This window comes from Sceloporus occidentalis, unplaced genomic scaffold (genome assembly GCF_023333645.1).
Source record: "Sceloporus occidentalis isolate IW3139 unplaced genomic scaffold, rSceOcc1.0.p SCAF_17, whole genome shotgun sequence".
Lineage (NCBI taxonomy): Eukaryota > Metazoa > Chordata > Lepidosauria > Squamata > Phrynosomatidae > Sceloporus > Sceloporus occidentalis.
The window spans coordinates 1,370,499-1,514,677 of record NW_028316997.1 but is presented as its reverse complement, the minus strand read 5'-3'; the positions used below and the strand labels follow the sequence as shown (position 1 = coordinate 1,514,677).

Here is a 144,179-nt window from a genome sequence, read left to right as displayed (position 1 = left end):
TCTAAATGTCAGTGGTTATTCAAGTACGCAAAGCGTACAAAACAGACTACCAAGATTAGAAAAGTACAATAAATAACAAAATTAGCAAAGCAAATCTGATTAGGTACATACCCACAACTCTGTCACGTTTCTGATTTGCTGTTAAAAAAAAAAAACAAGTATTGCAGTTAGTAAAAGTGAAACCTCAAAATAAAAAAATACTGTAGAGAAATCAAAAGTTTATTTAAGTTCACATTTTTTATGAAGCATTCAATGAATTCCTATAAGGAATATGTAATAGGAAGTTCTGTTTTATGTTATTTTTAAGCCAGTGTTGCTGGTGAATTTTTTAGTTTTTAAACTACTCAGAACTTGCACAAGGTGTGCACTCTGATGGCAGCCAGGGCAGTAACCTCAGCTTTGGAAATGTAATAATAACAGTGATTATCAGGACTGAACAGATCCCAGCAGCCAAGGCTCCGAAAATTGTTTAGCTGGTGCCTGGTGTTTAGTTGATCTCTCTTCAAACTTCCATTCCAAGATTAATAAAAGTAGCAGTGTCATAGAGTATGCTGTTTGGCCTGTGATTTGATCTGTCTACCCCAGAATGACATTATAGCAAGGTGTGCATGATGGCTCCATACCCTAAAGTGCCATGTATAATATTGCTTCAGTGATATACATAAGTTCACTACAATTAAGATTAGTATGACAAAAATGCTTACTGTTCAAAAAAGGTATCGTAATGTTCAGACCTCTATTGTCAGGTTTAGGATGTTTCCGATAGAAATAGGGGGCTTTACGTTTTCAAGGTCAGGGTGAGAATCTGTTATAGTGATCAATGACGCCCTGTAGCTTAAAAGGTTAATGTTATTTAGTAAGCGCTATCTTCTGATGAAATAAAAGGAGCAAAATTAGCATTTTGGTTCTGAACGGTCTTTGTGGGCAGGTAAGTCTGACCTACTGATGAAGACTTTACCCCTGAATTGGCACCAGTGACCTAACATTTGAGACTTAAGCTTACTATGAACAATCTACTTAAGCATTTTATGTTCTCGACCAAGCTAGTCTTGCGATCTACGTACATATGTGTTTAAAAGATAAATCATTTTCTGAAATTGAAGGCATTGGCCTCTCATAAAAGTTGATCAAGATGTCACAACTTGCAAAATACATGCTTCCCTGTAGTTAATATATTGTAAAGTATGATTGGTGGGTATCTCTGAAATACAGAACCTAATCACATAGTGATCAGCAATAATGGAAGTATACTTACTACACAGATTGTTTACGCAAATATCATCATGACATTCACTGCACGGTAGTCCAATAGTATAAGGTTTGCTTCCTCTGTAATTACCCCTACAAAAATAAGCAAAGATACTAAGTTAAAGGCATTGCTTGAATTTATTGGAGGGACTGGAAGCCTATTTAACCCTTTCAGTACCAGGGGGGGTTTCGTACCTCAAATACCTGAAGTATTTTGGCATTTTTGCCATATGTCAGTTCAACCATTATTCCTCTTTCCTGTGTACCCGTGTAAACTATATATAGGAAAGCTTTTTCTCTTGATACCATAGTGGCATGATTAGCTGAGTAATTTAGTAGAAACTAGAGAAAATAAAAATATATATATCTGCTGTCACATCTGCTGATGCTGCCAGAGAGGCTTTGTCAGAGTTGCGTTTTGTGGACATACAGGTAAGTCAATATGATGTAAAGGGGTTAAACTCTTCAGACCCTTGTGTAAACATTACATCATACTGCAATAACCTTCCCTCCACTCCCCTTTTATTTTTACTCCGCTAAGTGCAAGCCCTCTAGACAGGCTTACCGCGGACCTAGGTTCATAACCGCCTAGATTTTTGCCACAATCTAACGCACTAATATACGATTCCGTTTAATACTCCTTGATCTACCTTTTGTCTTCATCTTATGCAATATCAGACCCACGCTGTAAGCCCTAACCACAAATAATATTGCAGGAAGAAAACAAAATGGGATCGGTAACTGAGAGAAAGGCCAAATGCAAATATATTTTATCAGTAGTAGACAATAAATGATTAGCTTGTGCATACATCTCATGATGTACTCCACAGCGAACAAGCTAATAATCTTTGATTTGCTGGCCCTGTGTCTGTACTACCTGAGCTGTATTTTAGTGTGAAACTCGACTAAAAACCTGACAATTCAATTCAGGGTTCATGCACTCCCATTGCTTTTCCTCCTTGCAACTGCGGCACCCATCTGTAAGATTGGCCCAGAAAATTACTAGAAATGTGCTGTTTTTGTATAAAGGCTTCATGGCACAGGGTAGTATATATATATATATATATATATATTTTTTTATATATATATATATATATATATATCAATATAGAGAGAGTACATATATAATATATATTATTTGGTTGCCCTCTTTCTATGATGCAGTGTTTTGGGTGATGACACTATGCGCTTGAGAAATCTACAATTCAAAAACATAACTACCTAGCTTATCCTGGCCAGCAGCCATATTATCTGACTAAAGTAAAGAAAAATAAAGACTTTTAGCAGGTCACCAGATTCAATAAAAAAAAAACCCAAGATTGTGCTGTTCCTCTTCATAATATGTTTTCTTGTAATGTATTACTTACGCCGGTCCATAGTTGCACAGGACAATATAACCATATGTCCCAGGACAGCGGGAAACTGCACAACCAACTTTGTAACTGTTAGACCAAATAACCTAGGAAGAGATTTCATTCTGGGTGAAGTATTATGTAGACACAACTTGGGGAATTTACTAAGCATGGATATTAAGTTTTATAGTGAAAAATCTGTCTGAAATGTCACCGCTTATAAAAACATTTCACAATTATCTAATAAAATGCATAGAAAAACATTTGGGAAATGAAAAAGGTTCATGTCAAGTGGTCAGAACTACCAAAGTTGCTGTTTTTCTATAATATACAGAAATAATGTATGAAGGCATCAAGAAAAATTGAACATTTCCTTAGTGTGGGCTACCTAGCTCTGTCAAAGATATTTTGATATTGGCACATGGATGGGGCTGGCCAAGCGGAGGAGCAGACTAGACCCACAAATAAAGCCTTTAGAAGGTTGGGGGTAGGCGCAGAGTAGTCAGAGAGTGGACCTGGCCAAGCACTCGGGGAAAGGTGAAACTGCAGGCCTTCACCCAGAGAATCTGGGTCATAAGTAAAGTTCCCAGGCATAGCAGTTAGATACCACATTTCTGGAGCTAAAATTAAACTAATGCTTTACTTTATGTTTTGTATGGGGGTATAAATCATGTGAAGGCAGGTGGCATTTTGCTCTGAGAAAGGTGTCACAGGCTTCATGTCTGGTCAACCTAAGTAAGCATCAATATTTGTCTGGGACGAGTTGTGTTAATGGTGTATACTTGAGTAAATCTGATCGCTTGTCTGTAATATATGAAATGTAGCAGCACATTATCAATTAAAGGGAGAGTGCCATCAAAGACTTAATATGTGTGGCCATTTAATTAGGCTTTATATTGTGTAATAATGCATTGTTTATTTAATAAATACTTTGTTATACATATGCCTGCATTTTGGTATATTTAGGGGCATTTACTGCACCCTCCATAATAACAGCACTTTAACCATAATGTGAGTCTCTATATTTTGTAGCTAAAACTATTTAACAGAACTCACTGTTTCAGGGAATTAGTTACTAGGGGCAGCATAATACCACCCTGAATTTTTGCAAACAGTAAAGACATCCACATCATCATTGTGGCATATTGAAGTTGTGCGCCCATATGATGCCATATCCCGCTGTTAGGTCATAATGTGATGCGACCATGGCCCTGAATGATAATGTCCCAGATGGGCACCTTATATGTAGGGGTAGTTACTCGAGTAAAATGTGAAAAGAAGGAAGAGGACACAATATTTTAGATATTAGAGAGAAGCATTGAAGAACAGCACCTTCCTCTTGATTAAAATCTGTATATAACAAGATACTAGATAGTATTTGGGGATGACTTATCACAACAAATAGTTCCATCAGTAAGATACTCTTTCATAACTCATATCTGAGCTTCTAAAAAATTAAGTATATACGTGTACAAGACATAAATGCAAACAACATAAGTTAAAAATATAGTATATGAATACCATACCTGAGTATAATGACCACAGACTTTGCCAGTTTTACATGTCTGATTCTCAATATTATAGTTGTTGACTTCTGATGCCCATAAGTTGACTACTTGATGCATATTAAAAGTGCCACCAGCATAGAGGTTTTCTCCAATGGGAAAGAATGTAGGATGGATTAGGCGGTTGGAAGAGATGTAAACGTTGTGCTGAAATTTACAAAAACTGCTCCATGCCTTTGCAGTTTTTGCTAAAGATGAGTCCCATGACTGTAATATATATATATATATATATATATATTATATTTTATATATTATATATATGTCATTATAATTTTTACACAAAGATAGAAACTTATTGTTATGAATTAAAGAACACATCGCGTTAGTCGTTGGAAAAACATTTGATGGAATAATTTGGAAAATCCCATTTGGAAAATGAATTATACCAATATGACAAATATATTCCTATAGAAAGTAGTGCTTAGGATTGTGATGTAAAGTGATTCAATTGAACTGGAGGGAAAATAACAATATGTATAAATCATGTATGACAGCAGCAAGTATGTTACTTAAAGAAACTGTTTAATTCTTACTAATCTTACTAAAGAAGAATGTATATTAAAGTGATCTGTGAGTACTTACCTGAGGTGACAGCTGCAACTCCCCAATGGGCCAACGACTGTCACCGTCATGTCTTTCCATGCATGTCCACAGGGGTCTGGATAGACCCCCGCCTGCAGCATTTGCCAAGCCAGCACTGGAACACATTTCTTAACTAACATTAAGGGGGCAATAACTGGTCCAATCAGCTGGACTATTCTGTTGCTGGGCATAGTGATAAGACTACTTTATAATACCTGAATGACTTTTTATACATAACCCCTATTTTTATCACTAATGATGTAACGTAGACTATTCTCAGTACTGATTTCTACAATCAGGTCACAAAGAGCTCACCATGTACTTCATGTTGGCTGCAGTAGGTGTGACATTAGACCGTATGCCATTGTGGGCATCCACAGCTGCCTTGATGAAGTCAGCATCTGAAATTGAAGGCACATCTGAACCGAGAGCTGTTAGAGCAAGGGGAAGAAGCCAAAGAAATCTCTGCAACATGCTGCTACACACAGGCACCACAACGCTTTTACCAATTTCAGAGAGCTTTAGTCAATGAGACCTCCTCACCGTAGCTAAGAGTTAGTGTGGTTACCAGGGGGTGGAGCTTTGTACGTGTGGTTACCAGGGGGTGGAGCTTTGTACGTGTGGTTTAAGTGCTGTACTAGGATTGAAAATTGACTTCTATCCATGCAGGGCATTGAGGTTAACTACATTACAGAATACATTGAGTACATTAAAATATGATGTTTTATACATTCAGAAAATGTACGGCCCGTTTAACCATTAGGTATAACTGCTTATAAAATATATCACTATAAATTTTTTATTATTATTATTGAAGGCATAAGGGTGAATTGCATGGAAACATAGAATAGGATTTAACAGCACATAAGAACCATTCCACCCATCCAATCAGCCCATATTTCCTTACTTGGACTTTAAGCTGTTGTGCCTTTTTGGCTTTGCGTAGGTAATACTACCTTGGGGCACCACAATAAAAATGTACTTGCAATTCTTTCGTACTCAAGATATTCCAAGTTCTCATAATTCCCATCTTTGCTTATTGGGGTTCACATTGTCTTTGCTAGGAGCAAAAATAACAGCGACAGTTTACAGAATCACATTTTCAAATGCTGACAGCAGTTGTATACAAAACACAGTTATACACACAATATTTATTTATTTGGTTAAGTTATTATGTAGTAAACTGAGTATATGGCGAGAACCTTTAAGACATCTTTTACCTACCAGAAGAAGGATAAGGATATTGGAAGGGATCAATCAGCAAATTATGGTACACTGCATACTGCTGTTATGTTATATAAAGTTGGGTAAAACTTTCAATTAAAAGGTAATATAGAAAGATTTACAATAATCCTTAGACCAGGTGTCTACACCAGGTAGATTATGAGCTACTGGTAATTTTCAGGCTGCTGCTCAGTAGCTCCACATCTGGATTAGGTAGGGGAGTATTGTATGTGTCTATTCTACCATGACAGGAAAGGATGAGGTATCCTACAGGTAGTAATGGTCTCCCAATAATGTATAACAGTTAATCCGTCCATGGATTTGTTTGTGAACAAGTAGTTATTTGAGATATCAAATTGGGTTAGCAGGACGTCACTTTCTTATACAATGTGCATTCATCAAAGTATTAATATTATTATACCTTTTATTTATATAGCACCGACAATTTACACAGCACTTAATACAATACATATATTCAAGGGGTATGAAAAGATGAGAATTGACAGACTAAGACAAACCGATACATTAGGCGGAGAAAGCCCATAAAAATCCAAATATTCTAAATACATTTAGCACACTTAAACGTGAAGCAGAAGTGACATCTGCAATCCTGTGCTTATAAATCATTTCCAAAATATAACATTTACCAGCATCCCTGAAGAGACATTCTTTACTGCTTAAGGAGTGTTTATTAACTTAACAGTGAAAGGAGAAAATGTCATTGTGTTTAATATGTATTATAAAGAGAAAACCTGCTTCCTCTAACAGGAGAAATCTGCAAGTTGGCCCTTCTAAGGCACAGTTAAAAAGTAGTCGTGGCCATACTAATATGTATGTATTAGTGCCCCCTTTTCAGTGGAGACACTGATTTCACAGCAGTAAATGCTAAAACATGTACATACGTACAGTCACACACTTTGTTGTTTCCAAACTTTTAGCATGAAAGAATCCAGACTTTTACAGATAAAAAAAACACATTCAGTTCTTCCTTTAGAACTTCTAATAGTCATTTGTGCTTAAGAAGAAGGGGTGATGATTTCAGCCTGCTTAAATTGAAAAGGTCTTTAGTGATAAGGACAGGTAGAATCCTCCATTTGAAAAAATATTCACAGCAATAAGTGTCAGTGGTAAGTTGCAGGCACAACGTGCAATAAATAAATTAAAATCCTGATATGATACATGTGATGCACTTCTGTAAAAGAAAAGTTATTCCCTTAGAATACGTTTCCTCAAGATGTTAGAATTATGGTTTGGCGTGACGTCGGCATCAAAAAGTTCTTCATCTTCTACTCCCAAGGAATTCCCAGCAGAATAGCCATGTGCTGACTCCGAGCAATCATTATGTTGAATTATGTTTGCATCTATGGGATCAGCTGAACATTCTTCGGTTTCTCTTTCAACATCATCATCATCGTTTCCATCATCCAGGTCTGATTCCTGCTCCTCAAATGAATACATTAGATCTTCTAGTGTATCTTCACAAGTCTGGTTGGCTATGGAAATGAAACATTATTAGAAGTATGAATATGTTCCTGTTAGCCACAAAGCAGCAACATTTAAATCAATGTACATATGTGTCTGTGTATGTAGTATGCATATTACAGATACACATTTGTGAGAATAAAATTATGTCTTTGAAGAATACTGTGAGATAATATACTTGAAAGTGGGACTCCTATGTCCTGCCATGCTTTGAGGCAAGAATAAAATAAATGAGTGTGTGGTTTCCTCATCATTGTATGCATGTCAGAAATAAAGGACAACATGTTAAACAAGCTAACATAAGTTATGAACATAAAATAAACCGTTGAGTTTCGTGCAACAGGTCAGAGAAGGTGATCACCGCTGTACCTGAGTTTATGAGAGCAGACTTGTCCATTCCACTTTCCTTCATTAGCTGTCTGATAGACTGCAGCTGATTCATGATCTCATCTCGCTGTCCATTAGCAAAGGTATTGACACTAAAGTGAGAAAATATTTGGTTGATTTGCATTCAAATTATTTTCTATTGCTGTTGATATATGTAGCTCATTGTAATCTAGAGCATTAATACTGGGCTAAACTGGCCCTGTATAGTGATCTCAGTGAGGTGAGGCTTAAGAAATCCCTAACTCAACTCAGATCTTCTGGGAGGAGAATCTCAACTGGGGTAATACCATAGTATTGGACAGTGATATCAGAGGGTTAAAGTTTCCAACTCTTCTGCAAATGCTTTGGGTGAATAGACTCCTATGAGTTAATATTACATTCAGTTTTCCTATGTTATATATACACATTATGTGACATATCTACTGAACCCAGCTGCAGATACTTTAGGACCACCAGCCAAGGGTAGCAACAGATAAACTGCAGTTTTGAAAAGGTACTCAATAAATTAATGCATATTGTTCAAATCACCGACTTCACAGTGCAATACGTACTGCCAACCTCAGCGACACCTGCATAATGAACTGTTATTTGCCGTTCATGCAGGTTTAAAAAATGCATTTGCAGCACTACAGAGACAGCTCGGAAACCAGTATTATTAAATAACTACACTAAATATTCCATCAAGCTAACCATCAGAAACGCAAAAATAAAGCATTGTATGATAAAAATACATAAAACTAGTATCATATAATTACCAATTAGACAGCGGGTCCAGCTGCGTCAATAAAGAATTCAGCATTTGCTCTGTTTGTAACAGATGACGTTCCAGCTGGAGGAGCTGGTTTTCTGAAAAGACAAATAATGATAAGTGCAACTGAATTATACAGTTTACTCAAGGCGATCTCTGACATTTGGCACTTTTACAATGAAAATCAGTCGCAGGAAGGATGCTTCTTGGCACTTTTTCGTGCAATTAATTCATACCAGTTATAATTTGGTACAAAAATGAATAGCAAGCGTATTAGTCTGTTTTTTAGTACTGGCTGGGGAGGGGGAGACATTTTTGTTATTATATTATCTGTATGCTGCATGAATTCAGTGGACCATGTGAGATTTATAAGCCACATTTCCCTAGAAGTACAGCAGGAGCTGCTGGAATTACCCATTGAATGGCTGAATTTGCATTAGACACACTTCAATATTTCAAATAAAAGTTCATATATTTCAAATAAAACATTCATACCGGTTTCCTTTGACTTTTTATTCGCTTCTTCCTCGATTTTTGATCGGCTCTTTTCTTTGGTCTTCAGCTACACACACACAAAAAAAAAGAACATTCGTATTGCATCAAAACACGATGGTGATGATGATATTCTAAGACTAAAGTAGTTTCAATGAGTATTCTTGCTTGATTCCCGATTTATTTTTTGCAGCCATCTGAGGACAGTCTATCATTATGATGCATCATTAACGTAACTTGCAAGCATTTTATACACAGAAAACATACATGAAATATAACAAATGATCCGCTATGGGAGATGCACTACGTGCTCGATCAGTAAGGTTTAACAATTTGGATTAAAAGTCTTACTTTTGTAAACTTGTATGCAGCAAAGACTGCCACTCCGACAGCATAGAGAGGCATAAGGGTAAATGCCAAGCTCCGACCGCTGCCACTCGTTTTCTCGGGTTTCAGCTCCTGCTCCATTGCTTTTTTTATCTGTTCAGCGCTGGTATACGACTTCCTATCGTGTCCTCCTCCATGCATACGATCTTTACCATGACTCTCTAAATAGGAAAGTTTACAAAAGAATCGGTTATTTTAACATTAACATGAGTATGCTCTGAGCTCGACACAAAAATATTAACAGATCAGGAGATGTCGTCAAACGACTTTACCATCAGTCACGAGCCTTAATAAAATGTTCTCTGGGGTGCTCTCGCGCAACGGAAAGAATGTTGAAAGATCAACACGGCAGGATCTGCTAAACATCGACAGCTATTAACTTGTTCTGCCCCATGGCATTGGTGTGCATTGTTTTAAAGGGGTAGTGATGCATAGAATAGAATTTTTCAGGGATCAGTAAAGCAAAATATGTTTATTTCACTGATCTCTTACCCGGGGACATCATTCCGTCAATAGACAGGTGGAAATATTGTGTATCTAAGCATGTACACACACATCAGTGAATGCCCTCACTTTGCTCTGGTGCCTCTCGCCTATTCAACTGGCTGAAAGCAAATTTGTCCTTCAAGGTTATTAATTACAGTTTAAGGTTACTTTCAAGCGAGTACTTAATTATCCTATCAGACTACAATTCCTATAAAATATACAGTACGATACGCATGCCATGAACAGAACAGGTTGGCAATGTCATACTAGTCGAGTGAGGTCACATTTGCGCTACGTCCTAGCATCATAACACCATCTCTTATTCCAGTAGTGAAAAGCTACCATACTTATGTGGTACTCTATCATGTTCTATACGGACACAACTTTTCTCACTGTCATGTTACAATGGCCCTCCCGTCCGAAAAAAATGCCAATGTTGTGGCACATCTTTTGTAACTACTGTAAGATCTCACATATAATACAATTGATTGAAAATGGAGAGTGCTTAAAGAATGGGTGCATGTAAAATAAATAAATGCACTTGTCTTTATGAGAAGCTGCATCTCCAGAGCTTCAGTAAAACACCCAACCGCGATTCCATTTTTCAGTGGCAGGTACGCTTTTCCTCTGAAGTTAATGGCAGTGCTTGTTAGACCGTCCAGAACCTTTTTACGGGTCAGAACTGCAGGTAATTGGCAGCGAGTATATCACATAGGAGCAGGCTATATGGAGCCGCCTAAGAGAGGAGCGGCGAATGGGTTGCATGGACACCTGCACCCCATGCATTTGCAAGGGGGGGATCATTCAGCATTAAAGTGCATATGATGGCTGTAGCATCCCTTTAAAATACTTATATATTTTAATATGCATTAATCATTGGTGGGACAGTACATCTCTATCAAACTCAGGCTCTGAAAGTGGAGAATGCTTGGTCCAAATAGCACGTCCAACATTTAGGATGTCATTAGGACGTCTGTTATGCTAAAGCATGATCATACTGCGGTGTATATTAACAACATGCCTGAGATAGATCACTCATTTCTCTTCCTAAATGCAATTGATCGAGAGCAAAGTGAATATCCAATTACAAAGATAAAAGCTTTACTATCTATTCACAAGAAGCTAGTTCGAATTACACAGTCTGCACTCATTTCTGGCTGTTTTTATTGATCTATACACTATTAGACAATTCTACATGTAAATGTAATATAATGTGACTTTATGTAAATAGCTGAAAAGTTTCCACGGCCCAATACCAAACATTTTCCTCCTCTGACAACAGGTCCGTGTAACAAAGCCTTACTACCTTTTGAAATGTAGTCTTTCCAGTCAGAGCAACCTAAGGGCGCAAGTATCAGCAACCTGTTTTTCTTGGAAACTGTGACACAAACATAACTATTAGGGGCTATTAAGAGTCAAATTAATTATTTGCTTGCGAGCAGGGCTCCCTCCACCTAATATATCGGTTTGTCGTAGTCTGTCAATTCTCATCTTGTCATACGCCTTGAATGTATATATTGTGTTAAGCGCTGCGTAAATTGTTGGCGCTATATAAAGCATAATAATAACAATAAGCTGTAATTGGCTTTGAGTTTATTCATGATATTTTAATTATTTTAGTCATAACGTCACAGCTGGACAAATGAAAAGGTATGTAAAAGGAAACAGACATGCAGTTATAACATATAAATTACTACCATTAACCTGTAAGCCAAGCAAAGATTTCTCCTTAACAGCAAAGTGAAAACCATCTGTCTGTTGCCTTTTTTCTAGTTTCTACCCTCATCTGTGATTACTAAAATGATGAAAAGGAGAGAAGTGCTAGGAAGTGTAGGAAACTTTCTGAGATAAAGCACACTATCTGCTCTCTTCAATAAAGCATCCATCTGCATTGGAAGCCAAATACCTCTAAAGGGCTGAGCATGGACAGCAGCCATCCTCCGGGGATCTGGCTTTTGGCTCATGTCACTACTTCTTCTTCCTCCTCCTCCTCCTCCTCCTCCTCCTCCACCAAAGATCCTGGGGACGATGACACAGGCACACAAGGCTAAAGACACTGATAGCATGACCTGATGCGAAAAAGATAGAACCATAACTGCAGCGCACTGCCCCGCACTAAAGCTCTCAAACTGACACAAGACAAGTAGACTAACGCACACAGGCAGGTCTGGGTGCGTCGCAAAACTCGCTTTGATCCCGATTGGCTGTGAATAAGAATACGTTCTGTCGCCATAACCGGAGCCATGTTGTTGGAGCCAATTGTTTAGGCTCCTGTAAGACGTTATCTCCAGTCTGAATGCCCTTCAATGCGGGGACTTCCTATTCAACTTAACGATTACTCCTTGACGTAAACACATATTTGTTCACATTCTAACAAATAAGACTTGTAGAAAGCCGCATGTGTTTGCACGATCGTTCTGTACGCGGTTGATTCAGGGAGCTATTCGCATTGAATGCCTTAAAATATTTTGTTCATACGTTACGTGACGTTTATGATGTTATTTGCATATAAAATGTGTCTAATGTGATACGGTGGCTACTAAAAAAGTTAAGTTTTATTCATAAACCGTGTGGAATTAAACCTTCCGTCGCTCAGAGATTGACGTAACTGCTTTTCAGCCTATGTGGTTCGCGCTTTTCCTGCGTTCCAACGTAGAACGCAAACATCCCTTATGTCGCAGGTATCGTTTCCATGGTAACGTGCACTCTTCCCTGAATCCTTGTAGTGCAATTTTATCTTCGCTGTAGTTACTCTTTCTATCGGATTATCAAGAATTGTCACGTTTCTCCGCATCTTTACGCGTACACCGGTAAGTTCCATAGTTTTACTATATTTGTGCGTATAGCGTTTATTGTGAGGCCGCCTCACATTACGAGGGTTCCGGGTAATCGGACACTGTGTGTAATTCTATACTAACGCACAGTGGTTGCGAAATAAACGTATACATTCCCGTTCCCGTAGCTGGTTATTCTAGGGTAGAGTGTGAAGGGTTGTTTTTTTATTTTACTTGTAGTTTGTTCAATTTTTATTATTGTAAACATTAATTATATTTTAAAATACCTGGGTGTCTGCGGGTAAAATGTTAGCAACGTACATAACCCCCCCAAAAAAGGTTGTTTTTTTTTGCTTGTTTACATAATTGTTAATAAATAGTTCTCATTTTCACAGACACATAAAGAAAATCTCGTGAAGCCACGCCCCTGTCACACTCCTAACCACACCCCCTAAAACAAAGATGCCCCTCTTTGCCCATTTGTAATGTTGGGGGTTATGATGACATGCTTTTTAATTTTTAAGTCTGCTTATTGTGCTAAAGAATCATCAATTTAAGTGTTTATTTCAAACGATGAGAACAAAATATACTTAGAGATTTATTATCTGACACTTCTGAAGATATTAGTCTAGCTAAATTGAATGTGAAGAATGTTAACAAAGCAATCTTAATAACTTTTTTATGTAATAGTTGGCTTGAGAGAGCAAATGGCTGATATTGGACACATGTGCATTGGCTTTCAGGTTCCTACAGCAATAATACCCATTATACAGCACTACGGAATATTATGGCGCTATATAAAACAAATACTAAGTAATAACTAATGAAAACAAACTGTTTTGCTACATCCTGTTTTGTTTCATTTTAGAGGGTTTTAGGATGAGTTTGCAAGTAAAAGGTGTACCTGCCAATCCAAGGGTCCGGAGGAAACAGCTATCCAGTAACCATCTTGAGAAGGTTTATATTACTTCAATGCTGCCATCGTTTCTATTGTCTAGATTATAACACTGGTTTTCTTACAAAATGTTAGATTTTTTGTATGTGTTTTTTTTTTGTGTGTTTTTTTTTTTGTATCACATCCTTCATTCTTAAACTCTAAGAAGCAGATTTGTAGGATTCTTAGTGGAGTTGTAAATATTTCCAGTTCAGCCAAACGTATCACATAGTAAACATATGAAATGAATCACTTCTGTGTTACTCCCCGACATATTATATGTGTCATCTATCCAATTATGTTGTCACGGTTATTTGTTTTATTCTCAAAAGATGATTGTATTTCAGCGGTACTTTACAGTGTTTTCGGGAATTCCTAATAAGATTAGTTTAATAAACTCTGTGTTTGCAGTAGAGTTGAATATTTCAGCCTCATGATATCATATTCCTGTGGCAGGCTAACCTTAATGAACTTCTTCTATAAGAAAGTAGGACATGCGCAATACATAGCTAGAGTGTTAAGGCTTTCAATACTTATTCCCAACTATATCGCTAGCTATTCATTATGAACGACCCTTCCTGCCGAGAAGATCATTGGGGTTAGTATTTTATAATGGATTGATTGAGACAAATACGTAGATCTGAGTAATAATTAATCCGTTAATGTATAGAGATGCTGCATCCATCTAGTGATTGTAACTATAATACGAGTGAACTATAACATTTTCATAGTTCAGTCTACTTTTATATGCACCACGCTGCATGGATTTAGGTGCCATTGGGCATTTAAATAACACACTTCCACACTAAGGTCTGTTTCCAGTTCCAGTACACTGCAGCCAAATTGAGAACGATGGCGTTTACTTTTTATAGTCCAATCAAGAAGATACTTTTCTTATAATTTCAGGGCTGGAGGCAAAAATCCCAGTCTTCAGAAGCACGGCCAGATGAGTAAGTATATGTTTGCTCGTGATCTTTTTAGTAGTCATTGTGTGTGACAAAGCGATTTTACCTCAGTGTCATTGTAGACCTTATTGTTACGGCTGCAGATATTACACATTTTCAAGGTAGCGGTATGAGACAAATGCACGTTATTAAACCCAATCTGACATATTATGCAGAAAAAAAACAACAAAGCAATATGAATTTGGTCCCCATACCACCCTTCAGACCTAACTAGCTAATTGGAAAAGCCAGTGGAACGACGGTATATATTTGTCTCTGGAAGTGAATGCCCATCTCTAAGTGATTGCGCCCACGGCTATGCCACAAGACATTGACTAACTGTACATTTCACATCAGCTATGGCTACAGTATCAATATGAAGAATGGAAGCTACTTGCAATACATAAACTCAAATAGACTTTTCCCCCCCAGCCTTTATGCGTGTGTTTTTTTTTTTTTTTCAAAGAGGAAAAGTCTGTCTACAGCAGGGACGTCCAACCTGCGACCCTCCAGCTGCTGCAGGACTACATCTCCCATACTCCTCAGCCAGCCCCTTTGCTGAAAGGGGATTATGGGAGATCTAGTCCTGCAGCAGCTTCACCCCTGGTCTACATTCCTTAACCTATATAAAATATATTTATCATGGTTTTGTCTTTTTCACGGTATTACGGTAAAAGTATTGCTATGTCTGTCTTTTCTGATTTGCTGCGAGTGTAATCTGGTGTGTATATATGTGTGTATATATATTTATATATTTATAATTGCAGTCTTGGTAACCAGTACATCTTTTGCTTATGGATAAGTCTACTGGTTACTGCCCTAAAATGCAAGAGATGCATTTTTTTAATTATAAAGTGCTTAACATTACATTTTAAGGTTGATCTAGTATGCCTGTTGTGTGCAGAATTTGTATGTATGTATGTATGTATGTATGTATTAGTTTTCAGCATATCTGACAGTGTATACGTGTGAACCAGATGCATGCCCAATGAAGTTGTTATTAACGCATCTATTTCTTTTGTAGCGTGCCCTATTTAGATCTTGGGAAGCTTAGAGATTCAGATGATGAGGTAATAACTATGTTCTGCTAGTTGTGTACAGATGAAATCTAAGTGATAGTGCTTTGGTTAAAATTTCTACCAAATCTTCATTGTGGAAGATCACACCCTGCTGTTTTAAATGATATGGAGGTCTAAAGATTATTTGCATTCTCTGTCAGAGCTGCCGTGGATTTTGTGTACTTGAAATACAGTAGGTACATTGATTGTTGCGAGCAAAGCATCCCTAGTTCAGTTACAGTTACTAGTATTTAAAAATAATAACGATATAAAAAATGATTGCCATACGGTGTGCAAGCACTTTCATATTGACTGGCACACTAATTTCCCCTTTCAAAGCAAAGCTACCGTCTGTGAAAGTTAGGTTCACTGGAAGCCCGTTGACAACGTTTTACATCTGATCTATAAAGGACGCTTAGGCTTTAAAAACTGCTGTTTTGAGTTCCTTCTATGCCCCGTCACTCCTATCACTCCTTTAATATGTCTGTGTTTTCTTTCCTTCTCTACTAATTCTTGCTCACTTTCTAATCAAAGCTACTATGTCTTTCATAGTATGTCCATTTAAAGTGTTGAACATTTTGATAATTGCTCTGATGTCATTGGCGGTACTTAATGATCTTATTGTCAATGCCCCTTCTAGGACACTTACTCGCCCTTGAGTAATAGATATCCTAGAATAGGCCCTCCTGATTCAAGTTCTACTGTTAGTTGGGGGACACCACTGAACACTCCTTATGCTCAGCATTTCCAGAACCAACAGGTGAGTTCAAATACATACAATCTCAATTCAATTCATGTAGGTTATGTAATTCTGGAAGAACATTTTAAAAGAGCTCTTATCACCAGGGCGACGAAAGAAATGATCCAATCAGCAGGATGGTTGTTGATTACTGTTGGTAGTAAAACTCCTTTATACACTTGCTATCACTATTGCTTCTTCCAACATAATTTACATGTGGAATTAATACTTCCCAGCCGGTAAACCCGGGCATTATTTTATCAAGATTGATATTAACCCCATATTCAGAGCAAATATTTGGGAGCCAGGTCCGAAATACACTACTTTCGTATGAGGCACATGATTTTCATTGTTCTCTTGGTTACATAGAAGAAATGGGAAGTCACAAAGGGAAATTGTAGGGTATATTGGGGGCCAAGGGGTCTGAGCGTCTGGAAGCACAGACCTGCTTAGTATTTAGTACATTGGCTTGGCTCAACCTGTGCTCTGACCTAAAGATAGGCCAAACACCCCCTTAGCTCTTCTTCAGCACCTTGTACCTGTGCCTTTGTATTTGCAATTATGAAAGATGCATGCAGTGTCCTTAATTGAGCAAACCTAGTACCACTACGTTATGTCTGATGCCATTCTGACTAGCTTACCTTGTTTTTGTTGTCCAGATTTTACAGAAGCCCAATCCAGTTCAAGTGAAGGTATGTGAACGGGGCCCAAACCTTTACATAACGTCAGCATGTTTTATATACACTTGTTTCCCATGTACTTAATGTTCTAATGTTAGAATTTTGTTTAGCTTTTGTCAGCAGTTCATAAAACTGTTCCAGAAAGTTTACCACCCCCATCTGACAGATTTAAATTAAAGTACCAGCAATACGAAGATGAAATGAAGCAAAGCTATAAGCAGTACACAATGAGATCTGCCAGGAAGAAGGCAGAACAGCAGTCTGCTAGGCATCAGGATCACAAAGAGGTAATAAGATATATATATATATATATAATAAACTTTCGCTTCTCACAGTTCCTCCGTGCAAAATTTTCAGATATATTATATTACACTCGCTAGACACGTGTCTAGGTTTACACAGGTTACTGTAGGTATGCTTAAATAATAACACCCTTCAGTGCTACTCCGGCAGTTCCTGCAATGTAAAAGAAGTAGAGGAGCCACACGCGTTACAGGTAAGTGTATGCATGTGTGAACACATGTGCTTCTCATGAGGTCTTAATCCATCCATAACATATTCCGATCTGTTACTTGCATACAGGTAACAAAACTAAAAAAGGGTTACTGAATTCTGAATTAGCCTTCTCGAGCACAGTCAGTGGTTTGTAATATTAATCTTGTAATATTATGTTGAGGACAGGGTTAGAGAGCACTGGGTTAGTTTCATGTAGAAATAAAGCACCCTTATCTTTTGCATGTTATGATATGCCACTGTTTTGTTTTACAAGGATCCTGAAGTTAAGAATGGAAATTTTGCTGAACAAACACTTTTGGATGAAAAAGCTCAGCTTCAGCAGTGCTATACTAGTAAACCCAACACGGCACAGCAAAGCCTGAGGAAACTAGAAGCTGTAAGTCTACTCACTCTTTTTAAAGTGATTAAATTCCATTTTAAATTTACAATTTAATTACAGTTGATGCTGGCATCTCAGCAGGTCAGGGTTATGCCCAGATTGTTAAGTGGTGCGTTGTATCTGTCACTGCCATCAGAAATACAAAAACTGATTTAAAATACCAGCCTAAAATATTTGCGCCACCTAATCGCTTCTACAATTAATACAATCATGCGCTTATTTTGGTGTATATTAATACAGGAAGACCTTGCTGCTGAAAGACGAAAGCAGGCCGTTGTTGAACAAGTCATGATAGACCATCTGTCTAGGTATGGTATGCAGATTTGTTTCAGAATACAAAAAAATAATATACATTTCCCTAGTATGTTCATTTCCAAACGTATCCAGAAGAGGGAAGTATATGCATGTTAGGAAGCTGACGTATACATTTTTAATAAATAGACTTTGTGGGCAGATGGCATCGAAACAGCTGTATGTAACTGCAAAGGGAGTGCAAAAAACTAAGTGAGCATGTGAGACATATATAGTGTTGAGAACCCACAGATACACTGACCGTTCAGGGGTATGTGCAATGTAAATAACAATGCCAGTGACTTATTTACTCTTTAAAAGTGACATCATCAAAAAAGTGCAGCGTGTCACTTAATTATGTGGATAGCATTTCATAAGATCTGCAATAACAACTAAGACAGCCTTTAATAAATAAATGTTTACAATGTTGTGTAATTATATATGTAAAATACATTTTAAATAACTAAAATAGTAAATGTCTATGCTTGTGACTTATATTGTTCTTTTAGGGCCGTTATTAGTGACCCGGAGCAAAACGCAGCGATTATGGAAAATAGTCCAAGAGAATGGTCATCTGCTCCTCTTCGTTTTCGAAAAAGAAACTTACACGAAACTAAGTAATTCCCGTTTATTTTTTTAAAACATAAATATTGTTACATCATAATATACTGTATAGAGAATTCATAAACATTTTTTGTGGACAGCAGTGTATCTATAAGTTTCTGAAGTACTGAGCACTACAAATGACATACCATCACAGAGAAGTTGATGACAACTGTACTTTGGTTGAACCAAAGTCCATCCATTTTCTTGAGTTACTTAGGGCTAAATTACTTCTGTTTTATATTTGAATTTTAACACCTAAACATTCTCAGTTCTACTCAGTTACACAGAAGTGATTCATCTTTGTAGTACTTTCTACTTCAGCATACGATGTCTTTTGGTATTTCACAACCTATCACAACCAATTAGGGGCCATTATGGCTTTGGTTGTTGCAAATAGACCTCTGAAATCATACATTTCATGGTAATAATAAAAACATTTAAACATTGATTCAAAATAAGGAATTTATAAGCATGTCAGCTTTTGATGAGAGAGCGCATTTTTTTTTTTTACTTAACTGGCAAATAGATTGTTTTGTTCACATAGGCTGCTGTCCAGATCCATAAAGCAGTTCCATACAATATTTCTGAGTTGTAAGATGCAATGTGTTTGCTGGCGATTATGTTGTGGGGATAACTTTTATCACACATCAACTGCTGATGGAAGTATTTCTTTATGACCTACTTTAAATCACAGTTGTTGCCTGTCCTTCACTTAAAATACACTGGCAGTCATACAATATTATATTTTATTGACAGAGTAAAGACAAGCTCATCTTTAACAGAAAGCATGCTCGAAAATAAACTGCGTTTTGATGCCCGAATTATATGCAGGTAATAACACGTCAAGTAATGGGTTGCCTGTCCTAATATGTGTTGATACATTCATTTATAATAAATAATGTTTAATTAAAGCAACTGAAAGCTCTGGGGAAGCTATGGAAGATCATGTAAACTGTCTGCCCTGCAATTGCTACAGTATGAATGGCTGTGGTGGTAGGCATGGGTCACCCTATCTGGCTTATTGTTAGTCACTACGTTTTTGTTTGATTACAGCTAAACGTATGGAATAGCAATATATTATAACAACCAATGACTTGTCAGACACATCACAAAAAAACAGTCAGTTAACAACCAATGATGTGCCTCAAACAACCCAACAAACCTATGCATGGGTGGTATTGCTGTAGTCAGGAGATGTTGCAGAATATGTATTGGGGTGTTTTGCAGTGACGTATACCAGGAGATGTAAACTCCTGGACGTATACCAGGAGATGTAAATTCAGATGTAAAACCAGGAAGTTGTACCTGAAGTACAATTTGTGTGGAAACAAAAAACACACAAAAAATACTACCACAAATCTTGACAAAGGCTGGTGGTAAAAGTAGTGCATGGAAAGAGTTAAAATAGCATTAGAAATAATATCTTGGGTTTTTTAGTTTTCACAAATAAATGGTTTTATTGGGGAATGTTGAATTGGCCGGCTCCAAAGATGTCCAAATAGGACATGGGGGCAGGATTACAAGGTTTGAAATAAATGGTTTTGAAATAGCAAAATGCTATTTGTACTTATTGCCCTATAACTTGCAAAAAATATATAAAAAATATAAAAACATTGGATATTTCTAAACTCAAGACAGGTAATGGAGTCTTTTTAGCCGGCTTGTAGATGAGTCAAAGATCTTTGAAATAAGACCCAGAAAAAGTGCTATTTAGATGATATGGTCAAAATAATGGTATCTAAAGAAAGCCCTTCTTGTTCTGGGAAAAAACAATATATAACGTATAACGAAGAAAATTACAACTAGAACACTGCAAAAATGTTAAAACAGCCTCGGTCATGAAGGCTCAGTCCAAAAATGAGTACTTAATTTACACTACAGGAATAACATGGCTATACCAAGCTGAATAACAATAACTTATATAGCAGGGTGGGCTGTTAAGTGATATGCATGTCTATAATGTGTTTGTTTTCCCGTTGTCTGTTTTTTCATGCACCGTTGTTAATAGAAATGTATACTTTTTACATTAGTCCTTGCATCAAATTTTTAGAATGCAAGGGCAAAAGGTTTTTTTTTTTTTCAAAAAATGAGTCAAATATAACACAATAAAAAGAATATTTGTTCTTAAGATGCCTTGTAGATTTAAGTTAAGCATTATTTTTAAACAAGACACACATTTCCTCTCTCGTCTTAAAAGGATTTGGTACATCTTATTCCTCTGCTTATCTTATTCTCCAACATGATAATAAAAATTATTGTTAACAAATAAGTTTAAAATCATCAGATTGTATCTAATTAGCAAGATTGTTTCCATGGATTTGGTCACTCATTCCATGAGTTAGAATAGTGTGTTTTTTTCCTACATAAATTGAGATTTTGGTTCATGTTTTCTAAAGACTAACAAAATGAGAATGAGTGCAGACTTTTATTATTTGTTGAAATATATTTTGTCATGAAAAGAGGATGTGCACATCTGTTTTCTAATCATATGTAGAATGTGACGTTTTCAAGACTTTTTCTCTGTCTTAGAAATGGACGTGATGCATGTAGAGAACTCATTGGATTCTTTTTTGCACATGACAAGTCTATTACCATTTACGAGTACCGCCAGTTTGGAAAAAACAGGTAAGTTATGGAGTCAGATATTTTATTGTTAAAGTGTAATTGAGGTTGTGAATAAAAGAGGAGTCTGGCGAAAATTATAAAATGTGGTATTATCACAGTAGTACCCGATTGGAGTGGATTTTATAGATGAGATTTTTTTTTTAAAACACTTTTTATTCTGAAAGTATTAGGTATCACATATGTTAAAAGAAGATATTTTAGTAAAAAAGATTGAAAAGTGGTGTTATCACCAAAGCAAGGGTGACCATCCTGTTACTTGTACTGGTGATAAGACCACTTTTCAAACCTTGTACCTATATTTGCCATTTATATCTAACGCCTTAGTCTGCTAATTGTGAATGGGTAATGTTTTTTTCGATAAATGTGGTCATTTACCAATGACATCTTTTTCACAGACAATGATTGTAAATGATAATTGTACATCTTATGTTAATGTTAAAGAGGAGGCTGGACAAAAATCTATTTTTTTTCTTATATATTGTATAAAATTTAGTATTAAATGTTAAGAGGACTGAATCCTCAGGCGTATGTTATCAAGGCCCAAAATGCAGACTTAGTTTGCTAAACTGTTTTGCAGGCTGATTGATTGGTAGCATAGCTTGGTGTTCAAGTGACCTGTGCAGACTGTCATTATATTGGTGTAGGTGACTTGAATTTTAAAAGCCTGCGGTATATAAGATCTCCAGGTTTTAATGGCAGCATCACATGCATCTCGTGGCATACATCAGGCACTACTACATTTCATGTTAGAGGAAAACTTCAAAAAGAGTACAAGACCAAAATCTCTTTTTTTGCTTACCTATACATTAGGTACAGTAAATATATCTAGAGTTTATCATGCTATGAATAAATATTTTAACCAGCAGGTTATACACTCACGTTGAAATTTTTTTTCTTTTCTTTTGAAGGACAAATGCAATGCCGTTCATTCAGAAGGGAATTTATAGCCACCAATGTGGGCAGAGAATTGGAAAGCCTTATGAGCTTCTAGATTTTCATGTTGTAAGTGTACAATCTTTTACCTAATACAGCTTCATAGGCACATACTGTGTATCAATTTGTTCAAATTTCAAGGAAAATGCAACGTTGTCATGCACCGAGATGGGATTTGTGTGCCATATGTAACTAAACAGAAAGACCATTCTGATACTTATGTGAATCAAAAAATATTGTCTTATGCATAATTTATTGGCAGAATGAGTCATAACTCACAATTTAATTTCAGAAAACAGTAGGCGGAATTAATGGAATTACGTTAGAGAATTAAAATGTCTAATGGTGCAGGTTTTCAAATAAAATAATAGTGCAGTAATGTGGATAACTCTATCCAGCCTTCCTTTAGCTTTTACTGGAACATGCTAACCAAGGGTATGAAATATTGTTTATTTAAAGGAGACAAAGTACCGTATTTGCTCGATTATAAGACAAGGTTTTTTTCCGAGCAAATGCTCTGAAAAATACCCCTCGTCTTCTAATCGGGGTCATCTTCTAATCAGACCTCAAATAGAGGTCTGATTATGAGACTAAGATCCAGATCCCCCGCACCGCTGCAGGGGACCTGGATCCTCCTGTCTCCCCCCCCCCCCGACACACACTTACCGGTGCTTCCTGCTGTATTGCCGGGGCAGCGGGTTGACGTCTACGCAATCTGCGTAGACAACGTCCGCTGCAGCCGGAAGGAGGTGTGGCTAGCAGCGGGGGTTGTCTGCGTCCGTCGCGGATACCTTCCCCGGCTGTCAGAGATCAGAGTTCCCCGGGGAACTCTGGTGTGTGTGTGTGGGGGGGGAAAGACAGGAGGATCCGCGACGGACGCAGACAAACCCCCGCTGCCAACTCCACCTCCTTCCAGCTGCAGCGGAAGGAGACGTCAACCCGCAGCCCCGGCAATACAGCAGGAAATTGGAAGCACCGGTAAGTGTGTGTGTGCGTGTGTGTGTTAAATGGGGGCATAGGGCATTTCTGGAATGCCTTATACCCCTATATGCCACTCTGGCACTTAGGGGGTTAAAAGGCATATTATGGGGCAGAGTGGCATATAGGGAGGTATAAGGCATTTCAGGAGGCAGAGTGGCGTTAAAGGGGCATTTAATAGAGCACTCTGCCTCCTGAAATGCCTTATACCTCCCTATATGCCACTCTGCCCCATAATATGCCTTTTAACCCCCTAAATGCCAGAGTGGCATATAGGGGTATAAGGCATTTCTGGAGGCAGAGTGCATTATACAATGCTTTTTAACTCCCTTAATGCCACTCTGCCTCCTGGAATGCCTTATACCTCTCTATATGCCACTCTGCCCCATAATATGCATTTTAACCCCCTAAATGCCAGAATGGGATATAGGGGTATAAGGCATTTCTGGAGGCAGAGTGGCACATAGGGGGTCAAAAGGCATACCATGGGGCACAGTGGCATATAGAGGGTTAAAAGGCATATCATGGGCCACAGTGCCATATTGGTGTGGCACGCCTGGGGGCAGATGTGCATAACTGGGGGACAGGTTGGAAAATACAAGGAAATAAAAACAAAAAAAATATTTTTCTCAATCATAGCTTTTATTTAAAAAAAATAGTTTACATGAATTAACATTTACTGGTAAAACTTTTTTCCTTTAGGGTCGTCTTATATTCAGGCTTTTTCTTTTTTTCCTAAGTTAATATTCAGATTTTGGGGGGTCGTCTTATAATCGAGCAAATACGGTATTTTGCAGTAATGTATATTGGGTGGACGCAACCAGATACAGCCAGGCGTATTCTGGTCTGGGCCAAACCAGAAAGAAACTCACCTTATGTGTAAAACATGATAACAACAGTCCTAACTTCCTTTTCTCACAATCTGCTTGATTATCTCTCCCTGTTATGTTGTGTGATTGATGGTTCAGACACTGTTTGTATAAGTGAGGTGAGAAGAAGCAAGATAATTTCAGTTTGGATACTATGTAAACCATACAAAGATACAAATCAAGTACAAGCTATATATATATATATATATATATGTGTATATATATATATATATATATATATATATATATATATACATATATTTATTTTGGATTCTAATGTAGTATTATTTTCAGAATTATTTATGTCTACAGTGCCATAGGCAAACTTGATTCAATTCAAATATATTCTATTTTATTCATGGGCCACACCTTTCATAATCTGCCCTCATGTGAAAAGTTTATACATACTGGAATAGATGTGAGGAGATCCCTGCTCTGATAAGCGTACAGTCTAAAAAGAGAGGACTGTAATCACATGGTATGTAAAAGTTCAGTCCACAACATACCTCTCCACTGCGCCATTTCCTACAGGTAAATCCTGTTCTTCAGGCAATGTCCCACTTTTATGGGCAGTAGGAATCATGGGCTATTTGGGGAGATCCTCTGATTACCAATAACAGGCAAAGGGAGCTTTACGGTCGGTGGAGGTCTGTTGCCGAAGCTCCCTCATTCAATTTCTAACCCTGTTGTGTTTGCCTGCTAACCTTGTTTTGAATATTTGTAGGCTTATGATTCCTTCTTCCCTTACACCTTGGCACTAAGTTAGCCACTATTGCATCATATAACTTTGGATACGTTCTTGTCTTATACTTTCCTGGAGGGACAAGCCTTTCAAACAAAACATGTGTATTTAAGACTATAATGGCCAAAACCAGAATATGACTTATTTAAACTGTAGGACTAGTATACTGCTTTTTTCTGTGTTCTAAGCCTAAATCGGTATACAAAACGTTGATTCAAAGCCAGAAATATTAGTAGGTGAAACCTGAACTGTTTGGATCAAACATTGCTTACTGTTTGTATTGACAATTCCATAAATTATCATGAAGACGTCAACATATTGAGGAATGCTAAACTAAAAATAATTTATTTCTCATCAAAAAGAGAGTCGGATGGTTTTCCATGACTAGGATTATGGCTCCTAATTACAGCACAAGCTCTAATTTATCTTGATCCAATTCCCAAGTGTTGTCATGCCTTTTATGCCCTTTGTCCATTACATGAAACATAAATAATTTGGTATGTCAGTAAGAAGACATATTAATTTTAGGTCATGATGCCTTGAATGACCACGAATAGATTGGGTATATCAGGATGATATACAAAGTCATTTATAAGAAAGGGTCATTTCATGTAGAAATATTGATGGAGTTTTCCGTGATCTATTAATTTCTGGATAACAGTCATAACCCCCCTCCCAAAAATCATGTCTCATTGTTATTCCTATCCTACGTTTCTATGCTTATAATAAAACACAATTCTATAACATGCACCCACGGATAATTTTTATATGGAACTTCCACTGTTCGTGCCACATGTTCAAAATATTGGTATTGCCCAAAATTACAATACAAGTATTTTGGGTTTTTTTTGTTAATTTGATTAGTTTTAGATTTATTTTTTTTATTTAGATATGTATGAGCCTAAATTATATTTTTTCATTCCATTTATAGCAATAATCTTAATAATAAATTCTAATTGTACTTTATTATTGACTGCACATATACTATTTCTTACACATTTATGCAAAATATTAATGTCACAGATTCTATAAGTTCAATACATTAATAACAATAAAACAATAATTTTTTATTGACTCCAATGCATTTTTCTTCTGATATCCTTCTGGGATGGTGCAAGTGGGCCCTCCTGAGTAGGCACTTTCTTATAGAGCAGGCTATTTCAGTGCTGTCCAATCTGAGGCGTGGCTCCCATTTTGTTTTTCCTCACCGTAGTGTTAACTACATATGTCCGGCTTTGTTTTGTAGCGCCTTGGTGCATCATTCTGTGCTTAGTCGGCCATTGCATTGGTCACCACATTTGGTGTTTTGCTCCAAAACTGTTAAACCAGATGTGGGCTTTGTATCGTCATCTTTGTAGTAATGCTTTTGATGATGATTTTAGTTTGATATTCTGCTGATTGATTTCTCTGTATATTTGACCTCTTCTTGTGTTGTGACTTTGCTCCAGCTCTGCCATGACCCTTTGGCTTGGTATTTGGCCTGATTTTTTTACTACTGTTAAGGTGAAGCTGAAAATCATTCACCAGTTTCAGGTACTCATGAATATTGATATTATTGGATAATAACTTTAACAATTTAGTCAGGGACTATTCACAACTACAACTGTACGCAAAGTGTTCTTTGGAATGGGCCCTGAACACAAAATTCTAAGACTTTGTATACAGGATCTTCATAATACAGTTATATAGTGACACACACATGACATATAATTTGCTGAGGCCATATGGTTAAACTTGAGTCCCTGCACATCCACGAGTGGGGCATCGTGAACATTAAGATATAACATAAGGAATTAAGCTTATGTTGGTTCTGCTTTTATTTTTTCAGTTCCCACAAGTCACACTAGGTGTCTGAGTTTGATAGCTATTTCCTTCATTAACACCAAATGTTTGAGTCTCATGACTTATCTAAATTTAGCCTGTTAACTATTTCCTTACCTAATGCAATTGCTAAAAAAACAAAATGCAATGATTTCTTATAAATCTAAAATTCTCTTAAATACACTATGTGGACAAATATATGGTCAGACACTGAAAGAAAACTGAAAGACACTGATGTAGAAAAGGCCTTCCTCAAACTGTTCCCACAAAGTTGAAAGCATAACATTGTCCAACATTTCTTGATATGCTGAAGCATTAAGATTTCCCTTTACTGGGTGAATTAAAGGGCTCAATCCTTGAAAAAAAGCCCAGACCATTATCCCTCCTCCACTAAACTTGGTTGGCACAATGCAGTCAGGCAGGTAACGTTCTCCTGGCTTCCACCAAACCCAGACTCACTCTTCAGGCTGCCAAGAAGAGAAGTGTCACCCCACAAAACATGTTTCCACTGCTCCAGCGTCTAGTGGTGGTGTGCTTTGCACCACTAGATCCGACACTTTGTATTGTACTTGGTGATATGAGGCTTGTATGCAGCTGCTTGGCCATGGAAACCCATTCTATGAAGCTCCTGCCACAAAGTTTTTTTTCTAATATTAATGCCACTGGAAGTTTGGAACTCTTCAGCTATAGAATAAGAGTGTTGTCAACTTTTACGCACCATGCACCTCAGCACTTGTTGGCCCCGCTCAGTGACTTTATCTGGTCTTCCGCTTCATGGCTGAGTTGCTGCTGTTTCTAAATGCTTCCACTTTTCAATAATACCACTTATAGCTGACTGTGTATCTAGCATGGTTGAAATTTCACAAACTGGCTTATTGCAAAGGTGGCAACCTATCACAGTACCAGGCTTGAATTCACTCTCTTCAGAACGGCCGTTTTTTTCCAAAAATGTTTGTAAATACAAGACATACAAAGTTAAGACGTGTTTTATAACTGATTTATAAAGGGTAAATATATAGATGTGCCACTATATTTGTATCACTACAAGTAGATTTGCCTTTAGCCCTTTTATTGTAGACAATAACCAGTAAGTTATGTTGGTCACAGCACCTTGAGAGTAAATCAAATGGGTACCAGACTGTTATAGGCTTAAGACCAGCATCCTTGTGTTTTTCTTAATCCCTAAATCAGGGTCCAAGTGCTTACTTGACCAGAACCCTGATCAGATGACTAATGCGTTTTAGACAAGAACAAATTCTTTCTACCCATTTGGCACAGCCACTATATGGATTAGAAGTTGAATCCTCTTGAAAAAATGCTCCCTAACCTGCACCTTCCTACTTTTCTCGATGCAATTCCTGCTTCTAACATGGATGCCCCTCCTTTTCCAAGATTGCTACTGCTAAAATGTTATGGGGAGATTCCAAGTGTCAAGAGGTTCACCAACCGGTGTTTGCTGCATTTTCATTTTCAGCATTCGATTTTTACCACCCATACTTCAAGTGTCTTGTTCATCATCTTGCTCCTCACTGAGGAAGCTTTGGAATGGGCTAGTTTGTTGGTGTGACAAAATTCCTCCCCCCTGTTAAACTCTGATACATTTATTCAGGTTTTTGTCTTCACTTTCCTGGTGCATCCAATTAATCTCCAACTAATGAACCAATTGAGATAGTTAGGATCAATAAGTCTTAGCGTGCAGGCAAATGTGTCAGGTAGCTTTGTTTGGACTTGTTACACCATCTTATGCTAAACAGCTTTGTAATGTCACTCCATAACTGTTGTTCATGAGCACATTACGTGTGAGTTTATTTTGCCACATAAAAACCATTGTTAATAGGTGGGTTCACATTCCAGATTTCCAGTAACCAGGCCTGGACTGGCCATCGGGCACATCGGGCATTTGCCTGGTGGGCCGGGCCGTGGCAGGGCCGGATTGACTTAGGGGCTGATGGGGCTGCAGCTCCAGGCCCCTACCTTTAAAATAGGCCCAGTCAGGACCGGACTGACTGGGCCTATGCGGCCTCTACGGCCGCATTAACGCAGGGCATAAGGGGCCGCCACTCTAAGGAGCCAGGAAGCCCCCCACCAGGGCCGGCCTTACGGGTGTGCGGCCGCACAGGATTTAAATTAAAACATTGGGGGGTTTTTTATTGTTTTTTTTTTACTTTATTTAACATCCTCCATGTTAAATAAAGTTTTTGTTAACTTTATTTAACATGTAGGATGTTAAATAAAGTTAAAAAAAAAGCCCCCATGTTTTAATTTAAGCCCTGTGCGGCCGCAGACCCCTAAGGTCGGCCCTGGTGGGGGCTTCCCGGCCCCTTAGAGTGGCGGACCCGGTCATTAATGTGGCCGTAGAGGCCGCATAGACCCAGTCAGTCCGGTCCTGATTGGGCCTATTTTAAGGTAGGGGCCTGGAGCTGCAGCTCCATCAGCCCCTAAGTCAATCCGGCCCTGCCGCGGGCCCGGTCGCAGTTGCTGCTTGCTCCGGCAACAAGGTAAGTAGGGTGAGGGAGGGGGGTGCAGTGAGAAGGGGCAGAGGGGGGGTTAGATAGTGAGAAATGGGGAGAGGGGATAGATAGTGAGAGGGGGTACATATTGAGAAGTGGGGAAGGGGGTACTTATTGAAAAGTAGGAACATAGTGATAAGGGCAGATAAGATGGGGAGAGGGGGTAGTGTGAATGCGTATGAGAATGAATGAATAAATGTGTGGATGAATTGTGTGAATGCGTATGACAATGAATTCAGGTGTGGATGAATTGCTTGAATGATTTGTGAGACTGCATTAATGAATGTGTTAATGATTTGTGTGAATGAGTGAGTAAATGCAAAGATGGTACATGAAGGGTGGGCTTTAACAAGAAATAAATAAATAAAAAATGGGCTGCTCAGGCTTCAATGCCCAGGCCTATTTCCTTTATGATATATAGTGTATTTAATTAGTTGAAATGTTCCAACTCACCTTCAGTATCATGGTTTAGTTAATTAACCCTTATGGGCTGAATGTAAAAGGAATATAATGATATGATATGATAATGATATGTAGAGTCAAACTTAGTATACAGTGTTTCTCATAGCTCCTTGGACATAGAAATCTCCTTGTGTCAGAAAACAATTACCATAAGAAAGCCATATTCATTCGTGCTTCTTATATTCAACCGTGCTTCTTATATTGAACCGAGCTGTTAAAATTTCATCTTGAGCATGAGAATTGAAACAAACAAACATTAAGTTGGTTGTGATGTGAAACCGCTTTCTATTTTATTAGTCTGATAGCTCTATACATGCTGTCCCATGCTACTCCTGTGTTTATAATCCAGAACAGCTGCTCAATTATACTGTCACCTACCATTACTGTAACGTACAAGAGAGAAATGGCTGTTACGATGAAAACAATCTGGCTACTTGAGTTAAGACACAGTGGAGGAAGATTGATGCCTTTCCATATAGAGAATGCATTAGCTATTGACCAAGCATGAAGGTTTTTTTATTTGTGCCCTTTTTATGTTAGCTGCCCCTGGGAAGATGAACATAAATATACTACTAGAATAGATATATTCTATTTGAGTCTAAAATGCAATGTAAAAGGAAACCTAAGAGGCTTTGTTTTAATGCATTAAAATTATATTTGGAAATAAAGCACCTGGTTCTACAATACATAGAACATCAGTTTCCATCAATTCCATCAATTGTACCATAAGGAACATGCTAATTTGTATACAAATATATATATATAGCATTTGTATAGTCAATACAATGACAATAATAAATGTTCTAGACCTGTCATTTCAATAGACTTGAATATCAGACAGACTAGAAAGCAGACATAATAGCAAACCTTTCTTCTTAAGGCATGTGGTGATCGAATGTGGTAATAATAATACAGTTTTTAAAAAAAAAACTAATTATTAAGTATATCAAGACTTCTCTTTATTAAAATGTCTAGTGTACTTTCATATTAAAAACATAAAGTTTTTGTATCTTAGAGACTGTTACTTGCATTTTCACTCAAGTCATCAAACAACAAAACTTTAGTGACATTTTATGTTTAAAGATAAAATATTTTTATAGGTCTTGGCAACAAAATGAAGGAAGGAAGCTCCTTAAAATATGTATACCACAAGGCCGCCATTTAATTACATATTTTTTTTTTTTTTTCTTTTGTATTAAATATTACCATTAAAAATATTAGGTATGTGTTACAATGTATAATAACTATGTAGTGTTCATTCTATAGATGTATTCATTACTTACTATACATTACAGGGTGGAAATCTTACTTTCTTGACAAAAGAACACCAAACCCTTTCAGAAACCTTGAAGCAAAATGTATTACTTAACATACGGATAACGGCAGTTGATGAAGATGCTGTTGCTGCTTTAAGGTAATCTACTTGCTTTTATGGTTGGTAGTCATAGCTGGGAATAATCTAGAAGTAACCCTGCTTCCCTGGATCTCCGGGTTAGCTTGTTTCTCTGGGCAGGGGATCGCCATACGGTCATAACCAATTTCTGCTCATGTTCTGCCACTTTGGATTGATCCTTGGCCACAAAAGACGCTTTGGAAATAGCCGTGCCCCCACACAAAGCCACTGCACCAAAAGAGGGAGAGATCTGGGTGGTCTGTCCTATGAAGTTCTTAAGTATGTTGGTAGTAGAGAACATTGGGTATAAAACTGTCTGATACAATGTTTGCATCATTTATATTTCTTATGCTACATAAATTGTATTAACGGAATAGTTAAGCACTCTTTGGGTTGGGCTTATCGTAGGGGAAAAACAACAGAGATAGATTGGACCAGAAACATTAACTGAAATAAAATGTCCCTTTTTTAAACTTTTCTTTGTTACTAATGAATTTAGCCACATTCAATCATAGTACAAACTGTGAAGCATACAGATTGTAGGTAAATACACCTTAATCAATATGATAAGTTATTTTGTATCTAATTTTTCACATTGTAGTCCATGCGAGGAATATTATTCAGTTACTTGTGGTACATTTATCTTCAGTATTGAATCCAGCCCAATTATTTCATCCCACAATTGAATTAAGTTAATAACTGTTGAATCATACAATACAAAAGGGCATGGTTATCATTAGAACATTGGAATTCTTATTTGCACCTTTTTATTTAACAACATATTTGCAGCTGTTCTGTTCAGATCATATCTAGTACATGTTTTTACATTATCGTGCTATAAAGGAATTTTTAATTGATATTTTGCCCAGTTTCTCAGCTGATATAAATCATATCCATCAGAGTTAGACTGTACATTCATACATAAGTCATTTACTTATCTCCCTAATTCATTTCCAATAGCTAGTGTCCTGTTTTACATATTGTAATAAAAAGTGACCGTGGTGTACAACTGGAATTATTTGCTATCGTATCGCTAAACTAACCTAGTTCATATGTGATTAGTCACAGAATGAGTTCTACCAAAATGTTACGATGCTTTTTTTAGGGCCCATTTTGATGCAAGTGAAGTTCCATTTGGTGTTCATTTTAATGACGACAGTAGTTTCTTTTCAGCAATACAAGGTAAGCAAATACTGCTATTAATACTGGGGGGGGGGGATCACATGATACCAGCACAAATATATGATCATTACCAAGATTATCTTCTGATATAAGAGCAGAAGAAGTTGCTTAATCTTTTTATCATAATAATTACTAGTTTATATTTATAATTTATATAAAGTAATCCCCTTTTTATGTTGCATTTAATTTTATCTTATTTTGTTTAATTTTTTTGTGGGGTTTTATATTTACACAGCCCGGCTGCCATAGGGGTAATGTCTGTTTTGTAAAAACAATAGTTAGTGTTTTGTGTCATTTTCCTTTTTAATGTGTTACTTTCTGCTCTATGGATAATGCGCCATTGTTGTGTAGTTTGTAGTGTGTTTGATAACACTGATTTCTGTTTTGTAGATGTGATGAAGGAAAAACTTAAAAACAGAGGTGTTCGAACTTTAACAGGCTTAGGAAAATGCTTCCGGCAGCTTGACAAAACAGGGAAAGGGCTTTTACAGAAACCACAATTCAAGCAGGCACTCAAAACCTTTCACCTAGAAGTGTCTGAAAAGGTAAGCATAGTGGGGTGCTTTTTCAGTTTTAGTCTGACTAGAATACATATCTGAAACCTTTATTCAAAAGCAATTTTCCCAATGGAACGGTGGCGCCATTAAGGAGAAAGTTTTTTTCTTCCTTGTTGGTTGGTTTCAAAGCAGACTGTTGTAGAAAATATTGTGTATAGTTATTTATTTTTAATAGTGTTCTATTTGTTTAAAAAGTGGCTTTTTTAACCATGTGCACCATAGTTGGTGGTCGTTTAAGTCCCCTTATCCATCAATGGCATATCATCCATTAGGAACACTAGGGACCTGCCTGGGGGAGGGGGGCAATCCTCAATTTTTCAATGCATTTGTACTGCAAAAACTAAACAGTGCAATGATTATTAGGAACCATGAAGAAGCTGCAAAAGTCACATCAAGTAAACTTAAAGCAGTGGCGCAAACTGATATGACAAACCAGAAACAGAACCTGACCCATAACAGAGTATAATATAAAAGAACAATTAATATACTCTGGCAAGCTGTCACCAGTTGTGAGTGGCTTTGATAGTTCTTGGTAAGAAGTATATTAGCCAGGCAATCTGGAATATGGGAACCAAATAGAATTTCTGCCACGTTTATCTGCTGCTGTCTGAACGCTGGTATGTTATCCATTCCTGCAGTAAAAATAATGACCCTTTTATATCCTGCTCAATAAAATGAGCCATAGCCCCTGGTTTAAGAATTAGGGTTCCATAGCATAGCTGTGAACTTTCCCAGTGGTGGCGTTTAAACTTAGATTCTCAGACCTACCACACATATATCATGTAGAACAAATATGTTTTCTTTGGCAAATAAGATTGTACCTAATTTTTGTGAGTATGCATCAAAATTTTGAGTAGACATGATATATATATATATATATATATATATATATATAAATCTAAAAAGTTGAGCTTTATTAGTATTAACTTACTTCTTGGCTGTACTGCATTGGTGATTGGTAAATCATTAAAATGTACATCAAATGTATGCATCTTAACATAAAAAAGCTTAATATGTCTAGTTCTTGGTTTTTTTTTAAACTTTTTAGGTTTTTGAAACCTTGTGGAGTATTTTGGACGAAAATAAGGATGAGAGATTGGATTACGGGACATTTGTACACGCTTTAATCGGAGAAATGAATGAGTATAGAAAATCTTTTGTTAGAAAAGTAAATATAATTTATTTAAACTTTCCTTCTCTAACATTCTTATTAAGAGTAATTGTTTTCACATCCAGCTTCAATCATGTAGTGTCCTATGTATAATGTTACCATTTCATTTAATGTAATTATTGTACACAGCACTTTGCACATAAAATAGAAGCTAGAGGACACAAATGAAAAGTGTGTGTAGCATACAGAACCATTTGGAATTTCTGCTGTTAACAGCTTATCATAAAGTCAGATACATTGTAGTCATTGCAGTAATGCAGGATATTGATGTGCCTTTTAAGAAGCTGGATGTTTTCTTGTGGAAAGTCTTTATGAATGTGGTTTCTATTTATAGGCTTTCATGAAACTCGATCCCAATAAGTCTGGCTTTGTGTCTATGGTAGATCTGGGAAAGTTCTACTGTGCCAAGAAACATCCACGAGTATTGGCAGGTTGGTGAAACACTAATTTTCTTTCTTCAGGTAGGCTATATAATTATTTAATAGCTACAGAAATGCCAACATAAGGTACATTTAGAATAATAACAAAGTAATTTGAAGAGGCATACAGAATCATTACAGGCAATATGTCACAGGTCTTAGACATTTCATGGCTACGAATTAAAAAAAATGTGTTAGCCTTTAACTCCCTGGCATAAAAAAACAAAACAAAAACAAATGATGAGCTCCTGTATAAGCAGCAAAAAACACCAAACATACAACTTCCAAAAAACTATGCAAAGAACAAGAGGAAAAACGCCCGACACTATTTTAACCCCTTCGAGACAAAGGCTGATTTTACTTTTTGTACCCTTTGTGACAATGGCCTTTTTAACATTTCTGCGCTGCTTGTGTTTAGCTGTAATTTTCTTCTTTCCCGTTTACTGAACCCACACACATTAGATATTGTTTTTTTCAGGACAAGAAGGGCTTTCTTTAGATGACATTGTTTTGATTGTATCATATTATTTACTATTAAAAAAATTATAAAATATGGTGAAAAATTTAGAAAAAAGTTTCTAACTTTTAGTTGAAAAATCTTTTACTCATCTATAAAAGGTAATGAAAAAACCTGCTAAATAGATTCTACTATTTGTCCTGAGTTTAGAAATACCCAATGTTTTTATGTTTTTTTGCTTTTTTCTACCCATTATGGGGCAATAAGTACAGGTAGCGTTTTGCTATTTCAAAGCCATTTTTTCCAAATCTGGTAATTCTTCCCCCCATGTGCCATTTCGGGTATCTTTGAACCCGGCCAATGCAATTTACCCCATCAAGTCATATATTTTTGAAAACTAGACAGCCCAGGGTATTCCAAATGCTAGTATTTTAACTCTTTCCATGCACCATATCTACCACCAGTCTTTGTCAAACTTTATGGTAGTCATTTTTTTGCATTTGTTTTGTCATACACATTTTACTTCAGGTATGAATTAAAATGTTCTAGTTTATGTCACTATCACAAAACACCCCAATATGTGTTTAGCAACATCTCCTGAGCGCAGCGATACCCCACATGAATGATTTTGCCTGGCTGTTTGGGGGCAAAAGGGCCACATTTGGGGCATGCGCATTTTTCAATGTTGAACTTTGGCATTTGGGGATCCACTGCCCATGCCCTATTTGGTACATCTTTGAGCCGGGCCATTTCAGTGTGCCCAATAAACCCATATATTTTTGAAAACTAGACACCCCAGGGTATTTCAAATGCTAGTATTTTAACTCTTTCCATGCACCATATCTACCACCAGTCTTTGTCAAACTTTGTGGTAGTCATTTTTTTGCATTTGGTTTTCCACACACATTTTAATTCAGGTATGAATTAAAATGTTCTCGTATATGTCACTATCACAAAACACCCCAATATGTGTTCAGCAACATCTCCTGAGTACAGCGATACCTCACATGAATGATTTTGCCTGGCTGTTTTGGGGCAAAAGGGCCACATTTGGGGCATGCGCTTTTTTCAATGTTGAACTTTGGCATTTGGGATCCACTGCCCATGCCCTATTTGGTACATCTTTGAGCCAGGCCATTTCAGTGTGCCCAACAAAACCATATATTTTTCAAAACTAGACACCACAGGGTATTTTAAATGCTGGTATTTTAACTCTTTGCATGCACATATTTTACCACCAGCATTTTTTCAAAGTTTGCAGTAATATTTTTGTGTGTGTATTTTTCCCACACACACCTACTTTATGTATGAATTTACAGCTCCTGGTATATGCCGCTGTCACACGACACCCCATAATGTGTTCAGCAACATCTCCTGAGTGCAGTGATACCCCACATGCATGGGTGTGTCATTTTTTGGGGGAACTAAAAGGCCACATTTGGTACGTGTGCATTTTTCTAATTGGAAATTAGATGTGTGGCCATCCTTCCCCCCGTGTTAATTGGGACGTTGTTGAACCTGGCCCATTCAATTTACCCCATCAAATCATACATTTTTTAAAAGTAGACACCCCACGGGCATTTAATATGCCAGTATTTTAACTCTTTCCATGCGAGAATTGTTTTAAGCTAATATGCTAATTTTAGGACTTGCTCACAAAAATATATTTTTTATATATATATATATATTTTTTTTATTTTTTTTCAAAAAAAAATTTAACATTTTTTTTCAACTTGGAGGTTCCCCTGATAGTGACATCAGTGGGAAATGATTTTTACATTTTACTGTTTTTTTACTATTTTTTTCTAATTATTATTAATTTTATTTTATTTTTTAATTTATTTTTACTAATCACACTGTGATTAGAAAGCTGGGCTCCATTGACTTGCATGGTGAATGCAGTACCTGTATTCAACCTGCAAGTGGAGCCAAAGTTCTCTAGATGGTCTGGACTATCTAGCGAACTTTTAAAATTTGTGGTTCCTGTTACAGGACGGCGGCCATCTTCCTTGATGGCGAAGATTGCCGGCAGCTGCGGCTGTGACTGCTCTCCGGAGCGGTCACAGCCCATCAAAAGGTTAGTGTTTGGTGTCTCTGGATGCCTCCTGATCGAGGCATTCCAGCGACACCATTTAAGTTTAGGAGGCGATCGTCGATCGCCTCCTAAACGCTTTTAAAACGGGCGTCCGCCGCCATACAAAGTATGGCGGATGTTGACGCCCCGTGGAGGGGCCAGAGATGGCCCCTTCGTGCCGATCGCGGCGTTGCTGAATGCCTCGAGGTCGAGGCATTCAGCAACGCTTTTTGGGTGCAGAAAGCGATAGTAGATCGCTTTCTGCACCCGTTTAAAGACGTGCCGGTCCTGGCACGTCAATTGTCGTAAAGCACATGCTTTTCCGTGCCGTGCCAGGACCGGCAATTGTCATTAAGGGGTTAAAGTGAAGTGCTCAATCCACATAGCTTCCAATAATAAATACTACACAATACAAAATATACCCACAAGTGAATAAATAAAAATAAATATTAAATAAAATATGTATAAATATATATGTGTGTGTAAAAAGTAATAAACAAATATATAAATATTAATAAGATAATTGAATAAATACTTAAATTGAAATTAATCCAATTAGAGGTATATTCAATAAATTACAGAATAATTCATCCAAGGATTTAAGGTGGTTCCAAAATTCTTCATAAACATATCCACTATATAATTAATCTAGCCAAAGTGCACACTTCTTGGAATAGGCTACTTCACATATGTAGTTTGCAACAGAGATTAAAAAAAATGAGAACGAATAGTGTAATACGGTAAAATTTAATAGGGTTGTAAATGAAAACTACTCACAAGTAGGGCTCCGTGTAACATGTCCTTACATAATGTGCATTGAGCCGTGTATCCATGCAGAGTTTCAAATGCTGGTTTAGTAAGTCATAAGGAAATCATAGCAGCGGTTGCACTGTATCCCGTACTTCTGTACCCGCCGGGAGTAAGTGCGTAACAAGTGCAACTCTGTCCACCCACAAAAAAAGCACCGGCTCAAAGAATCTCTGTGTTTTTCTGCTGGTGATTTTAGTGGTAGAGTGTTTTGGAAAGTGTGGCAAAGAGGAGCTGCCTCACTGTATATATATATATCTCCTCACTGATATTTAAATGAACAACCATATAACCTGCAGCACATTTCCTTAGAGTATAAATAAAATCATTTGTTCTGAAATTATTTAAATAGACGGTTGCAATGTTATGTTGTAACTGTCAGTTAAAACGTAATTATATAATGTTAACTGAAAAATTTACACACAACAAAATATTAGTGCACGCACAGCAATTACTGTTTAAAACCACCTTTCTGAGGCATAAATATTAGGGATTACGTGACACTATATGGCCATATATTGCTTAGCCTGCCACTATCTCAAAGTACCCCAAAAGTGGCGAGCTAAGCAATAAAAGGTCATATTGTGACAAAATCCCCAATACTTATGCCTCCGATAGGTCCTTTTAAATATTATTTACCGAGTGTCTGCTGATCCCTTGCTTTGTTGCAAGTACATGTTGGCCATGCCAGTGGTACCCTGGAATCTGAATGTGTATGCTTTTTAGCGTGTGCTTCCCTTTATGAAACATTGCCTAATTACAATTATTTTCCAAGACTGCTAAATATTTTAGACCAATTGTAAATAGTATTTCCACAAGAATACGATGCTCACAGATCGTTAATCTAGTTTTTTCATAAAACAAATGCTCTGGATGAGACATATGGTATAACTTCTTTATTGTGCCTTCAAGATACCTCTGTGAATGTTCATTAACAAGCATGTCATTTCATATACCAATGTTTTTTAATGCCAGTCCTCTGGGGTTACACCAAGGCCAAATTTGTAACATTTCTCCCTGTGTATCCAATCTGCATAAACTCGTTACTAATTACTTTTAATTGGGAATGATTTGCATATGTTTAGAATGCCTGGAAGTCTTTTTATGACCCAGGAGAATAGGACGTGAAGCATTCTGCCGTTTACATAAAGCAACATCATGTTTTGTGTATAAATCTAAACTTGTAAAGGAAGGCATCCAGTATTGTTTTCTTCTGTTTTAGGCAATTCATCAGAAGATGAAATTAAATTGGCTTTTCGTGAAACACTCGAAGAGGCTTGTATGGATCGCAGGGAAGTAGCTTACTGTGAATTTGAAGATTACTATGAAGGGCTAAGCCTTGGTATCTTGAGTGATGAAGATTTCATTAATATTTTAAGAAATTCTTGGGGAATATAGTTTAGTGGAATGCCGTGTTGTTGATGTATATTTTACAAGAGTAAAAAAAAAAATACATATTTTTTTCATGTAAGGTAAACCCTAATAGTGTGTCGATTGCAGCATTCGTATTTTAGTTGTATGCATATAACATATAGTTTTAAGATGCTTTCAAGGCCTTTGATTTTTTTGTATTTTATTTTGTAATTTAAGTTATTACCTAATACTATTACCTAATAAACGTAACAAAGCATAAACCATCTATTTTCATAGATTACCCAGGGGCTGACATACCATGAAAACAATATGATTGAACATGTTGCACTAGCCATATGAATGGCCATTTTTGTTTGATGTTTTGTTATAAACCATCTTATTAAGAGTCCAGTTAATTCCTGATTCACCAACTGTTTCTTAATGCAAATATGTGTAAAATCCATGTTTTGGAAGTTTTCTCTTGAAAAGCGTGCTTTTTATATTTTCAAATAGACAAAGAATTATTTTGCTGTCATAATCCTAAAATAAAATGGATTTAATTAGATAGATATGCTTTTAGATTTTTATGGAACAAATCAAGCAAAAAGGACCTTCTTAGACCTTAATGGTATCACCATCATCAATAAAGTACCGATATGTTCGATGTGCTCAATTTTCAGTTTTCAGCTGTGGCTCAATGAACCCATTTTCATTGAAACATTGTGTTGAGAATGAGGGTTTAGGGCAGGGGTGTCCAAGTTTTTTCTGCAGTGGGCCACTTCATCAGAATTGTATACGTGCGCGGGCCGCACTAATTTTTCACTGTGACAAAAAATATGGCCTTTAATAAAATATGCAGATTAAAATAAAGTAAAATGACACAAAACCTTTACTCTTCCTCTCACTGATTTCTGGGCCTTGAAAGTTTTGCGACTACAAATTCAGGATTCCCTAGATTTATTCTAAGGATGAACTAAAATGAAAATTCTGGACCAAAACATTCAGGGTTCACTTAGCCAAAACCGAAAATGACCCCCACCTTTAAAAATAATAATAAAAAAACACATGTTTAATAAAAGTAGGTAACACACAATAGGACAAAATTAGCAATATGACTTGGCATGATAGGAGCGTGATTGCTAACAGCAATCACAGTCCCATCATGCCTAGGTTCCAGCACTTACACATCCATCCAGTAAATGCTGGAACCTAGGCATTATGGGACTGTGATTGCTGTTAGCAATCACACTCCTATCATGCCAAGTCAGCCAGTACATGCTGGTACAGGGTGGCTGTAAGTGCAGACCCCATACTGCTGGCAGCATCACTACACAAGGGGGGCAGCTGGCCAGGTTTCAGCATGTACTGGCTGACTTGGCATGATAGGAGTGTGATTGCTAACAGCAATCACAGTCCCATCATGCCTAGGTTCCAGCACTTACACATCCATGCTATCACACACACACACACTCATTTATTCATATAATCATTCATTCACAGATTCATTCCCTCAATCACACACACTCATTCAAACACCCTCCCCACCCCCTTACCTGCACTGCAGCTCCTCGATGCCGCTCACAGACTTCAGCAGGGGGCGCGGCCTCCCTCTGCCTTCTCTGCTAAAGCACAGAGGAAGTAGGATGTCACGTGAACTCCGCTTCCTCTGTGCAGTCCAGAAGACCCTCCCACAAGTAAGTAGCAGGGCTTGAGGTGCGGCTCGCGTAAGATCGGTTGCCCTGGCTGCCGATCTTACGCGGGCCGCACCTCGAGGTCTCGCGGGCCGCGTTTGGCCCGCGGGCCGCATGTTGGACGCCCCTGGTTTAGGGGCTCTGCGTAGTATCCAGTTGTTAAAGAGTGAAAGAATTAAGGCAATATGCATAGCCTGTGCTTTAAGTAAATTTAAGAGCAGCCTTTCCTTGCAGAAGTTCTTTTAAGTAGCCATTTACTGATTGTATAATAGAAAATAAAGGGAAGAACTGCCATGTATTTTTCCAGGTATCTTTTTTTTTTACCATATCTGATATTTTTAGATGTGTATATCAGACTTTTGTAATGTTACTCTTACATCTTGGTTTTGGCTAGGATACATTGCACATTTCATAAAATTAATAAGCTATAATAAATTACCACTTCAATATAAATTTCCCTTCTCTCTAAAAAAAATATGTCTAAGAAGGCTCTTAGTATCACTGCCTTTTAAAATGTGTGTGTTACCTCTGTAAATGTCTGTATTCGTGTAATGCTGTCATAATCAAGTAACCTTCTTTGTTTAAAAAAGGAAACATATAATCCACAAATCAAGTTACCAGCTACTGTAAGCAGCTGTGCGCATCCGCATTATCTGTTCTGGAAATCAGAAATATCTGTTATAGCATGTGATTCATCTAAGATCTACATTTGAGCAGAGCTCTGTTTGACAGAACGATGTGGTTTGGTTGGTTTTGTGCCTAAACTCCCCAATCTTGCAGTATAGCACATTTGTAGCCTGTATTTTCTTGATCGTGGAGTAATGCATTCCAACTGCTGTGTCTATAACTTTTACCCGTCATGTTATCCTGTTGCTAAAATTAATGTTAAATGTATGTTAAAAAATCAAATTTGTTTAACAATGTTAAAGATTTGGCATGGATGCTAAACATATCGTTTCTCCTTTATTTTGTATTTAAGAATAAAAGGACTAAGTAAGCTTCTGCATGAATACATTTTACTTTTTAATCCTGTAGGCATTTTCAGGATATTACAATTTTTGCTTCATAACTTTTGCATAAACCATGTGCCTTGCTTTAGTAACATATTTCATAATGACCTTTTCAATTTGGGAGACAAATCTTGAAATTAGAGTATTTAATAATGGAACAGAGAGTGTCAAGAAAAAGTAAGTGAACCCTTTGGAATGACTAGCATTTATGTATAAATTTGTCTTAAATCTGTTTTAACTAATAACACACAAATTGTTGTCTTGTTCCTTTTCATATTAAATACATAATTTAAACATTCACAGTGTGGGGTTAGAAACAGTATGTGGACCCCTAGGCTAATCACCTCAACAAAAGATAAACTGAGTCAGTAGTTAGCATGAAAAATGGGATTGGATGTGTGTTTTAGAGTGTTACAAAGTAATCACAAAGAGATTGTGTATTCATTACTCCACATTTCGACAAATTGTTTATAAATGGAGAAAAATGAGGAGAATGTGCAAAAATATTGATGAAGACAAAGCATAACATTTTGTTCAGAATCTTAATGTTTGTATTTTTGCCTGGAAAATATTTGTTTCTCCATATCCAACCTGGAAAATGCCCTCCATATTTTCCGTATAAAACGAAGCATTATTAACTTTGGCAACCCAGTCATATGTCGGAGATACTGTGTCTGATGTTGCCTTGGACAACATCTTGATGTTTTCATTTCAGCTCACTGGCTCGTGGACAGTTGGACAGTATTCCGATGTTATTTGGTGCCAAAATCTATGACTCACTTTCTTATATCATCTGTTACCCCATTTGCTAGCAGTGGGGTTTCCAACACACCATTAGCCGCTCAGGGAAATAAAGTAAAGTCTATATTCTACATTTGATATTAGTGGAATTACAAATATCACAAAAAATGCATTTCGGACATCTTTGTGAATATTACGTATAATACGCAGGTATGAGTGGAAAAACTATAATAATAAATAATACTTTTTATAATGGTATACTATTATTGCATAATAACAATAATAATGTTTTATCTATATGAGTGTGGGGCAAATTATTATGTTTTTTACATTGTAATTGTAGAATCCAATTCTATTTTTTTACATTATAAAAATAATACTCTGATGTTAATGTGCGATGTTAATGTGGTATTAATAGGCTATTTAGAAAAAAATAGATTCAAATTTACACATACCTGTGTTACTGATTTGCTAAAAATACAAAATCACACCATATCAGGCAGACCCTAGGGCTGGCTCTTTGCTTTCTTTTTTTTTTTTTATGGAAACTGCATGTTTTGATATTAAGTGGCGTGTCATGACACGACTGCTATATCTAGACCGTAGGCCATAAGAAAACATATAGAAGTGCATTGGTAATTTTAAATGTGATTCAATTAGCTTTGCTGCGTGTTATCAACTCTGAATAATACATTACTGGTTGTGCTTTTCAGATTCATAACGAACTCGGTCTAATTAAAAGTAAGTGTGAGCAATGGAACTGCACCCTACTTGAACAATAAGCGCAGTGCAATTTACTCAAGCATTGTAGCAGCCACTGATTGGTTAAATGTCCATCCAAAACAAGCATTGCCTATTGCTGTGGATGCATGTCTATCTGCCAGGCTTATTTATGCCTATGTACCCGTGAAATAGTTGGTCCATCTATCCATAAAAAAAACAAGATTCATATTGTGCCAACAAATAAATACGGCTGAATTAGCCTGTCCAGTAATACGATGAAAATCATATAAGGGATTAAACATATGGCTAGGTCTAAAAATATCTAAAGCAAAAAAAAAAAGACAAACCTCGCAGACTTAGTGTAATTGTGAGTCATACCTTATGCAATCACTGACAACCAGAAACATGCTTGATATGTAAAGCAGCAGCATTTGCTATTCAGCCTGCCTTGTATACATTATATAAGTGTCTTCTACATAGTTAACACGTTCAGTACAAAAGAGATGGCAGTAGTATCTGAAATGGTAAAGACAATGCTTAAATATTATAATATACATGCATATTCTTTGATTTTTGTGGCTGCTATGCAGGGGCCTAACACAGATTACTTGGATGCCTGTGTCTCTCTAAATACTAATTTCTTGGGCTCAATCAAACCTATCCTGTTTGCTCCTCCTTTGCATGTTTGGCAGAGCAGAGTCCAAGCTGCCCGCTGGAGCTCATTCTTCGCTAAATACCATCCTAGGGCTTTCTTAAGTTACATGAGACAGCGCTGTGCTGAGATCTATCACTGGCAGTCCTTCAGCAGGTAGCCTGGTGGCTAGCCTTTCCTTTGTATTACTTGCATACAGAGAAAAAGCAGGTGGACATTATGGCAAGTTGTCTACGCAGCCCCGAGGCCATGATCCCCATATTGGGATATGGGGATCGTGGCAATGTGTTATACCCTTGCTGCTGTCCTAACGTTACCACCCTTTAAGATATTGTAAATAGAAATCTATAGTCTGAATAGTATTTAAATTCATTTCCAATACCACTAAATAATATTCTGATGTATGTAAAACATGAAGTTGTTGACTAGATATGTAATATTTACCCCAAAACTTGTATTTAAATGCACTGAATACTAAAATTTGATGCAATAATTAGCCTCTAGTAACCTCTCCAGAGCCTGGGGCAGAAAGCATTTTCTCTTTGCTTCAGGGAAAGTAAGAATTCCACAAAGCTGCAACATATCCTCCTGTCCCCTGAAGACTTTTTTTTCTGGCTAAAGACTCTGCTGAAATGAGAATCCTTGGGCATTATCCAGAGAAAGAGGAAAAAATGTCTTTGAGATTAAATGCAGTGACATTTCACTTGTTTAATATACTTATGCTGTACATTGATTTTGACAATTGAACGCCATCTCAGTAGCTTTCTTGTAATTCTGGGGCTTGATACTATTACTAAATTATAGTAAGAAGGGTTTTGATAAAAATGACTGCCTTGTAGGACCATGTGTGTCAACTCTACTGTGACATTAGTCGTTAGTGTTAAAACCCAGCCCTAAGGCTCATGCATCACTCATGCAGGGCACAGAGTAACTACTCTTCAACCCCATCCTATTCATCCCATCATCCCAAAACTAAGCCCAAGAAGGCTTCGGAAAATCCCTACCCTACTGAAATTATAGAAAACTCCAATTTAGCAGAACAATTCTAATGTCAAAATGGTAACATATTCAAAAGCTATGAGTTAAAAATTAGCGCACTAAACAGAACTGTTCAACTCATATTTAATCTGGGTAAAATTGGTCATAATGAAACATAATGAAAAAATGAAATGTCAAAAACTTGGGAGGGGAGCGTATGAGATTTTTGGGATCATGTATGCTAGCTAGACACCTATGTTATACTAACATGCATGCAATTGGCTGCTACTATTCCCTTTGATTTTAATGGGAGCACATTGTGTATTCTACTAAACCATGTGCAAGGCGTGTACATATGAACACCTCTGAGTTTAGTGAGCCAAGGATCTAATTTTCTAAACGCTAAATCAACCTGCAACAATTTTCCTGCAGTACAATGCATTGCAACATATAATTTTGGGGACAATACTATTCCTTTCATTTGGGAGAATAATCATCTAAATCCCAGGAACAGGAAGATGGCTGCTCCGAGTGCTATACCTATAAAGTGTTCTTCTAATATATATAATTTATGCTTCAGTGGAAACCCCATAATTATTAAAGTTCCACTTAGCTTAATATGTCACATGAATACCCATCTAACTCTTGTACTCATGAAGCTTGTCCTCATCAATTCTGTCCCATGCACTATAGCATGCATCATATTGGCATAAACAGGGATGGTGTCAATGGAGTCCAACACCTTACTAAGTACCATACTAACTACATAACTATGCCACAACAAAAGATGGGAGTTCCCTATTAACGCGTTTTATGGCTCTGAATAAGTACAGAAAGGTTTGTTTAAACTTTAAGAAGATACATGTTTTGGAAAAGTGGAAAAGTAGAACTGCAAATATCTAAACTAAGTTCACTTGATATAATCCTCACAATATAATATAATGCCTCACAATATGCATCAAATTCAGTTGATTATCACATTTTGTACAATCAACACAGATGTTCAGAGTTGGGACAGCTGTGTTTAGAAATGGATTTCCGTCATAATAAGTGACGCTTTAAAGTTTCTCTCTAAAATGCATGGCAATTTACTTTCTTTGACAATTAGAAGACTTCTGCATATCTGCCTTGTTGTGTATTGTGTTTCTGGAAGCTAGAAATGACCTAGATTTACACTATATTTTAAAAGTCATTATAAAAGAACTAAAAAAACTCCAACACTTGTCAATCCATCCAATAAAAACAGGGACAGATGTCCACACAATACGTTTCTACTTTAAGAAGCCTTTGAAAGAGTAACTCTAACCCTTGAAGTACCATTTTTTGACATTCCACAAACCAAGACTCTCTGGCGCCCACATTCTTAAAGGAATACGCTACCTTGCAGACGTTATTGGGATTAAAGGAATTGAATTTCTATGTCTTGTCCATATTTCAGAGACGTTACTGCTGAGTTACTGTGAATGGTTAACCTTTGAAGGAGAAGATGAGATATCTGTTATCTGAATGGGAAGGTTATATTGCTAGTCTACCAACAAATTATTCTGTTTACTCTAGAGTAAAATATTTCAGATGATCTGCAGAAAGGGAAAACATTTGATGTCACAACTAAATGTAGTTATTAAAACTACCAAGGGTGTAACTACAAACCACAGGGCCCTCACATTTCCGAGGCAACATGTCCCAGAGCTACCAGTATGTTATATTACTGTAAAGAAGAAGGTAAGCAGGTAAGACCATTTGGTCCATCTTGTCTGCCTATTTGACCTGATGTAAAGACTCTCCATGGCCAGCATTACTAAACATTTTCACCACTCTCATTAACCATGTGTTGGAAGTGTTGGACTTCCTCTGTACAAATTGATGAGGATCTGGCATTTTCAAAATAAGACATTTTATAGTTCAGTATTCCATACACATATGCAACTTTGCGTGCAAAATAATGAAAATACCTTATCTGTATAAAAGAAGAGATAACATTTAGATGTGTTATCAATGTGGGATTAAATTCTTTAAATGGACATGATAGCAAAGGCCTTTTGTAAGAAGTGTGGCGGCTATGATGCAACTTGAGCACAGCTCGGCTCAAGCAAACTAGTACTAGTTTTTCCAAGTGGAACTAGAAAGGGAGCTTAAACTCTCTTAAAAATGTTACACTGTAGCCATTGAATGTGTCTCAGGCCTATGACTGCAACTTTGTTTGTCCAAACTCTGTGTTGATAGAATGGGGTATTACAGAGTCTCCTGTGAGAGGACCACACTAACCTCATTTATGCCTGAGGAGGTATTTGGTATGTAGGCAGCCTTGTCTTTTTGTGACAAAAATTCAGACTTTTCTCATAATTGTTCAACAGAGAGTGCAGTAGCTAAATATGCAATTAATTGTTCTCAGGGTGAATTATGCAGTTGCAATGTAATGGTCTTTTGATGCAATTTTAAAAATACTAGGACATTCAAAGGAAATAAGTAAAAGACCATTTAACCTTTTTACAGATGCTGCACAAGTATGCTGCCAAAGCTAATTTTGATGAAGCATTTTCACACAGAATATTAAATAATAAATAGTTCCGATCTGTTAAAATGTATGACTTTGGTCCAAGAAAGTACTACAGTAAATGCATACAAATGTCACAGGTTTGCTCCTTATGTTTCTAGACTAAATCATCTCATAATATGAGTACATCATCCATCACTACATCATCATATACATTTTATTTGAAGTGGTCTGGATCACACAATTGACCACACAGTCAGTACTGCCAGAGTAAAATACATGTAAAGAGAAAAACACATGGTGACAAGGAAACATTTATTTATTGTTGTTGTAGTATGCAATAGTTTTTTACAGAGTTGGCTGGTCATGTTCATCCTGGGAAGCATGTCTAGCCAAGAGGACCTATAACAATATGGTCAACATCCCAGGGAAGTCACTTAATATGCTTTATGCAGTCTTGTGCAAAGCAGATTTACAGAAAGTGTGTGTGTGTGAATGTGAATGGTGTTGGAGCATGTATGTGTTAAAATGCTGTGCTAGAGTGAGTACGTGTGTTGTTAGTGCATGCTTTTAGATTGGATTAGTTTTAGAGCAACTAAATCAAGTGGCCTGCTTTGATAGAAGAGGGAAGTTACAAGCATCCAAGTAAGTTGAAAAGCAGCTGGCAAAGAGCAGCATAATAATGTTGAAAAATATTATTGAACATTACCCCAGATCTTTGGGAGCCTTGCTGCAATCCCCTGACTATTGTTTACCAAAAAGCAGTACGTTCAGTGTATTTATCAAGTCAATTGTACTAACTTAACAACTAGAACATAAAGGTAATCTGGCACAAGCCACAAATGACCCACGCAGGTCCAGCTTCTACAGAACTGGTCCATTGTGACTGCACAGACCACACACCTTTTTTGGTTGCAATTCCCTTAAAGCAAATATCTTCCTTCACAAAAGAGATACGAAAAGTTCTGCAATGTCCTGCTTATGGAGGTTGGTGACTGTAACCCTGGAAGAATAAACCAATTTTTGGGTATTCACTGGTATACATAGCAATTTAAAATGTGTTAATTTAGGGATTCTTTTGGACTGCAGAAGGTGTCAGGAATTTATTTCTCTCTTTTGAGTAAAACTTGCATGTATATAAAAGGTTTTTAATGAAATTAGCAATGTCTTGGAGAGGTTGAACTCAATGAACTTATGTCTGTGCAATGTGTTTCTTGGCATTATTTTAATATGCCACACCTTAAAATAACTGCACCACTTCACATTTCCATGGCACTGTTAAACATATGCAAAGAATGCATGTGTGTAAAATATCATCCATGTTTACATTTATTTTGTGGCCACCTACAGCAGTGTTGTTGCAATAAAACTGTTTTCGTTAATCAAATAAGCTTAATGTATGTAACGTGAGATAGACCAATAAATTCAGGTTGTCAGACCGTTATGCCACATGCCTGTCCAGCACTATAGAGAGCCAGACTAACATGTCTTCCACTTTTGTGTACACATTAACTATCTCCTGCCTTTTACAGTCCTTACTGGATTCTCCAAGCTCTTACACATCAGCATGTTTATCTCATCTCCTCCTATCTATTATCACGTTTACCCTTGAAAGGAAATACTTGTCCCCCTAAGGTCATAGACACTGCAAGCTACAGGTGTGCACTACTGGGTTCAGGCATGCCCTGTGGTCATGCAGTTATCTGGATCAAGGTGCACTTAAGAAGCATCAGACCCTGGTTTTAGCGCAGTGTGTTTACCCACCCAGCGTTGCTAGGTGTCCCCAAGATCTCCAGCTGATGTGAGACTTGGAATAGATTGTATCTGTAACTAGGTGACGCTTCCTGCTGCATTTCTCTGCTATACATGTATCTTCATGTATCTGATAACACAGAGACCAGAAAAGTGGGCGGTGGACCCTTATAGATCAGGGAAGATATGAAAGAAAATATTACACAGAAAAGGGGATGAGTGCCTTCGGAGAGACACATGCTGATAGCCAGTGGGTGGGTGTGTGCCGCCTGGGTTGCTGGTAAGGCGGTGAATGACTTGGTGCTGAATGGACAGCTCCTATGCTCCACATACTGGGTATTAGGAGGGGCTGTAGCATGAAGAAGACAGTACCAGCTCTACCTCCTGCAGTTGCCAGCCAACCTTCATCTTAGACAGTCAAGGGGACAGCCTCAGACCTCCAACTTGATTGTTTTTTTAAATACCTTCAAGAAGTGGAGCCTTCATTGTTTCTGCTGACTTGTTTAATGGCTACCGCTTGTTGTAGTTCTGACGACCACAGGGTTAAATATACTAAAAGAAGATGCTCGCCAAAAAAAGGGATGAATGAGATGTGGTCCATTTCTGAGGAGTTGGGGCAGGAGCACAGCCATTAAGACGTTACCCAACAAGTAGTTTGCACTTGAAGGCGAGGCATCGCCTTTAAAGAGGGACTTGGAAATTCAAGACACATCACCATCCCTTATTGAGGTACGGTAAGACAAAGTGTCACCTGTTCACGGTTACATTGTGATTTGTGCATTGACACATGCCACACATGCACAGGCGTACAGCGTGATAGTTGTGTACCGAAAACATTGTGTTTAGGAAAGGTTTTCTTAGCTTGTGTCGTAATGATTTCAATCGGTATTCTGGAGCAGACAGTGACACGTTTCATGACCCCGCTAGAGACAGGGGCACGGGGTGAAGGGAACTCATCGGGGTATTCCATTCATTTATTGTGCCTTCAGACAGCTGTGTGAGCAGGGAGGAGGGGGAGGCAAACCTGGAGAACTTCTGCCTAATTGAGGGGATATGCAACTTTAATAGGGCTGTCATTTGTCAGCTCCAGATAAAAGAACCTGTAGCTGGGAGAGGAGCGTCATTGCTTCTATTATTTTCTTTCTCCAGTTTGAGTCCTTCTCACCTGTTCTATCGTCACCTATGTTCTTCGCATCCTTGCAGGATTTAGGCTGCTCCTAACTGCCTCCCCCATGCGAGTCATGTCGGATCCAGAGATATGGGCAAGATCGACGAGAACGAGAGGATAATCCTCAACGTTGGGGGCACCAGACACGAAACGTACCGGAGCACCCTGAAGACAGTGCCAGGGACCCGGTTGGCACTCCTTGCATGCGAAGCTCACAGTGACCAAGGACTGGACCAACAGCCTGTGCCCAGCTCCTTCCAGTGCACCTCCAGGGGCAATGAGTTCTTCTTTGACCGACACCCCGGGGTCTTCGCGTACGTACTCAACTACTACCGCACTGGCAAGCTCCACTGTCCAGCCGATGTTTGCGGCCCCCTCTTTGAAGAGGAGTTGGCTTTTTGGGGCATTGATGAGACGGACGTGGAGCCCTGTTGTTGGATGACCTACCGTCAGCATCGTGATGCAGAAGAAGCGCTGGACATCTTCGAGACCCCGGACCTAATCACGGGAGAGCCGCCGCCTGTTGATGAAGATGACGAGGATCTGGATAAGAGACTGGGCATTGAGGACGTGGTGGGTCCTGATGGCAAGGCTAGTCGCTGGAGAAGGTTACGACCCCGCATTTGGGCTTTATTCGAAGATCCTTATTCTTCCAGAGCCGCCCGGGTAAGTCCTGACATTCCATCACCCAGGGTTATTAGGATGGAGTTTCCTCCTTTCACAAAACTTTACTCATTGACCTGTTGGTTTATATATCATTTGCTTTGGCTAATTCTTGCTATTTTCTTTGCAAAGTCTACCAATAAACTCTGAGTACTGTTACTGGAACCAGTAAAAACCATTACTGGAAAAGTGCAAGATGCTTGGAATGAGTTTTCCTTGGGCAATATAGAGGTCAGAGCAAAAGCAAGTAAATAAACCAGCACAATTACCTAATGTAGCCTCAGCTGTTTTATCAAATGCCTTAATGGCATTTGTTGACTAGTTTGACTTTATTTACTGTCAATCAGTGTAAATACACAGAGTGGCATTTTCCCATCTGCAGCTTGTATATAAATAAACACACTAGGATTTTTTTGCTTGTTTATGAGTTGAATTGAAAGTATTGTTGCTTAATTGTAGGGGTGTTTCCCAGTTTTGAGCTACTTCATTTTCCAACACAATTTCTCACTAAGAGTCTACTTATAGACTAGGCCTTCATGAATGAATGAACTCAGAGTACCTTGGTTAACATTTGTCACCCCACTTGTATGGGTTAAACCCTATTTAATTCTGACTTTATCTGACTAATAACAAAGCAGAAATATTAATTCCTAGTAGTTCTGTAAAGCAAACCTTTTCATCACTGGTAAAGCTAATCCTAGTTATTTTCACCCACTTAGTATGGCTTCAGTAAACATCATCTACTAATAACACTAGTAACACATGGGTGTTGATTATATGGATTTATGAAGTTGAATAGTAACTACAAAGAATTAGCTCATGCATCTAAAACCAACTGTTCATGAATCAATGGAGCATCTAGCTCATAGCTCATAGCTGAGATATGGCCTTAGAACAATTGCCATGAAATGTGTTATAGATTGGGGATGTGATGGGAAATAAGACATTTCTTGCTTTTGCTTTTGTTGGGGGGCTCAAGGAGTTTTCAAACCATTAACAACATTGCACAAAAGTCTGTGGAAAAAAAACTAATTATTCTAAGACTGCCAACTAATATTCTCAGGCTTACCCATGATTAGTTTCAACCCTAATTTTCATTTTGCCTCTGTGGTATGTTTTTCTCATTTGTATTAAATCATATTATAAAATATTTATAAAGGTGTTCTACCTACTATGCTGAATAACTTTTAAACCTAAATCCACCTATAAAAATACAATTCCTTGTGGCATTGAATATCGCAAAACGATTCACACAACATTGTTAATGCTCTATAAGATGGCACAGTCACTACACGTGACAGAATGTCTTTGACTTTTTCACCCCTTTTCTATAGACTGTTTGGTCCAAGGATCAGGCCCTTCACACTTTACATCTTTGTTTCTTTAGAGTTGTAATTTAATATGTAACTCATTCTAAAGGACTGTAGTATCTGTTTGTGTTATGTAAACAAGATGATGAGGATAATAATAATAATAATAATAGCTAGTAAATACAATTTCCATTCATAATTCTTACTAATGATGTTCCTCAAATCATCCAAACATATTTTAATTTTGTTTCTTTTCTGTTATTTTAGATGTGAAAATAGATTTCATAATGCTAACAAAGTGAAAGGTCTTACTGCAATCATAAACATGTGATAGCTGTACCTTGTCACATACTGTATGTATATATATATATATATATTTATATATATATATACGGTATATATAGTTTGCTTTGGGGTGGTCTACTTATTATGATTATTATTATTATTTACATTTGCTCAATGCTGTTAATGTTTAGGTCAACAACGCATTTGACACCCAAATATTTAAGCCTTTTGAAAAGATGAAATAGTTCAGGTTCCAAGAATAACATATATTCTAGGAAATGTTAAATATTTTTTTGTTACAATAAGATTAAAAAAATATATCTAATCTTAGCTGCAACATATATTGTAAAAGTGATACTAATAAGCCAATGAATGGTGACAACCTAGGTAGAGAGATTTATAAACAAAACCAAAGAAGTCACAATCATTGTAAGATTACAAAATAGATGAAAGTTTGTGTTTGCCATGGCAGTCTGCATTCTGAAATGACTCTTCATTAATGTTTTCCAAAAACGAAGACAGAATGGGGGAGGGGGACATTAGATATCAACATCAAATAAATAAAAAGATGACTTATAAAGACAGCAAATTGTACAGCTACTGTCAATAGCAGGTTTAGCTGCCATCTACTGTTATTCCCTTATAACAGATATTTTCATTTCTAATTATTTTTTATTTATCCAATGATTCATATACTTATTAGTCATCTTGTGAGTCACATTAATAATCCAGTATGCAGAATATTAGGCATTATCTGGTGAGATAAGGTGGCAGCAATCCAGTGCCAGCCAAAAAGCTGTTGTGCAAACCAAAAGCTAGCTGTAATGTTAATGGGGCCATAGGCAACTTTCCTGTTGTTGGTGCTTTTTAATTACTCTGATTCTTAGCAATAATTATAATAATTATTTATAAATATTATGTGTGCAAATTTGATGATTTGTTAAAAAAAAGAATAGTGAGTATTTGAAAGCCATGATTGTGTTGTGCTATATGATTCATGTGGTGATGCCACAAATCACAAGACTCTCATGTTCTACTAGAGACCTGTGTACTATAATGACCCAAATGATAAATAGAAAGGCATAATAAGTCTAATGAAAAATCTAGCCTATAAAGTGCATTAATTAAAATATAGATGCTATAATGCAATGTATAAACAATCATACCAATAACATTGGATAGTTTCAGTGTACTAATATAATGTCTGTTGGGTAGCTACAATTGCAGGTGCAATGTGCATCTCTAAAACCATTCTTAGCATTATTGTATTACCTCAAGGTTAATTGAAGCATCAAACAATAAGTTCGTTCGAAGAAGAAGAGGTCAAATAACTTTTTGTACAGTACTTAAAGGCATATCAAAGTATTGATATGCCTTTAAGTACTGTACAAAAAGTTATCTGACCTCTTCTTCGGAACGAAAGGTTGAAAAAAACCCATTTGATTAATGTTTCCAGTTACCCCCAGGGCCTCTTCCTTTGAGATTCAAGGTTTTTCTGTAACAGTCATATTAGGGAAAACATGAATGACCTTTACCTTTAATGTCAGTAGATCTTAAAAAAACAACTTTAAAATAAATACATTTAGAATGCATTTTAACACATTGAAGTCCATAAAACATCATAAACATAAATTGAAGCATGATAATTACGTTAAGAATTATGATTATGCTGTTAGTAAACAATGCATTAATTAACCAACAGTCCATTATGTAGACATGCTATTTATTGGCCAGAGAGCCATTAATCTATGCAGATAGCGTGCTTCCCTCAGTAATTCATATTTTATTATGTTGCAGCAAAAAATGAAAGTACTTTGCAGCAACTAACACTTTAATTGGGTGAGGGCATGTTTTAAATGTTATTTTTAAACACAAACATTCTGGAATTGCCAGAAGAATCTTTAAAAAAGGCATATCCTTTTTAAAGTTAATATGTTTGTAATCTACATTAGATATTGATTGTTGTTTCCTATTTAATGAGGAAGATTACATGTTCTGTTCAGATTTCGTTTTATCTTGTCTGTGTTGTACCATGGCTTCTATAAATAGAGATTTATAGAATTTGAAATATAAGTTGTCATAGCAACATGTGGAAAAAAGAAAAGAACCAACAGTAGAGGAAAGAAGACACTAGTACTCAGAAACCATCTGATGACATTGCTTATCTACATGTTTTTCGTTATATATCCTTTCCATCCATTATTTATATCTTAAGACAAAATAATGCTGCTATCTTTGACAGAGGGATATATTGTACAAACCTCAATAACTCTAAGACTGTTCAATGTCTTTTTTTCATTATACAGTGTTACCTGTGCAGCTTTAACTATCTATAGTCTGTTTTCATTCATAACATTTGAAACTGAGCATAATATTAGTATGAATGAAATAAGAAAACATGTATGGATGGGTGTAGGGTAGCTACAGAGGTTTAAGTAAGTTGTAGTCAAAACATCTTCCTGGTTTGCATCACCTACAATGTAGGGGGTTAGGGGGACTGAGGGTTTCCCCCTGCTGTATGTGTATTGTTTATTTGTGAGAAAACCCCACAAATTGTTGGCTTGTTTGTTAACATTTTTTATGTGTGTTCTACTTAGGCCACTATGTGCTCCCTCCACTTATGGGTTTAGTGTCCCCTGGACTATTTCCCTGGAGTCACTACGCTTTGTTGGTAGAGACCCTTACTAAGAGGGCTCTTAATCTGTCTTTCTGACTTTTGCTCAGTGTTAGCTAACAATGACAGTGCCTCAAGTTCCCACACTCATGCCCACATGCTAAACATGTGTTCCTTGGATGTCAAGGGTATCACTAGAGCACTCAAAAGGAAGAAGATATTGCATCACTTACACACTTTAAAGACACAGATAGATTTCTTACAAGAAACACATTTGTCTGCTGAAGAGCAAATTAAGCTTAGGACTGGCTTTGTGGAGGAAATGGTTTGTGTGGTAACTTGTTGTTGTCCATAAACAAAGTAAACAGGTTTGTGTGGGCGGGCTTAGAATCCTTCCCTCTCACAATTCATGAGAGTGCTTAAAGCAAGTGATGCATGAATACACTGGAAACAGGATTTGATGTCAAATGCATCATCTCAATCCAGGGCATTTAGTATAATGCCACACAGGAACTCCTCCAGTTCATTTTCCTCCATGGTGGATGTGGTAAGAGTCAGCTCCCAGTAGTGAGCTATTCTCAGATGTGGAGGCTTAACAGTGGGTGAGATAAAAGTGTGTGGAAGGGGATTGTTTTTAATACAATCTGTTTTAAAAGATCTGGAGGACAGATAGTTAATTGTGATATGATCCATTCATGATCACAATATGTATATTTTGCCACTTTCCATAATATCGTCATATTTGACCATGCACCAATTATGCTGTTTTTAAAATTCAAGCCATCGCACTTGTCTTCCTTCTATTTGTGTATTTATGCCCCTATTGCTAGCAACGTCTCTGGACTTGTGAGCTAGCCTAAAGCAGGCCTGGGTAAACTGGGTGGGTATTTCAACATACATAAAACAGATTATTGTAGTCTTCCAAAAATGTTATGAGACATTTTACTCTATATAGAAACTAAGGTTGTGGAGGATAAGATTGACAATTTTATCCAGCAGTTGGTACTCCCAACACTCAGCCCAGACTATCAAGCTGCCTAGAACAAACCTGTGGACAGGGGGAGGTTTTGGAAGCCTCAAATGCTAAAGCCTCAGCCCCCCAATTGAGGGGAAGGTTGTAGACTTTTTTTGACGGTCACGTCAGACAACAACCTGGCTAGAATAATGGTGCTTCACATATCCTATCTTACAAGAATGAACTGGGATCATAACTAAATGATAATAACACACTTTAGGAACACTTTTACAAAATATGGCAGCCATTTAAAGACACCTTACCTGATGCCCAGCAGAACCAGGTCTTTATTCATTTGGAGTGGTATTGTCCACAGAATCTAGTGACTACTCTTCTCTAGGCGGGCTCCTGGTCTTTCCACTGGATGACGGCGGGGGCATTCAGTAGGAGGGAAAGGAATCTTCGTGAAGTTACAGCCTCAATGGATGAACGGCGGCCTTTATTCTTTATTTTTCTTTGCTATGTGTCGTACCTACCTGTCCGGCCGGGGTCCCACGGCGTTCCTCGCGCACGTCCCCCTCGTGTACTGACGTGCGCTCGACACGCACACGAGGGGGCGTGCGTATCGAGCAGGCACGCCTCCCAGCCACTGACAGCCCTGATCGGGCTGCCGCAGCATATCAGCAGCGATCGGAGAAACGATCCGCTGCTACATGCTCGCGGCACCCGACCAGTGCCTCTTCTGCCTGTGTGGCGCTTCCGCGTCGCTCGCGGGTAACACAAGCAGAGAGGACTTTGTGGTTGAGCCGCCGGAGGCATGTCGACGGAGGCTGTTTACATTACCTCCCCTTCCTGTGTGGCTCTTCCGCGTCATTCGCGGAAGTAACACAGGCAGGAGGTTTTGTTAGGTTGCCATCGCGACGACGCTATTATTGCACCGGTCGCGATGACGTCATCTTACCTGCTCTCCCGCCATTGGCTCTATTTCAACTTCCTGGTCCTATGTTTCCTTGCCTGTTCAACGAGTCCATGTTATTGTTCTCAGGGTGTTTGTGTTGCTCTTGCTTTCTAATTGATATCCACGTGTACCAGACCTCGGCTTTCGTTCTTCTGACCTTGATCCTGCGCTGCCCGTCCCGACCTCGGTTTTTGTTCTTTGACTACGCTCCTGTGCTGCCTGCTTCGATCCCGGCTTGTTTATCGGATATTCTCGCCATTTCTGCATCGTGGGTTCATCACCTGTGGTGCCTGATCCGACGTAACACATTGAACGGGCCATACCATGGACCCCGCGGAAATGGCTAACGTCCTCTCCCGCCAGGACCTGCAGGACCAGCTTCTTACGTCCCATTCCACGCAATTACAGTCCTTATCCAGCAAAATGGACACCATGACTGACTTGCTACGGTCTCTGGCTGTTGCTCCCTTTGCCAGACCGTCTTTCTTACCTAGGGATCCCAGCCCAGAGGAAGGAGGCGCTACCGCTCGCTTGCCTCTCCCGGACAAATATGCTGGGGATCCTAAAGAATGCAGGGGGTTCCTACACCAATGTTTGCTGCATTTCCGCAACCATCCACGGGCGTTTTGTACCTCCTCCAAATGGGTGTCCTTTATCATCTCACTGTTGAAGGGTGAGGCACTGCTATGGGCCTCTCCCCTTATCGAGCAGGGATCCGACCTGATGGATGACTGCCCAGCTTTCATGGCAGCCTTGCGTTCAGTCTTCGATATGCCAGGCCGCAAAGAAACAGCGGAGACCTCCTTGTTGGAGCTACAACAGGGACATAAGACTCTAGCCCAATATACAGCGGAATTCCGTACTCTGGCCTGTGAACTCCAGTGGGATCAAGGCGCCCTCCGAGCCGCTTATCGGAAGGGTCTCAATGACAAGATCAAAGATGTGCTGTTGTTCCACGACCCCCCATCTGACCTGGAGGACTTTATCACCCTCTGTTTGCGCGTGTACAAGCGCATTCAGGAGTGACACTTGGAGAAAGACAAAGGCAGGTGATATCGGCCATTTACCACCCATAGCAGTCCTCATTCTCCACCTACCACACCTAGCCATCCCTCCGAGGAACCCATGGAGATCGGCAGCATACGTCACCTCACCGAAGCGGAAAAGACACGAAGGAGGAATCAAGGTCTCTGTTTCTACTGTGGTCAAGCGGATCTCCTCCTACGTACATGTCCGCAACGTCCGGGAAACGAAAGAGCTTAGGGACCAAAGGAGGAGAACCCCTAAGCATTAAGAACATTTCTCCTCCCCAACGCATGTTGATACCCGTCTTGCTTAGGTGGCTAGACCACTCCGTGGTCACCCACGCTTTCATAGACTCCGGGGCGGCTGGAGTGTTCCTGGACGAACAATGGGCCGTACGACACGGGCTACCGCTACGTCCCAAAAAGACTCCTTCTGTGGTGACGGCTGTTGATGGTAGTCTCTTAGGTCGGGGAGTGGTCACCCAAGAGACCAGTCCGCTTACTATGTTCATTGGGGCAACCCACAGAGAAACCATCACATTCGAACTCATACAGTCACCTCATGCCCCCTTGATACTGGGGTTCACCTGGCTACGGCTGCACAACCCACGCATTGACTGGGACAAAGGCGAGATACTTGCATTGAGTCCTTCTTGTCACCGCCTTTGTTCTCTACCCTGCACACGGGTGAACCTCGTACTGGAGATCAAGCCTACAGACCCCAAGCTTCTAGTGCCGAAACATTATTGGGACTTTCTGGATGTATTTTCCAAGAAACAGGCAGAACGTCTACCCCCTCACAGATCCTATGACTGTGCCATAGACTTGTTGCCAGGTACCATGCCACCACGAGGACGCACATATCGGAGCCAGAAAATGAGGCCCTTGAATTATACATCAAAGAGAGCCTGGAGAAGGGCTTTATCCGACCCTCTTCCTCACCAGCAGGGGCTGGATTCTTTTTTGTCTCCAAGAAGGAGGGCTCCCTTCGGCCATGCATAGACTACAGGGGACTAAATCGCATTACCGTAAAAAAACGTTATCCTCTTCCGTTAATAACGGAGATCTATGACAGATTGAAGGGGGCTACGATTTTCACCAAGCTCGACCTAAGAGGGGCATACAACCTAGTACGCGTGAAGGAAAACGATGAAAGGAAGACTGCCTTTAATACGAGATATGGTCATTATGAGTACAGGGTAATGCCCTTCGGCCTCTGTAATGCCCCTGCCGTGTTTCAAGCCTTCGTTAATGACGTGTTCCGAGACATGTTGCTCTCCCACGTGGTCGTCTATCTCGACGATATTCTTGTATACTCACCTGATGTCAAAACCCATCGTATACATCTACGTTCTGTTCTGCAAAGACTGCGTGAGAACGGTCTCTATGCCAAAGCCGAGAAATGCGACTTCGAAAAGAACAGCCTTCCATTCCTCGGGTACATCATCTCCGCTCATGGCCTCGAAATGGACCCCAGCAAGTTGAAGGCTATCCTCGGTTGGCCTATTCCCCATACCGTAAAAGCTGTACAACGCTTTCTGGGATTCGCCAATTATTATTGGCGCTTCATACGCAATTATGCCTCCATCGCAGCGCCCATTATCGCCTTTACTAAAAAGGGGGCTAATCCCAAGTACTGGTCAGTGGAAGCCGTGAAAGCCTTCGAGCGACTGAAACAAGCCTTCTGTTCAGCTCCCGTTCTGCAACGACCAGATCCTGCTTTACAGTACCTCCTAGAAGTGGACGCTTCAGAGAACGGTGCTGGGGCTGTTCTATCTCAACGGAACCTGATAACGTCCAAATACCTCCCCTGTGCGTTCTTCTCAAAGGGCTTCTTATCCGCCGAACGTAACTATGACGTGGGAAACAGAGAACTACTCGCGGTCAAAATGGCCTTTGAGGAATGGCGTCACCTACTCGAAGGTACCAAACTGCCTGTTGTGGTCATGACGGACCACAAGAACCTACAATATATAGAATCTGCTCGACGTCTGAATCCTCGAAAAGCTTGTTTTTCACCCGCTTTAATTATGTCATGACATATCAGCCCAGAAGTAAAAACGTCAAAGCAGATGCTCTCTCCCGTCAATTCGATAGCCATCGGGACTTCACCCAAGATGAACCCATCATTCCACAAGCACGCGTCATCTCTTCCTTATCCTCTTTCATGATGCACCGGATTCGTATACAACAGGCGCACATCACCGCTTCCCAACGTCCTCCATCGGGACGCCTATACGTCCCCCAGCGGTTTCGTGATGCTGTTCTCCACTGGGGTCATAACCCACCACTAGCCGGTCATCCTGGAGCCTGCAAAACTGAGTACCACATCCGGAAAACCTTCTGGTGGCCGTCCTTAACACGTGATGTCAGCGCCTTCATTGCCACCTGTCCCAATGTGCCCGTCACAAGTCCGTGCACACACGACCTTCCTGTCTCTAAAGGGTTCACTACCATTCTCGTTGTGGTTGACAGGTTCACCAAACAGGCCCACTTTATTGCCCTGCACAAGCTACCCACGGCGTCCCAGTTGGCGGATGTGTTCATCTGAGACGTAGTTCGGTTACATGGCCTGCCGCTCCACGTGGTATCGGATAGGGGTCCCCAGTTTGTATCCAGATACTGGAGGACCCTGTGCTGCAAGTTATGCATCAGGACACATCTGTCCTCGGCTTATCACCCACAATCGAACGGCCAGACGGAGCGCACCAATCAGACCTTAAAACAATACCTGCGCTTACACGTCAATGAACGCCAAGACAATTGGTCTTCCCTGTTACCCCTTGCCGAGCTGTCCTACAACAACGCTGTCCATGAATCCTTGCGTTGTTCGCCGTTTTATGCCGCTTTGGGATACCAAAGCGTTGTCCTACTGCCGCCATCCGCCTCTCGCGGTGCTAGCATTCCTGCCGTCGAGGAGCGGGTTGCCAATATGCGTGCCCATTGGAAAGCCCTCAGTGACCAGCTGGTCAAGGCCCAGACCCGCAGCAAGGCTGCTGCTGACAAGCATCGTGCTACGCCTCCTCGCTACAGGGTTGGCGACTATGTCTGGCTGTCCGCGCGGAACATCGCACTCCGTCAGCCCAGTAGGACGCTTGGTCCCCGATTTCTTGGTCCCTTCCGCATCGTCCGTCGTATCAACGAGGTCGCCGTGTCCCTTGCTCTTCCTCCGTCCATGCGTATCCCCAACACGTTCCACGTGTCTCTCCTTAAACCCTGCGTGGTTAACCGCTATTCTGTGTCCCTTCGTCCTCCTGCCCCTGTCCTTGTCCGCGGTCACGAGGAACACATCGTCCGTCGCGTGCTCGACTCCCGTTGGCACCGCGGCTCCCTCCAGTATCTGCTCGACTGGCGTGGGTACGGTCCGGAGGAACGGACCTGGGTTCCTGCCTGCGCTGTGCACGCGCCTCTCTGTGTCTCCCGTTACCATGCCCGATTCCCTCTCCGTCTTGGTCCTTCGCGCCCGGAGCGCGCTCCTGGGAGGGGGGGTTGTGTCGTACCTACCTGTCCGGCCGGGGTCCCACGGCGTTCCTCGCGCACGTCCCCCTCGTGTACTGACGTGCGCTCGACACGCACACGAGGGGGCGTGCATATCGAGCAGGCACGCCTCCCAGCCACTGACAACCCTGATCGGGCTGCCGCAGCATATCAGCGGCGATCGGAGAAAGATCCGCCGCTACGTGCTCGCGGCACCCGACCAGTGCCTCTTCTGCCTGTGTGGCGCTTCCGCGTCGCTCGCGGCGGCAACACAAGCGGGGAGGACTTTGTGGTTGACCCGCCGCAGGCATGCCGGCGGCGATCGAGTGTTCGATCGCCGCTGCATGTCCACGGAGGCTGTTTACATTACCTCCCCTGCCTGTGTGGCTCTTCCGCGTCATTCGCGGAAGTAACACAGGCAGGAGGTTTTGTTAGGTTGCCATCACGACAACGCTATTATTGCGCCGGTCGCGATGACATCATCTTACCTGCTTTCCCTCCATTGGCTCTATTTAAACGTCCTGGTCCTATGTTTCCTTGCCCGTTCAACGAGTCCATGTTATTGTTCTCAGGGTGTTTGTGTTGCTCTTGCTTTCTAATTGATATCCACGTGTGCCAGACCTCGGCTTTCGTTCTTCTGACCTTGATCCTGCGCTGCCCGTCCCGACCTCGGCTTTTGTTCTTTGACTACGCTCCTGTGCTGCCTGCCTCGATCCCGGCTTGTTTATCGGATATTCTCGCCATTTCTGCATCGTGGGTTCGTCACCTGTGGTGCCTGATCCGACGTAACACTATGATGTTGTTTTTGTTTATTTTTGGCATAATTTCATAAATAGGAAAGAAAGTTTACCCTGCTGTGCTGTGGGGACCAGAGGGGCTGTCTCTCTCCCCGCAGAAATGGCGAACTACAACAAATATCTTTGGTTAGCATCAGAACTGCCTGTCTTGCAGGTTGCTATAATATTATTCATAAATACAATGGCCAGAAAAGGTGACTCCTGTCCTTTCATACTTATCTGTCTTGCAGTACCTATGTGGGATTTATATGTACTTTCCGTAATCCTCACTTAAATACTTATATAAACTACTTGTTAGTACTAATATACCATCATCAACATATTATGTTTGTAGCAATACTTATATAGGGATCAGTATTAAAATTGCTATTAGATGGGTTATTAAAACCACATTTATGACCTTGACGTGGTTAGATACATGTCCCTATTCTTTAATAAGAGGTATTTGTTACAGTATATCACCATCTATTGTAAAAGAGCATTTATCTGAAGTATAGCAAATAACTGAGTCAATCAGGAACTACAACTGATGTAGACGTGCCAAAAATGTAATCACTGATGTATATGACAAAATAAATAAGCATTACTTCCCTTTTAATAGAGAGGGAGAATTAACATTAGTAAGTCATAGCATTATATTTTATAACCATAATGCAATTCTTTTCAAGTATGACATCATATTACACAATGCTATATATATAAAATAAATATATTTAGATGCAAGCTTTATTAATTCATATGTGGAAGGGTGTGTGGTAGTTTTTTGATCATTACATCTAGTTTGTGTAATTGGAAATTTCAACACTGAACTCTGAACACCAAGACATTGATTTACAAAGCATATACCCAGATACTAGACATGTGCATTAGGCTTCATACTAATTGCAAATTTACCTTATTTTGGTAAATTTGGCGAGGCTAGACCCTCCACAAATCGTATGAAAACAAAGCAAAAAGTTTCATCTGTAATTTGTGGGCCACCATTCACTCTCATGCTTTCTAAACGTTTCCCTACCTTCTGTGCCAACCATTTCCTCTTCTGCACCTTGTTATGCATTTTCTTCTCTTTCTTCATCTTCTATCTTCTCCCTTCTCTTTTCAGTCTTCTATCCTCATCTGCATTTCCACAGACATAACCCGGCAAAAACTTCTGTCAAAATGGCGACGCTTGCAGTGACTTCCTCTCCCCGATCCTCCAATTGGGGAGAGGACGTTACCTAAAGGGCCGTCATTTTGCCATCACTTGAACGGAGGGCAATATGGTGGTGCGTCCAATCACATTCTCTCCCTGATCAGGGAGAGGACGTCATGGAAAGTGCTATCAGTTTGCCCTAAAGTGAACTGAGGGCAATATGGTGTCATGTCTAGTAATGTCTTCTCCCCTGAAATAAATGGACACAGGGATCAGAATAGAACTCCTCCCACAATGTTTGCTAAACCAGCACTTGAGCTAATCGGTGGCATGTACATCGCATGTGTTCGACATAGGTCCTGAATGGAAGATAGCTAGGGGGTGAGGAAGGGGGAAAATGATGATGGGTGATTCAGCTGAATCCCCTCATGCATTTGCAAATGGAACACAACAGAAATTTATCATATGCATTAAGCTTTATATGTGCCTTTAAAAAATGTTACCAGTCAGATTACCTGGGTTGTGGAAAAGTCGGAATGTCAAATATATAATGATCATTCCTCTATTGCTAACTTAACTCACCCATCAGAAAACATTGCTGTATAGCTGTGACCGGGTGCGTTGTGTTAGCTTTTTAAAAAAAATGTTTTATTTTACAAAAAGCGGATGTGTTTATGTCAATATACCAGTCAGATTGCCACAGAAGAATGGTAAGCTGTTATTTTATAATGTCAAAACCCTCCATTAACCACCAGTAGTACAAATTGTTCTCAACCTTAGTGGCTAGCAATCAAAGTGTTTATCAAATCAATGGATTATTCTCACCATTTACACTAAACAATAATTTGATGAATCATTACTGGATGACTTCATTTACATAAACACCCACCTTAACAGTAATCACACTCACGAGCACGTATTCCTTTATCATTATTTTAAAGGAAGGTAGAGAGGGATTGCACCATGACTAATCTCCCATGTCACATTTATACATGCTGTAGGCAACACTAAGTAGTTTCCAGCAAAGAATAACATGGAGTCATAACATAAGTTAGGCATATCTAAGACTATATGACAATTACTAGCAAATCAAACCCAGACAATAGAATTACCAGGTAAAGCTCTGTTGACATCTCTCTGGAATAAAACCATAAATGGATGAACTGTGATGAAATTGTTAGTATTACATGTTGATCTATACAGTGCCTGTAGATGCTATAGTCCCATTATAATGAGAGGCAAATTGCAATTTTAGAATAACATTAAAATATACAAGTAAAAAAAACAAATATAAAACATACTAGTAGCGAAAAAGAAGGCCCTGCTCCTAGGGCCGGCCCTATCATGGAGCAGAGTGGGGCAATTGCCCCAGGCGGCACTTTTGAAGAGGTGGCACTTTGCCTCCCCAAGCGGCATTTTTTTGTTTTAAGTGGAGGAGAGAAAGGGGCGCCGAGTGGTTTTCACTTATCAAGTTGTCAGTACCCGCTCGGCGCCCCTCTCTCTCCTCTGCGAGCCATCTAGCTCGGTCTCGGTGCCGGCTTGTAATGCTGAGCGCCGGAATATGGCGTCATTTCCGGCGCCCAGCAGTAAAGCGGCGCGCACCGTGGCAGAGCAGGGAGACTCGCCACAGGACTGCTGAAAGGTAAGTGAAGTACAAAGGGGGGGTAGGGTAGATAATAGGGAGGGAGGGAGAGGAAGGGTAGATAATGACCCCTGGCGTTGGCAGGGGGGGCAGCATTTAAAACTTCATCCCAGGCAGCATTATGTCTTGGGCCGGCCCTGTCTGCTCCTGCAATCTTACAATCTTTTAGAACTGAATCATGAAGCTGAATGTTTCAGTAGAGAAGATTCTATAATGTTGCAAATGGTTTATTAAAGTTATATTATTAAAAAAACATTTATTCATGTACCTCTAAATAATAATTTGTATTGATGTTGAAAGCTCGGAATAGAGTATGACTTTCTATCCGCTGTATGTAAGGTGTTCAAGTGCTCTGCAAAAGGTTACAAACACAAGTACTATGTGATAGAATAATTATCATCACATGAAAAGAGATAACTCTCTATTTAACTCTTTTTTTTATGGATACAATGAATTAATTTAAACATGCATTGGTATAAAGCTATTCTGAAAATAAGGCATCAGTAAAAAAATAGCGGACTAGATGGGTCTTATCCACCATCAAATTCAAAATTCAATTCTATCTTCATAATACACACATTACTTAGTACTGCTAAGTAAAAAGCTAATTAAATTACAGGCAAATAACCGGTAACAGGGATGTGTTTTTTCCATTTCCTGCATTCTTATTTTGAGTAGGCTTAATGTAAACGAATGAGGAACAACAGAGGCACTTGTTAATATCTCAAGAAACAATACAAAGTTTTGTGATGGTAGCATCATTTTAGGGTTGAATGAAAATATACACATTTTCCTTCAAAGAAGTTGAAGTCTAAGAAGCCATTGGATGCACAGTTTCCATGTCACACTCCTTCGACGTAGAACCTAAATTTGAGCATGTTTTTCAGAACTGTCCACCATCCTTCAGTAGTGATTTCTTGCTGATTCCCAGCACTCAATGTATAAGCATCCTTCCTCTGGGGATTATTGAGATCCAGCTGTAATATATATAGGGAGGATGTCAAACAGCCTTTTGTAGGCAATGCCCCTGTCCTTCCTAATTATAAATGAAGTATTAATGACACAAACCGCTAAATAAAGTGGTGGAAATGGGCCTAAATGCTCAATGCACCATACGTCATCTGAGATTGCAGGTAATTATACTACATTATTTACATTGTTTTATGCAAATTTGATGAGACAAGAACAGTAAGGGTTTGATTGCATTTCTTTTGGCCCTTTGGTAACTGATTGAATTATAAAGTAGTTTCTGTTTTTCGTTTCTATTTATATTCCTAAATCCAAACCAGCTGGAACCTTTTAGAATATATTCTCCATGAACTATTTGTCTCCCATTAATGTTTGATGAGACACTGAAAACTCTTAATGGATTTTTTGAGAATTGTGAAAATCAGTTTTATTCACGTAATTCACACTAGTTTTTAACACACTTACTCTACTTTTACTTAAAAGGTTAATGACTGATATATTTTCACTGCAATTGATAGACTTCTTTTGTGGTAAACAACCTAGTAATTGTCATCTAATGAAATCAACTATATAGTATTTTAATTATAATTTAGTCTGATGGGTGAATAAAATTGTGTTATAATACCGGCAAAAATGGAGGTTTCATTTTACCCACATACTGTAACTTTCATTCCCTTCATCTGCACTAGATACTGGTGCTTATGTTACTATGGGAACAGTCTAGTTCCTAGTTTTCTGCATCCACTGAGGAAAGTCTCCTTGCTGTCTTATTGATTTGAAAAGTCATTGTACCGTAGCTGTGACATCAAGCCAAATAGGGGATCTGCCCTCTCATATGATTGCATACCTTATTATATAGGTCTAAATGTCCTGTAAAGTCCACAATGTTTTGTTTGAACTCAGAGTAATCCAACACATTAAAACAAGGCAGGATTTTACATATGCATAAATAAATACATAATAAAATAAATAAAAGAGTATGCACATTTTATGTTATGTGAAAGCTTGTTATATAATAGCAAAATTACTTTTTCAACTAAAAATATAAAATAAAAATAACAGAAATCATAACTAGAATCAACCAGTCAAATGTTATCATTCTAAAAAAGGAAATTGAACATGGGGTAAAGTTTGGTATCATTAAACAGTTTGTCTGTGGACTGATGTATATGTAATCTCTTTACACATATATGTCATCTTTTTCCACATTTATGCAAATCAACCATTCTTGATTATACGTCTTGGTACAGTCCACATCAGCAGTTGCTTCTTGAGAAAAGCAAAGTCAAAATGTTTGAGTGTTTTTTTTTCAAAGTCAAAGTAGCTCTAAAACACACCTCCAATCTTGTTTATTTGATGCAATAATTTGTGTGTTTTTAGTTAGATTGCGTTTATTCATTATTGTTACTTAGATGAGGAACATAGCATATTTTAAAATGTATTAGTTTATTAATATTTTTAAAATGCATACATAAATGCTGGTAATTCCAAAGGGTTCACTAACTTTTTCCTGCCATTGTATATCGAAGCTCTATGTCTATAGGATAACATTTCAGGAATGTAATATAATGGAATGTGATTATGATATTTTCAACCTACTTACTTTTCTAAAGCTACTGTAATCTAGTGTCTCCAACTCACAGGCTGAATGTCAGCATGCATGCAACTGAAAAGCATCCTTCTTTTTTAGTTTTTTTTGGGGGGGAAATCTTAAGGGTAGGACAGGCTTTTATAATAATAAACTAATAAAAGGGCTATGTTAGTTATGCAATACATATTCCGTTGCTACAAGCACTGACGTACAAAAACAGGACAGATCTCAGCACCTCAGTTAACCTTCTGCACCATCGCCTGAATTCCTGCTGGTATCGAAAGTTATGAAACTAGTTTTACAAGAGTTACCATATTTAAATATGAGGAAAGTGACACCTCCTTGACATGTAGAAAATCCCCATGCATAGCATTAACTTCTGTTGATTCCCACCTTTAGTAATTGGACTTTCTAAATATAACCAAGGATTTTGTTCATGCAGGTCCAGAGTCTTCTTATTTATTCAGTTTTATTGAGAAAATCGACCCATATATATGTTTTACATACTTTGGTTATTGGTACGGTTCGGGCAAAAATAGCTTGCTGAATCTTTGAAGCAACAAAGCATTCATCTTTCTGTAGATAGAAACAAGAGACAAAACTGACATCTATAGCCAGTGGTGGGATTCAGCTGGTTTCTTAAAAAATGTGGCCGAAACGTTTCTTAATTACCCTATTATAGGCTGCACTTCCCCACTATAATCACGTTTTAGCGTAATTCGTGTTGCACGATGCCCGAGTCATGCAGTTCTGGGCACCGGGATGGTGTTTTCTTTTCTTTATCATTTAGCAAACAGCAGGGTGAGGATCCAGATCTCCCGCAGCGTTGCAGGGGACCTGAATCCTCCTCTCCTGTAGCTGTGGACGACTGTGTGATGCAGACAACCCCCTTTGCTGCCGGCACGTCCGCTGGGGCTTCTATGAAGGAGCACCAGCGTGACATGACCTTGCAGCAGCAGTGGAGGTTGTCTGAGTGCATCGCACAGACTTCCCTGGCTGCCAGAGATGAGGATCCCCCTGCAGGGGACCTGTATCCTCCTCTCTGGCAGCCAGGGAAAGTCTGCACGATGTGCGTAGACACATTCCGCGGCTGCCGGCATAGAAGCCCCCGGCGGATGTGATGAGCTGATGTGACGAGCACAGCACAGGTTGTCTAAGCGCATTGCACAGACGTACATCGGCTGCCCCCACTAGGCACCAGTGAGTCTGGGGGTGCATTGGTAAGTCGGGGGGTCAGAGTGGCATATCTGGGGGGCAGAGTGGCATATCTAGTGGGGCATAAAGCATATCAGGAGGCAGAGTGGCATATCAGGGGGGAAGAGTGGCATGTCTAGGGGAACAGAGTGTCATCTAGAGGGCATAAAGCATATCAGGGGAGCAGAGTGGCATATCTAGGGGAGCAGAGTGTCATTTCAGGGGAGCAGAGTGTCATATCAGGGGGGCATAAAGCATTTCTGGGGGGCATAAAGCATATCTGGGGGGGAAGAGTGGCATATCAGGGGGGCAGAGGGGCATATCTAAAAGTAAGATGCATTTAATGCTTTAATGCTTTTTAGATTGATTGTGATTTTTTGTTATGTGACTCTGGTATTACTCTGGTAATAGTTTGCTTATGTTTTTTTTCTTTATTATTACTAAAATAAACATTTATTATTAATGTTAAATGTATAAATTGTATACATTATAAATATATAATGTTTGTTATTAATATAATGATTACATTAATTAATGGTAATTCAAGTATGCACTGGTACTTTTTGGATAATTGATTGCAATTTTTTCATGTGACAAATGCAATTGATAAAACATCAAAAGAGGCATCATAGATTTGTAAAAAAAAAAAACTTTTTGAAAAAAGGTGAAAAAAGCATATACCAAAGTTGTTTCTTGATGTACATGCAGTTTTCACCTTCTTTCCAAGAAGTAGATTTAAAAAAGAAATGTTTAGTGGCTCTTTAAATGTTTTATTAATAGCATTTGTCATATAAACAAATCACAATCAATTATCTAAAAAGCACCAGTGCATACTTTTTCCAGACTTATATTCAGCAATTTGATTAACTGCTTTTCATATATATATATATATATATATATATATATATATATATATATATATTTGCTAAACATCTTGAAATTGTTCAAAGTGCCTTCTTTACAGTACATTTTACTTATTTATGTGTGACTGCCTGAGTCTATGTGTGTATGAGAGACTGCCTGTGTGTGTGTGTGAGAGAGACTGCCTGAGTCTCAGTGTGTGTGTGTGAGAGAGACTGCCTGAGTCTGTGTGTGTGTGTGAGAGACTGCCTGAGTTTGCGTGTGTGTGTGTATGTGAGGTTTTTTTTTTTAGTAACTCAGCTCGGAAGTGGTTACTAAAAAAATTGAATCCCACTACTGTCTATAGCTACTAGTTAAATACGGTACTTATGATGACCCTTTTAACATTACTCGAGTTCCAATGATCAAGGTGATTTTTTTTTTTATTCCACTGCTTTTTACTTTTAACATCACTAAAACCCAATTCAGAAACCCCCAAGGTGAAATAATATAATAATAAGCATCAGTTTTGTTTTTGTTGAATTTTCTGTTCTGTATTAACGCCTTGAGCTGTGAAGGTTATTTGGTATCCACACAGTATATGATTTTCGTATTACAAAGTGCTATAAATAATCTGCCATCAAACTTGCTTAGCACTCTTTTCAAATCACAAATACGTGTGTTTCATCCAACTGCTAAAATTCTGTCTGCAAATAGAGAAATTTTTCATCTATGTTTAGATGAAAAACAGTGAAAAAAGACATTCTCTTTCTGTCTATTCAGAAATGATGCAGTTAAAAACATCTTTAAATGGAGATTACAGAGATTAAGGCAGGATTGTTGGCACTCCATAGATTAAAGTGATTTCCATCATGCTTTTGTAAAATCTAAACACATTGATATGTCTCCTTACATTTTGCCTTCATGCAGGCAGGTACATTCTGTGTCTGGTTTTATCTGATGTACAACCCTCTAAAATCACCAGGGATTTATCTACAATTGCACTATAAATTGTGTTTAAAGCATGCAATTTATTTTTCTGTATAAGTGTCTAAAGTAAAAAGCACTTAAAATATAGATATAGCATAACAGTGGATAATCATTTTATTAATGCGTATTCTTTTAATGTAGATGCTTTGCAAATCATATAAAACAGACAAGTTTTTAAGTTTTTCCATATTTCTTTACTAGAAATGAATATTTGGCATGTGTGTGGAGAGCTGACTGCATCCAGCCTACAACTTCAGCCAAGTGACTCAGTAACAAAGGAGCCAGAGACATACAGTATGTGTCAGACAGTGTGCTCAGTGTGTGTACTAACCAACCCTGTCCAAAACACATTTACATAGTAGGAATATATAAACAGCCACTGAAATATGTAAATGCTGTCTTAAGGCCTTGTAATGCTTGGTATCCTAGTGGATATGTGTGGAATTTGTATTCTATAGGAGCTGAACTTGGAAGAATATATTGATGCACTAGTTACTAAAAACTCTTATGACCAGGGCGACCAGAGTTCCTCAATTGCTGCAACCTGACCTTTTGAAAATTAAAACTTAAATGTCTTTTCAGATGACCTCAGATAAAGTCACCACCACCTATAAAGTGTCTCCCTGCATTTTGGGGATGTATAAACTTGATTGGGTTATTCATTTCTGTCACACTCCAATTGGGGAAGAGGGTGTTCGCTGAGGTTCCGCCTTGTCTCCGAGCTACTACAGCAGCTCGCAATAACGCTGCAGAGAGCTGGGACCACTGCAGTAGACAGAAGAAAGAAGACAGAAGAAAGAAGGAACAGAGAATAAAGGGTCCCTACTTATTTGTGGACATTCCTACGAATTGAGGAATTTAACATTTGTCTGCAGAGCAGTGTCATTATGACCCTTGTTTGTGTTAATTTAAATAATCTTGAAACAACATAAAAACAGATGTCAACAATTATATTGTAAAAAACATTCAAATAATTTTTCTACAAAAAGCAATGCATTTAAGTTGCCCTTCTTATCCAATCATATTGCATTATTAAACATATACTTCCCCCAATAAGATTAATTTGAAAGCTTGATATCTATTATTCTTAAGCAACATTTTTGACAGGTGCTTTTTTTCCACCCACGTCACATTGTTAGGAATCTTCAAAGTGTGACAGCAATTACGTGGTGTTATATAGCTACAGCCAGTCAAGTGGGATCATATTGTACTATCTATCAAAACAACTCATTATCCTGTATAATTTTTTTTAAAGTGTGGGAGCAATGCCATTCCTAGGAGAAACACAGGAAAATGGTATAATTTTAGAAATGGCCAAATTTAGATACATTAAAGTGAAAAAATGCTTTGGTTTTAACAGGACATTTGTTTGGTCAATTCTAATTTCTGCATCTTATTTATATCAAATAGCATGGGGCTTACATGGGTCTCAAAGCTGCATTTGTTTGCCCACAATCTTATGGGTATATAAAAAAGAGAAAAGCAGCAAATATATCAAAATAAAAAAAAAAAGCTGAAAAGTTGAATTCATCTCTTAGTTTAAGGCTTTTGACATTAGCGAATATGATTTTATTGTATAATTTAGTATCCGATAGGTATTTTCTACACCATATTTATCAACCAATTTGAAGTTTGACTTTTTTTTAATTTTATTTTATAATCAATTAACTAAAAAATATATGCAGGCACCATGAGATCTAACACAATAATGTTTATGTCGAAGACAAACCTTGCTCTGGAGATCAGATGATAGATGAACTGGATCGAGAATGCAGGGACTGCAACAACATCTTTCCTGGCACTCAGCAGCCAACATCCTGTCTAAGCCATATGAAAAACCAACAACCTCGACAGCTCATCCTGACTAAAACAACTCATTCTCATCCAAGAAGCCCCCCCTACTGTTTTACTCCCCCCTCAACCAACTAGATTGTAAGCTCGCAAGAGTAGGACCCTCTTCTCCTTTTGTACCAGTTTGTTATTGTTTGTGATTTTAAATTGATCCAACCGACTCTGATTGTAAAGCGCTATGGAATCTGCTGGCGTAATATAAATATATGTAATGTGATGTGATGTAATGTAATGATATTTGTTCACAAGATTGTTGGAAAAGTTGATAATTTGTATTCAAATCAGGTTCACAGGCTTCAAAGGCACTGTCGTTACCATTAAGCTATGCCATTCTGTCTTTGAAATGTCATTTAACCGCTTCAGGACCGGGATTTTGATACTAACGTGTCGCTAAAGGACCGGAGCCGTTTTTGTGTTTTTGCCATGTCTTTCTTCAACTGTAATTTCTCTCTTATCAATTGGTGCACCCACACAAATCATATATTGTTTTTTTCAGCACAAGTAGGGCTTTCATTTGAAACCATATTAAGCTGGGTAGTACATTGTTTTGTTTGAAATAAACTGGAAAAAGTGGGGAAAAAATGAAAAAAACGCATTTTTTACAGTTTTGTATACATACAAATTGTACACACATTGAACCAATGGGAAAAAATTATCCCAAATATATTCATTAAGTTGTCCTGATTTGGAAACCACCCAACATGGCCAGGATTTTTATCTATTTTGACCAGTATAGGGCAAATATTGCAAGGCATGCATCACGTTTTTGAAATGTAATTTTTTTCAAATTTGGCATGGTAGTCTAATAACTGCAATAGTTGTCACAGATACTGATTATCCCCCTAAAATTATATGTTTATGAAAAGTAGATAAGTCAAGGTGTACAACTAGGGTCATTTTGACACTTTTCAAACAGGGATTTTATCGCCAATTGCTGCCAAATTTTGAGGTATTTTTATATTTTTTTGTTTTTTTTGCATATGTTGCAATGTTGCTTTAGATTTCATATTATATTTTGTATAGAATATGTGCAACTGCAGAAAAAAACACCAAATTGTGTTCACCAACATCCCCCGGTTCCAACAAGGCCTCACATGCATGGTTCATGCATTTTTTGAGGAAGCTATGAGGGCAAAACTGGAACATGCGCATTTTCGTTTTCACATTTGGAATTTTCAGAAATTGGTTTCCTGGGCCCATATCCCATTTGGGACATTTTGGAAGCCCCCACTGTAAATTACCCCATAAAAGTATATATTTATGAACAGTAGACAAGTCAAGGTGTTCAACTAGGGTAGTTTTGACAGTTTTCAGCTAGCCATTTCTTCACTTATGTCTGCCAAACTTCACAGGGAAATTATTTTACTGCTTTTTTAACGCATACATTTCAATGTTGCACTGAATTTCTTGCACACCATAAGTGCAACAGTGGAAGAAAACACCACATTTCATGCACTTTTTGAGGAAGCTATCAGGGCAAAACTGGAACATGTGCATTTACATTTTTTTAAATATTTTTTTTCATCAGATTACTTGTAAGTGACAGGTTTAGGCCGCTGACATCAATCAGGGAGACCGATCAATAATCAGCGACTTAAAATGTCACCGACAAGTGATCAGGTAATAATTATGATTATTTCATTTATTAATAATTTGTGTTTTTTCATTATTACCCTAGATGACCCCTCTCTCTTTGTAGAGCAGGGTCATCCGTGGGCTGCCATAATGATCCGATCACTCCTATTGGCCAGGAGCGATCTGATCAGCCCAGCCCAGCATTTGACCTGGAAGCACCCTGGACTTTCAGGTCAGTGCTGTTATTTTTTTTTTTTTATTATTATTATTATTTTATTAATTTTTTTAATTTATTTTTTTAATTATTATTATTATTATTTTTTACATTTTTTTTAACTCTTTCAATGCTGATGCTCCATTGAAGCACAGCATTGACTGATATTTAGTCACCACAAGCTTGTGGGGACTAATATTAACCCCTGCAATGCTGCGATGGGGGTCATACACAATCGCAGCATTGAAGGGGTTAATTGAGGAAGAGGTGGGGTAGGGGTTAACTGAGGAAGGGTGGGGGGGGTCTGGTCTCCACATGAGACCAAAGAACCCTGTCTCCCTGTCCCTGAAGCTGCCTCTGGCAGCTGGGACACAATCTCCAATAGACTGGAGATTGTAGGGGAGGAGTCTCTCTGATCAGTCCTACAGGACTGATCAGAGGACTTCAGCAACAGCAAAAACGACCCCCCAGGTCTGCCTGGACTTCCAGGCAGACCACCAGCAGCAGAGCCCCCTACAAAACGGGAATTAACCCCTGAAGGGGTTAACGCTGCACTGACGCTCTCATGGAGCGATCAGGCAGCAGGGGGGTGTTGGATCAGGTCCCCACACTTGTGTGGTGACCCATTCAACACCCCCCCCTTCCCTGAAGCTGCCTGTGGCAGCTGAAACCGCGATTGCAGATTTTTCTGCAATCGCTGTCTCTGCCTACAAAATCACTCCGTGGGAGCGATCGTAGGCTTGGGGGCGGTCTTAGACAGGCTGTGCTGTCTGCCCAGGAGTCCTGGGCAGACAGCAGCAGCAGCGCCCCCACGATCACCGCGATTGTGGTGATGTGGGGGCGTTTTTTGGAGGAGACGTACCTGGTACGTCCCGGTCTACCAGTGAATGTTAACCAGGAAGTACCAGGTACGTCCCGGTACTGAAGGGGTTAATTTAAAGTATCTAGAACATTTTTAGTGGCAGTTTTCTCTCTTTTTAAGCAAAAGTACTAACATAGAAAATATAATTTTATTGGTAAAATGAAAATTATACAAAAAGATAGGAACACTATATATACACAGTGGGTCAAAAAAGTATTTAGTCAGCCACCAATTGTGCAAGTTCTCCCACTTACAAAGATGAGAGAGGCCTGTAATTTTCACCATAGGTACATTTCAACTATGAGAGACAGAATGAGACAACAAAGTCCATAAATCACATTGTCTGATTTTTAAAGAAATTATTTGCAAATTATGGTGGAAAATAAGTATTTGGTCAATAACAAAAGTTCATATCAATACTTTGTTATATACCCTTTGTTGGCAATGACAGAGGTCAAACGTTTTCTGTAAGTCTTCACAAGGTTTTTACACACTGTTGCTGGTATTTTGTACCATTCCTCCATGCAGATCTCCTCTAGAGCAGCTAGCTGGGCAACACGGACTTTGAACTCCCTCCAAAGGTTTTCTATGGGGTTGAGATCTGGAGACTGGCTAGGCCACTCCAGGACCTTGAAATGCTTCTTACGAAGCCACTCCTTCGTTGCCCGGGGGTGTGTTTGGGATCATTGTCATGCTGAAATACCCAGCCACGTTTCATCTTCAATGCACTTGCTGATGGAAGGAGGTTTTCACTCAAAATCTCACGATACATGGCCCCATTCAGTCTTTCCTTTACACGGATCAGTCGTCCTGGTCCCTTTGCAGAAAAACAGCCCTAAAGCATGATGTTTCCACCCCCATGCTTCACCGTAGGTATGGTGTTCTTTGGATGCAACTCGGCATTCTTTCTCCTCCAAACACGACGCGTTGAGTTTCTACCAAAAAGTTCTACCTTGGTTGACATTCGCACAATCCTCTTCTGGATCATCCAAATGCTCTCTAGCAAACTTCAGACGGGCCCGGACATGTACTGGCTAAAGCAGGGGGACATGTCTGGCACTGCATGATTTGAGTCCCTGGTGGCGTAGTGTGTTACTGATGGTAGCCTTTGGTCCCAGCTCTCTGCAGGTCATTCACTAGGTCCCCCTGTGTGGTTCTGGGATTTTTGCTCACCGTTCTTGTGATCATTTTGACACCACGGGGCAGGCCCGGACTGGCCATCGGGCACACCGGGCATTTGCCCGGTGGGCCGGGCCGCGGCAGGGCCGGATTGATTTAGGGCTGATGGAGCTGCAGCTCCAGACCCCTACCTTAAAATAGGCCCAGTCAGGACCTTAAGCCCGCCGCAACTGTGACCGGGTCCGCCACTCTAAGGGGCCGGGAAGCCCCCACCAAGGCCGGCCTTAGGGGTCTGCGGCCGCCCCGGGTTTAAATTAAAACATCGGAGTTTTTTTTGTTTACTTTATTTAACATCCTCCTTGTTAAATAAAGTTTTTTGAACTTTATTTAACATGGAAGATGTTAAATAAAGTTAAACCCCCCCCCCCGATGTCTTCATGTAAGCTCTATGCGGCCGCAGACCCCTAAGGCCGGCCTTGGTGGGGGCTTCTCGCCCCTTAGAGTGGCGGACCCGGTAGCAGTTGCGGCGGGCCTAAGGGGCAGGTGCCCCTTATGCCCTGCGTTAGCCCAGTCAGTCCGGTCCTGACTGGGCCTATGTTAAGGTGGGGGCCTGGAGCTGCAGCTCCATCAGCCCCTAAGTCAATCCGGCCCTGCCGCAGGCCCGGTCGCAGTTGCTGCTTGCTCCGGCAACAAGGTAAGTAGGGTGAGGGTGGGGGGTGCAGTGAGAAGGGCAGAGGGGGGTTAGATAGTGAGAAAGGAAAAAATCCTGATCTCTCCTAAATTGCACTATATGACTGCATTTGTTGGAATATTATTCTTTAGGTATTCATATCATAAAGCCTCTCTATATTGCTGGAACCTTAGCAGATCCTACATTATTTTATTTGAAGGTTTAATCGCATCAAAACAACAGAAGCTTTTAAGAAACCTATGACAACAGCCTATCAGCTCCCACTTTTTTGTCACACGATTATAAGTGTTCCCAATAAAAATGAGGTTAACTTTTACACAGTTAAATATCGATTTGCGGGAACGGTTGGAGCAAACGTGTTCATTTTGCAGCGGAGTTGGAAACAGCAAGTTTAAAAGGCAGACATATTAAGAAAAATACTGCAGTACAAATACAGACGGAGGGATTTGTTTAATTATTGACTGATGTACATTCTTGATAATGTGATAATTTTTTTTAGACAAAGGAAAATAAAAAAAGATAGTGGGAAAGGGGAAGAGGGGATAGATAGATAGTTAAAATAGTACATATTAAGAAGTGGGGAAGGGGGTACATAGTGAGAAGGGGCAGATAAGAAGGGAAGGGGTAGATGGGGAGAGGGGGTAGTGTGAATGCGTACGAGAATGAATAAATGTGTGGATGAATTGTGTGAATGCGTATGACAATTAATGAATTCATGTGTGGATGAATTACTTGAATGATTTGTGAGACTGCATTAATGAATGAGTTAATGATTTGTGTGAATGAGTGCGTAAATGCAAAGATGGTACATGAAGGGTGGGCTTTAACAATAAACAAATAAATAAAAATGGGCTGCTCAGGCTTAAATGCCTGGGCCTATTTTTTGTCCCAGTCCGGGCCTGCCACGGGGTGAGATCTTGCGTGGAGCCTCAGATCGAAGAAGATTATCAGTGGTCCTGTATGTCTTGCATTTTTGAATAATTGCTCCCACAGTTGATCTCTTCACACCAAGCTGCTTGCCTATTGCAGATTCAGTCTTCCCAGCCTGGTGCAGGTCTACAAGTTTGTTTCTGGTGTCCTTCCACAGCTCTTTGGTCTTGGCCATAGTGGGGTTTGGAGTGTGACTATTTGAGGTTGTGGACAGGTGTATTTTATACTGATACCAAGTTCAAACAGGTGCCATTAATACAGGTAACAGGTGGAGGACAGAGGAGACTCTTAAAGAAGATGTTACAGGTCTGTGAGAGCCAGATATCTTGCTTGTTTGTAGGTGACCAAATACTTATTCTACTGAGGAATTTACCAATGAATTCATTAGAAATCCTACAATGTGATTTCCTGTATTCTTTCCCCCCATTCTGTCTCTCATAGATGAAGTGTACCTATGGTGAAAATTACAGGCCTCTCTCATCTTTTTAAGTGGGAGAACTTGCACAATTGGTGGCTGACTAAATACTTTTTTGCCCCACTGTATATGGTTTAGGTCTATTGTATTGTTATAAATATTGATGATTAAAAGAAAATATATTGATACCAGTTCATTTATAATATGAAGCATATAGAGGAACATGGGCATTTTATGCCCCATTATGTATTGTTCTGGTGTTCACTAAAATCATGGAAAATATATTTCAGATAAATAAACATAATATAGAATTTTCATTTTTAATGTATTGATTATTAGCTCACTCATGCTTTCCTCGTGAATGTTTTTATCATCACCCATTTTTGAGTTTGCTGTTTCTGTTTTAACTAAATAAATGACTAAAAAATACTGCTCCAAGTAAACTCTAGATACACAAGGATAATGTATCTGTTTATTTTTTTTCATTATATTGCATATAACTCATATAGCTCCTGTAGTCTTCACAGATCCTGCAACACTCTGTAAGCGAGAGCCATGGGACTCAAACAGTGTCATCACACTATGATATTCTCCATGGTTGACTTTTTCCCTTGGGCAATATTAATCAAACTCAAAACATTAAACAGTATATATATTTACTGAATAACAAGTGGCAATGTTTTTAAGGGGTAACAGTGACACACATACATTGCCTAATTTATAGCTGAGCAGTGATAAAAACTCCTTGTACAGGAAGTGAAACACCTGTTTTGCACAGTATGGAAAGTCTTTCTATAATTTCCCTATGTTTCTAAACATAATTTCCCTCTTTTGCTGATTAAGTGTACTCATACTTTAACTCTCGAGATATAATTACACATAAATAAGTGTGAAGATAATATATACAATATAGATTAAATAAGAATGTATTTTTACCATATTGTCTGGGTTGCTAAAGAGAAGTATTCAAAAATATATTTATTGCTTGTTCTTAACATTCAATATTTGAATAGCTGACACATTACCTAAAATGTATCCACAAACGTGTATATTTTCATAGAGCATTCCAAACTCAATTTCAATGCTGGATTACACACTTACTTAACACTGCGTTGGCTGACAATGTCTATTCAAGTTGAGTGTTCGCGTGATCACACTTGTTGACCCAATTGCTAGCTTGCAACTGTGTTGCCATCAAAAGCATGCTATTCTACTATTCTTAAAAACATGACTTGAGTTGGCAGACAAGTTATAAAAGGGCTCCAGGTCAACAAAATCAATCGAACTTTTCAGAAGGAGATGCATTGACAAAGAACTCCAGTAAACTCCAAAGTACTGCCACATTCAAAGGCCATCTTTACTGCCAACTCAACTGTGTACTTAACTGACAGACTTGCAAGATACTTGGGATAGAAAGCAATTGGGTTTCTTTGCTTTTTTTGCTGCTTCTTATTGATATAAAACATGTTCCACTAAACAAAATAAGTTTGTTAACCTCTATGAGATATGTAGGTGAGTACTCTGTAAGTACCTTAATATACATTTTTCAAAATAAAAAAAAAATAAAAAAAATAAAAAAAATAAAGCACTTGCGCAAGAAGCTGCTGCTCTGCAGCTGTGGCTGCCCTCCCTGAAAATTATTTTCACAGATTGGCTGCATGAACACTGCCATTAAAATCAATAATGACACTTTCTGAGCATGCACACAAGGGTTGAACAGATTCATGCCCACAGCATTAGCTGAGCCACCACTGTAGCTAACTGACGATGAGTATATTATGTGCAAAAAGATGTGTTCAGACAAACACATCTCCTGCATGAAAAATAGCTGGGAGGCAGATAAATACAAGGGAATTCTGTACACGCATTCTATGACTTTGTAAGGGGCATACCATGTAACTTAAAAGAGACCATTAAAGGGCATCCAGTATGTTGGAGTGTCTCTTCAAAGCCATTTTATCATTTTTAGAATGATTTTAGAATTTTAGAATTAGACATTAGAGTTGAGGTTAATATTTTAAGCTTATAAGCACATTGTATTATATAAAAAAAAGAAATCATACAAAAAGTTTGATTTGACCACATTTGAGTTTTTATACATTGAGGATCTAAGGAATATAAATGACATAACATCATGTCTACAATTAAGTGACACATGATTGTGAAAATACAGAATTCTAAAATTCACAATGTTCATTTATGCATACAATGCAAAAACAAAAAAGTGTTCAGGCAGAGGATTGCTGGTCAGTTGCTTGTATAAAATCTGGCTTCAGATATGGGCAGGTTTAGGAAAAGCCCATTAAGATCAACCACATGCTTGGGTCAAGGATAACCACATTGATTAATATATAAATGCATTTAAAATGTATGTTCCTATTTTGAACACTCCATTGAAAGATCAATGCTTAGAGTACTAGTTGTTTGTGGAACATAGTATACCCCAACTCTTTCCACATATTACTTATCCAGAATGTATTTATTATTGACTTATTTCTTCAAGTAGGATGGTGGGGGTGCATCCGAAACATGATCAAAGTTAAAAAGTAGAAAGTAACAAATGAGGAATTACCAATCAGAGGTTTGTGGAAAGGAGTCCACATTGACATGACTTGCAGAAATAGCAAAATGGTGCAGATTGAAGATCCCGTAAGCTTTCCTACTATAGTGAATTTCCATTGCCGATTGCTGATTAGCAAGGATGGGATTTCTGAAATCATCCAAGCCATCAGGAGAAGAGAGTTGTCCAGAACCAATGGATTATTTCCCCATAAAGGATTCACGAAAATTTCCTAGAAGGATGGAATTTTGCGAGGGATGTCTCCCTGATTTCTGACCATGCATCCTACACTGGGAATAACGGAGAATGTTGGGAATGCATAGTTTACCCCTTCTGACCAATCCTGGGGAAAAAACGTCTATTGCCAGGGCCTCTGGATCTGGCCTCCAGATTCCCGTAATTGGGAATTAAATTGATTAGCAAAATAGTCTATGTGGAATGGTCCCCAAAGTGAAGATAATAGCTTGAAAATTGTCTTGTGGACTTTCCATTTGCTACAGTCTTTCAGATGTCTGGAATTCCAATCTTATTTAAAGGGCCAGGAATGTATTTCACTTGGATGGCGATGTCTCAGTCTTAGGAGAAATGCCAAAACATTTTAGCTACTTCCGCTGATTTTTAGATTTTTTTCCACTTAATCGATTGATTGAAAAAGATTTCAGGGCAAAGAACCCCACTAACAATTCCAGACAAATTATATGAAATGCCAATGCAAGAAAGGACTATTTGAACTGCAAAATGAGTCATGTTTTATCCTAGGTCTTTTGACCTTAGTAGCAGCTTCTTCCTGAGGGGTCTTGTGTGTGTGATTTGGAAGTGCACTGATCAATACTGCTCAATGGTTGAAATGATTCAATCATTTCTTGGATAATTTTCAGGACTGTCACAATAACACCTCATTTGTGATGCTTTACCTGACTTTACCCCGTCTCTAACATTATTCCCAGTAATACCAAATGTATTTTCTCTTTTGGGTATATCAGACACTCATGCATGCTAACACCATACAATCTGCCACCATACAGTAACACACGCTCACTCTAACACTATATACTTACACACACTTACTCTGGCATCACACACATAGACATAAGTAGATACATACAGACCCACTCTAACACCATACACTTACATACATACACACTCTCTCCCTCTCCAATCATCCATGCTTCTCACAGTTCTCCTTTCCTGTCTCTTCCCCTTACCTCGCGGGAAAACTTTGTGATTGCTGTAGCTCACACTCATTGTCTGAACTGCATCCTACAACAACAGGGTCACTTGCTTACCAGGCACCTGGGTGCCCAGCACCCACAACATATTCCTTAGCGCGTCCCTGTCCAAACATTGTTTATGGGGATAGAGGTGATCTATGGACTACAGTTTGAGTAAAAGTGAAAAAACAAGGATTCAAATTATTATTATTTCTTTGGTATAAAAAGATCAATATATGAGGCTTAATTTTTCAGAATAACTGATTTACTGTATATAAGTGTGAGCTGATGTTACAATGAAAATTACAAAGAAAATAATTTATAAGCTGTACTTAGAGGGTGATATTATGTGTTTGTAGGTATTTTATTCCAAACACAGTTTGTTTTGAAAGCGTGAACCACAGGCCTGGGAAGCAGGCTTTAATACACAGCTGTTATACTAATATTGTATTAATAAGAATATCACAAAGCAAAAAGTAGCACATTTTCAGACATGGAATCTCATTAAAATAAAGATGGTTTATGTGAAGCTGCAAAGGGCGCTACATCAAAAGCATTTTGTGTAGTCTCATGCAGCTCATTTAACTGTATGCTAGGCTCTTGGATTTCAACTTTTCCAGTTGCTGTCATTAACAAATGTAAATCGCTTTATTGTATAAAAGGAAATTGGTTTGATATTTTTAGAGTAAAACCTTTCCAGTGTTATGGATACATATCCCTGGTGCAACTCAATTGTACATTGTATTTCTGGAACAGCAGGTTTGTTAATAACATTTTAAGGCCCTGTCATGTGGTAAAGCAATGTGTTTCTATTAAATTAAAATAGCAAAAAAGCACAACCATGTTTTGTTCTGATTTTTTTTTACATTTGGTAAACATGGTTTTGTTTATAAATTAGTGATACTATTTACCCTCTTGCCTAATTATTTATTAACTAAATGCAGCATTAGAAGCATTATTCCTAGTAACACTAAATGTCAAAGCCATTCCCAAAATATTTCTTTAATCTTGTAAAATTTTGCCAGGAACAGTTAATTGTCATGTGACACCAAAACAGGCACTGATAAGGACACAGTCCTGTTAATATGTGATTATTTTTTGCTCAGCATATGTTATGTTTTTTTTACAGATAACTTACTGTGTATTGGTTTAGTTGGTTATACTGTAGTTATGTTGGACCTGTATTGTAAGAATTTTTTTAGGGCTGTAATATTTTTTATTTTCAGCCTCTTGTTTTCATCTCTATGTGTATTAAGGTTGACTCATTTAGTCTATGTCTTTCTTAGGTTGTGTATTCACCATTGTTAAATGTGTGAGGGGATTAGTCTGGTGTCAATGATTTTCTGAATCATACCTTGCTAGTACCGTATTTGCTCGATTAGAAGACGACCCTGATTATAAGACGACCCCCCAAAATCTGAATATTAATTTATGAAAAAAAGAAAAAGCCTGAATATAAGACGACCCTATAGGAAAAAAGTTTTACCAGTAAATGTTAATTCATCTAAACTATGTGAACAATTGTTTGTTAATAAAAGCTTTGATTGAGAAAAATATGTTGTTTTTGTTTTTATTTCCTTTTTTTCAACCTGCCCCCCCCAGTTATGCACATCTGCCCTCAGGCTTGCCCAGAAATGCCTTATACCCTCTAAATGCCACTGTGCCCCATGATACGCCTTTTAACCCTCTATATGCCACTGTGCCACATGATATGCCTTTTGACCCCATATGTGCCACTCTGCCTCCAGAATTGCCTTATACCCCTATATGCCACTCTGGCATTTAGGGGGTTAAAAGGCATATTATGGGGCAGAGTGGCATATAGGGAGGTGTAAGGCATTTCAGGAGGCAGAGTGGCGCATAGAGGGTTAAAAGGCATTTCTGAAGGCAGAGTGGCATTAAGGGGGTTAAAAGGCATTTCACAGAGCACTCTGCCTGCAGAAATGCCTTATGCCCCCCCATTTAACACTCCCTCTCCCTCCTCCAAACTTACCGGAGCTTCCGAGTCCCCGGTGCTTAGTCCGGGCAGAATGTAGAGCTCTACGCGCTTGAGCGGAAGTTGTCTACGTGAATCGTGTAGAGCTCTACGCGCTGCCCGGACTAAGCACCGGGGACTCAGAGGCACCGGTAAGTTGGGATAACACAGGATGATCCAGGTCCCCTGCATCGCTGCGGGGGATCTAGATCTTAGTCTCATAGTCAGACCTATTTGAGGTCTGATTATAAGACGACCCCAATTATAAGACGAGGGGTATTTTTCAGAGCATTTGCTCTGGAAAAAACCTCGTCTTATAATCGGGCAAATACGGTAGGTTATGTGTTAATCATGTTGATCCTTTCCTGTTTAGTGTTTGTCAGTTTCAACCACCTTGTATATTATTCATGTATTCCGTCAATACGCTATTTGTGAACATCCTGCAAGCCATTGCATTGCGTATCTTCTACCTACTAGTGTCCCGGGCCAGAGGAAAAATAACCCCTATGGCCAATAAAGTTTGTTGGATTATAGTAACATCTTAGAATAACCGTTACAGTACTAGGTTCAATGTTTAAATATGTTGTGCATATTATTATTCTATGACCTTTTGTTTCCTTTTTAAATTTTAGATTCCTTCCCCAAACCTACATCATTGATTGAGCTTCCTTCCCTACTCTGCGCTGACTTTTCTCCCTAATTACATTCGCTGCTATACTGTCTGAGTGAATCATCTTCGACTGCAAGGTTACAATCCCCCCATATAATTTGCCTTTTTACACCCTCTAATCAAAATCTTCCTATAGTCATTATTCCACACAAAGGCTGTCAGTAACCACTGAATGTCATTGCCCCGTAGTCATTTGGTGCCTGTTTTGTTTGAATATTCCACTCTGTCTGCCTCTGCATGACAAGCATCGTTTTAGTTATGCTCTTCAGTCCTAAAATCATTGAACTGTAAAATATGATGTCTGAAGCTCTGAACACGAAAACACTCAATAAGTATTCTTGTGGCGAAGCTTTCAAAATATTAATTTACTACAAAAACAAGCAAAATGGTTTTATTGTTGCATTGTAGAAAACGGTTCCTATTTTAATTTTAGAATGGTGGATCTATGTAAGTGCTTTTGTTACATGCACTAGAAGTGTCCTAGTGACAAATGTTATAACAAAGTATAAAAAGGAAGCTGCAGATAAACCCCCTGTCCTCCCACAGAAACACAGTCTCTATGTTGTTTGTAAGTACAATACATCTGTTAGTCAAAATATATCCGTTTATTTACACTGATAAAAATTGTCCTTCAACAGCCCTTTTACTTTTACTGACAAAATGTTTGAACCTTTAGTGGTTAGAAAAGCTTTTGAAATTCTGTATAAATGCATAAGCCAAATTTTGGCATGTTAGCGCCTTTATTATTATACACGAGGAAACCAAAGCTACTGATTGGGGCCCTTGTAGAAGCCGATTAGTGTCGGAGGCAGGGGTTTGTAAGTGTGTGTATTTGAGTGTTTGTTAGTGAGTGAGGTGCATTTGTGTGTGTAATAATGTGTGTGTGTTAGAGAGTGCATGATAGTGTGTCTATTAGAGTGAGTGTGTGTAAGTTAGACATTCCTTTGCAGTGGCGTCGCTACAGGGGGGCGGGGGGGGGGGGCAATTGCCCCCCCTAGGATATTCCTTGCCCCCCCTGTTGCCCCCCCACCGAATTTGGAGCCACCCAGGACAGTCCCGCAATGGGACTTTAACCCCTTGACTGCTAACGACAGCATGATGCCGTCGCTAGCAGTCACAGTCAGGTGCTAACGACGGCACCATGCCGTCACTAGCACTACCCTACCTTGATGGAGGTCTGTGGACCTCCATCACCACCTACCCCGGCGATCTGCCCCTCAAACTGAAGGGCATCACCGGGGCCATCCGATCCGGCTGGTGACGTCTCGTGCAATGACGCGATGACGTCACCGTGCAACTTTATTAACAACTGACAATTGTCAGTTAAAGAGGTATGGGGGCATGCTGCTTAGATGCCTGTATCTCAGGCATCTAAGCAGCTACAGACCCCCAACATATACCGTTTGAAAGGTAATTACCTCACCTTTCCAACGTTATATAGTAAAAGAATAATAAATAAGAATAAAAAATACTAAGTAAAAAAATAAAAATGGAAAAAAAAGTTCAAAAAATGATTTGGGGGTCTCTAAAGGCAGATAAAAAAAGATCAAAATTGCCTAGAGACCCCCAAATTAAATTATTTAAACATAAAGTAGTTTAACTTTAAAAAAAAATGTTACCACAGCGATCATATAGCTATAAAAATGGCCGATACTAATTTTTAATCCCACGATCCCTTTGATCATGGGGTTAAATTTAGCCAACGGTTGAGGGAAGCAAATTTTTGAAATCCTGATGAACTGCAAATATTATTAAAATCAGCCATTTAGCCTGTGCGGTACGTGAGTAACCATCTCATCCCTGCAGCGCCTTGCATTTTTACTGCAAGACTTATTTTCTCCCTTCACCATCATTTCTTTGGGATTGTAAAGGGAAAGAATGGTGTGTGCTTCTGTGAGTGAATGTATGGAAAGTATGGTGTGTGCTTCTCCGAGTGAATGGAGATATGAAAGGCGTGTGTCATGCACAGCGTAGAATAGAACCTGTAATCAGGTAGAACAGCGTGTGCAAGTCCAATAGACAGATCACAAAAAGTCCAGCACAGAATAGCCAATGAGCAAGCCGAGGTCAGGAAGCCAGAAGTCAGGATCGTTGCAGGATAAGCCGAGGTCAGGAAGCCAGAAGTCAGGGTAGTCGTGAGGGTAGCCAGAGTCAAACGCCAGGAATCGGTAACAGGAACAAGCCGGGTCGGTAACGGGGAATCAACAGGAACGCGTACTGAGCAGACACTATACAAGATGGGTACAACCATCAGAAGGCAAGGTTGGGATGTTTCTGAGGCTCTTAAATAGGCCGAGGAAGTCCAGGCATCAATTACCGAATTCCCGCCAAAAATTAAAAGTGCCGTTATGTCACTTCCGGTTCGCAGCCATCTTGGGATTGGCGGATCGTAAAATCCTAAAAGGAGTCGTAGTACCGGCTGGCGCCATTAGGTGGCGTGCAGAGGACCGCGTGCACGCAGCAGGACCGGACCTGGCTCCAGCAGAGGACGACCGACGTGTGGAACTGCGAGGTCTTCCCCTTCCTCGCGGTGGCATAGGCTGTCTCGGAGAAGCGGGAGGTCTCCCTCTCCTCCGCGGCGGTTGCGGCTCCCGCGGCAAGGCGGGAGGTCTCCCCCTTTTCCGCGGCGGTTGCAGTTGCTGCGGCACGGTGAGGGGTCTCCCTCTTGTCCGTGGCAGCTGCGGTTGCCGCGGCACGGTGGGAGGTCTCCCCCTTCTCCTCGGCGGCTGCCGGTCCGAGGACCCAGAAGCACCGGTAGCCAGGTATGTGACAGCGTGTGAATGATCAGTAATTAGGGTTGAAGCCTTGACGTGGCATTACTGCTCACGTAGGAAGTTAAATTATGGCACAAAAAGTATACATTTGCAAGAACTACACCCCTTGGCGCATCAAATGAGGGGCTGTATGTGTTTCTAGTACAAACCTGGAGTGCGCAAGACACAAATGAACATGTCGCTATGGTAAGAAAAAACATTTTCTAGCCAAAGCGACATATTCCATCATTATTTGTGCACTCAACATTTGTCCTAGAAATACATGTAGCCCCTCATTTGAAGCTCCAAGGGGCGTAGTTTCTTAAAATGGATGAATTGTCCGAATGAGGGAAAGCATGAGTTAATGTGTGGATGAATTGTCTGAATGAGGGAGAGCATGAGTTAATATGTGGATGAACTGTCTGAATGAGGGAGAGCATGAGTTAATGTGTTTGTGTGCATCATAGATGTATAATTGTGGAAGGGCAAAGATGGCACTAGCAGGATGTTTGAGCCTTGAGGACCAAGATGGCACAGGCAGGGTGTATATGGGACAAAGATGGCAAATCTTATGTGTGTTATCTGGGTGCTGGCCAGGTTCTATGTGGGCAGTGTGGACGCCAGGGCTGGCTTTGGGGTGTGCAACCTGTGATCTAGTGATCTATGCCTGTAATTTAGGGGGTTTCAAATATAATGAAAAGTTTTAATGCTGTGTTTTTATGTGAATTCCAATTGATCTTTACCTGCAAAGCTGGGTTATTCTGTAGATCCATATCTGGTATGCTATGTTTCCATACATTATTTATGTATACCTGCAAATACAGGGTTTGTATGTCTTGTTCAGTTGATTAATACCTGCAATGCTGTTTCCATGTATTTATTTGATCTATACCTGCAATGCTACGTTTCGTATATTATTATTGTATACCTGCAAATACAGGATTTGTATGTCTGATTCTGTTGATTTGATATATACCTTCAGTGCTGAGATCACAAGTGAATTTCAATTGATCTATACATGCAAAGCTGGGTTTGTGTGTTAATGTGTTGATCTATACCTGCTATCAGCAGCAGGGTCTAATATTTCTATATATATTTATATATATATCGACAGCAGGGACTAATATTAATATATATATCGGCAACTGGGGCTAATATTAATATATATGGGCAGCAGGGGCTAATATATATCAGCAGAAGGATCTAATATTAGGCCCTGAAATAATTTAGTTAAGGTATTGTGTTGTTTAAAGGATTTTAAGGATTAGTCGTATTAAATTGTGGCTTCAGGCTTCCCATGTTGAATGATCAAGTATTGTATTGTCCAATAACAAAAGTATCATTCCATAGCACATTACTTTTGGCAATATATATATATATGTGTGTGTTTTTTCAGTGGTATGATTTAATGGTGGAAATTATGAATGCCCCCCCAGTTTGACTGTGGTATCTTGTGTGCCCCCCCCCTATATATTGTTTCTAGAGTCGCCACTATTCCCTTGGCTAAAATAAAGCACACAGTTATTGGTCATCATAAGTATAGGGACCATATATTTTAGTGTAACATTGCATGGATGGGACATGTTTCCTGAATTGAGCTGTTACAAGAGGGCACACAGGAGCCAACATATGTAGACTGTTTATGTAAGCCAAAGGTTAGAATTCTCTTTATTCCCTGCCTGAAGAGGTTAATACTTAGATTGTAAACTCGCAAGAGCAGGACCCTCCACTCCTCTTTGCATCAGTTTGTTTTTGTATGTGAAATGGGGAAATGATAAGCTGTTTAGCAAAGGTAGTAAAGACAAGCTGTTTAGGGTGCAAAAATGGCACATGCAACCTGTTTGTGTAAGTTATTTAGGGGCAAAGATGGCACTGGCAAGCTGTTTGGGGAGGGGCAGCCCCTCTAACACCCTAAACATACATACATATACACATACCCACAGACATGACTACACACACTCTTACCACATACACATAAAATTACACATATATACATACACACTCAGGCAACATACACTTACATACACACACCATTCAAACAATTATTCACACATTCACTCTCTCTGATAATCCATGTCCCCTTATCCTCAACCACAAGAGCTATACATGTATTTGCACTGTGTATTGCCTACTGTGAAAGCAATTGCTCTGCTTTAAATAAAGTTATTTTCAGTAATTTATTTACATACATTAAAAAAACTGTTAATTTAATAGTGAAGATTTTTTTTTTTCCGATTAAGCAAACTATTCATATGCTCTTAGTTGGTCCTAAGCCATTGCATGTCATGGGCCACAGTGATATTAGAAACTACAGTATGTGTTCTCATATGTATCTTATTTAAGATCAGTGCGTTTTAAAAAACACTTTTTAAATGCATGGTTTGTCCCTGTACTGAACAAAAACTATTGAGGCCCGTACTCAACATGTGAAGTGTGCCCAAAAATGGCACCATGAAACAAGGGGTGGATATTATTTTCAGGGCTGATTTTAATTCTCAGTCTTTCCTACAAATGAGCTTTCATGTTTTGTTAACAATTAGTGGTCTTTATGCATAGCTGGCCCTTGAGTTGGCACATGATGTGGGTCCCTTGTAGCAAGCACCTGGGACTCCAGAACTACACTTATTATGATGCTCTGCTAGCCTTGTCCTTATGTTGCCTATCATACCCTGGGAAACAGTGGGTAGAGATATGTTTTCAGCCTCTAAAATGCTCTTGATGCTGTGCTAGCCTTTTCATTATGTTGCCTAGAATAACTTCTGTGAAACAGGGGTTAGCGAGATGCTTTCAGGCTCTAATTTATTAGTTAATTTACCTCAAATATTTTTCCTGCTGTATAGGTCTTTAATGTATTTTATGACATGCTTGATAGAAAAGCGAACCAACATCCAGCGTTGTTCCATTAAAATAGTTTTGGAAATATGCCAGTAAAAAAAACTATACAAAATAAATTAATAAAAAGCATGAACAGTGTAAGGAGTTCCTTTGTTTGAAGGCAGTTGAGAAAGAAGCTTCATCTGGGGATATGCTAATTCTTGTTCCTTCTTTAAAACAAGTTCCTATTCCAGTATAAGCCATTGCATGAATAAAATATGCTCTACTTTGGGAAGAGAAACAACAAGTGCATTTAGATTTTTCCAGTTGAAATTGAGTGAAGCAGATAATACTGTTTCACCCAGTTCTGTTTATTTCTTTCTCAGACAAATTTAGAAATTTAGATAATCTCTTAATAAAATCTGTTAATTTCAGAGTCAGTGCCCCTTTATATTCTTAACACAGAGGCGTTGGGATAACTAATTTATGAAGCATTTCAATGAGACATCATGACCTAATTCCTAAAGTGAAGAGACCCACAGGGAAGAAAAAGTATTAGCTTTGAGGTAACATACTGTATACAAATTCTACCTGTACAATGCTATAGTGCATGTACTGCTGTACATACACATATTTCTCCATTAAAGTTTATGTGATATTTAAAAATATATTAATATATATAATTTGAAATCATGTTTTTCTTTTAATTTTGCCCTTACTGGTATATTATTGTCTTTAAACACCTACTATGTCTCGTTGTTCTTCAAATAATGTAATATCTGAACCCTCTGATGAATGCAAATTATTAGAACAAGTACATTTCTTATACTGGTAATGGATATGACCCAAGTGTCAGACTATAGATTGATGTTAGACAACCTGCCACAAACCATACAATGGTTTACAATGCATTAACCAATTATCAATTCACCATAAGTCCCCCCCCCTATTTCTTTTAGTCTGTCTCCCATATAAAATGTTGGCTTGTAAGCACAGTCACCTTGACCTTTGTAATAAATTTGCCAATTTAGGCTTTATGCACACATTCTATTTCAAGTTGTGGTAAGGGCTTTTTACCTTTGAATATAGATATTACGTACAGTATGTCTCACTCATAGTTATATACAGGGCTAGCTCTAGGTTTTTTGTTGCCCTAAACAAAACATCCAGAAAGGTCCCCCTCCACATATAAAATTTAGCAGTGTATGCGTACCAATGAACTTCCCATAGTAGGCTACTCTGAGCTCTTCCCTCTTAAGGAGCAGGGCTAGCCAGGATGTAGTGGGAGATAAATAGGCAGAACTTGGGTGGGTGCTGGATGTGATCCCCCTGCCTAGAAACTGAAGAATAAAAGTGCGGCAGAAGTTTATAGTAGCACCTATTTCCATATATGTCTGTATTCACTGCATCCATTGAAGGGATACCTTCATCCAACCTATTCTGAAATAATGGCCCCTGTGTGAAATTCCTTGAGTAGACATATGTTGAAGCTCTCATTTTCTGCAACTAACAAGTATTTATTATGCAGTCTTGAACAGTGTTCTTTAACCTTTTGGTTGCACTTTACTGTTTGATTCATACATGAAGCCAAAAGTAACACTAACTGCATTAGTAAAGCAACGTACAAATAAACAACACCAATGCCAGCATTCATTTGCTTCATTCTGGTCTGCAGTATTGTCAAATGTCTTTGGGTATTCATTAGGAACTGAGAGCATTGAAATTTACTATTTGTAATCTTCCTATAGAATCAGAAATTGTTATCCAAACAAATGTAGATTTGATGTATAAAGGTATTAAAAATTCATTTTCATGCAAGTGGAAAACAGATACCAAACTGGAATGAGTCATACAACATTAGAGAGGGAGAGTCAACATGAGAAAGAAATTTGCTGTTTTTCTTAGCCTTTTCCTGTCTAGAATGCATAGCTTTTCAAGGTCAGCTAAAACTGCTGCAATGAATAATACTTTACCTTTTACCTGGTCAATGTGCCATGAAATCAAATGTAAAGACTTCCTTCTACCTGACAAACAGCTCAATTAACTACACAGGAAGGGCTTAAGCATCACTATGTCATTTTCTCACAGGGCTCCAGCACAGAGTAAAAGCCCCAATACCACAGTGCAGGCCAATATAAATATTGTAAAATACGTGTTTTTCCCTGTTAATCAACAGTATTTGGTCACTTTTATTTTTAGTGCAACAAGGACTGCTCAAGTCATAGACAACAAACAATTTAGTCTAACATTTTATTAGTAAAGGGCAAATTAACTCCTTGAATGTCAGAGATGCACAATCCTAGGCTGTTTACCAAAACTGGCAATGTGAAAAGTACTTACTCGACAGACAATATGACAAAAGATAAAAGGCCAAATGCTATAATTAGTAACATTTAGAACTAAATTATGATTGTTATTTGTTCTTCACATACCTATGAGGAAGCCTTTATTTGCTTGTTTTTATGCGAATGGCACCCCAGGCAAGGACTTTCTGTTGCGCTCCCCTCCCCTTCTTTTACATAGATTATAATATTTTGAAAGCCTAGCAGGATCGAACAGTGAATAAGCTAATTGTTCTTCCCCCACTGTAGTCTGCAACTGTGAGAACTCTGATGCAGGTACTGTGTACAACCATGCACATCAGTGGGGCCCAAATTACTAATCACAAGTACTGTAATTAATTTTGTCTAGTTTAAAAAAAATGTATGATTTGATGGGGTAAATCAAATTGGCTGGGTTCTTCATTTCTATGGAAGCAATAAGGGTGTACTTAGTTTTTCACACATATGGCTTCTCCATTTTGGCTTTATTTTTGTTGAATAAATCATTTTTTAGACCTGCTAAGGAACAGATGATTGTGATTATGTCCTGATATGTAAAACCATATAATTCAAAGAAGGTGTACTGTATTTTTTACATGGCTGTAGGTATTTTTTCTATCCTAGCAGCAACTCTTTACTTTTGGTAAATGGATACTTAGGCTCACTAAAATGTAATTTAGTTTCAAAGGCTTAGTTGGAGAATGATGAATGCCCCTTCTAATCACTTGTATCATATTTTAAATCTAGAATAGTAAATGGTATTATAATGCAATAAATTATGCAAACACATGAGTCAAGGGAAGGTTATAAATCAAGTTGACTGAATTTTATCTTGACACCCCATTCAATTGAATGCAATAACAAATCATCTTTTCTTGTTTTAAGGTACTGTACTTTATGATGAACACTTTTTGTGGTTCTGCAGTTTTTAACACTGATGTTGGCAAAAGTTATTCAAGGTAGTGAGAAAATGTATTATACTGTATACTCACACCATCATATTTCATATCTAGACATTTTAATTTTTCACTGGATTTATTAACAAAAACAAAGGGAAAAAATTATTGTTGAAGTCCACCTGAGAAGAAAAAAATCGTGTTATGTTGAGAACCTAACATAAAAATTGAGTAAAATAAAAATTCTCCTTTATAAGTAGCACCATAAAAATTGGATATTCTAGATATGGCCACAGGATACAGAATGATAACAATTTCAACATTTAATATCAAATAAAAGAGAAATTTTTCATGAACCAGACTTCAGGTTCCCTCATGCTCTCTGACCTTATCTTGCATACACAGACTTTTGCAAATACGTGCACTTTCCTGATGTCTTCCCCACTTTGAATATGTGTAACATCAATCAACCTCCATTTCAAGAAATAATAGCCTGACCACCATTTCTACCTTATATAAGTCATTTATGCTTTTATTTTCATGTTATTTTCTTTAATATGCTTTCTTCTTTAGTAGGGGAGTCATTGTTCCACTGTCCTATTAAGTTACAGTAAGGTTAATACATTAAAATGTGTGAGTTCCATTGACAAAGCAAGAGTAAACTATTCAAGGCATAATGCACATTTGTGCAGCTCTAGTAAATCGTAGTGTAAATATACCATGTCTGTTTAAACAAAGATTTGAATTATGATTAAAAAGAGAGGATATAGGGAAATAGTTTTTACCTAAAGTAGGATAATTGCAAACTGGTTGTATCATTCAGTGATAAGGCATACGCAAATACAAGTGGTGTGAATACTTTATAGGTGCCCTGGTTTACACAGAGATATCTGATGACACCACTCAAAATGACTACTATATGCATTATTAAAGGCCAAACAGAGTATTTCCTGTAAAGAGGAACAAATTAGTTAATACTAATGTTACATTTATGGGATTTTTCCCACACATTTAACTATGCATTGTGCTAGGACGCTTTAGCCCCTCCTGACATATAAAATTATAATTCCTATTTCATGGTGAAGTTGAAATATTGGTGGGATTTCTTGAAAGCCACCTCAAAGACTTAACTATGCATTATGTAGGGACAAATCAGTCCCTCTTGCTGCATACAATTCTCATCTCAATTTCATGGGATCTTGAAACGTCTTACCTGCAATCTCAGGGGTTTTTGAATAAACCTCAAAGGCACTGTGTCAACTGGTTATATTTTCCTTGCAAATGGTGCTATTAGAATAGTTTAATTTCATGACTTCCATGCACAGACCAGGTTTTTTAATGTAATATATCAGCCATTACTTGGTGGTACACACACCTAATTAGCTAATTACACTTTTAATTGGGAAAATCATAACATTCTGGAAGGATAATAGCCCTTGAAGATTAAATTAAAATGTAATCTGTGTTTTGAATGAAATAAGCAATGCCATAACAAATGTGCTGAAAGAGGAAAGATAGAGAATCCTAGAAAATAAATAAAATACTGAACATACAGTATATTAGCACATATACATGCATTTGTCTGTTGCACTTTAATACACATGATTATCATTTTTTCGTTTTGTATGTTTTGCCTTTTGCCCTGGTGTAAAATGCTAAATTCTATTCAGTTTATTATATAAGGATATTTAATTTAAGTTAGTTTGTATATCTATACATTACCATGTACTTTACTCTGAGGACACTCCCTCCTTTACCATTATTGAATGCAAGAAAGGTTGGGGATAGTTTGGAGACTGGCTAGGCCTAAGTAGGCAGGAATAGGGGGTGGAAAGTTGTAATACTATGTCATTGCAATTGCTGTAAACAATTTGGGTAAAAGACTGCTCTTCTAGGGCTCTTGGCCTGAGCCTTTACTTTCCATGCAGAGGAGCGCTTGATCCACTTACCAGGCTTGCAGAATCACAGTAGGGATAGAAGAGATACTTCTCTTTTTTTACAGCAACCCTTGGATAGCCCTGGCTAGTTTCCAGGAATAGTAATAACTGGGGTCTCTGTGGCAGATATAAAGAATGTTGAAGTATGGTTATAGCTATGGTACCATTGCATTAATTTTTCTTCCATTTACTTCATCATTATGAGCGTTCTAAAACACAACCGGTTCAGAAGAAAAAGGACATTTTTAATAAATGAATAAAAAAATGAAACCATATAACATGTGAAATGATTTTCCCATTTGTTTAGTGAGACAATCTAAGAAAGGCATATCCTTTACAAAACCCAATAACATAGGGAGTCAAAGGTTGTATTATATGCCAGATGTGCCATTGCTCAATATTGTGTTCCATTGGTTTAGGCATCAGGCAAAGAAACCAGATATTTTAGTACCTCCACCTGACTCTTATTATATTTATTTATAAAGTGCCAGCCGATTCCGCAGCACTGTTACATTCATTAGAACAATTTATAAACACATACAATAACAAACTGGTCCAAAGGAGAAGAGGGCCCTGCTCTTGCAAACGTACAATCTAGTCGGTGGTTGAGGGGAGTGACAAAATAGGAGAGGACTGCTTGGATGGGGATGAGTAGATCTGGTACCGATGATGTGTTGAAGCTGTTTGTTCAGATGGCTTTGATTAGGATGATGGTTGGGAGCACTGTAAAGGAATGTTGTACGCTTCCCTGAACAAGTGGGTTTTCAGAGAGATTTTGAAAGTCACGTACGAGGCAAAAAGTCTGACAGAGCAGGGAAGGGAAATCCACAGGAGGAGAGTGGCGTGGGTGAAATCCTGAATACGGGAGTGGGAAGAGGCAACAACAGTAGAAGAAAGCTGCAGGTCGTGAGAGGAGCGAAGAGGGCGGGTAGGGGTGTATTTGGATAGGAGGATAGAGATGTAAGGTGTTGCCAAGTTGTTGAGGCCAGGGTCAGAAGTTTATAAAGTCTTATAAAGACCATGTGACAAAGTCAGTGTGGCTCAGAGCAAACCTCTTCTTTTTAACATCAACAAAGTTGATGCTCCCCTGTCATTCCTCTACCACCCCATCTTAGTACCCCTCCATTACAGTATCCCCTGTTTTTACTCCCATAGTCTCAATAGTCTTTTGTCATCCACTCCATTGACCTTGATAGATTACAAGGGTCAGTTGCTATGGGCCCTGAGTAGTGTTAGGGCCTATTTTGAGCTTCCTTACCCTGAATATTGTCATGAGAGCCTGTGCAGCTTTTTATATTAGTATGAATATTTAGGTTTTCTTAAATTTCAGTCCCCCTTGTACTGCCACTGATCATTTTAGCTAAAATGTGTACGGCAACACTGATCCAGCTTCACTTAATGGATTCATGAATAAAATCCAACTAGCCCTCTTTATGCTAACTTCATGTAAGCCTGTAAAACGTGCCCATAATGTAAAGTAGGCAAAGTGGTCGGGGTAAGGGCTTTCACAACATTTGTCTCCAAAATGTCATGTAATCGCTAAGAAGCTCCAACAAGGTTCTTACATAAAAAGTATGCTGCTTCAATTTCTGCAGAGATACCTCGATGAAAGGAAAAACATCAGCAGTGCTAGATAGAAAACTAAAGCATGTTTGCTAGAATGGGCAGCTATTTTTTATAATTCTGCCATGCCTCACGACTTTAAGCTTAACATCTGCATCAGATAAAATAAAGGCAAACAAACACATCTAAATATGCTTGTATTATACAATGATACTTTTTTTTCAGGATATTAAAAGTTCTTGGAAAAATGCTTCTTTGAAATTCTGTTGGTTTTTCCATATTTTTCACAGGGATCTCAGCTTCCATGAGGTAAGGAATTTTCCTGTCTTCAAAATAACTGGATAGAAACAAAAATATATAAGTAGATTTTTATAATGTAATTTAATTGTGTTATAATGTAAGGAGTAACAACTTATCTAAAATTAGACAAATTGAAACACCTTCTTGCTTGTTTGAACACAGGTTAAATAAATATGGTTGGATTTGTCCATGTGTTTCCTGTCTGTGTCCTAACAGTGACCTTAATATGTCATACTCAATTGGGGCATTTAAAAAACTAAGACTTAGCTAGACACACACATTCATTGTGGCACTTTAAGGTCATTATGAAGATTATTTTAAAAATATATCTCCTTAGTATTCAATAAAACATGCTAACTGGAACTAGGCATGTTTCACTTTTGTTTAGCGGCAAAAGAGGAAAACTTATAATGTTTAAAAGCTACTGGACATCATCAATTTCTAGTAAGAGTTAGCTTTGAGCACTGATCCACTCTGCTCAGGACGCTGTGTATTTTATATATGTCTACAATGCCATTTTAGATAGATTTATTATGATACTATGCATCAAGAATGTTTGAAAAACAAAATCAAGACTGTAGTCTAGAAAGTATTGCTAGTTTGCGGCAAATAATATTCTAATATACTGGTTCGTCTGACTACTGAGTTTAAGGTATCCATTTACAGGAATATATACACAAGTCTGTATATGCATATAGACACACAAATCAAATATGCTCATCTTATTGTCCTGGAACTCTTTATTCAACATGGTCCATTCACTGTATGTGCAGTTAAGTAATACCCAGTTCCCATAGCAACCGAAAGCTTCAATGACTCCTGTCCTGCTTACAACATACAGTTTAAGCCATGTCATGTATCACTACAGATATAAACAGATTATCTGTTTGTTTTTCCTTCTTTATGGGTCAGGAAATTTGTATCTAAACAAAACCACCAATTTGTTTAAGGATGTGCTTTTCCTTAGTTAAATCAGATGCCAAATTTATTTAAAAAAATGCATTTTGCAAGAGAATTTTAACAAGCCTGCATCTAAACAACCCATATATATCATTAAGATTTTAATAGCATCTCTGAGTATAAGTTAGTGTTTCCCCTTTCAGTCAAGGAGCACAAACCACACTTTGATAACATTAATGTCTCCATACCTGGGAACTTCTGGTCTCTGGCTACCCGGAGCCTACCCTTGCGGAACACGACCAGGATCACCCACTGATGTCGGAGGGCGACCAAGCTGACGTCGGTAGACTGGCCATTTGATCTTGGGGACGTTCCTGCTGATGTTGTGGGCGTTCCCGCTGATGTCAGGGGCGTTCCCGCTGATGTTGGGGGTGTTCCAGCTGATGTCAGGAGGCATTCCTGTTGACATCGCAGGAAACACCCCTCTTTAAGGGGGAAATGGGTGAGGACTGGAGCCTGTGAATACCCCGCGACCTGGAGGATTCTCCATGTCAAACCCTGAGAGTTCCCAGGTATGGCTATCTCCACAGAGCTGGATAAACTACATATTTATTTTACCAGTATATGAATAAGGAATGTATTATGTATCCCATCACTGTCACACAAGGATAAAACTACTTTTTTAATTCAGTGTCAAGAAAGACAGTCTTTATGCGGTACCATGACCACATTTCCCTTTAACTATGCATACATATGGAAAATGTATACTATGGGGCAACTGTCTTATATGTAAATTTAAAGGGATTTCTGAGCTATCATATACATTAAAGTTCATTTGATGGCTGATGGGAATTATAAGTATATGTACTGTAAAATTTGACTCCAGCATGTGTATTCCTAAATTGTAAAAGGTCCATGTGCATACATTTTATTTGTTTACTTACAAGTGAGTTATATAACAGCTGAATTCAACAGAAAATAACTTCCACAGCAGGGTATCAGTGTTATGCGTTGAACAAACACTGAGAACAATCTTTCCCATTTTCTAGGTAGGAGTTTCCGTGTATTGAGACTGGATGATGATTTGCCTTTGCAGGATATGTCTTGTTGCTTTTGAAATGTTGCTAGTTTTCTCTTTACCAGCTGCAATGATGAACAAAATTACATAGCATTGAAGCAAATATAATAGAACATTTTGAAGAAGACACTGTTTAAGTTTTAAAAATATCAGTGAGGAGTTGATGGATGGAGAAAAAAGACTGGCTGCCCTTTTGTATAAAAATTGTGAAAATTAAACTAGTTTAGAAAAATATATGAATTATTTATTGAATGAATAAGTACTTCCTTTGAGAAAACAAGAGATTTTAGCTTTATTTCAGAACTACGATCTAGCTATACACATATTAACTAAAATTGTTTTTTTATATTTGTAAAATTTTATTTCTTTGTAATGCTGAAGAATGTACATTCGAATATTTCTAGAACTGCAAGTTACTATGAACGAATGCCACCTGCTCATGACTAAAGTATAAAATTACTGTATTTGTCACAAACCCACCATGGCTAACAGCATGCCAGATGGAAAAAATAATGGGTAAAATCATGCATAGTGGCAAAAATGAGAAGGATTTTGAACAGTCTAAACAAAGTAACACATAATTACCCATTCTTTACTCCTATAATTTTAGAGGCTGTGGTGCTTTCGCAAAAATAAAATACATAGACACTTATATTTATATATTATATAATTCTCTGTAAATAGAAGCAGTACAGAAGGGTTTATTATAGTGCTTGTAAACATATTATATTCTAACCAGGGTTGCACAAGTGCCAATCCATGGACATATTGCATATATAAGACTACATAAAATATTTCCTTTCAGAAAAACATTGTTTTATTCAAACATATGCTTAGAAATATATGTACATTTTTCTCCTTTTCATACTGCCTTGTGTTCATAATTTGTTGGTCACGCACAGTTGGCATCCCTAACTGTAGCACATTATAATAACAACTATTTAATTAAAATGAAGAAAAGACTGTGGCAAAATATAGGGATTTGACCTCCCTGGTACTAAGGCTGACCTGGAGAAGATCAGAGCAATACTGGAGATGCCACAGCCAAGTAATATAAAATCTGTTCATCACTTAATTGGATTGGTCACTTACCTGGCAAAATTCATGCCACACCTGTCAGAAGTGTATGAGCCCTTCAGAAAGCTTCTGGACAAGGATGCAGTTTAGCATTGGCTTTCTATGGTTGACAGTCCAATGTGGGATCTCAAACATATGGATATACCTGTGCTGTAGTACACTGATCAGGGGTAGATTAAAAATGAGGAAATAGGGCAATTGCCCCAGGGCTCCTGGTGTAGGGTGACCACATTTGATTTCTGCCATCCAGGGACACAGTATGGAGCAGATAAGATTACACACATAGGTGTATATCATATACTGTATAACTGGATAGTGTAGTGGTTGAAAGCATTATCTCTGATGTAGGCAAGACCCCTTAATGCAGAATTCCTACCTTAACAATATGAGCGCACAAAATAATAGTCATAGTATGGACGTCACCCGTGTTAGATTTTGAGGAACCAGGACAATCTGGCGACAAATGGGCTACTGGAACAAACCCTACATGGGCAGGAGAACCTGATGGAGTGCTACTACCACAGCACACAAAATGAGAGGGCATATATGAAGCGTATGAGAGAACTGTGGATGGATAGAACCCTACATCAACACTGTTAGAAACAGCTAGTTACCCAAAGCTTCAACATAGTGAAGAGGAAGCTCCTCTCACAACATGGGATTGACCAACTGTACAGTACAACCCAGATGCGAGGAGTCCCAGAGATGCAAGGAGACGCAGAAGAACAACAAACCGTGTGGCTAACATGCAAAGTCAAAACTTCACTACCCATTACAGAGCGCAGCAGCTGTGATGAGCTATCAAATCATGGATAAACTAGCTACAGTCAACCCTTGAGATCAATTACTACGGCTCGTTGGAGAAGAACCATCGCCTAGAAGATGCCAATAGATGCCTCACAACCATCCCCACTCAGACCAATGAACTGGTATATGCTACAGCTGCCATAATCCTGGAAATGCTCGGCTACACAATCAGAAAGGACAGGAAAACATACCCTCCACATTAAATGAGATTGGAAGCCAACATCAAGGCAAGCCGGAAAGAAGTTAGTCAGCTGGTAGAACTACAGACGAGAGTGAATGTTAGAAACAAGACTCGCCTCCTTGATAAATACAAGGGCCTAACTCGATCTGAAGCCCTAGAGACTGTTAAACAAAGGCTCATCCATCCAAGGTATATTCCCAATGGCAGTGCAACAACACAGTAACAGCAAAACCACCAGCAGCAGAAACTAAGTGGCACTGGGAGGATATATGGGAGAATGAAAAAACACATAACACCAATACAAAGTGGCTGTAGGACCTGAGAGATGACCACATCAATCTCCCAGAACAGAAACCAGTCACCATTACAGTAGCAGACATGCAACAGCGAGTCAATAACATGAAGAGTTGGTCAGCACCTGGCCCAGACATTGTCCACACCTACTGGTTGAAGGAACTGACAGTGGTCCATCAATGCCTGGCAGCACAAATGAACTACCTGATAGCAATAGGCTCCCGCCCAGACTGGCTAACATAAGGAAGAACAGTGCTGATCATGAAAGACCCTGGTAAGGGCACAACACTCTCCAAATATCGGCCAATAACCTGCAACCCCACAACATGGAATGTCCTATCAGGCATCATAACCACCGAGCTACAGGACCACACAAGCACAGCTCAGAAGAGCATTGGGAACAACACCAGGGGCTCTAAGCACAAGTTGCTCACAGACAGAGGACTCATCCTACTAGTACCGTGGTATCCATCAGGGAACCACGATGAGGAGACATGGAAGGCAGCAACATTCCAATACCACCACAACAAAAGAAAGATCCTGTGAATCAATGAGAAGAACAACATCAACACATAAGCCCTGCCAGTCATCGAATACCCTGCTGGCATAGTGAGCTGGTCAATGGAGGACACGGAGGCTGCAAGTGTGAAGAATCAGAAGCTAATCACAATGTACAGAGGTTTCCACCCCAAGTCTAACACCAGAGACTGTACACCAGTTGGAAAGAAGGTGCAGGCTATGTAGAGAGGATTCTGCCACATAGGGTGTAAAATGCTTGCAGGAACAACATACACTAAACGGCACAACCAAGTAGCTGGCATTGTGTACAGGAACATCTGCACATGGGTATGGGCTAAACCCTCCCAAGTCCAAATGGGAGATTCCACAGAAGGTTGTGGAGAACAGCAGGACTAAGATCCTGTGGGACTTCCAGAGAGAGGGATAACCAGGTACTAGCCAATCAATCTGACATTGTGGTGGTAGACAAGAACCAGAAGATAGAGTTGGTGATAGATGTGGCGGTGCTAGCAACATTATAAAGAAGGACTATGAGAAGTTGGAGAAGTACCAGGGCCTGAACTAGAGAAGGCCAATCCCAGTGGTCATAGGAGGACTCGGAGCTGTGACTCCTTAGCTGGGAGAGTGGCTTCAACAGATTCCTGGAACATCAGAACACTCTGTTCAGAACCCTCACACCCGAGTTTGAGAAAGAGACATACCACCCTTAAGGATGAGAAGGGAATAAAAAAATAAATAAATACATAAATAATAATAATAAATAAAAAAAATAATAATAATAAAAAAATATATATATATATATAAAACCTGTCACTATTCAAAGTGACACAAGCACAAGTGGACTTGGATGTTGCCTACTGCAAGGAGGTCGGCTTGTTGAATTCTCATCTAGGACACTGAACCCTACTAAGTAAAACTATAGGCAAATTGAAAAAGAGTGTTTGAGCATATCAGGCAGCACGTCTGATGGTGAGTGTGTGTGACACACATGTTAGTAGCGTTTAATAGGAGCTGTATGATATACTGCAGTTTAATCATGCACAATAATTAAATGTCACAGAACAGAAGTTGCTCCAGAAAAGACAGTATACAGAAATTGATGAAGGTTTGCAAGCACTTAAGCCTGTTGTTCTAGCTGTTTTGCCAGATTCAAACGAAGGGGTGTTACTGCTTGTGAGAATACTGGACATTCAGGAATGAAATCAGCATTCAGGATGATATACTATAAAATGAGCCAAGAGTCATTATTCCAAAATCATTAAGTTCAAAGATGTTGACACACATACAGTCAAGCCAATACTTATTTTTCACCATCCCGCCATTCACAGTAACTTGTATATGGATTGCTTATGATCCAGTCATAGATTTTTACTTTTATTTCAATTTTTGACATAAATGTAATTTTTATTTTGTAGAACTCAAATGTATACATATTATTAATTGTGAAAGCAAATAAATAAATAAAACATATATACCCTATTTTATCACAGGAATAAAGAGACATCAAACATCACAAACATAAAAGTACTAACACTACTGACTTTACAGCACTGGCTATAATGAGTTTCAGCTCTGACAACAACCTGCCCTAACATCAATTACACGTTTTTCTTTGATCTTATCTGGTGTACAGTGGTTTAGATTTGGAATTAAGGCATGATGAACTACGATTATGTGATACCCTTGCCAAATGTGTCCCTGAGATCTCAGTTGCTGATTTGTGAGCAGGCCAGACTGGCCATCTGAGGTGAGTATAAAAATATAGAGTGTGGCCTGTCATATCCAGCAGTTTATGGGTGGCCGCCATTCTTAAAATGCACGTGCCGCCTTGTTATCCCCTGTCCAGCCCTATTTATGGATATAATGTTAACAAACAATCTTCATTTTAGTCTGCATTTTGGAATGGTCATTCTGCTTTTTCCTACTTCCAACTTATGAGTCCTTATAAAATGTGGATATTTTAGTAATGATGCTAATGAATAGACATATACTGTATTTCCCCATCTATAAGACGCACGTTTTTTTAGAAAAATTTTGGGTCTAAAAACTAGGTGCATCTTATACAGTGGTGGTAGATTTATTTATTTTTTTTGCTCAGCAGCATCTCTTGATCCGTCGAGGCAACACAGGAACCCAGTGGAGTCACGAGAATGTACATCACATGACTCCGCTCCGTTCCTGTTCCTGTTTGAGCAATGCAGAGGGAAACAACGCCCCCCACGAAAGTCGGCGAGCTGCACCAGAAGATCTTCAGTTAAGGGTGGGGGAGTAAATGAATGAATATATGTGTGTGTGTGTGATAGTATGGATCCGTGTGTAGGGGGCACAGGGAGGCTAAAAGTGATGTGCATGTACTGGCTGCCTGAGCATGATAGGAGTGTGATTGCTAACAATTGCTAGCAGGTACCATCAGTCACACTCATATCATGCCCAGACAGCCAGTACAATAACTTTATGTAATATATTTTTTTTAAATGTAGGGCCCCGAAATTGCGTCTTATACATGGGAGAGTCTTATACTTGGGGAAATACGGTAGTTAGAATAACAAAACAAAATATTGTCACCTACAAATACATGGCACATACATGACACAATAATCATTAGCATGGATTAAGTTATACAACCTTTTGTTTAACAATAATTAAATAAGTACTTTGTGTGAATTAACTTCTTTCTTTGATGAGCAAAAAAAATTATTTTTATACAGTGTACATTTTTATACAAATATACACAAAAATCAAAGAAGGGTCACTGTAACATTGCTGAAGTTAAGAGGTTATTAAATGTTACAACATTAAGTAAACATGACCATTAAGCACTAACTGCATTCAGATTCGTACAAATTTTAATGTTAACTAAATTCCCCAATTTAGAAAGTTCAAGGGACTCAAATAAAAAAGCGAAAATGAAACAGAGATCACTGACTTTTTGTTTGCATTTTGTTGGTTTTTTTACTCACACATGCTCTCACTCATGCTTTCACATGCTCTCTCACAACCTTTCTCACTCTCTCTCACTCGCTCTCACCTTCTCTTACCTGCTCTTTCTCTCTCAATGTGTCCATTCTCAACCAGCTGCTTCAGAGTCTCTGTCTCCTTTTCCGCAGCTCGGCTTCTTGTCTTGCCTTATTTTCTTCTTTGTTCTTTCTTCTGTCTTCATTCTTGGTCTGATACTCCCTACTTTCCTGGCCTCCTGAAGCGCTTCTGCAGAAAGGACAGAGCCTCCACGCACTCCCTCTTCCTGGATTGGAGGAAAGAGGAGGAGGCTATACCCGTGGGGCGTGTTTTGGTTCCGCCCTGTTGCAGAAGTACTCTGAGGCCAGAATAATTCAGGTGGATCCACGGAGTAAGAGAAGTGTTTCTGCACTTCTCTGTGAATCTGTCTGCATTGTTCAGGTCTTTTGGAATGTGTGGGAGAATGTGAAAGAACATGAGAGGGAGTAAATGAGTGTGAGTGAAGCTGAGTGAGTATTAATTTTGTTTTTCAAATAAAAAATGCCCTCTGAATTTCATCTGAACTGAAAGGACAAGAAATGGATTTTCTTGGTTCTTTGTTATTGATACATGTACAAGGCTGTCTCATCGGTGAAGATGTTACCCAACCCTTATTAGGGAATTCTTGATTGTATATTAGAAGAGTGGTACAGTGTAGAAGGTTATAGCCCTTATATTTGCTAGACATGATGACTGCAAGCTGGCTACCATTTGTCTTTTATATGCTATTTGGATTGAATATTCAGACATGGCACTTGCCAGCTAATTTTGTTATTAACCAAAGAAAAAAATGCTTGCTGTCCACCATAACGTTGTAGAAAATGCTAAATGGAATTTGTGGATTTGGTTGTTAAAGCAACTGTGTTAAGTACTGCAATATGACAATCTTATCTTATTTGCAAACACATCTGTGGTAAAGGCATCACAAAAAGCATTGTAACATCCAACTATATAATAATAAACCATAAAACATTCAGAAAATGGTAACATTTATTTACCAAACCTCTTGTATGCTACTATACAGTATAAGTGTTTAAAGAAAACTTAGTTTACAAAATTGTAGGTGCTACATGACTCACAGAGTATTTTAACATGCATTCTTATTTAGTAGGGGTGTTGGGAAAAGGGCATCTCATCTCATATACATACAACAAAAATGTATATATATTGTGGTAAAGTGTATGGGAGAGTGGTTGATGGGATATATATCTCACCTGGTTTCCTCAGCCAGGCACAGTAGCAAACCCAGGAGCCCTCAGGTGAGGCTTCCTAAGCTCATCACTGGGGAGAAAGCCTTAAAAGAGAGGGCAGTTAGATTTGAAGGGGGGAGGAGAAACTGAGTGAAGGAGCAGCTACAGCCAGCGCTGCAGCCCACCAGGTATGAAGCTTTACCTATGGAAAACCCGTTACTTTGCTTTGTACCAGACCTTAGGCTTGTAGAGAGGTATCCGGATGTTTAGTTAGAGCCGGACAGGCTTAAAGTTTGTTTTGTTTACAAGGTGCTCTGTGCCTACAGCATCCAAATAAACACGCTTTACGTTTGAAACCTGTGTGAATACTGTCATTGCCGCCCCATGCGTGAGCTGTTCCCTACAATATATATATATATATATATTTTTTTTTTGTAATCAGTAAACACAATTACATTCATTTATTTAGTAAGTAGAAGTTTAAGAAGTGGTGGAATCTGTTTTAAGCCCAGAATGATTTTGATACAATTATGTGACAAAGTAACTACGATGCATTTGTGAATAAGACAAAATTATAAGGTAGATAGTGAGAAGGGAGGGGAGAGGGTAGATAGTAAGAAGGGAGGGGTAGGGGGAGGGTATATAGTGAGAAGGGTATAGGGAGAGGGTAAATAGCCTGAGAAGGGGGAGAGGCGGTAGATAGTGTGAGAAGGGGGGAAAGGCCATAGATAGTGTGAGAAGGGGGGAGAGGGGTAGATAGTGTGAGAAGGGGGGAGAGGGGTAGGTAGTGTGAGAAGTGGGTGAGGGGGATAGATAGTGTGAGAAGGGGGGAGAGAGGTAGATAGTGATGATTAGGGGGGAGAGGGGGTAGATAATATGAGAAGGGGGAGCGGGGGTAGATAGTGTGAGAAAAAAAATCATGTTTTTTGGGGGGGGTCAGGGGGCCCTTAACAGATTCTCGCACCGGGGCCCTGAAGCTTCTAGTTACGCCCCTGGCGAAAGTGGTTGGCAGATAAGGTAGAGAAACATTTAGAGAACGTGAAAGAAAAAATGACAGAGAATAAGAGTGTGAGAGTGTGTGTCATGCCTCTCTCACCTTTACGTGCTCTTCCCAGCTGTCCTCCGTCACTGCAGGCCATCCAAAAGCTTGCAGGTAGGCCATATCGCGGTAGGCCAAAACCGCGGCCTAAAGTTCCAGCAAACCCCAGCATAATGTTGCACACGTGTGGAGGGGGGGAAGCCTGCCTCCACCAATAGTGTTCACACACATAAACAGTGAACTAGGTGCTGTGGAATCACTTCTCTCTGATAACCAATCCAGTGAGGAGCTTGTTCAACACAGGGGAGGAGTAGATACCTGCAGCACTATAAAAACCCCTCAGACTGTGACCACTTTACTCCAGTGTTCCAGAAGTTTGGTTCCTTTATGTCCTCGGACTCCAGATTCCTGTTCTTCTCTGCTCGGTTTGCTACAGAACCTTTTTTGGATTCTCCAGTATTTGACCTTTGGCTCTCCTATTGAACTACCCTGTTTGTCTATTTTTCTGACCCCAGCTTGGACTACCGTTTTCTCTGATCGCTGCCAGCCCCTGAAATATTGGACTGTTCCTGACATTGTTTTTGAATTATCCTCTGCTCTTACGCTCCAAACCCAATCCTGACAGTGTGAGTGAAAGGACCTGCAAATTTCAGACACAGATTCAGAGCTATTTGCTTCATTTTCATCCGCTTTGTGGGGGGTCTGGCCTCGTTTTCGTGTCTCTGTATGAATCGCTGAATTTACCAAAATCTGGTACATCCTTACAGGTTTACTGAACTCACTACAAAAGGTGTCCATAGGATTATGAGTTCAAATAAACCTGCATGGTATAGCATTTACTTTCTGATCAAACCACCAACCTTATTTCTTTCTTATTGTCTGTTTAATTTAACCTAAATCCTAAAACTTTTGGTATGTTTTTATGTTGACTGACTAAATCAGTAGCGTACATAGCGGGGGGTGGGGGGGGCGGTCCGCACCGGGTGCTGCTCATCAGGGGGGTGCCAACTTGCCGGCACCCCTCCAGAGACGGACAGTAATGTCCGCCGCTGGAGGAGAAGGCTCGCAAGGGAGCGGTATCGGAGGTCTTTAACAGACCTCCGGCTCCCTTGAGTGATTTTAAGCCGGTTCCCTTGAACCGGCTTAAAATCACTCAAGGGAGCCGGAGGTCTGTTAAAGACCTCCGATACCGCTCCCTCGCGATCCATGCGGCAACTGCTGTTGTGCGCCGGGGTTTGTTGTCAGATCCCGGCGCACAACACTGAAGCCGCGCCCACCGCCGTCCGTGCCCTCTGACCCGGAAGAAGACAGAAAAAGAGGAGCGAAGAAGACAGAAGAAGAGGAAGAAAATGAGCTTACTGCTGTAAGAAGAAAAGAGGAAAGGTAGGAAATCATTCAGTGAGAGTGACAGTGAGAGTGGATTGGTATGTGTGGAATCTGTGGATTGGTATGTGTGGAATCTGTGGATTGGTATGTGTGGATTGGTATGTGTGGAATATGTGGATTGGTATGTGTGGATTGGTATGTGTGGAATCTGTGGATTGGTATGTGTGGAATCTGTGGATTGTTATGTGTGGATTGGTATGCGTGGAATCTGTGGATTGGTAAGTGTGGATTGGTAAATGTGGAATCTGGATTGGTATGTCTGGAATCTGTGGATTGGTATGTGTGGAATCTGTGGATTGGTAAATGTGGATTGGTAAATGTGGATTGGTAAATGTGTGAGAGTGATGGGTGTTATGCTGTACCGTTTCCAGTGTCTTTTTCATTATATAATTATGCTCTAAAGTACATCCTAACTCCCATCACTCTATACTGTTCCATACAGTGGCAGAGCTGGGAGACAGAGGCCTTGCACCCCCACCGCAGGACTCCTGAAAGGTAAGTGAACTTCAAAGGGTGGAGAGGGTAGATAGGGAGAAGGGAGTGAGACGGGGGGATAGGGGGTAGATAGGGAGAAGGGAGTGAGAAGGGGTAGATAGGGCAGAAGGGGGTGAGAATGGGTAGATAGGGAGAAAGGAGGGTAGCAAGAATATTGAAATAAAGAGTCAGAATGAGAGAGTGAAAATGAATGGATTAATGTGTGGATGAATTGTTTGAATGAGTGAGAGAATTAATGAATTTGTGAGAATGCATCAATGAATATGTGTAAATAATTTGTGTGAAAGAATAAATGATTGTGTGAATGAATTGTGTGAATGAAAGTGAATTAGTGAGTGACTGTAAAAGTGTTTGTGTTAATCATAGGTGTATAGTTGATTTGTCAAAAAGGCAAAGATGGTATAAGCAGGGTGTTTATGGGACAAAAATGGCACAGGCAGGGTGTTTATGGGACAAAGATGGCACAGGTAGCCTGTTTATGGGACAAAGATGGCGTACACTCGGCTGTTTGGGAACAATGCTGACTCATGCTGGGCTGTTTGGGGGCAAAGGTTCTATGTGGGCAATGTGGACGCTGTTTTTTTTGGAGGGTTATTAAAGAAAGCACTATTATATGTTCAGTAAATGTTATAAAAACGTATTTATTTTACTTATAAGTTATTATTTTTTCAGATTTCTTGTTGTTTACAGCTGACATACAGTTTACAAATTGGTGCAATAAATATTCTTAACATAATTTTGTAGATGTCTTTACATTTGGTGGTGGTGTGGGGGGGTGCCACTTACAGGATCCGCCCCGGGTGCCAAATACTCTAGGTACGCCCCTGGACTAAATATATGCAGTTAATAATACTTAGTAAGAAATACACATGAAAGTGTAAAGCAGAGCTATACTACAATTTGACCCAGAACAATGACTTATAATATTATATAACATTGTATTCCTCTTAACAGAAAATTCTTTGCAAACTTGAGATCTGGCTGATCGAGTCACTAGAGTTTGTAATATTTCGAATTAAAAGTATAATTATGCACAAGGTAAAAAATAGTACCTGCTATGAATAAGGAAAACACAAATTTTCTGTAGCAACTGCATGCTTATTTTCAGTATCACTTAGCTGCTCTTAAGTGGTATGTAAGTATTTTTTTTAATAAAAAGTAATATGTGAAAACCTACTGTTCTTTATGTAATATGTATGATATAATTCACATAAATTTTAAATTCATATTTTTTTAGTTGTGTTATTCAATATGAAGCATAGAAAGAGAATATAATAGAGCAGCACTCACTATACATGCATTATGTTCATTATGTATGCCAGGCATCCATTCAAAAAAGGAAGTCTTGCTTGATGGTTTGACGTGGGGTAATATGAATGGTGTTTCCCGAGGACTCCCTCAGGGGGCCATCATTATGGTGCTGCTGGATAACTTTATTTTTTTTTACTTTCATTATTATAATTTATTTTTAATTTATAAGTATTTACTTTACTGATGATGCTCTGACCAATCAGCAGCACTCACTACACATGAATGGAGCATTGCATACATTGAGAACACTATGCTCGATCACGTGATTGTACATGATTTCTGTGAACACCAATGCTGCCACTTTTTCATGACAGCATGGAACATCATGACATTTTTAATGGGTCAAATTTTTTAAAGCAATATTCTGATCATACCTTAAGTCATCTGATAATATGGATATTTGCTGAGTGAAGTTTAGCTTAGCAACCATTTGTACTTTTTCAATTCTAAAACATAGTTATGGAGAAAGACATTTTAAATTAGGGTTATAGGCAGTGTTCCCTCTAAGCTGTGCGCGCGCACATAGCTTTTTTAGAGAGCGCACACGTGCAAAAATTGTGCGCACAACAGTTTTTCCCAATAAAAAAAAATAAATGTATATTATATTTTTTTTTTAGACTTTATGCGGCGTGGATATTGTGCGCACAAAATTTTGGCTCTGGGAAAATTTTTGCACAAGAGAAATTTTCTGGGCACGCCACCTAAGAAAAATTAGATGGAACATTGGTTATAGGATATCTAATTTGTTGTCAGAACAATAGAAACATAGAATTTGATGGCATATAAGAATCATTTGGCCCATCAAGTATATCTGTTTTCTCTTGCTTCAAAAACCTTATTCCATACTTGGTCTAACCTTAGATTCAAGAAAGCCATATGCCTATCCTGTGCATGCTTACATTCCTTTAAAGCCGGGAGGCTGTTCTACTTATTTACCACCTTTTGGAGTCTGGTTCTGCTAAACTAGACATACTGAAGCTGAAATGGAATAATAGGCAAAATGAATAATCAAAGCTAACTGTAAAACTTCCAAAGATGTTGTAATGCAATGGCTTCTTATGCTGAAGGGATTCTCTTACCATAGCTGCTACAATAATATGATTGTTACCACTGCCTTATATCCCCATTTGTTCAGAAACATGCCCCTTTACAGACAGTGTATCTTGGTAGTGAAAAACACATAATTATCAAACATGTACTGTTGCATCCCTGTCCTTTTTTAGGACTGCCTTGATTAGCTCTATTAAAATGGTAGTCTATCTCATGCAATCAGGGCCGGCCCGACAATGGAGCCGAGTGGGGCAACTGCTCCAGGCGGCACTTTGCGCTCAGCATTACAAGCCGGCACCGAGACCGAACAGGGAGGCTCGCCGCAGGACTGCTGAAAGGTAAGTACAGGGGGGGGGAAGGGTAGATAATGGGGGGGGTGGCAGGGACGGAGGGAGAGGAAGGGTAGATAAGGGGGGGGGCGGCATTTTAAAATTCGCCCCAGGCGGCATTTTGCCTTTGGCCGGCCCTGCATGCAATACAGTAGTAATGAGAGTTTGGTGATTGAAGTAGTTGATAAAATATTATTATTCAGTTGCTATAATAATAATGTCATACAGTTTATCTACCAGAACCAAATGGGAAAACTGTATATTAAAATGTTTCTCTTTGTAGCATTAGCTTCATTATATTTCATAATGAATATAAATATGGGTAAGGTAATTACAAGAAATGTAATATGGCCTCAAGAGATCATTTGAAAATCTGTATTTGTACTTAAATTTGTTCAAGAAAAGAATTGTGCCTTTTAACCTAAAAGATCTTACAAATCTAATTGTATTAAATAACATGATAACGTGGCCTTTGAGTAATATCATTAAGCTGTCAAAAAGATTTTTATCTCTTGAATGTGTTACACCGTTAATTTGCCAATTTTCTTTTTTATTGCAATTGATCAATTACTATCTATGCATAACATGTCATCAGATCTTTCTTATTGTTATGCATACAGTAATATACTGCATGTAGCAACTGCTGTCAAGAAGATAGGGCACAATTGATATGCCAAGTTTACAAGTGTAAACTATAGACATAAATTGTGAAATACTTACAGTAAAGTGTAGGAAGACAATACTAGCTTATCTTTCCTGGTTATTGTACAATATGGTTTGTAAAACATGTTAATGTGCAATTTAGGCGCTATGGATTATTGTCAAAATAATATGCAAATACTTAGCATCCTTTGGTTATGATATTGTTTTTTAAATCCATAAATTGTATGTTAATTCTAGTAAACAAGGAGGGTTATGTTAAAATGTTGTACACAAACTGTATAGTTTAGTACTGACAACAATTTGTTAAAAATGTATTTATTATTCTATATTGACAGACTGAAAGAATTTGGAATGGAATAATGTGTGTTAAATTAGCACGTTTGTTAAAGTTAAATGATGTAGTCAATATAGCGGATGATACAGAAGGTGGAGGTTATTCATAAATTCAGTCTGTAGCTCTGTTAACATCTAAAGACACAAGGCCATCCATCCCTTTGCATGTCTACAATGCTCCAGCATAATTCATAGTTAAGCAGTTAAGAAACTTGAATGGCATCTCGCAAAATTAATTATGCATTGGTGCAGGCTTCTTGTGGTTATCCCAGTATAATGCATAGTTAAATGAGAGTGATTAAATGTTATTACCACAACTGAACTGTAGCTGTTTATAATATCACCAGTGGCTAGTTTCCATTAATATTCTTATGGTAAATAAATGTTTTACTAATAACATAGCCAGTTCCTGCTCTGTTTATCTCTTCAGTTGAGTTCTCTCTCACTTTCTCTATGATAAATAGCAAACATTGTCAGTATTCCACCTGTAATAAATGCTCTGTAACTTCCAGTTTTAACCATGGATAGCATTATTCAAGCGTACCAAGGCTGAAAATGTGATATATTGAAAATGACTGCATTGGTCATGTTTCTCTGTTTATCTTTAAGACTTGGTAAATAATGCTGCCGCATTTCAGTTTTCTCCCACATATTCAAAATGAAATTCTAGCAGCATATATATGTTTACAGTGAGGTAAGGCCATCTCTAAAAGCAAGTTAGCTGTTAAGCATACATGGAAACTTCCTAGGGTAGGCTACCTGGAGCTCTCCATCTATTGGGGAGTAGCTTTGGGAAGGGATGGGGCTAGCCACGTACATATGTGGGGCTACCCATGAACAGCTTTTAGTGTGAGGGAACTGGTGGGGGGGAAGTAGGTTAAATATGAACAGGGAGGGTTTGTGGCCAAACTCTCCTCCCTGACAAAAAATCTCTGACCTTAGACAAACCTGAATAATTCCCAGGTGTGGTGGTTAATTCATATAAATGTGCATGGGAGGTCTTCAGAAAGGATGATTTTCTGATTACGATTTGCTAAAAGATACATCTTAACCAAACAGGTATTTATTGGTTTAATATAGATTTTTTTGGAGTATAACATGACTTTTACTTTAAAGGGGAAAATATTTAGGTTTTCTATGTAAAAGTAAAAAAAAAACCTGAATGGTGTAAAATCAAAGCCAAGGCATGATATGTACTAGAATTAGATATTCCAAGAAAAACATGCAGCCTTTATGACCTCATTTAATGTAACTTGCCCTAACTTGTTTTCCTTTCATTTTTTTCTTTTCCATTTTCTCTTCACATTTCATTTTCTTCCTATTTTCATCTGAGCTCTTGTACTTTTAGATTGATTTTTTGTATATATATTTTACACATAATTAGTGTAGAAAAAGGGTATTGTATACTTTCATTACACTTTTAATCAATGGGAAAATTTGGATGAAAATATTCAACTCAAGTGTCTTTACCTTAGTTTCGAGAACTGCACAAAGACATTGCCTGTATACGGTATATGTTTTATTTTATTCTACCATGTTTTAAATTTAACTCTAGATTATAAATCATTACTCTGTTCGAAGAAACCATCCATAGACCCTATTTTATATAGTCTTATAATATCCTGCAGTCTACCCAATGGTTAAGTCGTTTTTTGAAATAACTAAGCACAAAATGTATCCATGGAAACAGGTTGTAGAAAAAAAACTGTGCAGACTACTTTGCTAGATCAAGCAAATCCTAACAGACATAGCACTGGGACAGAAAAAGAAGAAAAATAGATATATCTGCAGTATTGCAGACAACGTAAGATCATATAACATGGTTTGGGCTTTTTACTTGTTACAACGGTTCTGGTGACATGGAGGGTGGTTTAAAAGAAATAAAGATGTAACAGTTACCAGAATCCAAGGCTTTGTTAACAATTCAATACAAGGGTACCTTTCTTGTGGGATGCTTCAAATTGGGTAGATAAAACTGGAGGTTTTGGTGCTTTTGGTATACTCTATAAGTACCCATCTAAGTTTCCATCATTTTTTGTTACATCATTTAGTGCTGCGTAATGTATAGGGTAGCAAATCTTTGATTGCACCTTCAGGTTTTTTAGAATAGGTTTTTGAATTAATCCGTCAGAAAGGGAGAAGCACAAAAGTAGAAGTAGATAATCTTGGCCCAGAGGAGCTTTAGCAACCTGCTAAAGGATGGTAACAAGATGCACTGTATTATCTACATCATTTTATTAACAGGATCTGCAAAGTTATTATAAAAGTGATACCAAGAAACATACGTCCTTTCTCATGGTTATACAGAACCACAAGTTTGGGCACACTCTTCACAGTTCCTTACACAGTTCTCAATGTCCTGTTGAATATCCCATGACCAAATGTAAACCCTTGCGTGTTCTTTCATGTTCACAATGCTGGCAGACTCTTATGTCGTTGCCCTAGAACTTCATATAATAATGTAACAGGTAGTGCTGAGTTGGTTGCTGTGGACTACATAAGGAATTAAATTCTCTTTCACAGATGATGGTCATGGAAGTGAAATAAGTGAAATCAACAAAAACAGCAATCCGGTGACTGCTCTCTAGATGCACATGCTTCAAACACCTGTGGTAAAACAGGGTCATTGTCACATGGATGTAGCTTCTCCAAACAGCCAATGGTATCATAAAAAATAAGGAACATAAGGAATGTCTGACAAACACTCCAAAATTGAGTTTCTTGAATGAGAGTGCTTCTTTGTTAAAGTGAGAATAATTGGACATTCAACCCCATCAGACATATTATGAGAAAGCACAGTCCCTACTCCATTTGGAAAACAATCACACATCAGTGCTGCATACAAAAGTAAGTGTTAACAAAAAATATTTTATTTTGTTTTGCTCCAATAAACTTCTTTAATCTGCATAGCTGGAGACTGCCATTGATGTTAGTCTATAGATAACATCACTAGATGTTTAAACACGACAGTCGACTGCTTCTATGGCAATGATAATTAAGTCTTCTCCCTCATAGACTTTTATTATGCAGTGCGTTCAGCTTGATGAACCATTATTTTTGCAACAGGCCGTATGGTAAGGAGCCGGGTTAGCTAATAGATTGGGCTAAAATGACAGATCTACATGGAAATTGCTAAAATGAATCCACCTGTAAATATAATACAAATAACACAACTTTTATAAAAAAAGAAAAACAGCATAATATTTGTTTTTAATATATTTTTGCCTGATGTGCCAAATGGCCAGTCTGGGTTTGTTCACATTGACCACACAAGGGAAAGCCTCCCTGTGTAACATTGACAACCATTAATGAAGTGACCTGGTAATATTTTATTTTAGAAATGTAACACTCACCTCTCCTAAATTTGCAGTCATTTTTTAAAATAGCAATACAATTCTATTTTTCAGTTCTAAAAAGACCCTATCCTAGCCTACTACTTCTTATAGTGGATTTTAATTTACACTGCATAAACTTTAATATACAATGATATACAAAAAAATATATCCTACTTATAGAAACCTAAAATTGAAAAGCCAATTCTGAAAAGTGCGTATGCAGAATGGCCAGGAAGCCTACACAACTAAAAGGGTCACATTGCATGTTTGTCAACTAAAGAAAATTATATTAGAGTGGCAAGTTATTTCCTTTGTCCCCAATTGTGGTTAGGTTTTCAGTAAGTATATAAACAAAACATTATCATTTGTTTGAGTTACTCTGGATTGTAAACATATGTGATTATCTCCTCCAGTAGAACATTACAGTCATTTTCTGCAATGTTAGGCATAAGTAAATGTGCAGATGCAATCCTGAATCATTCTTGACTCCATGGAAACTGCAGAACAACTTGACTTAATGTTCATTTTAAACTTATGAATATTTTATCACTGAAGATTAAAAAAAAAACCTAAAATTGCTTTACTTCTTTTGGGGCCAGTCCATTGGGACTGTAATGCACTGCATATTTAGTATAGCTTAGATGTTAATGTTCAGAAATATTGAAAGGCCTAGGTTGTTTGTAATTTCACTAAGGTACATGTCTACTCTAATTAAAAAGATAACTGGAATAGTATGAGACAGATATTGATTACATTACATTTATTTATATAGCACCAGGAGATTCCGTAGCTCTGTTACAAAAGAGTCTGTAGAATATTTTAAAATCACAAACAATAACAAACTGGTTTTCGGTCCTATCAGTCACATTCTCGCTGGGCATTTGCACAAGGTGTCCAGTCCAGGCCTATTTATTTAGCAGTGCCATGTCAGGTCATTAACCTGTTTTGTTTTGTTTTGAAATACCCAGCAAGACAAGGAGAAGTCATTGAAAAAAAACAAAACAAAAAACATCCTTCATGATAAAATCCAGTGCCTACATACCTCATACAGTTTAGTGTTTACAAAAAATATTTAATTTTCAGACCTAGAGAATGTCATTGATTTCAGTCTAGTGATATTTTGTATGGCTTTACATGACACTGAGCTGCTTCTTTATAGCAATGCTAATGACATATGTTCCTCCATAGACTTTTATTAGTCAGAATGTCCAATGGTGAACCATTATACTGCTTACAACAGGCAGTACGATAAGGAGCCACGTTGTTTGTTTAATGGATAGGGTTAAGATAACATATAGAACACCTAGATGTGGCTACTTTTTTTATTACCTGTGTGCCATATGGCCAGTCTCGGCTTGCTCACAGTGACCACTCAGGAGAACAGCTGCCTAGCACTATTTTATTAAAAAAAATTAACAGTTACTTTTTCTAAATTTACAATATTGTTTTTTTCTATGTTTTATTTACTCTGCTGTCTACACAGCAAAGTCACATAAATACAATCCAGAGCTATTAAAATAAAACACTGGTATTTGAGTTATTCAACAGAAAGACATATAATTGTGTCAGGGTCTTGTTTTTTATCAAATAATTGCTTATTAGAAAGCCTAGCGAGATTTTAGGCATCTTAAAAAGAAATAGACCACAGGTGTAAAGTAGGCCCTGCCACATTTTTATCCATCCACAATACTTCTTGGTGCTAAAGCAAACTCTTTGAAGCTGACACAAATGAGATCTGCTTCTAATGGTTAATAGAATTATTTATCACCACACAGGGCAATGCATTTGTCATCATATTAGTGGTTTATTGTTCCGGAAAGTCTTCAGTTAATATGTTCCATAACATAACTTTACAGTAAGTATGAAATTCACATATGTAATGACATGTCCAGTTTACAGGCTACCAACATGGAAAGGGGGGAGCAAAAATATAATTTTATTTAGTGCTACACATGGATGTACATTTTACTTCATTCAATACAATGTTACCTATTAAGATGGTACTCCATTTTGTATAATTCTGTACTGCATGATGTCCATAGCAAACAATACAATCTGGAAACAAAATAGCTTGGACTAGCATAGAAAGTCATATTTATAAACATACTGGTAGTATATATAATAATTTAAAATTATACAAAATACATTTATTTTCAATACTGTAATATTACATTTATTCAGTCAGCAAATCTGACACCTGTTTGCTCAGGAAAGAAAATTCAACAGTAATCATTTATTCTAAAGCCTCATAAAATTATATATAAAATTAACTTATGCATCCACATTCTGTGGCTGGAAAAACCCTGGGTGCCAGGTTGGCATGGCAACCAGGTTCTTGCAAGACAAAGCGGGAGGACCGCCGGGGCTGCCATTGGGAATCCAGGTCTCCCTGCTTGGCTGGAGGGGCACTGTGAAGTGAGTGCAATGAGGTGCCCAGCGGGTCATGTAACATTCATTACGTGACCCCAAGGTCGAAAACAAGCAACAGCATTGCAGGTCTCCACGTGGGTGAGCGTAAGAGGGAGGGGGATGTGTGTGTATATTGTAACAAGCCGTTTATTTAACCACTTATGAGTTGTGACATAGGTTAAAATCGATGTTACATAGCACTCAGTAGATGGCTTTCTGACTACCGGACCTCAAGCTTGAGTGAAACTAGCCCTGTATCTACATTAGCCAAAAATTGAATTACCATGTTAAAAAATAAAACAAATAGTAGATTTTTAAAGACTTAGGTTGCAGTTCTTACAATACTGATAAAATGGGATATAAACGTTTAAAGCCGATCTGTAACTTTCCCAAACTCTACGCTTTAGAGTTCTGTATACTAAAATATTCCAAATAAGCATATGAGATCTGTTTATGTGTTAAGAATATATACCCATTGAAAACCAATCTAATAGGTATACCTTCGGGAAAGGTATCCTCACTTTGCAGGTTTATCGTTTCCTATTATCTTGACTGGTTTGGTAAACTTTGTAAAGATGGGGTTTGTTAATGTTAGCTCTGTCACAGGCTGCTGATCTCTTTTGCCACACGGTGAACTTTTGAACTAATTATCTCCAAAGCAATTACCATGATTGACTAACATAAAGCACAAGCCATTTGTAGTTTCATTAAATTAATTTACTTATACAAGTAGGTTTAATGGCAACAGGTCCCCTTGAAGTAAACAAGTACTAGTAATGTATTTTTAAATGTCACACCTAGTCAAAAAATATTATAAAGTTGTATGTTATATTGGGACTGCAGAATAAAAGCATATTCCTATATCTGATTAGACTTTAATGTATTCAAAATCTTTTTTTCACATTAGTACTGGAAAAATCAAATCTTCTGTTATATATTGGTCCTTCCTGACCTTGTAGACTCAAGAGGGAGGATTTTTTTCACTAAAGTTTAGCAAATTAGTGTTGGCGATACCAGATCATATATACATATATATATATATATAAATAAAGAGAAGTGCGACAGCAAAACATAGAACTCATATCCCTGGTTTTCATATTGAGTGATAATCATTTAGAATTGTCATACTTTAAATTTAAGATTGTTTTAATACATATAGATGGGAGTGATCTCTCTATTCTGGGGGAGTCACATCATGATGAGGTGGGGCTAGCTGTGTGCAGAGGCAGGGCTAGCACTTCATGGGGTGGACCAACCCATACATAAGGGTAGGGCTAGCTCCAGAGAGCCTTAAATAGATTCATAGTAGGAGGGCACTCAGTAAGGGCAAACACCGATACCCTCCCCAGAGAAAGAGCAAAATTACCCAGAAATCCAGGAAAGCACTTCTTCACCCAGAGACTCTGGATTAAACCCAGAGAATTCCCAGCTATGCTATTGAACACTGTGTCCTGTATTACTCTGTAATGTAGGCTTGAGTACATTTATAATTAATCCCCATTATTCTAGTGTCTTGCAATTAGTCATTATTTTTTAATACCTATGGCGTATTTTTTGACATTGGTTTTCTCATGAATTGCTATGCAGATATATGTTACTAATCGTTATAAACCCATTAAAAAATCACATTCAGACATGACTCTGATGGCAAGATTTAAAGAGTCCTCTTATTGGACTGATTAATTTATAAATCCAATTTTCTCTAGTGTATTACTCATATTACCCTAGCCCTGTTTTTTGTATTTATCCTTATAATAACTGGTCTTAAAGGAGTTGACAAGAAGAACTCTCTTAAGATGATGGCTCAAAGAGGTCTTGTGGTGTTTTCCGAAAAGCTGCAAGAAGGGAAAGTCGTATTAATGTACTTTATAAGTACTTTACTATGCATTATTTATCTGCAAAAAAAAGTCTATCTTTAGAAGAAGCTGCCTCTCATTTAAATTAGGAAACACTTATAAGCTAACATGTATTACATGAGAAGTAATCAAAATATATATGGTGGGAGTATTCATCACAAAAAGTGAAATGTTATTATTTATACTGACAATGTCTTTTTTCTTTTTATCTTTTTTCAGTTCATCGCTTTTGCTTCCTTGTTTTTTATCCTGGTATCAATAACAACATTTTGCCTGGAAACCCATGAAGCATTTAATACGATCATTAACAGAACAGAGCCAGCTAATAATGGCACGGAAATGGTGTCATTAATTGAAATTGAGACAGACCCTGCCTTAACATATGTAGAAGGAGTCTGTGTGGTGTGGTTCACATTTGAATTTTTTGTGCGGATTACTTTCTGCCCCGACAAGCTTGAATTTGTCAGAAATCTTTTAAATATTATAGACTTTGTGGCTATTTTGCCATTTTATTTAGAGGTTGGACTAAGTGGGCTGTCATCCAAAGCTGCTAAGGACGTGTTAGGGTTCCTAAGAGTTGTGAGGTTTGTTCGTATCCTTCGAATTTTCAAGTTGACTCGTCATTTTGTAGGACTAAGAGTGCTTGGACACACTCTTCGAGCTAGCACTAATGAATTTTTGCTTCTCATAATATTTTTGGCTCTAGGAGTCTTGATTTTTGCCACAATGATCTATTATGCAGAGAGAATTGGGGCCAGTCCCACTGACCCATCAGCTAGTAATCATACACAGTTCAAAAACATTCCAATTGGATTTTGGTGGGCTGTAGTTACCATGACTACACTGGGATATGGCGACATGTATCCTCGGACATGGTCGGGGATGTTAGTAGGAGCACTATGTGCTTTGGCTGGAGTTCTTACAATAGCAATGCCAGTGCCAGTCATTGTTAACAATTTTGGAATGTACTACTCACTTGCAATGGCAAAACAAAAGCTTCCAAGAAAAAGAAAGAAATACATTCCGCATGCTGCTCAAGCTGATTCCCCTACCTTTTGCAAGATGGATTTGAACATGGGATGTAACAGCACTCAAGTGGATGCATGCCTGGGAAAAGACAACAGGCTCATGGACCACAGCATGTCAGGTACAGTGCAATGTTATCTGAAATTTGGAATTGTATTATCTTCTTAGATGACAGAAAGTTGGTCCTACATATATTATAATCTGGAATTTACATTTTTATATATCATATTACGATGTACACAGAGTACCATATCAATGCAATTGGTTGTCTTATTGTAAATAACATTATGATGATCCTATAACCATTAGTAAAATCACTAGAGGTTGAGTATCCCTTATTTAAAACGCTAAGTAACAGAAGCATTTTGAATAAGACATAATTTCGGAAAGCAAATCTGTCTTCTCACCTGTGTCCACGCCATTGTTGAGGCTGCAAATTTGCAAAGCATGCCCGATGCCTAGTACCCTGTGTAATTTGAAACACATTAACTGAAAGTATATAAGAATGCATAAAATGTAAAACAGGATTCAGTCAATGTGTAAAATATTTTTATACACTGTGTTACTCTAGACACACTGGTGGTTGTATGCTGAAAAATAATTAAATAAAGCTTCAGGGAATAGAGGTTTTTTTTTTAATCTTTTAATTCTTTAAATCAGAGCAGCCCAGGAGACAATCCCCACTGCCTTCCCTTGCCGGCCCTTTCCTTTCCTGCCTCTGAAGGACAACATAGTTCCAGGCTTCATAGATTAGCCTGCACTTGTTTTTTTAATCTCAACTGTTTACTTACATAGTTTGTGTTTTAAATCAAAAACAACGGTTAAAAGATTATTTTGACACTTTGCAAGTTTTTTGTCCCTATGGTTGCGGTAATGTTAATTGACTCTTTTTATTCTGTTGCACTTGACAGAGATGGACTTCTTATTAGATTTCCCTTGATGTTCTGGACTGCATCTATATCCAATAAAGCTGCTATAGTCTTTGCACCTGCAAATCCTAGTGTAGTATTCATAATATTCTTCAATGCCAGCTGTCTTGCTGTTGATAAGTAAATGTACTGAAACTTCAGAAGCTAGATCAGAAGTCACAATCATAGAAGAATGTTTGAGAACCCTTTATTAACTGCCAGGTAAATTGACCCTTGTCAATTTAGTCTTGAAGCTTTTATGATTGAAGTATGATTAAGGAGAGATTGATGTCCACATGAGGAACATTTACTGAAGACAAACATTTTGGTAAAATCTAATACAAGTCTTTATTTATTCAATATTATTATATTTAGGACTTAATTATTGCATATATACAAATATACGTGTTTACAAGAATGCATACTTCACTAACATTTTAAATATCTGCAATGGGGCACGTTTTGATTTAAAAAAATATATATCAGCACTTTATTTACAGTTTCTGAGTTTTGATACTTTTCATGTACTGGCTAGGTCTTATCCATTTCTATATTTATTCTGTCCCCTATATTTATTGTTGTATGAGAATTTCTCATCGATCTTTCCCTAATCCTTCAAGGTGAAGATAGTTCAGGAAGTGATCAACCACTTTCACCTGGAGAGCGCCATCCAATAAGACGTTCTAGCACTAGAGATAAAAACAGAAGAGCAGGAACTTGTTTTCTTCTGACCACAGGTGATTACACATGTAGCACTGATGGAGGGATTCGGAAAGGTACGATCCTTTTTTTTCTTTGAATTTCAATTAACTAGAAATTAGATTAATTTGGTTATTTTAAAAAAAAACAAGGATTCCATTTACCAAGCTGTGTGAGAAGTGGTATAAATTAGTTCAGTTGCTTTTTATCTCCCTTTTACGGCAAGGAGGTTATTAATTGTCTATGTTTTCCAACCCACATTGTAAAGGCAAGAAAATGTCAAAGAACCAGAACTGGAAAGTATATTTTATGCAGCATATACTTTAATGCCCATAAAATATTCCTTATCTTTGAGCAAGTACATGCCTACATCACTTCAAGTATATTTATATAACTCAAAGGTGATGTCCAGAGTATGTTATTACCCAGTATTATTTCTATAGAAAAATACTTTTCAATTATAAAATACATGTTGACGAACTGACTAATTACTTAGGTTAGAAAAGACACATGTCTAATGGACTTTCATATGTGGCGATTACACAATAAAATAATTTAAATACAACATAAGGAAAGCATTATTATAGTATTATTTAATTACATTCAATTTGATCTATTATTTTTTTTTTATAATTTCTGTAGCAATAATTAATCTTTCTTTATCAACTGAATTTATTGCAAACAAGTTTAAAAAGAAACAGTAAAGATTAGTATGAGAAATTGACACATTTCACTTTGGATACACAATGTTTTGTTGGTCAGCTATGAAGATCAATACCATGCACTGTTGTTAAAGAATTTAGTATATATGCATTATCAAGGAATCATAAAAAGTCTGTTATTACCACTTTTTAAACTCACAGGTTGATAAATGTTCCTTGAGGTATTAATGTCCGAAATAATGTTATTACATGCCTCTCAGTGTGTTGTTTATCAGTCCCCTTTTCTTAAAGTTATTAACTAGAGAACTTAGCTGACAAGCTGCTTGGCAATGTTTGTAGCACAGTCTATCCATTCTGTCCCATGTCTGCATTTTTTTCTTTTTCATCTATCTGTCTTTTAAATGTTTAATTTGCAGTTCAGAAAATGAATGACATTAAATCCTCATAAGAAATTATTTTAGATGTTTCACATATAGAACACAGAATAATTATGGTAGAAAAAAAATATGGCCCATCTAGTCTGCACATTTTATACTTATGTAAATATTTTTTTTCTCTCCTTATGTTAAATAAGTGAACCAAAGAATACCCCAGTGTCCTATTTCCTAATGAAATAGGGCATGTATGGTGAATGTGCACATTTTCACATATAACTGCGAGATACTATGATAAACAATGTAATTATGTAAAATGTCATTGCCATTATTGTTTTTTTCAGTCTTTTTTTAACTAGTCTTTACACTTCTTTTTCTTCTTTTTTTTAAATTTAACCAATTTCTTCCCTTTCATACAATTTTTAAGACAAGCACTTGTAGAAGAAAAAGCGTAGATCTTTTTCCAAAGTTTTTGATTTCTCTGGTGGCACGGCACAAACTGAGCCACCAATTGGGGTCTGCTGAATCTGCATGCAAGTCAAGCCAGACTTGACCACCACGTAGGGATTTTTTTGTAAAGGTCATGGCACCTAATTAATAACCAAAAGGATGAAGTTGAGCCAGATGGGACAGGGCCATAGGATAAATATAATTCTAAAGAATGCAATGTGTGAGGACTGATATTCACATTATTAAGTTTTTATTGCATAAGAATGCAAATAACTTATTTTATATTTTTGAAATACACTATTAATATAATGTATTCATTTTGCATTGACATGGAAAAAAGTCCCTTCTGATTAAGAAAAATTGTAATGCTATGTAAATTTCTATATTTATCTATCGATCTATCTATCTGTCAAGATCACATTATTTCATATAGGAGATATTTTTCTCTACCTTCTATATAGGACTAAAATGATCCTTTCCCAATAAAAAATAAAATGTTGCAAATGTATACATTTCTTGAACAAAACTTTGTTACTAATTATCCTTAGGTAAGTAAGTGCAACAGTATACAATATGTATCATCTAAAAAACAGTTAATGTCAGTATAAGATCAGATAACACAGGGATCCCAAAGCCAGGCTTTATCAACAGCGCAAACTTTCCTTAAGGTTGCACCAAAATATTAATCAATAACCCAGTCATTCTGATACATGGAACTGTGCTAACAAAAGTACCACCAGTGTTCATGTTATGCGAGTGGTCTAAAGGAGTCTGTGATGAAGGAATGAATCAGAAAATGTGTCAACAGAAATGGTTGGCAGTACTTTAATGGTTGGCATACATTAATATATAGTAGTGTAAACAATCGTACAATGATATTGAACCAAAGACTAACCCAGTGTCCTATTTCCTAATGGAATAGGACAGGTATGGTGAATGTGCACATTACAACATGCCCTGTATTAAGCATGCTTTGGGACAGGGGGAGCACTCTAATGTATAGGATCTGTGGATGCTTAAATGATTCTAATAAAACAGTTTCCAATTAATATTTTCAATTAGTTTTTAGAACACACTTTTGGTTAAAAAAATTACAATAGACCGAAAAAAAACCACTGCTTATTAGATCACAAATGAAACAGATATCATTAAAATCATGACAAAAATGCATGACACTTTTAGTGGGTTTCATTTAAATCATATTTAATCTACGCATAATACATACATGCATAAATTATGTATAGATGTAAATAAAGTACATAAAATAACAACCATAACATTTCAAAAGCAGCTAATTATTTGGTTTTATTTGCAAGAATCACTGAATCGATATTCTAGCTTGAAGTTTCCAATGTTGTTTAAATGAGTACCTTTCAGAATATTTACTTAAAATAGCAGTGCAAGAATATTCTATGCATTACATATTTTGTCAGTAATGATTCCTCGGAAGACCAACCATTACGCCCACATCATGATAAATTCAGTGTTTCAATCTTACTTGTTATGAAATAATTTCTCCTGTTTAAGAATAAAACAGACACATTGTATTTGCATTTAGAAAATTATGCTAACAATCTTTCCCAAAACACAGAAACATAAAAAGCTTAAAATATTATTACAAGTACTAATGTCCAAAATGATTCTGCAAATGAAAATATATGTATTACACCATATTGCTTATACTTACAATGTTGAACTGGTTCATTTTACTTATATTTTATGTACACATGTCATAAATTACAGTGCTGTTAAAGGCATTCTTGATAAAAGTGATAGCTTCAGATACAATGTGATATTTATTGCAAACAAATAATTTAAAGACAACAATGTTTCTTTTCTTTAAAGTGTGCTGATATAATATGATCTACTATATCAACTTGTGCTTGTTTATGATATGGTTAACATAGTAAACCTCCTGCAGGCATAGAACCTGGTGAAAAACATACTGTATCTTCTGGTAGCCCCATCCAAATTTCTACTAGATTATTTTGTACTGCAAACCCACATAACGACTTGTTGATAAAACATGAATCAATTAGCTTATTACCAATTTAATTTTAATGGACTTCACAATTTTGTTGTTTGATGAACAACAACTGTATAAAAGAGAATAAAAAAGTACCCGTTTATAAACCAAAAACCTGCAACACTTCAGTGCTTGGGCATAGATATTCAAAGTACCAGGGACAGTATACTTGGCCTAACATAACCACAAGGTCATCTCTCTTCCACTTCCTGTTATATAAGTGTAGCAGCCACTGACGCGTTTCGCCAACGTGCTGAGCAGCATGGAAGGGATGAAACTTTAGATCTTGGGTAGGGAATTTGGTCACAGCTTTAACCAGTAATTAACCTTGTTAATCATCCGGCTGCAGGGCTTACATATGACAGTCAGATGCTCACAAAGGATGATAATGAGCTCCCTATGCCAAGGTGGCATTAACTCCTATAAAGGCCTGGCTCCCTCACAATGCCACTTCCAAGTGCTGGCCACATATCCCACTATGACTAAATAGGAAAGCAAGGCACAAACAAAACTATCAAAAGTAGAGGATTGACAGGACTAGTTGTTGTGCCCATAAGGATCTATTGAAAGTAGTAAGCCCCCCTACCACAGCTCATTTAAACCCACATACAAATAATACATCAAAGTTGACACAGAAACGATAGCCCTATAGTCTGCTTGATTGCCCTGGCTGAAGGCAGCAGTTGTGTCCACATTCTTGTAAGACAGATGGAGCTTGCTGTAATACTAAAGTTCTGTGTACTATAATAAAAAAATACATTCAAACAACACAGAAACACAGGCTTAATATGTTCATGGTGACAATTTACAGTTCTCTGAGAATTATTATTTTATTTGTGTTGTTAACACACATAACTAAAGGCAGCAGTAGCCACATAAATATTTAACATAATTATTGCTTCTGTGCTGCTCCATTAGAAGATATTATGCATACATTTATTACTTTTTTTATGTCTAACTTCTTAGATACTCATAATTCCTGAATAAAATCATTAAATGGCAAATTACTGTTTCATTTTTTTCTGTGACGTTTAGCTTTGCCTATAATTTAGCATGGCATCCTTTATCAGCTGACACAATTTTATGTTTTTAGACGTATTACAAAATGAAAAAAATACAATAAATTCTAATAAAATCAAAACCCAACAAAGATTATTGTTGGTTTTCTATTTTATCTTTGCATATTTGGACCACTACATCAACATTTATATGTGGGGTAATATGTTGGCAAGCTATAAATTGTCTCAGCTCTTCATTCTAGGGCTCCTTGATGAGATCATAATTGAATGCATTTCATTTTACTGTTTGTCTTTGTCTTTTTTCTGGCTCAATTCAACTGATGTCTGTGCATTGTTTCGTAAAAAGGATATGAAAAATCTCGAAGTTTAAACAACATAGCTGGCCTGACTAGCAATGCTCTGAGACTGTCTCCAGTAACATCACCTTACAGCTCACCTTGTCCTCTAAGACGTTCTCGATCTCCCATCCCATCTATCTTCTAAAGCAGAACACATCAAATGGAGAAATATAATTTTCTCATGTACTATTTACCTCTAATGGGAAAGATCAAATTATATTATTAACTTTAGGCACTAACCAGACAGCATATCTTTTCTTAACCGGATAGCCACATTGGCAGCAGATGATTTCTTATCTTACATATAAATGTATTTGAAATCTACTACATATCTACTGAATGACATTTGTCCATGGCAATAAAAAAGAATAGATTGTGGAATGATCGGCCACTATATTTAATAATTACATATATTTTCAGGGAAATACAGCTATACCAATGTGCTTCCAAATGATAATCAACACTTCATTGAACGTTCATTTCTTGTGAGTTTCTGATCCATTCTGAAGATGTCTGGGATCCTGTGTTTACCTGCTCGCAGTGTAAAAGATCAGACCATTTGCTTGGGCCATTCCGTCTACACATCATCTCAACGCAGTGTTGCAGATTACTGGGGCTGTGAAATAGCTCTGAATATACGCTTGGCATCGTATCATTTGCTAAACAGTTGTTCTGCCGTAAACATTTTTTATCCTTATTTTTTTTGGTATTTTTAGCTAAAGTTTGATTTACGTTTATACTGTGCTGAAAAAAAACTTGTAATAGAGTTCCGAATGTCTCTGGTTGTTTGCACACAGATAACTGCAAAGATGTTGTCATTACTGGTTACACGCAAGAGGCCAGATCTCTTTCATAATGGCTTGGGGAGGCACAATACATGTGAAAAAGGTAAATGCCATCCAGGCTAATGATTCTAAGCTAGCAGATATATTATTATGATTTATCCTTTTTACACCAGGGTTCTTCAACATTTTCAAATACAGATTTTGACAAAATAAACAATACAAAATTAGACTAAATATGGCCAATTACTTTTAATGTAATAAAAAGGGTCATGTATAGAAGTTTGTTGACCAGCCTCAAACATCTGGCTTTAACATTTTGCACAATTTCCAATTCAGTAATTTTGTTTTTTCACTTTTTAAAATTCCTTTTTACGTTTTATGTCATAAATGTTCATGTTGGTTTGTCTAACCAGCTGTTAAAATGTTCCATCCACCCTTCTTTAAATTTAATACAAGGCTTCACTCTTTTATTTTGTGTTTTGCTGTGTTTTATGTGCTTTGAGTATGGTTGATGTCCTATCAAACTATAAAATCTAGAGACAGTATTAGCCTTAATAATGTCACCACAGGTAAAATATTAATGTTTGCCAACAGCAGCAGTGATTGCCTTACTTTAGTACCAACAATCTGTACTGTACATATTAATACAATAATTAAGAGACAATAAGAGAAAAAATAAATGATCATAATAGATATGATGTTTTGGGCTGGTGATGAATTTAAAAGGCTCAAAATTGTTATAAACGACCCTTGAGATTGTTGAATAATCCCTGTTTAATTTGTGTTAAAAATTTAGGAAAAATGTTAATTGATACAGCCTTTCATTTGAATATCCTAAAACTAGAAGAATGAGCTGCATGACAAACTTAATATAAAAAAAGTCTTACTGAAGTTACTGATATATATTAATAAGGCTTATTACCAATGTAAAAAAAAAAAGAGAAATAGGACATGTTGTAAGCAAGGGATTAATATTGTATTTGGTGCTGCTGTTATTGACTACAGTGTTATACGGAATTTATCATGGATTTGTGACTGCTGAAAAGGGGACAATGGAATTTAGCCATAACAAGGACTATACTGGAAAGAAACTACTGCTGATGAATGGGCCCTAAAATTAAGTCTCTCATGCTTCAAGGTAGTGAATGAGATTCGATGTCAAGGATAATCTGCAGTGCAACACTCACAGACTGAAATGTTTCAGAGTTGCCAGAGAAAAATAAGAAAAAGTATGTGCTGGCAAATCACTTGTAAATAAACATGAGCATGGAGTATTAGCAAATGTAATCTCTTCGGGGACATGTCTCATTGTACGGTTATCATCAAATACTGTGTGTGTGATAAACCCATATATTTTGGCCAACCTCACTGTCCCCCCAGTACTCTGAAATGTGCTGTAGATTATATAAAAACTTCTAGCAACTGCTTATTTACTAAGTGGTGCTATTAAATTTCTTAAATTTTATTAGGAGAGTAGCAGTACAAGGAATTATTTATGTTATGTCACTACAGAGGATCTTCTTTGATAGCAGGCTAAAGCCCAGTGGGAAAAAAGCTCCCCATACTTTTCCGATATCACCCTCTAGTAGCAAATCGGGTTCTGCATAGTACATGCGCCCCATGTTGCATGAGTATAAAAACATAACATGCAGCCACATGTATCCAGCCTGTGGCCACATGTAATCATTTGATAGCCACAGGCCTTAAAGTGCCAGGGCCACTTAGTCATCCCCTGTTTGGCTTTGTTAGCACCACTTAGTATATATGAAGCAAACATTGTAAGTGGTGTCCAATAACATCAGCGATGTAGCATATCTTGTTAAAAAATATCATATTTCATTTACTGTTAAAATGTGACTGTTGACAAATTGTATGTTTGTTAATATCGCTTTTCTTACATATTCTGTTGAGGTTACATCTAATTATGACAAATAAAAGTATGGTGTCAAGATCTATTGTTAGTTAGTATTTAATGGTATTTATTTATCAACAAGTCAGAATTCAGCATAATAAACAATTGTCATGTAAAATATTTTTATTGATTTGATTAAGGTTTCTTTTTGCCAAGGAGAGACATGTTTTTATTTGCATTGTGCTATAAAAATGTGAATTATCATGTCTTTGTCTATATAATGTACAATTTAGATTATACAATAAATATTTGCTTTTCTTCTACTTAAATCGTTCTTCAGATTGTGGATTTGTTCCTATTGTTTAAGCATTTTTGTGACCAAAGGAATTCTGACAAATTTATGCCATGAAAAATGTGCAGCTACAAGCCCAGTGTGCTAAAAATGTGAATCAATTAATTAAATATATATCAATGTGTGTGTACATTTGTATAAATATGTGTTACCAATTATTACTGTTTGATTAGAACACTTAATATAATTATTCCTTAACTTATTGCATAATTACATGTTATGTCATAATATTCCTTAATCTATAACTGGTACTGAATTGAATGTACTAAGTTATAATTACCATATAGATGACCAACATTTAGCAATTGCTCTGTTACCTTTTGGTTAATTTAATATAATATATAATGCATATGCATTATTTTACTAGTGAAATTACCTCTTGATAGGTCCACCAAAAATAGGTCTCACCCGAGCTCGGGCTGGTTGGTTGCACACCAAGCTACATCCATACACAGTTTACTGAGATAACACATTTCAGTATGTATTTCACATGATGTCAAAGTTCATAATAATAAGTTTTCAGAATTTGTTAAAACCGTCAGTGCTGATCTTGATGAAATGCTACACATTATTTGTTTTAAAATCCCCCAAATCGCATCTCATGATTCTGTTTCTGAAATGGCACTATACGCCACATTGCGGTCTAAGAGACTCCCAACCACCACACTGCAAAATGCATGGGCAGAGCAATCAAAAGAGCTATAACTGTAGCCTTAGCAGAAAGGAAGTAAATGGGTTAAATAATAAGAATGTGTACATAAAGCACAAGTGTAATGTAATAAAAGAACAAAAGTATTCTATATGTTAGTGGACTTTTGAATAAAAATACACTGGTTGTGAAGAATTTGTAACCCAATTTAAACACACATCTGAAGCAGTACTACTTGATGAAATGATCAAATAGTCCTATTTAGAAATTTATTTCTTGATGATTTTGCAGTAAGCATTAATGCCATAGGTCATCATTAACATTACCCCATTCCCTATGATCAACTATTAAACTGATAAATTATCAGCTTTTCTGTGGAAACTACCAGGTAGTTTTATTGCTTACCTTTACAACATCAAAAATAATTTCTCCTAAGTCCCCCTCTTCTGTTGTCACCAATAGAACAGTCTTCCCAATGCTATATTCTGCCTTGGGATTTTTAATGTTCCAAGTTCATTATTTTACATTTAGCAATATTAAACCGGGGTTGCCACACTCACAATCATGCATCAAATTCACTTAAAATAAATTTACTTAAATCATTTGCCATTTGGCTCAGTCCAACATGAATGTCTACCATGTTGTAGACCAGGGGCGTCCAACATGCGGCCCGCGGGCCAAATGCGGCCCGCGGGACCTCGAGGTGCGGCCCGCGTGTGATCGGCAGCCAGGATCACAAGAGCCCTGCTGCTTACTTGTGGGAGGGTCTATTCTCTGCTCCAGTCCTGCCTCCTCTGTGGGGAGAACGAGGGAGGCCGCGCCCCCTGCTGAAGTCTGTGATCGGCATTGAGAGAGCTGTAGTACAGGTAAGGGGGTGGGGGAGTGTGTTTGAATGAGTATGCCTGATTGAGGGAATGAATCTGTGAATGAATGAATTTGTGTGTGTGTGATAGCATGGATGTGTAAGTGCTGGAACCTAGGCATGATGGGACTGTGATTGCTGTTAACAATCCCACTCCTATCATGCCAAGTCAGCCAGTACATGCTGAAACCAAGCTAGCTGTCCCCTTGTGTATTGATGCTGCCAGCAGTATGGGGTCTGCACTTGCAGCCACCCTGTACCAGCATGTACTGGCTGACTTGGGATGATAGGAGTGTGATTGCTAACAGCAATCACAGTCCCATCATGCCTAGGTTCCAGCATTTACTGGTTGCCTGGGTATAAAAAGAGTGTGTTTGCTGTTAGCAATCACACTCCTATCATGCCAAGTCATATTGTTGATTTTTTTTGTCCAATTTTGGTGTGTTACTTTTAATAAAAGCGTGGTTACACACTAAAATTGGACAAAAAATACAATGCCCAGCCAACCAGTACATGGAATCTGGGTATGCCTGAGATTGCTGTTAACAATCATAATATAGAATTTTTTTGTACAATTTTGGTGTGTAACTTACTTTTATTAAAAGTGTGGGGGGTCATTTTCGGTTTCGGCTAAGTGAACCCTGAATTTTCGGTTTTGGTCCAGATTTTCATTTTAGTGCATCGCTAAAATAAATAGAACTATTTCATTTTTAATTATCCTGAGTCCTGAATTTGTAGTCACAAAACTTTCTAGGCCCAGAAATCAGTGAGAGGAAAAGTAAAGGTTTTGTGTCATTTACTTTATTTTAATCTGCATATTTTATTAAAGGCCATATTTTCTCACAGTGAAAAATGAGTGCGGCCCTCACACGGATACAATTCTGATGAAGTGGCCCACTGCAGAAAAAACTTGGACGCCCCTGTTGTAGACCTTTGTCTTATCTGCAAAAAGGCACCTATTACCATTGCCACTTTTTATATCACTAATAAAAATATTAAAAAGCTTTGGTCCCAATAGTGATCTCTGAATTTCCCCATTGCTAACAAGACCTTCCTCTAAATATATACACTAGTCAGCCATTACATTATGACCACCTAATATTGTGTTTTGCCGCCATAACAACCCTGACCCTTTGAGGATCTCCACTAGAGCTCCGAAGGTGTGCTGTGGTATCTGGCACCACGACACTAGCAGCAGACCCTTCAATTCCTGTAAGTTGCAAGGAGGGTGCCTCCATGGATGCATTCGGAGGCCATGTGTTCTCCAGGTAAGCGATGCACACATACCCGGCTGTCCACATAATATAAAAGAAAATGTGACTAGGCCACCTTCTCCCATTGCTCAGTGGTCCAGTTCTTATTCTCACATGTCCCTTGTAGGCGCTTTTGGCAGTGGACAGGGGTCAACATGGGCACCCTGACTGGTCTGCAGTTACAAAGCCCCAAATGCAACAAACACCTTCCTATTAGAAGCACCATTAACTTTTCAGCAATTTGAGCTACAGTAGCTTGTTAGTTGGATTTGGCCAAATGGGCCAGCCTTTGCCCCCCACGTGCGCCAATTAACCTTGGTCGCCCATGACTGCTTTTCTTTCCTTGGACCACTTTTGATACTTTTGGTACTGACCTCTGAAGACTGAGAACACCCCACAAGAGCTGCAGTTTTGAAGATACTCTGTCCCAATCGTCTAGCCATCACAATTTGTCCGTTGTCAAAGTCGCTCAGATCCTTACGCTTGCCCATTTTTCCTGCTTCTAACACATCAACGTTGAGAAGGAAATGCTCTCTTGCTGCCTAATATATCCCACCCGACAGGTGCCATGACAACAAGATTATGCGTTATTCACTTCACCTGTCAATGGTCATAATGTTATAATGTATGGCTGATCGTTGTAGCAAACAAACAAACAAACAAACAAACCTTCTGTCTCCTTTCACAAAACAATTATTCTTTCAACTATTTTAATATCCAAGGCCAAAAGTTACAGCTCTTGAGCTGATTCTTAGCATTGTGCATGGGAATTTTGCTCACATTCCTTCCAGATTGTGAACAGTGAGTGTTCCAACCACGGATATTTAAGTGCGTTAGCAATTAGTGGTCCCATTCTGTGAGCTTGTGTGACCTACCACTTACCATAACAGCACTTTCAGAGGGACAGTTTCAAAAAAGACAAAAAGGTGGCATCCTATGATGACACCAGGTTGAAAGTCACTGAACTTAACATTATTTGGTATTTTATGCAGTTTTTCTATGAAGATTGCATGGATGTGTGCCTGATTTTAATTAATTCACTAATTATGAAGGGAGTTCACATATTTATAGCCATGTAGTGTATTTTATTCTGTCTGTGTGCTCTCACTTTCTTCTTGTTGATTGGTATATCCATAAATGAATGTCTGTCTTACAGACCCTATCCCTGCCCTGTGGGATGGAGGGACTAAAGTTAAAACAATATAAAAAAAATATTAAAAAATAAAAAAAACTCTACCAACCTCCTCAACCTCTAAGTCCTCTAAGTAGAAGGCACTGGTTGGGTGCACCCCCTTGGAGCTCAAAAAAGTAGAGTAGAGGCAGAGGATGGGGTTTTACATCACTTTTTACCTCCTCGCCCCCTGTAGACAGAAGAGGCAGTGATGCCCCCTAAGGGGTTTAAAGTTAGTTTAACCTCCATCCCAATGTGAATTGAATGAAGGGTGCCCCCACAGCTCAATGTTATAGTTTTTAACCCTGTTCTGGAGAACTGAGAAGGGGATAATTGCCACCCCACTATGTATAACTGTAACACTCTTTCATGCTTATTACCTTTTGGGCAATACAAGATTATAGGAAGCCATATGTTGGGCAATATATGGATATCAAAAACCTCTGTGCAATGTATGTGGGGAAACAAATGTGGACGTGTACTTGTTGGCTCACTGTTTCACTGGTCTAGCAAATATCACATCAAATTTTGCAGCATCAACACACCTTTCAGCTCAGTATGCTACATGATTTATGAACAAGAAAATGTATCTGTTCAGGTTAAATTGACATAGAGAATGTAATGTTTTGCAAAGATAAACTTGGTAGGTTTAGGTAAATAGAAAGAAGCAGGTAAATAGAAAGAAGAATACCTCAGCATATTCATCATTTTTGCTTACTGCTTTTAATATAACACCAAATAGTTACTGAATAGTACAGATTTTGTGTTACAAGCACATTTAATGAGAGAGTATGTGTTTGTAGTGTCTAAACTGGATACTGCTGTGAGGCATTTCGCTTCAGAAACAGGCAGCTAAAAAATGTCATAATTCATTATAAAGGCTATAGGAACCTATGGCTGCAGTTACAAAGAAAAAAAAGAAAATCTTTCATCCATTTATATTCTATGTAGTACTACGTTCTGGTAAGAGCTTTCTTACCTGCGAGAAGGAAGATCTTAAGTAATAAAAAAATACGTATTAACATTGAAATATTTGTTCCCAAAATTTAAGGTATGATAAACTCAATTGTAAAATAAATGATAATATTACATTTCAAAAATACATACAGCACTTGAATTAATTATACCACTGATATATATATATATATATATATATATATATATATTTATGTATATATATATATATATTAAATACATTCAAAGAGTCCATAAACATCTTATGAAGACACAGAACTCTGTACCATATCTATCCCTTGTGCTAACAACTAGCATTAAGAACCTTAATAATCTAGAAAATAGAAAAAATAAAAGGAGCTGATTTCTGAAAGCAATATATACAGAACAAATTGGACAGATAATAAAAGAGATTCAACAACAACTTTTCACTTCTGAAGGTTTTTCTTCACTTTTCAGTGCTTTTCCAATATGACCTTTAGAAATAAAATGAGACAGTTCACATAACCATTTCTAAAACTCCCCACCAAAATACACAGCGGGGAGAAAAAATTAAAATTACAGTATATTATTGACTGGCTAGCGTGGGTATACTGAAATAAGAGTGCTATGATATGTAATAATAAACAATAGTATGCTTCAGCTCAATAAGGAAATTAATTAAAAATAAACAAATCAATAGGTCAAACAAAAAAGCACACATCTTGAAAAAACAGAAAAAAACCAAATCTATAGTTTTGTTCATTCTTAAGGAAAGAGCTTGACACTTACATTTTAATTACACTACCCATTAAAAATGAATTAAAAAATAGACTGATTAGATCTGGTGCAGTGGTACTCTAAGGTAGGTGCTGCTGGTGCAGAGCATTATGTTATCCTGAGGTAGTGGGGTGGCAGCTTTAATGGAGATGTAAGCAGCAGTGAAGACAGGGCTCTGGGCGAGAAAAGTGGACACAAGAACACTGTGGAAGAACTGTTTGAGCTGCATAAATAGAGAGGAATAAAGTGAGTGTGTATGTAGTTATTAGAGATATGCACACAAACAATTCAGACACAAGTTTAGTTTAGTTTTTGGTTTATTCGTTTTTGAAAATTCGAAATTGTGTTTCCTGCACTTCAGCTTTAACGAAATTCAGAGGGTTCTTTGATTCAGAAGCAAAATTTGTCTCAGTCACAAGATTCACACTTTCTGCGAAGCATTGGCGGTAAAACGTCATTACTAAATTTCACTCTTACCTTCCATGACAACCACCCTCTCCGCTTCAGTCTTTCATATCCCTTTTTCAGCGCTCCCTACCCCTTCCATTGATGCACCAGACACACACTACTTCCACAACTTTGGCACCTACTTCTCACAACGACATTCTTTTACGGCTTTGCTTCTCCACTGCAGACATTCTTCTATGTTCTCTTCCTCCAAAAACACAGCCATGCATACTACGTCCCCAGCAGTAGATTACAAAAATAAAAGAGATACTGGGAAGGTAGACAATTGGACCTATAGTGTACGTTTGAGCAGGGCCCTCCGCACCTGTTGTTTCTGGAAGTCAAATTGTTATGTTACATACTACTTGTTATGTCCTGTCTACCCATTGTAAAGCGCTACGGAATTTGATGGCACTATATAAAACAATAAATAATAATAATAAGAGACAAACGTTGGAGGAGGTGGGGGAGAGGGGAGTATGCCCCATTCTCATCTCCCCTATTGGTCCAACCACTCTGTCTTACACTAATGCAAGGTGTAAGTCTTCCATTGTACAATTTTGGTGAGCCTGTGCAAATTGTATCCTCAGTTTCCTGTTCTTAATGGAACCCGGTGTGGTGCTGTCACCTATCTGCTTCAAGGTTTCAAAATGTATGTTCAGAGATGGTATTCTGCATACCTTGGTTGTAGTTAGAGGTAGATGTAAAATGATAGGATGAGAATGTAATATTGCATCTTTGGTAAAATGATAAAAACAGATTGAATAAAATCTTGGGTATTAGTTTCTAAAACAACATCATGGATAAAAGGGAATCAGAAATTGACAACAAAACTAATTAAATGAAGTTCACAGCTATGAATGCAGACTTTCCAAATTGGGCTTGCATATACAAGTTATTTTGAGGTAATTTCAAAGAACTGTCTAAGGATCTTTTCGTTTAAATAACTTTGAAGGCGACACACAGAAAGTACAAAGTGGATATCCCAGCTTTGTTAAAGTGAAAAGTTGTTTTCATTACTGTCAGGACAGTTAAGATGTGAATGTAGTGGCAAGTAAAGTGGTTTTGGCAAACTCAGTTAATACTATTTCTGGATAACACAAGCATTTAAAGTGAACAATTTCACTTTAGTATTTTGATCATCTAGATTTTGATTATTTTGGAGTCATTAAGAACTTTTTTTGGATTCTGTGGCACAATATTGGATAAAACATCAGTTATTTTTACCTTCTGGATCAGCTTTTGCAAAATATAAAAAAAGGCCAACAAAGCCTGTAAAAAGGCAATTAAATTAGCTATATTGGAAAATGAAAAAATAATTGTTAAGGAGAGCAAGAACAATCCCCCAAAATCTTTAAATAAATAAATAGCAAAAAGTTAAAGGCTGATAATGCTGGGTCTTTGTTATGCGAAATGGTTGAGATGGTCAGTGGGGACAGAGAGAAAGCAGATATTTTAAATAATTTATTTTCTTCTGTTTTTACCAAGGAAGAGCTGATGGACAAGAACCTGCAAGCAAGCATGTGGCTGACACAATAAAAAGTGTTCAAACAATTAAATGGTGTTAAGGTAGACAAAGCCCCGGGGCCAGAAGGTATACACCCATGGGTACTTAAATAACTTATCCAGGCCCTAGCCAGGCCACTGTTTTTGATTTTCAAGGATTCTTTTATTTTAGGCATGGTGCCCACAGATTGGCATAAAGCCGATGTGGTGCCCATACGTAAAAAGGGATCAAAATCACAGCCAAGCAATTACAGACCTGTAATTTTGACATCTGTGGTGGGGAAGCTGTTTGAAGGGTTACTAAAGGAACATATTCAAAATTTCATCTTGAACAGGAATTTCATTAGCAGGAGCCAACATGGCTTTGTGAAAGTCAGATCTTGTCAAACTAACTTAATTGCATTCTATTAAGAAGTGAGCAGAAATATAGATATGGGTGCTGCAGTGGATGTGATATATTTAGACTTTGCTAAGGCATTTGATACGGTTCCACACAAAAGGCTACTGTACAAATTGACTGAAATAGGCTTAGGTCTTGCTTCTTCTTGTTGTTCTCTTTTCTCTATTCTTCTTCCAAATCTCCATGGACATAACCCTCCAGGAGATTCTGACAAAATGGCAGACCTTCTGGTGACATCCTCAACCCCAATTGGAGGGTCAGGGTAAATGATGTCACCAGAAGCCCCACCCTTTTTTAACTAGACAAATTATGCAACTACACAATGTCATACAAAGTGTATCCTTAAGGTGGACCCTTTATTTGCATATCTTTGCCATGAAGTATTTGACTTAAGGGAGGGTGGCACTGTTGTTTCATGCACTGGAACTTCATATGTGCCATCTCAAGGATCCCATTTGACATTAAAAGAAACATGCAAATTTAGAGTAACATCCAAATCGCTAGTATATTGAAATGTATATGTACACTATAGAATGCTCCAGTTTGGTGGTGGCAATACGGTTGCCTCTACCCAGTTTTCAATTATTAGGTGTAATAGTCAAATGCCTAGAGTAAAGGCATCCAAGAACTGAGGGGGCCTGGTGCACTGATGGTAATATACTAGTAGTAGTTTAGTTGTGGATACTACCTTAGCCAGGAGGGAGGCATTCAACCGGTGGCATAAAACGTATGATTGCATCTATATGTGTGCACACACAACAAGGGGCCCAGTAGGGGCATATTCTGGCAATGTCCCTATTGTCTCCTTTGAGGCCCCCGACAAGCTATGATAATCTGCTAAATCTCAATATAAAGAGTTATCATATGAGCTGGCTGTCAGTAATTACAAGGCATATGCACAGTAGAAAGTAGGAAATATCTTTGGTCAAATGTATCTTCTTCAAATGAAGGAGCTGATATGATGCATATGATGACTAGTGTGACTCTTTAATGACTCTTTAATGATTACTTTAGGTCTTCCGATCACTTTAAGATTATGATAATATTAGTATATCTTATCTAAGGTATTATGTAGTTAGTTTTCAATTTCGCCCAATATCTACTACCCTAATAACCAGGTGCATGGAGCTACAATTAAACTAATAACACTGTTTGACCAGATAAAAAATGCATAAATCCTACCTACATACCTACATACCTTGGCATGAGAATTTTCAATTTTTGTTTCGCCAATTACAGGGCTAAAAAAGTGCCTTCATCATTCTAGCTATTAAACATTTTACATCACAATTATCACTTTATTTTGCAATGTACCAGTACATATTTCATACTTCAGGATTAAGTAGGTATACTAACAGTTTAGCATTGTTTCATAACAATTAGAGAACTTAATGATTGGTATGAGTAACCCACACAAAAATGTAATACATAGATTTCTGACTAAAGCCCCTTTATTTATCTGTTCTGTTTAATATATTATATTAGTGGTCTTTTTTTTTTTACAGTAATGAACAAGTAAAAAGCAAACAATAATGAAGATATATATTACATAATGTCAATACAACACTGTATTTCCTTAGGCAAGGACAAGCTCTGAAAAACTACACAGCTCATGCATAATGTAATCCTGTTCTATATTTGAAAAGCCTCTTGGCTGTTGAAAGGAACATAATACTGTAAGTTGGATCAGTACTGCTCAGCTTTACCGGGTCATGATTTCACAGTGTCCCTATTTGGAGAAGGTAAAATAATCAATAACTCATGCTTTCTGCTTTATATAACTGGGAGTACTAATTCTTATCACAGTCCTGTCATCCCAATAAATGGTGTCAACTAGGGTTGGGTGATATTTTCTGCTTCCTGAAAAGCATGCCACGGACAAAAGTGAACAGCAAAGCATAGAAAGAATGGAGCAACTCCCATCTCTGAATCCATTGAATAAAAATGCACTTTTTTGCAGCTCATAAACCTCATACCTATTTATTGTAGCTACTCTAATCCTAGTTAGACTCTAGTCTTCTCCTACTTCTGTAATGTGTCCCAATTCTCCAACATCTTTGCCTAACCACCATGTCCTAGACCTCTGAAAACCCATTGAAACCTGTGACCTCTAAAACACTATTAACATAATTCTGTATCTTCTTTCTGTCTCCTTCTACTGCTACCACAAGGTTTACACTGTACAATACAATCATATGTCAGCCTCAGTGCTCCCAATCCTGTAACTCATCATAATTACTAAATTCTCACTTCTAAAGCAAAAAAAGTCACTTTTCCTTACTTATCATCTTGGACCAATCTGCTACCTTTGACACTGTTGACAATTCGACCAACTCAATAGCTCAGATTTGCTACCTTGGTTTTAAACTTGACTCCTCTCTCTCCTTCACTACTCGTGTCCAGTTGCTCACTAAATCCTGCTGTCGTACCCTGTCAAATCCTTTTGAACTTGTCCTTTCCTCGCACAACACACTACTAAATTACTGATTACTTCCCTGATACTCCTTCTGGATTATTGAACTCCCTAAATACCACACCCCTTCCCTACCTTTCACCACTTCAATCCATTCTGAACACCTCTACAAGGCTATTCTTCTTATCTGCTGTTGTCAGATACCGCCATGGCTCCATATACCCTGCAGAATAAAATAACAAAACCTTGCCTACTGGAACACTGTACCACATATATCTGCTGTTGTCTCCAAAAACTCACATAACTGCCCACAACCTATTTCTCTCCACAGCAATTATTGCCTTCTTTCTTATTTTGTACCAGTGTTTCTTAAAAATGTTATTGCTAATTTTGTATTTTATAAATGTTAATGTTATTGGTATTTTTGTATTCTTGTGTGTTGAGAGTTAATGAATCTGGTGCCACTCTATAAATAAAAGGAAAAGTTCCTTGTTTGGTTGTTAAATTGGTTCTGAAACATCAAGATAAAGTTAAAAGGGAAACCTCATGGAATTTTTTTTTCTTCTTAAGCATTAAATGCAGTGACATGTACAGTAATGTAGAGTGACATTGACAAAACTTGAAATTAATTTTTCTCCAATAAAATTCACTTATCAGTAGACCTGGAGGTTTTAAATGTCAGTACCATGATATTTCGGATGACTTTCCCAGCTCAAACACCACACTAACCTGATTCTTAATGGCAATGCTGTTGAGGTTTTGCATCTACAATGTAATCCTTTCCTCAATAAGCTTTCATAAGTCAGAGCGCCAGGCTGGGTGATTAGAACTGGGACATTCTATTCTAGAACACATGACTAATAGGCATCTGTCAATGAGAAGTATTTTGAAAAAAAGAGAAAGCAACGCAAGACTTCTTTTTACATTTCTGCTCCAAGATCATTTTAGGATTTTTTTTTCTATGAACACATTTCACATTAGAACACATTTAATATGGGCCTGACCTGGATATATTTCCATTAAAATTTTATTTGTAAAGGCCTCTATCAGATATATTGGCACCCAGTACAAACCGGCTTAATCTCACCACACATGCCTCCCACTGCCCTTTCTACCACCATCCCCAAGGTCTGTAGTGAGAAGTAGTGAGGCATGTGACCCCAGTCCTTGGTAGCAGACCATTAGAGCCCAGTCTCATTTAGCAGGCTGTGAGGGCTAGTGCCATGTAGCGGTTCTGGGTGAACCCAGTCACGAATATCGGGACATGAGAGCCAATGAGGGAACGTATGAAAGGGGCCCACCTCCTTGGCTGGGCTTCATACATGGGTACTGATTTAAATTTTAGCAATATAATAATTATAATAGTGAAATTAAAAAAATATATTTAGGATACAAGGGAGCATTTGGCCCTCCAAAAGATAAAAACATTTGTTGTGTATAACTGTGAATAATATTCATACTAAATAATGACCTATTATATAAAAAGGCATTAGAAAAAGGTCCTATCTACATTAAAAAAAAAAACAATATACAATATGTGTGGGTAAATTATGAACATTAAGAACAATATGGTTAATACAACATATTGGAGGACAGGGCCGGATTAAGAGCATCATGGGCCTGGTGCTGAGAATTTTGGTGGGCCTTTTTATGGAAATAAATAAAATAGAAGGAATAGACCGAATCTCTTTGGCACCCATGTGTACTGGATAAAGATGATATCAGTGTGAGGCAAATAATATAGGATAGAATCTTATGTGATGGGATTGGGAGTACATCAGTATACTAAAAAAGTCATCATATAAGATTCCTGAAGTCACAATTTACTGCCACTAATCCTTTTTTAATAACATATGCAGATTGAAATACATGAAATAACACAATCCTCTCACTGATTTCCCGGGCCTAGAATGTTAAGTAAAAATTAAATACCGTATTTGCTCGATTATAAGACGAGGTTTTTTTCAGAGCAAATGCAAATAGAGGTCTGATTATGAGACTAAGATCCAGATCCCCCGCACCGCTGCAGGGGACCTGGATCCTTCTGCCCCCCCCCATTTAACACCCCCCACACACACACTTACTGGTGCTTCCTGCTGTATTGCCGGGGCAGCGGGTTGACGTCTACGCAATCCGCGTAGACAACGTCCGCTGCAGCCGGAAGGAGGTGTGGCTAGCAGCGGGGGTTATCTGCGTCCGTCGCGCATACCTTCCCCGACTGTCGGAGATCAGAGTTCCCCGCACTGGTGCCGCACCGGCTGCAGCGGAAGGAGACGTCAACCCGCTGCCCCGGCAATACAGCAGGAAATTGGAAGCACCGGTAAGTGTGTGTGTGTGCGTGTGTGTGTTAAATGGGGGCATAGGGCATTTCTGGAATGCCTTATACCCCTATATGCCACTCTGGCACTTAGGGGGTTAAAAGGCATATTATGGGGCAGAGTGGCATATAGGGAGGCATTTCTGGAGGCAGAGTGCTCTATACAATGCCTTTTA

General features: G+C 38.2%; 4 protein-coding genes across 6 annotated transcripts in view; 2 read left to right on the top strand and 2 right to left on the bottom strand.

Annotated features, from left to right (window-relative positions):
• Window positions 1-5,421, bottom strand: part of LOC149302730 (GLIPR1-like protein 1) — a 6,476-nt gene extending 1,055 nt beyond the window's left edge. The window contains exons 1-6 of the mRNA XM_089481955.1: window positions 5,316-5,421; window positions 5,063-5,178; window positions 4,127-4,372; window positions 2,616-2,707; window positions 1,256-1,341; window positions 112-138 (exon numbers count right to left, since the gene is read on the bottom strand). Of these exons, the coding sequence (XP_089338081.1) occupies window positions 112-138; window positions 1,256-1,341; window positions 2,616-2,707; window positions 4,127-4,372; window positions 5,063-5,178; window positions 5,316-5,421 (673 nt within the window). The remainder of the gene's footprint in view (window positions 1-111; window positions 139-1,255; window positions 1,342-2,615; window positions 2,708-4,126; window positions 4,373-5,062; window positions 5,179-5,315) is intronic.
• Window positions 5,422-7,177: 1,756 nt separating this feature from the next.
• LOC149302729 (uncharacterized) lies at window positions 7,178-12,747 on the bottom strand. Its single transcript, XM_089481954.1, has 6 exons — window positions 12,606-12,747; window positions 9,432-9,628; window positions 9,084-9,150; window positions 8,596-8,686; window positions 7,823-7,932; window positions 7,178-7,464 (listed from the first exon to the last, which is right to left on the bottom strand). The coding sequence occupies exons 1-6, from the start codon at window positions 12,745-12,747 to the stop codon at window positions 7,178-7,180; spliced, it is 894 nt and encodes a 297-aa protein (XP_089338080.1).
• Window positions 12,748-18,265: 5,518 nt separating this feature from the next.
• Window positions 18,266-39,272, top strand: LOC149302728 (calcyphosin-2-like). The gene is made up of 11 exons (XM_089481953.1): window positions 18,266-18,285; window positions 18,778-18,885; window positions 19,631-19,705; window positions 21,404-21,499; window positions 22,408-22,501; window positions 31,110-31,228; window positions 32,313-32,389; window positions 32,780-32,934; window positions 33,995-34,114; window positions 34,452-34,548; window positions 39,097-39,272. The coding sequence occupies exons 1-11, from the start codon at window positions 18,266-18,268 to the stop codon at window positions 39,270-39,272; spliced, it is 1,137 nt and encodes a 378-aa protein (XP_089338079.1).
• An 11,254-nt stretch (window positions 39,273-50,526) lies between these two features.
• On the top strand, window positions 50,527-130,183 carry LOC149302727 (voltage-gated potassium channel KCNC2-like). 3 transcript variants are annotated; one of them, XM_089482049.1, is made up of 4 exons: window positions 50,527-51,102; window positions 121,001-121,928; window positions 123,336-123,491; window positions 130,074-130,183. In XM_089482049.1, exons 1-4 carry the CDS (start codon window positions 50,527-50,529, stop codon window positions 130,181-130,183), a joined length of 1,770 nt encoding a protein of 589 aa, XP_089338175.1. The 3 variants fall into 3 exon arrangements, with proteins under 3 accessions (XP_089338175.1, XP_089338177.1, XP_089338178.1); XM_089482051.1 differs by lacking the exon at window positions 130,074-130,183 and adding an exon at window positions 129,081-129,139; XM_089482052.1 differs by lacking the exons at window positions 123,336-123,491; window positions 130,074-130,183 and adding an exon at window positions 129,081-129,139.
• Window positions 130,184-144,179: the final 13,996 nt, after the last annotated feature.

Bases quoted from the DNA above. Each gene is read 5' to 3' on its own strand.
- LOC149302729 (XM_089481954.1), bottom strand. From the start codon at position 12,747: ATGCGGAGAAACGTGACAATTCTTGATAATCCGATAGAAAGAGTAACT. The intron at 8,687-9,083 runs GTATGAATGTTT...TTGTCTTTTCAG, and splicing joins TAAAAAGTCAAAGGAAACCG to AAAACCAGCTCCTCCAGCTG. The intron at 7,933-8,595 runs GTAATTATATGA...TTCTCACTTTAG, and splicing joins CTGGACCCGCTGTCTAATTG to TGTCAATACCTTTGCTAATG.
- LOC149302728 (XM_089481953.1), top strand. From the start codon at position 18,266: ATGATAGACCATCTGTCTAG. The intron at 18,886-19,630 runs GTAATTCCCGTT...TTTTATTGACAG, and splicing joins AGAAACTTACACGAAACTAA to AGTAAAGACAAGCTCATCTT. The intron at 31,229-32,312 runs GTAATCTACTTG...TGCTTTTTTTAG, and splicing joins GATGCTGTTGCTGCTTTAAG to GGCCCATTTTGATGCAAGTG.
- LOC149302727 (XM_089482049.1), top strand. From the start codon at position 50,527: ATGGGCAAGATCGACGAGAACGAGAGGATAATCCTCAACGTTGGGGGC. The intron at 51,103-121,000 runs GTAAGTCCTGAC...ATCTTTTTTCAG, and splicing joins ATTCTTCCAGAGCCGCCCGG to TTCATCGCTTTTGCTTCCTT. The intron at 123,492-130,073 runs GTACGATCCTTT...TATTGACTACAG, and splicing joins TGATGGAGGGATTCGGAAAG to TGTTATACGGAATTTATCAT.